We start from the raw sequence: 144179 nt of genomic DNA on the forward strand, positions 1-144179 counted from the left end.
GGGCCCCAGGCATCTAACTGTCTCCAATTCCTTAGGGCTGGCATAACAAGCCACTCCTGGATTTTATCCCAGGAGTTCTAGGGCATGAACTCTAGGCCTCACGCTGGCAAGACAAGCTTTCTGCTGAGTCAGCCATCTCCTAGTCCCCACATAAAGCTTGTAAAACTGTTTTTACACATAAATTTTTTAACACTTGAACTTAACAGACTTTAAATGTAACCAGCCACGCTCCAGTTCCTGGACTCTGTGAACACTCCACGAGTGACTTCTACTTGCCATCATCCTCTTTCTCCTTCTATCCATAGCCCACTACTTCCAATCAAGCTTAGTCCTATCGATTTCCTGCTAACGGGCAATCTGTGTCTGGTTCTGGTCATAGCCTCCATGCAGGCAATGGCTCAGTACAGTTCCTGAATGGATGGACAGTGCTGCTCCCTGGGTGGTTTGGGTGAGATGGCCAGAGGCTTGGGCATTTGAACACTTGCTTGGTCCCCAGTTAGTGGTGCTGTTTGGGGATGGGTTAGGTGGTACAGCCTTGCTGAAGGAAGAATGTCACCGAGGGACTGACTTTGAGAGCAAAGAGGAAGTGTGACACTAAAGGACTAGCTTTGATAGCAAAACACTTTACCTACTTCCAATATGTGACCTCCCTCCGTCTTGCTGCTTTGTGCTTGCAGCTGAAGATGTAGGCTCTCTGCTTCCTGCTCCAGACGCCATGCTTGCGTGCTACCACACCTCTCCATCATAGTGGACTCATCCTGAGGAAGCGAGTGCTGATCCTCAGTTCCCTTTTCATTCAGTCTCAACCCATTTGATGATGATGCCCACGTGTATTGTGGGTCTTCACACCTTAATAAGCCCAACCTGGAAACTCCATCACAAGCACACTCAGAGACGTGTCCTCTAGGTCATGCTAGAGCAGTAGTTCTCAACCTTCCTAATGCTGTGACCCTTTACTACAGTTCCTCAAGCTGTGGTGACTCCCCGCCCCAACCATAAAATTAATTTTATTGCTACTTCATAACTATAATCTTGCTACTGTTATTATAGTGTAAATATCTGATATGCAGAATATCTAATATGTGACCGCTGTGAAAGGGTCACTTGACTCCTCCCCCAACCAGAGGTTGGGACCCACAGATTAGAAAACCACCATCCTAGATGCTGTCAAGTCGATCAATCATAACACCAAGATGTGCCAAGAATTTCCCACACATGACATCACATCCCCAGCTCCTGCTGCGGTTCCCCTTCTGTGCCATAGAGCAGAGCTACTCTACCTTAATTCTTTTGTTCTGTTTGCTTTTCCTCTCGGTTCTTTTGTGGCGCCTCCACCCAGCTGTTCACTCCTGTGTCTTACTGCTCCCTTTCTTACTCTCTCCGCTGTTCCCACCCACCAGCTCTGCCTTATCAGCTCTGCCTCCCCACACAGCTTCAGCCTGTGCATGACACCCCATTCACTCTGGGGGGTCACCATGACATGCGAGTGAGTTCCGGTAAGCACAGGGACAGTAGTGTCCCTGTTGCAATCCTTAGTGTGCACTGCCAACTTGACAAGCCTCCGGGCACACCTGCCAGGCTTTATTGTGCCTCTGGGAATGCCTATGGGGGATTTTACTGATTGAAGTTGATTGAGGTGGAAAGAAAGACCTAACCTAAAAAAGGGTCGCGTAAAAAGAAATCTGGATGAACACTGGCATTCATCCCTCTCTGACTCCTGACCATAGGTGCAGTGTGGCTCATGCTCCTGCCTTCAGGGCCTCTAGGTCATGCTAGAGCAGTAGTTCTCAACCTCAATGGACAGCACCCTCAAACTGTGAGCCAAAATAAACACTTCCTCCTTTAAATTGTCAGAGCGCTTTACTTCACAACAACAAGGAAAGCGACTAAGACAACTGCATTCAGAGTCCAGCACCTTGCAAAGCACTTGCAAGTATTTCCTCAGTCCCGCTAGGTAGATGATATCCACTGTGAATTCCACAGAGCAGGATAAGCAGGGACTCGTTACTGCCCTTGTTTTACAAAGGGTGTGCAGCGACCTGACAGTGGCCTACAGTTCAGAGTGAGAGCAGAACAGGATCCAGCTCCCGTCCTGTGCCAGTGCCCCCTGTCCCCACTGGGTCCCTCCATCCTGAGTTCTGGCAGAGGTTGACAGCACAAGCACATGAAGAGAACACCCATGCCCAGGTCACAACTCCACCCCATGTCCCTAGACTCCCCATGCCTTGGTAGGTTTGGAAGGTGATATCAATTCCTGGTTCCAGCCAAAGCATCCTGCTTCTTGACCTAAGGTGGAAATCAGCTAAGCATCAACTGTCATCAACTGAGCATATCAGCCCATGCATCCCCCACCCCTCTGCAACTATGAACCAAAATGAAGTTCTCTTCCATTAGATTGACTGTATTAAGTATTTTGTCAAGTGGTGAGAAAAATAATTAACACAATATTCTGGTTGGCTTTTGTCACCTTGACACAAATTAGAGTTATTAGGGGAGAAGAACCTCAATTGAGAAAATGAACCCATCAAATTGCCTGTAGGTGAGACTGTGGGGCATTTTCTTGGTTAATGATTGATACAGGAGAATATGGGCCACTCAAGAGCAGGTGAGTTTTGATAAGAGAGGAGGCTGAACAAGTCACAAGGAGCAAGCCAGCAAGGGGTGTTCCTCTGGTTTCTGCTTTAGTTCCTGCCTCCAGGTTCCTGCCTTAACTTCTTCAATAGAAACACTAAGACACAGCCTTCTTAAACTGTCCTGTCATCTGCTTCCTGTTTGTAGGTCCTCAGGACTCTTGTGTCTCTGAAGAGGCCATTCTTATCCAGATTTCATGTCATATTTTGCCTACATGGGTCATTTTTCTATAGCGGGGCTTTCTCAGATCTGCCAGGAGTATAAATAACAACACAGAGGCTATTAATTACGTTTAAAGCTTAGGTCTTTTGCTTGAGCAGTCTCCCGGCAACTCTAAATTAGTCCAACTAACTAACCTACCACCCAACATATGGTTTATTTCTTTCTCTGCTCCGCTGTAGTCTGCATCTGTTCCTTTTGTGTCTGCTTTTGGAATCATCCAAATCTGCATCTTTTTCCCAGCCTTCCTCTCCCTGCCTGGAAGTCCCACCCACTTTCTTCCTGCCCAGGTATTGGCCATCAGATCTTTATTACAACCAATCAGAACCTCCGATACAATTCTCACTTGCCTAAAGGCAAGAAAAAAAAATGACAAAACACAAGACTGGTGATGAACCATAGAAATGACAATAACCAACATCCTGCCAGCATTTAGCTCCCTGCTGGCACAAAATTAACAACTGAAAATACAGAGACACACCTTCACACAATGTGTAGAAAAGATTACTGCAACACTTCTGTAAATCATCTCCACCAACTAGTTTGTGTGATCTTTTTGAAACTAAAGTAGGATGTGGCCTTACACGTTAAATGTGTGTGTGTGTGTGTGTGCGTACGTGTGTGTGTGTGTGTGTGTGTGTGTGTGTGTGTGTTTAAGGTATGCCTTTATGATCCTCTGAATTTCCTCAGTGTCTGTTGTAGTGTCTCCTTTCTGCAACACTTCTCTTCTGTAAACCATCTCTACCAAGCAGTTCATGTGATCTTTTTGAAACTGAAGTAAGAAATGGCCTTACACGTTTAGTGTATGTGTGTATGTGTGTTTAAGGTATGCCTTTATGATTCTCTGAATTTCTTCAGTGTCTGTTTTAATGCTTTTTCTTTTTTTCTCTAATTTACAGCCTCACTTTCTTTGGACTAATTTGGCTAAAGGTTTGTTATTGTTAATCTTTTCAAAGAACCAACTCTTCATTGATTCTTGGTTTGTTTGTTTGGTTGTTTTGTTTGTTTGTTTGGTTTGGTTTTTTGTTTTTTGGTTTTTACATTTTACTTATTTCAGATCAGATTTTTTTAATTATCTCTTTTCATATACTTCTTTACTTTTTTTCCCTTTCCAAGGCCTGTGCTTATAGACATTATAGGCCCCAAGGGAGAACCTGCTACTGTTATGCTTCTAAATGGACATAGTATTAAACCAAGTCCTATTAATTTATCAGTATGCCCGTAGACTAATGCATCTCAAAGTCCTCATCAGAGAAGATTCTCTCTTTTTTTTAAATAAAACAAAATATAATAAGCTAAAACGAAATGAAATCATCAGAATTGGACAACTCCTGGCATATCCCATGACCTCTGCTAGGTCCCATATGTTGAAAACTTGGTTCCCAACGAGGCCCTACAGGGACATAGGCAAGCCAACTTTAAGAGGTGGAAACCAGTGTCGGTTACTTTTCTCATAGCTCTGACAATAACCAATCAAAGCAACTTAAGGAAGGAAAGGTTAGTGGTTTCAGCTACTCCAGGGAAGTCGTGAAAGGAGATTAGGGCAGCCAATCTCAAAGTGGAGAGATGGACACCAGTACTTCGTTTATTTTCTCCTTCTGTGGCGTGCAGGACCACAGCCCATGGAACTGTGCATTCCACAGTTAAGGTGGACCTTCCTATCTCAAGCAACCTAATCTAGAAAGCTTCTTCCCATACACACCCAGAGGTTTGCCTTATAAGTAATTATAGATCCTCACACACACACACACACACACACACAAATTTGCAGAATTATAAGCTAAAATAAATCTTTCCTCTTTATAAGCTAATTGTCTCGAGTGTTTGTTACAGTAATAAAAAGCTGACTCCCGCAGGCTTCTCCCTCCTCCCGCCTGCGCTTTGACAGTCCTCATCAGAGTGAAAGCTCCAGAAACAACATCACTGAGCCCATGGGCAGGCCATTAGTGCTCCATGGCACTGGAGGTTAGGGAAGGGAGACATCCCAGGACTGATTTTCTTGTAATGGACCAGACGGCAGTTTATGGCCTCCAGGGACTCAGCTCTGAGCCATTTGCAGAGGACACTCTTGGAGATTCTATCGAGCATGCCTTCCAAGTCAGGGATGATTACATACACCTCTTCAAACCCCACGCGGTCATTCCATGTGCATATACTGAGCTTGGTACTTGTCCCAAGCCTGTAGTCTAGCAGAGCAGACCGCTGCCCCTAGTAAGACATTGTTGGATTGTTCCGTGTGCAATGGAATTTTCCAGAGTTTACAGTTATTTCCTCACTAATGAGAAGCGGCATCTTTCTTGCGCACACGTACACATCTCTTCTTTGAAGCGTTTACCTGTGTGTTCTACCCGTTTTTCTCTCATGTTCAGTTTTTTTTTGTTGTTGTTGTTTTGTTTTGTTTTGTTTTGTTTTGTTTTCCCCCTTCTCTTTTTCTGAAACATTGGGATCTGTAGTTCTTTGCTGAAGGCCTCGTTAACGGCCTTCTCTGCTCTGTCAGTTTCTGTGTGGCCATACATTCAGCTTGTTTTTGGAATGCGCTTCCGGTTAGGCTGTGGAAGGCCACGCCCCTTCTTCTGAATGAAGGAACCATGCAAGGTGGCTGTGTGAACACCACAGGGCACTATGATTCCAGACGGATCTGTCAACCTGCTCTACCTTCTTAGCTGTCCCAGAAGCACAAGAAGGTTAAGAAAGGCTTTCTATCTCTGGGAATGGGCTGAGGGTGGGGGACCTCTCCCTTAGATTCATAGGATAGCCACAGAAGTCCAGTCACCTGTTTGGTGTTTTTGCCCTTTATCACAAAACCTTCCAACGTGTATTTTCAAAAGGTAAAAGTTTCTAAAAGTTATTTGAATTTTTTGTTTTAAAAAAGAGTTTTCATGGGGGTCTGGGCAGATGGCTCAATGGGCTCTGAGGGCTAAGTTCAAATCCCCAGCACCATATAAAACCTGTACATCAAAATGATGCATTCCTGTCACCCACCTGCATACAGAGGAGACAGGACAGTCCCTTGGATTTGCTGGCCAGATAGTTTAGCCAAATTTTGAGCTCCAGGCTGAATAAGAGATCGTGTCCCAAAACTTAAGATAGAGAGGAAGAGAGGAGATTTCCACTGCCGAGCTTTGGCCTTCATGTTTACATGTACATGCACACATACAAGCACATATGTGCGTATACACGCACATGTGCACACGTGCGCGCGCACACACACACACACACACACACACACACACACCATTCTCTAATTATGCGTTTGTGTGGTTGAAAGCATCAGATAACTGTACAAAGTTGGACAAACAGCTATGCCCTTGATTTGGCCCAGAGCATGTGACTTCTCGGAGGAAATAGTTTGTTTGAAGCTATAGTTATCGCTCTAAGGAACTGCTGGGTGTGGTCCTTCTCCTTGTGCAGGAAGGAGGGTATTCTCTCCTCTCGAGGCTTCTGCTCCCCAGCAGTCAGCAGGACCACACACAAGTTATGCAACTTCCAACACTCATTGTCAATAGCGCAGTTACATCCTAATTCTGGGTGGACTGAGAATGCAAAAGTTCCCACACTCCTGGGGAAAGCCCAATTGTGTTGTAGCCATGGTAACGGGGCAGCAGAACCAGTGCTAAAGCCTTTCAAAGGCCCCAGGGAAGACGTTTTCTTTGCAGCCAACCAATCAGTGCCATCCCTGTGTGAAATCCAGCCAATCGGAGAACAGGCTCCCTTGTCCCCAGCCTCAGTGGTTGGTAGATCAGCACTCCTGCGGTGCAGCTCCCTCCTGGAGACAGCCTGAATCGCAGTGTCCTGCTTGCTTGAGTGAGCAGTGAGTCCAGTTTTGCTTTTGATTTCCGAGTAGAGAGATAGTCTCGTTGTGCTTGATAAAGTTATCGTTCAATGTATACATTGTGGCTATGCTAATTAAGACTTTCACGCCCAAGCCCTTTCCTCACATAACTTTTTACTGCTTTCCATTACTGTTTGCTTTGTGAATTTTCATCTGCTTAGTTTTCTGTCTTTTGTTGTGGTTCATCTTACCCAAACTGCCTGATTATTCTGCATTACATTTGTTTATTTTCGTATAAACTGAGGACACGATCACTCCAAGGTATGGTTAAGCAAGCAGGCGGTTTTTATTGTAGCTACGGGACAGAGAACAGTCAGTGGCATCTGGTAGAGTCCAGAGCACAGAGAGAAAGTGGTGGACCGAACACAGCCACCAGAGTGGACTTAGGTATGAAAGCAGAGAGGGGGGAAGAGTGAGAAAGGAAGTCAGGGAGGGGACAAGAGCAGAAGGCAGGAGAAAGTCGTGGCAGGAACAGCAAGGCTACATGGAGAAACGGTTAGTCTAGGGAGGGAAGCCATGAGATGTTTAGGGTAAGTGGGGTGAGAAAAGCCAGGATGCCAGCATGGACTCTGAAATGTGTGACCACACTTGGGATCCTGGGGGCCAGCATGAGCTTTGGTATGCTAATAGGTACCACAGATGGCCATTTGTCCTTCTGCCAGCAATAAGGGAAGTGGCTCCTTTGGTAGTTCCTGAGGGATGCTAGTTTTTGTCTAAATGCCAGAATTTGAGGGAAGTTGCCAGTGGTCTCCTTCAGACCTGAACTCTTTTTTCTGTACTTGTTCCAGAATCATCCCCAAACTTTCTTCCAGTATATCAGCCTAATCCGTTAGTTGTGTTTCCTACAGAATCTCCCTGGATGGCCCTGATGATTCCAACTGTTTAATCACAGAAGGGTACCCCTCACTATTTTCCTGGGGTCCCTCCATCTCATTGTACTCCTGTTTCCTGCAACCTGGGCAATGTGCCCATCTGGAAATGTCTCACATTCCCACCCTTGATTGGTAGCCGATGTTATGGGCTCAGTTATGTCTACGGCAAATTCACATGTTGAAGTCCTAACTCCACTATCCCAGAGTCTGATTGTATTTGGAGACATAGCCTTAGAAGAAGTCATTAATGTAAGATGATATTGTTATTAGAAGTTTAAAGAGTAGGAGCTGGGAGTTGTAGGTAAAAGAGCTTGCTTTGCACACAAAAAGGCCTAGGGATGGATACCCAGCACCCACGCAAAAACCAGATATAACTCTGCATGCCTGGCATTTGAGGTGAGGGGTAGGGGGAAATGGGAAGATTTCCAGGGCTTGCTAGACAACTGGCTAGCCAAAATTAATAATAATAACTGTTATCATCATCATCATCACCATCATCATCATCCATTTTAAAATAGTGAATGCCAGGTTAGTTGGAAGACCTTTCATTAAAGCAAAAAGAAGCAGAGAGCAATACGAAGATATCCAATGTTCTCCTCTGACACACACATACACACACACACACACACACACATGCGCGCGTGTACATATGCACTCACTCACACATGTGCACACATGCCTGTACGACACATGAATGCACACATGTACACACCGAAAGGTATGTTAAATGGAAGAAATTAGGGTACAGACCATGCAAAGTGACCTTGCAAAGAATGAATGTGTCTGCATGGGGCCTGGGAATAACAGGCTCTGAGCAAGGAGAAAGGCCCAGGAAGGAATTAAACTTGCTGACACTGCAGTCCAGACCCTCATCACGCACAGATGTGAGAAGATGTGTTGTTTGGTTGAAGCTTCTTGGGCTGTGGCTGTGGCTGTGGCAGCTGAGTGCAGTGTGGCCTAAATGAGCATGATTTTCCTTCAGAATGTTAAGATATTGGTGCTTCCTTCCAGCCCTCTGAATTACGAGAACCTTCCACCACTCGATTCTTGGGTCATTGTATCTGACCCTATCACCTTATCAGAACGTCCCTCAGAGATGGGCTTGCCTGCCCTCGGTGCTTTGAAATCTGAACCCTAATCAATCACAGGCCCCAGCCTGAGTGGTTTCCCACTAAACCCCATCCTGCTCCGGGAAGCCAAGGCCCTGGGAAACTGAGACAGACTCTGGAGGGAAAACTAAAGGGACCCATCTTCGCTAAGTACGTGTGGCTCAGGCAGTGGTGGTGGGCATCTTCTCTCTTCCCTGGCATCGTAGGGGACCTGTTGACCCTGCCATCCTGTGACCACCTGACACCTGACACATACTCATGAGCCCAATTCCGCAGCCACCGAGCCAACTTGGGTGCCACCGAGCTGCCATGCCCTGTACCTGGTAGGTAGAAACTCAGAAGCCAACACCCAGGCTTCCTGAGTCAGAAGCCCCATAAAGAGACTCCTAGTGTCTCTTCAACTTGGTTTTTGATTTCAGAGATGTCCTTCCACAGAAAACCACAGGGGGCATTTAAGTAAGTCCAACTCATGGAATCATCCTTCTGGGTGACCTAAAGTAAACTTGTTCATTAGAATATTAAAGTCTCTCACCCACCATCTGTGAGCATAGAGTGTGTAAGACAGAGTAGTCACCAATTGAACATGTTTAGGAAGAAGCCTGCCTCTACGTGTAATCCCCGGTCTTTACAACCCGAATGTCTGCAAGGTTCCTCAGTAAAATCACCTCGTGTCCATGTCTGGTGATGCCCTGCCTTCAAATTAACCCTATGCTGTCCTCACAATGGAAGAACTTTCTCTCCTTCTGTGCCCAAGCTGCCTCTAGCTTTGTAGCTTGCAAGGGTGAACCCGTTGTAAGGCACTCCCTGCAGGTTCACGCTGTCCTGGATCACTCTGGACATAATGAATGGCTTACTACAGCCACAATCCTGACCTGTTGTAATGGTCGGTGGTAATACTCAGCCTAGCACATGGAAGGCAGGGACATTACAGGCACCTGTAAAGGATTATCTAGATCAATGTTAGGCTATGAGAATGCTTCTGAGGGGTTGTCTTGACTGCGTTAATTGACAAGGGAAGACTCATCCTAATTATGGGCGGTACCATTCCCTAGGCAGGGGATCCTAAGCCACATGAGTGGAAACTTTGGTCTGAGCACTAACATGAATTTTTCATTGTTCTCTGCCCTGATGTAGCATGGCCAGGTCTCTCAAGTTCCTGACACTTTGACTTCCCTAGAACTGTAAGATAAATAAGACTGTGAAGTAAATTGCTTTTGTCAGAGTGTTTTAACACAGCCACAGGTAAAGAACTAAGACAGCATTCAACCCTACAGCCTTCTTGGGAGAAGGAGATTCATCCAGTTACAAAACTATTGAGGTCAAAGGTGGATCCTGAGGCTCCTTGTGGTTGTGTGGAAAACACTGATCAATGCCTCACCACAAATAGGGGCACATACAATAAAGGATCATGTTGAGTTTTTGTCATGCATGTATAAGTATGTGCATGTGTATCTGTATATCATGTAGATGTATATGATGCATATGTATATGTATTAGAATTAACTAATCCTCTCTGTCCCTCTGTTCTATTTTCCACTGAACTAAATTGGGCAGTAATTGCTTAATTTGATCTTTTAAATTTTTAACAAGGATAGTTATCAAGAGTTTGCTGTTGTAATTAGTAAGAATGTCTTTAAAACCTAAAGGAAATTGTAAGGCTTGAGACCACAATGTTCTGGGCAGGGAAGTAAGCTGTTGACAGTCCTTCTCTCTTTCTTGCTCTGTCTCTCTGTCTTCCTGTCTCTGTCTGTCTCTCTGCCTCTGTCTCTGTCTCTCTGTCTCTCTGTCTTTCTCTCCTTCCATCCCTTCCCCCCTTCCCTTCCCCTCTCCCTCACTCCCTCCACATGGAAGGGTGTGTCTGTGTTTGTGTGGGTACCTGTGTGATCAGGTATGAAATGCACACGTGTAGTGTGAACTTGGAAGCCAAAGGTCAGCCTTGAAATCATCCCTTAGACAAAAACCACTTTGTCGATCGATGTTTATGGCTAGTGGTGCCAAATTGTCATAGTCACTAGTTTGGCCTTGTTCATGCGGCCACCATAGCCTTCCATGTACGCTTCCGGTCCAGGGACCCACAGACCCTGTGGTCATTCCAGTGTCAACAAGAGTTAATACCCTTTGTACATGAGTGGGGGATCAGTCACTAGTGAAATCAATATAAAACCTCCAGTCATCTTGAGTCCTCCCTAACTGAGTCCTTGGCCTCACCTCTAGGATATACTCAGCCATGGAAGGAACCCCAGGTGGAGGACTAACGTGCTTATTTACATTGAGAGAGCTTCTCACGTAAAAATAAGCTAGCAATCCAGCCAGCCTCAGTGCAGTGGGTGGAGGGTGTTCAGGAGTTCTGTCCACTCAGGCCCACTGTTTCCCGCATGGGCAGCCTTTCTGTCTCAAGAGCACGTCCTCTAAGAACTGTTTCATTTGGTGAGCCTGGCATGTTTTTTTTTTTTTTTCCGTCAGACTATCAGTATTAAGTACAAGTGGGCGGTTTATTTACTCATAGTCTCTGGCAATCTGCCAGCGTTGGTTCATACCAGACATGAGCTGGCTATTAGCCAGCTCGTTAGCAACTGTTCTCCCCAGTTTTGTGGCCTTGGGACCTGTAGGCACTTCCTTAAAGAGAGATGGGTAGTGATAGAGGTCAATTTCTCCATCTGTTCCACAGTTAATGAGACATTCTTCCCCCTCATCCCAGAGGTTCAACAACCTGGCAAGGACTGGCTCCCCAGGGCTCTGTCTACATTCCCTTCTTTTTGATAAAAGGGACTTAATGCTCTAAATCACATACTGAGGTTTTTATCTTGGCTCCCAGCTCTCTTTCTTTTTGGCTTCTCCCTGCAAAGTGTCTTTGAGGCCAGCTTTTAGCACAGTGAAAACATTCCATCTGCTCTGTTCCCAGAGATTCAAGGCTCCAGTTCACTTCTTCAGGATCCGGCTGACTCTGCCAGATGTAAGGTCCAGGGTTTGATGCTGAAAGGAAAGGGGGAACTGTAGGCCAAGAGACTGAAGCTTTGTAAGGAAATACAAAACTGTTCACTCTGGGCAAAGGCCCTAAGCAGGCAGACACCATCAGGTACCAAGGTACACACCAGCACACTCATGCTGCACATAGGCAGGGGCAGGCACGTGCGTGCACGCACACACACACACACACACACACACACACACACATTAAAGGCGCCAGGTCACCCTGTGGTACAACTCCACTGGCATAACTTGGCACAGAGCATAGATGTTAGAGGAAAAAAAAATAGTATAAACTGTATAAATTTTGGGTGAGTTGGGAATCTAACTCTTGGCTTCATGCATGCTAGACAAACACTCTAGTAGCTGTGCTGTATCCCTAACCCCTTTTTGGTTCTTACGTAAGAGCTGGACAAGGTGAACTGCCTTAGCCTTAGAGGGGAAAACAATTGTAGAATATAAATATCTGCAACTGAGTAAAAATTACTCAACTCAATGTTCAGCCTGTCCTCCCCTGAAGAATGGTGAGATGTGTTTGCTTGCCTCTTTCTCAACACACACACACACACACACACACACACACACACACACACACACACGCACACACCACCACCACCACCACCAACAACAACAACAACAACAACCCACTACATTGTTAACGGCCCTGTCCAGCTAAGACATCATACAGACATCTGTCCAGCTAAGGGATCACATAGGTATCTGTCCAGCTAAGAGCCCCAGACTTTCTAGGGAATGCCTACCTACCTCTTAGGCTCCACCCACATCCTTTTTTGTCTCCTTCCCTGATCAAAATATGGCCCCTCAGGGTAGTGAAAGCTGTTGTCCTAAGACTACAAGAGTGTCTCTGTGTTACCTAGTGTGCCAAGCCCTCTTTCAAGACCTGGTCCAGGAGTGGTAGAATGGTCCATCTGATGGCTAGTTTTATGTCAGCTTGACACAAGCCAGAGTCATCTGAAAAAAAGGAATCTCAACTGAGAAAATGGCTTCACGAGATCTGGCTGTAGGCAAACCTGTAGCTCATTTTTTTTAGTTAGGGGGGTCCAGTCTATGGTGGGTGGGGATCATCTCTGGGATGATAGTTCTGGATTCTATAAGAGAGCAGGCTGAGCAAGTTATGGGGAGCCAGCCAGTAAGCAGCACCCCTCCATGGCCTCTGCATCAGCTCCTGCTCCCATTTTCCTGTTCTAAGTTCCTGCTTTGGCCTCCCTCAGTGGACTGTGACCCCTGATCTGTATACCAAGTTAACCCCTTCCTCCCAAGCTGCTTTTGGTCATGGTGTTTCATCCCAGCAAGAGAAATTCAAACTAAGACAGCCTCATACACAGACCTGAATTCCATCCCTAGAACCCAAGTGAAAAGTTAGGTACAGTGGCACCCACTTGTAATCCCAGTGATGGTTAGAAGGGAGGCAGAGACAGGCAGATTCCCGGAGCTCCATGACTAGCTAGCTTAGAACATGTGGCACAGCTTCCGGCCAACGACAGACCCTGTCTCAAACACAAAGTGAAAAACACCTGAAGAATGACACCTGCGACTGTCCTCTGATCTCCCTGCATGTGCACATGCATGCATCCACAAACACACACACACACATGAACATGCATACCCAGGAATAGAAAAATAACCCACCTCTCACCATTAGATTGCAAGGGTTTCAAGATTTTTGTCTCTGCTATAAATTGTAGGAGTTTGGAGTCACAGGCAAAACAAGTCTTGGTACATTACTAGTGAAGGTTCTCTAAAGACAAAGAGTCAGTGCGTACCTCTGTCTACATCGATGCACGTGTGGGAAAGTAGATACATGAAGAAGAAGATTCATATGACTATGAAAGCTGGTAAATCCCAAGATCAGCGACTGGCAAGCTGGAGATCCAGGACAGCAGCTGGTGTGAATCCTATTCTGGTCTAAAGGTACAAGAACAGAGAGAGCCAATACTGTCTCTCTAGCACAAAGGCAACAGGCTCAACCCAAGAAAAGCTAAACATCTGAGTCCAGTCAGGAAGACCAGTGTTGGGCCAAGGCAGTCAGGCTGTGTCCCTGCTGTCAGCTGATTGGATGAGGCTGGCCAACACTAAGAACTCAGTTGCTCTGTCCAACTCCCTGGTTCCAAGGCCGGCCACCCTCACAGACACATGTGTGATGCATGTGTGTAACATATAACATGTGCAGGTATTCTGTGACCCAGTCAATCTCATCACATTTGGTCCTACGCCATCTCTGTCTGGAGAGCTGCCACACCCAGGGGAACGGCACACAGCTTGAGTGACAGTCATGCATTCGTACCTTTCTCCTCATACTTATCCTTGATCACAAGGCCCAGGGCACAACCACCCTTCTCTTTGTCCCCTTTCCAGAATAAGTGAACGGTGGATACACAAGTCTCTGGATATACAAGGGTCCAGCAGCCTTTACCCAAACAGATCTTGCTAAAAGATTCAATGGCATAGCAAGCATGCATGAAAAACCTGTCACCAAGCTAAGAACAGGAAAGCAGAGAAGAGACCTTAGAGCTCAGATACCCACCAGGCCTTCCTGCTCCACAGACATCCCTGCCTCTGTCTTCGCTTCAAATGGTAAAAACTACCCATTCCATTAGAAAGCAAGTTAAGGAAGAGAGGGTTTACTTGGTTCTCAATTCCAGGTTACAGTCAAGTCCATCACAGTTGAGAACTCAAGGTGGGAGGAGCTTGAAGCTACCAGTCACATCACACCCATAGTCAAGAACCAAGAGCAATAAGTGAATGAGTGAATGAATGAATGAATGCTACAGCTCAGCTCATGATCTCCATTTTTAAATAGTTCTGTATACCCAAACCAGAGAGAGAGTGCCATTCACAATGAATGGGTCTTCTCTCATCAATGAATGTAAGACAGTCCTTCACAGCCATTCTCAGAGAGTGGGTCTTCTCTCATCAATGAGTGTAAGACAGTCCTTCACAGCCATTCTCAGAGGCCCATCTCCCGAGTAATTCCAGCTTGTGTCAGGCTCACAGCTAACAAACCGTCATAGGTTCCTTCCCTAACTGGACAGTGGGTATGGTACATGAACACGGATGCCATTGCTCAGATCATCAGGTGGCCCAAATCTGGACACTTCCCCCCGCCCAACACCATCACAAAGACAAAATATGCCATTTACAGAACCAGCCAATGATCATTCTCATTTCATCCTGCTGATGGCCCTCTCCCCACAACACACTTAATGCAGCATTAGCACTATTCAGAGGCAGATAAAAATAGCTTTGGATCAAAGCGGTAGTTTCCTCATTCCGTCTCTGAAGACAGATCAGTGGGCCGGGTGCATGTGGGCAAATCCAATTTTTTCTTCCCCTCTTGGCAGGAGCTTCCACATATTCTCTCCATGAGTACAGAGAAGCCTGCCAATGTTGACATCCGAGGCTGAGATCATAGGCTCCAGTTTAGCTGGGAGTCAACCCACTCCCAGCCTGCTAGGTCTGTGCTAGCGTTTTGCAGACAGGGAAGCTAGGCTCAGACAGCAGCAGCAGCTTCAGAAAAATCCACCCGCTGCAGATGGATTCTGGTGACCATTGATGGTGAGCTCCACTATCAGTCCTTCGGCCTGCAACTCTACTGATCATGACACCATCTCCATCCTGTAAGTGGGGAAAACATGGCTGGGAGGGGCCTTTCCATTTCACCAGAGATCCATGACAGCTATGAGTCTAGCCACATCATCTTAGTCAGTGTTCTACTGCTGTGAAGAGACACCATGACCATGGCAACTCTTACTGAAAAAAACATTGAATTGGGGCTGGCTTTCAGTTTCAGAGGTTTGGTCCATCATCAGCATGGTGGTAGGCAAGCAGACATGATGTGAGATCTGCAAGCAGCAAGAAGAGAGACTCTGGGACTGGCTTGGGGCTTTTGAAACCCTATAGTTCACCTTACAATGGCATGCTTCCTTCAATAAGGCCATGCCTCCTAGTCTCAAGTAGGACCATTTCCCAATGGCCGAACATTCAAATATATTAGCCTATGGGGGCCATTCCTACTCAAACCAACATGCACGCACGTGCGCGCACATACACACACACACACACACACACACACACACACACACACACACACACACACGTGTGTGCAGAAGCTTGAGGTTTTTCTCCAGAAGCTTGATGTCTTTTAGGACTGCAAATCTCATACCATATAGCTTGGGTTGACTCCTTGTCTCCATCATTTACGAAGTTTCAAGTGGATTGGCCTTTAGTTTCTACCCACAGGCATGGGTGTGAGCGGAGTCTGGGGCTGCAGGCCACACCTCCGGAAAGTAGACTGCCTACCTGGCTGCACCAGAAGTGCTGAGCCCTGGACCCTCGAGCCTTCCTCTGTAGGCTGTGCCTCCAATGAGTTTAACACGAATTCTGGAGCTTGTGCTGCTACCACCGCAAAGGCAAATGATTAGAGACAGGCATGAGTCTCTATATTAGGCTTCACATCTCATCCCCAGCCAACAGATTATACGGAGTTCTAAGGATAGAGACCGTCGGTCATTTCATAGTTCGGATTGCCCGACTCTGGTCAGGTGACATGATTGTTAAAATTAAACCTTTTCTCCCTTAAACAACCTTTGTCAGCATATTTTATCACAGCAACAAGAAAAGAAAACACTAAGGCAGGGGGTCAGCTGCCTATTGGAGGGAGACTTGTGTCTCACTCACTACCATCCTGTCTCAGTTAGGGTTTTACTGCTGTGAGCAGATACCATGACCAAGGCAACTCTTATAAGGACAACATTTAATTAGGTTGGCTTACAGGCTCAGAGGTTCAGAGTTCATTATCATCAAGGGCAGCGTGTAGGCAGGCATGGTGCAGGAGGAGTTGAGAGTTCTACATCTTCATCTGAAGGCTGCTAGCAAAATAATTCCCAGGCACTAGGGTGAAGGTCTTAAAGGCCATGCCCACAGTGTCACACCTACTCCAACAAGGCCACACCCACTCCAACAAGGCCACACCTCCAAACAGTGCAACTCCCTGGGCCAAGCGTATGCAAACCATTGACACATCCCTTGCACCTTTACCTCATTCTCTGAATGTCTGGACTCAGTCGATTCTTGAAACACTGAGTCTAGCTAGAGTCTGCTAGTGTCAATCTTACATTCCTTCAGGGCATCTGTGCTCCCAGGGATCAGCTTTTTTAAATATGGATTCTGAGAACAAAACTCTAGTCCCCATGCTTATGCAAGCACTTCAGCTGCTGAACCCATCTCCCCAGACCGTGGTCAGCTTTTCTAGATTGCACATACAAGTCACATGGCTTCAGGGACCTGCTTCGACACTTGTCTTCCTACTCCCAGAAACGCTTATTTTCTGAGGACCCACCATGCTGGGCCCTGCCAGGTCACATAGCATGACAGAGAGTGAAGAGGGTCACCCTGGTGGAGGAGCCCTCAGATGTTTGCAGAGGAGGCAGCCGGACCCTTACAGCTCCAGCAGCTCCACACTTCAGAGAAGACTGTTCCCGGGGAAGGAAGAGATGGCTGCTGTGCTTTCAGTCTTGACCTGGCTTTAGCATCAAGATGCCTCCATGTATTAAAGCGACCGACACTCCCAAAGCCCTAGACAAAACCTGTGCTCGTTTTAGCCTGCAAATGATTCACGGTTGCTCTGTGTGGGTTAATTCTGCATTGTTTGAATGATCCACTGCCTTTGAAAGCCATAGCACTATAAGGAGGAGGGCATCTAGTTAGCAGGAAGGGAATAGAGCAAGGGAGAGCAAAGTTTAAAGAGATCTCTAGGACCAGACTGAAGGCAATCGTCATTAAATGAAAGAATTGCCCAAGGCCGTTACAAAACAAGAGATAGGATGGAGGAGAATATTTTCCCTGACATCACTGAAGGATGAACAGGAGCTGACCCATCTGTGCTGCAAACAGAGGTACTGGACAGCTCTTCAGAAGAGGGGGCCCTGCCAGCTGCTACTCAAAGTAACAGTGGTGTACCTGCTGCCGCAATGTGTCTCAGAGGCCACCAAGCCCCCGTCTAGCCCAGTCACCTGTCAGCTTAGTTATGTTACGAAAATTAGGCCTGTGCTAAGGCAATGAGCCTAAAGAAGAGTATCAGGGCACTGGGGAAGCCTCGGTTGGCAAAGGATGCTCTGTGAGGACCTGAGTGGAACCTCAGAACCCACATGGAAAAGCCAGGCAGGGTAGTGCACGCTTCTGATTCTCCAATTAAGGAGCCCAATCAGTGAGTTCTAAGCTTGACAAGAGACCCTGTCTTTAAGAATAAAGTTGAGGACAGCAGAATGATTGACTCAGAGGGTAAAGATTTTGGCCACCAAGCCCAAGTTCCATCCCTGAGACCCACCTGGTGGAAAAAGAGAACCAAAGCCTTCAAGTTATCCCCTCCGGTCTTCGCATGTCTCTATGACAAGAACACACAAGCCTCCCACAAATGAATGACTGAGTCAAAATGATAGTCAAAAACCAAATACATAAGGAGGAGAGGGATAACGAGTGATAGATGAGAAAGATAAAGACAACTTGCACACACACACACACACACACACACACACACACATGCACATGCACACACACACACACATGGTCCTACCTATATATACATGTACACACACAACACACATATACAACACATATACCCAAAACACATGCACAATTAATACACACAGAATAAACACATACAACACATATATACTTACACATATACAATATACACAACACACAAACACATATACAACACATGCACAACACATATATACACAACACACATATACAACACACACATACATACAATACACATATACAACATATACACACAACACATACATACATATACATATACACAACACACACACAACACATGCACAATTAATACACACAGAACAAACATACACAACACATGTATACATGCACATATACAATATACACAACACACATAAAAACACATGCATAACTCATATATACACAACATACATAAATACATATACACATACATATAACACACATATACAACATATACATACAATACACATGCACAACACATACATATATACAACACATACACAACTCATACATACATACATATACATACATAATACATATACACACAGCACATACACACAGCACACATACATAATATACATACATAACACACAATACACATACACACACAAACACAACATACACATATACAACACATATATAACACATGCACACACACATACAACAAGTATACAAATTAATAAAAATATTAAGAGGAAGTCTTCATACATGGGAAGGCCAGGAGAGGGCTATCAACCAAGACCACTTGGCATGGTCTATCAAGGACAAGATCATGCATGGGGAGGCCCCATGGAGACCTCTGACCACAAACTGCAGAAAAAAGCAGACAGGTAAAGCTGGGGCTACATCCCCAAGGAGACAATATAGCCCTTCTCAAACTGCCTCCCTCACAGAGAAAGTGAAGCTGTACCACAGCCTGGCTGCTGACTTCTCTCCAGTATCCTTAAAGGATCCTCAGGGAGCCTGGTGACTAGAACAAGGAGTAAGACATACTGGCCACTGCCTGAGAAGCCCCGTTATCTTGAATCCCCACAACCATCTCTGGTTGGAACCAGTTGATGAAAAGCCTTAGTAAGATAGGTTTTACAGACTCCAGGATCAGACTCTGATGGTGATGTGTGTGACATGTGGAGAAGGTGGCCTCGCTGCTGGCCTCTCTGGGTTCACAGTGGTGGCTGTGAACCCTGTTATGGAGTAGAATCTTTGACACAGGTCTGGGATGATGCCTTGCCTGCTGAATGCACAAGTGGGAGCTTCCTGGAAGTGCAGCATACGCCTAGCATGACAGGGTTAAGATTGTCCATGAAAGTGTGGCTTGAACGTGACTCTATGTGTGCCCCTGGCACATCTGAGACAAGGCTGAGTGTGTGAGTTTAGAGAGGGCTTGCCCAGCATCCCCTAAGGCTCTAAGTTCAGTTCCCAGGACAAACAAGAAGATGAGGTAGGGAGGAGATAGATGGGAGGGAAAGAGGCTGGGACAATGGCTGAGGGGATAAAGAGTTTACCACCCAAGCATGAGGACCTGTTCTTCTGTCCTCCAGAACTGATGTGGGCAGATGCAGAAACATACATCTGCAATCCCAGTGACTCCACAGCAAGGTGAGAGGCAGGGACAGGAGAATCCCTGGTAGATTGTGAGGCAGCTAGCCTGGTGTGGGCAGCAGGGAACAACAAAGATGCCCTGACTCAACCAAGACAGAGGCTGAGGACAAAACCAGAGACTGTCGCCTAACTGCCACTGCCACACACGAGTGCTGTGGCATATGTGTGCCAGCATACACGCAACCTCTAAAGCAGGGGAAGGGAGGAACACAAGAAGAAAGGGATTGGAAAGAGAAGAATGGAGAGAGGCTACTCATGTAAGATCCTGTTCTTGGTGAACCCATGCAAGTAGCACTGTCCTGGATCTTCCCATCTATGATTAGTGACTTCCTTTCTTGATATATCTGTGTATGTGTTTGTGTGGGTGAGCATATGGGAAAGCTGCCTGCCTGCCTATCTATCAATCCATCCATCCATCTATCTATCTATCTAACTCTCAGACTGCCTGTCCATCCACTCATCTATCCACCTATCTGTCTGCCTGCCTGCCTGCCTGCCTATCCATCTGTTTCCCCGCCCACCTGACTATCTATCTATCTATCTATCTATCTATCTATCTATCTATCTATCTATCTATCTATCTATCTATCTTTCCTTCTCTTTCTTTCTTTCTTTTTTTTTTATTAACTTGAGTATTTCTTATATACATTTCGAGTGTTATTCCCTTTCCCGGTTTCCGGGCAAACATCCCCCTCCCCCCTCCCCTTTCTTATCGGTGTTCCCCTCCCCATCCTCCCCCCATTGCCGCCCTCCCCCCAACAATCTAGTTCACTGGGGGTTCAGTCTTAGCAGGACCCAGGGCTTCCCCTTCCACTGGTGCTCTTACTAGGATATTCATTGCTACCTATGAGGTCAGAGTCCAGGGTCAGTCCATGTATAGTCTTTAGGTAGTGGCTTAGTCCCTGGAAGCTCTGGTTGCTTGGCATTGTTGTTCATAAGGGGTCTCGAGCCCCTTCAAGCTCTTCCAGTTCTTTCTCTGATTCCTTCAACAGGGGTCCTATTCTCAGTTCAGTGGTTTGCTGCTGGCATTTGCCTCTGTGTTTGCTGTATTCTGGCTGTGTCTCTCAGGAGAGATCTACATCCAGCTCCTGTCGGTCTGCACTTCTTTGCTTCATCCATCTTGTCTAATTGGGTGGCTGTATATGCATGGGCCACATGTGGGGCAGGCTCTGAATGGGTATTCCTTCTGTGTCTCTTTTAATCTTTGCCTCTCTATTCCCTGCCAAGGGTATTCTTGTTCCCCTTTTAAAGAAGGAGTGAAGCATTCACATTTTGATCATCCGTCTTGAGTTTCATTTGTTCTAGGCATCTAGGGTAATTCAAGCATTTGGGCTAATAGCCACTTATCAATGAGTGCATACCATGTGTGTTTTTCTGTGATTGGGTTACCTCACTCAGGATGATATTTTCCACTTCCAACCATTTGCCTACGAACTTCATAAAGTCATTGTTTTTGATAGCTGAGTAATATTCCATTGTGTAGATGTACCACATTTTCTGTATCCATTCCTCTGTTGAAGGGCATCTGGGTTCTTTCGAGCTTCTGGCTATTATAAATAAGGCTGCGATGAACATAGTGGAGCACGTGTCTTTTTTATATGTTGGGGCATCTTTTGGGTATATACCCAAGATTGGTATAGCTGGATCCTCAGGCAGTTCAATGTCCAATTTTCTGAGGAACCTCCAGACTGATTTCCAGAATGGTTGTACCAGTCTGCAATCCCACCAACAATGGAGGAGTGTTCCTCTTTCTCCACATCCTCGCCAGCATCTGCTGTCACCTGAGTTTTTGATCTTAGCCATTCTCACTGGTGTGAGGTGAAATCTCAGGGTTGTTTTGATTTGCATTTCCCTTATGACTAAAGATGTTGAACATTTCTTTAGGTGTTTCTCAGCCATTCGGCATTCCTCAGCTGTGAATTCTTTGTTTACCTCTGAACCCCATTTTTTAATAGGGTTATTTGTCTCTCTGCGGTCTAACTTCTTGAGTTCTTTGTATATTTTGGATATAAGGCCTCTAACTGTTGTAGGATTGGTAAAAATCTTTTCCCAATCTGTTGGTTGCCGTTTTGTCTTAACCACAGTGTCCTTTGCCTTACAGAAGCTTTGCAGTTTCATGAGATCCCATTGGTCGATTCTTGATCTTAGAGCATAAGCCATTGGTGTTTTGTTCAGGAAATTTTTTCCAGTGCCCATGTGTTCCAGATGCTTCCCTAGTTTTTCTTCTATTAGTTTGAGTGCATCTGGTTTGATGTGGAGGTCCTTGATCCACTTGGACTTAAGCTTTGTACAGGGTGATAAGCATGGATCGATCTGCATTCTTCTGCATGTTGACCTCCAGTTGAACCAGCACCATTTGCTGAAAATGCTATCTTTTTTTTCATTGGATGGTTTTGGCTCCTTTGTCAAAAATCAAGTGCCCATAGGTGTGTGGGTTCATTTCTGGGTCTTCAATTCTGTTCCATTGGTCTATCTGTCTGTCTCTGTACCAATACCATGCAGTTTTTATCACTATTGCTCTGTAATACTGCTTGAGTTCAGGGATAGTGATTCCCCCTGAACTCCTTTTATTGTTAAGGATAGTTTTAGCTATCCTGGGTTTTTTGTTATTCCAGATGAATTTGCAAATTGTTCTGTCTAACTCTTTGAAGAATTGGATTGGTATTTTGATGGGGATTGCATTGAATCTGTAGATCGCTTTTGGGAGAATAGCCATTTTTACTATATTAATCCTGCCAATCCATGAGCATGGGAGATCTTTCCATCTTCTGGGGTCTTCTTCAATTTCTTTCTTCAGAGTCTTGAAGTTCTTATTGTACAGATCTTTTACTTGCTTGGTTAAAGTCACACCGAGGTACTTTATATTATTTGGGTCTATTATGAAGGGTGTTGTTTCCCTAATTTCTTTCTCGGCTTGTTTCTCTTTTGTGTAGAGGAAGGCTACTGATTTATTTGAGTTGATCTTATACCCAGCCACTTTGCCGAAGTTGTTAATCAGCTTTAGTAGTTCTCTGGTGGAACTTTTGGGATCACTTAAATATACTATCATATCATCTGCAAATAGTGATATTTTGACTTCTTCTTTTCTGATCTGTATCCCCTTGACCTCCTTTTGTTGTCTGATTGCTCTGGCTAGAACTTCAAGAACTATATTGAATAAGCAGGGAGAGAGTGGGCAGCCTTGTCTAGTCCCTGATTTTAGTGGGATTGCTTCAAGTTTCTCTCCATTTAGTTTAATGTTAGCAACTGGTTTGCTGTATATGGCTTTTACTATGTTTAGGTATGGGCCTTGAATTCCTATTCTTTCCAGGGCTTTTATCATGAAGGGGTGTTGAATGTTGTCAAATGCTTTCTCAGCATCTAATGAAATGATCATGTGGTTTTGTTCTTTTAGTTTGTTTATATAATGGATCACGTTGATGGTTTTCCGTATATTAAACCATCCCTGCATGCCTGGGATGAAGCCTACTTGATCATGGTGAATGATTGTTTTGATGTGCTCTTGGATTCGGTTTGCCAGAATTTTATTGAGTATTTTTGCGTCGATATTCATAAGGGAAATTGGTCTGAAGTTCTCTTTCTTTGTTGGGTCTTTGTGTGGTTTAGGTATAAGAGTAATTGTGGCTTCATAGAAGGAATTCGGTAGTGCCCCATCTGTTTCAATTTTGTGGAATAGTTTGGATAATATTGGTATGAGGTCTTCTATGAAGGTCTGATAGAATTCTGCACTAAACCCGTCTGGACCTGGGCTCTTTCTGGTTGGGAGATCTTTAATGACTGCTTCTATTTCCTTAGGAGTTATGGGGTTGTTTAACCGGTTTATCTGTTCCTGATTTAACTTCGGTACCTGGTATCTGTCTAGGAAATTGTCCATTTCCTGCAGATTTTCAAGTTTTGTTGAATATAGGTTTTTATAGTAAGATCTGATGATTTTTTTAATTTCCTCTGAATCTGTAGGTATGTCTCCCTTTTCATTTCTGATTTTGTTAATTTGGACACACTCTCTGTGTCCTCTTGTTAGTTTGGCTAAGGGTTTATCTATCTTGTTGATTTTCTCAAAGAACCAACTTTTGGTTCTGTTGATTCTTTCTATGGTCCTTTTTGTTTCTACTTGGTTGATTTCAGCTCTGAGTTTGATTATTTCCTGCCTTCTACTCCTCCTGGGTGTATTTGCTTCTTTTTGTTCTAGAGCTTTTAGGTGTGCTGTCAAGCTGCTGACATATGCTCTTTCCTGTTTCTTTCTGCAGGCACTCAGCGCTATGAGTTTTCCTCTTAGCACAGCTTTCATTGTGTCCCATAAGTTTGGGTATGTTGTACCTTCATTTTCATTAAATTCTAAAAAGTCTTTAATTTCTTTTTTATTTCTTCCTTGACCAGGTTATCATTGAGTAGAGCATTGTTCAATTTCCACGTATATGTGGGCATTCTTCCCTTATTGTTATTGAAGACCAGTTTTAGGCCGTGGTGGTCCGATAGCACGCATGGGATTATTTCTATCTTTCTGTACCTGTTGAGGCCCGTTTTTTGACCAATTATATGGTCAATTTTGGAGAAAGTACCATGAGGAACTGAGAAGAAGGTATATCCTTTTGCTTTAGGATAGAATGTTCTATAAATATCTGTTAAGTCCATTTGGCTCATGACTTCTCTTAGTCTGTCTACATCTCTGTTTCATTTCTGTTTCCATGATCTGTCCATTGATGAGAGTGGGGTGTTGAAATCTCCTACTATTATTGTGTGAGGTGCAATGTGTGTTTTGAGCTTTAGTAAGGTTTCTTTTACGTATGTAGGTGCCCTTGTATTTGGGGCATAGATATTTAGGATTGAGAGTTCATCTTGGTGGATTTTTCCTTTGATGCATATGAAGTGTCCTTCCTTATCTTTTTTGATGACTTTTAGTTGGAAATTGATTTTATTTGATATTAGAATGGCTACTCCAGCTTGCTTCTTCCGACCATTTGCTTGGAAAATTGATTTCCAGCCTTTCACTCTGAGGTAGTGTCTGTCTTTGTCTCTGAGGTGTGTTTCCTGTAGGCAGCAGAATGCAGGGTCCTCGTTGCGTATCCAGTTTGTTAATCTATGTCTTTTTATTGGGGAGTTGAGGCCATTGATGTTGAGAGATATTAAGGAATAGTGATTATTGCTTCCTGTTATATTCATATTTGGATATGAGGTTATGTTTGTGTGCTTTTCTTCTCTTTGTTTTGTTCCCAAGACGATTAGTTTCTTGCTTCTTCTAGGGTATAGCTTGCCTCCTTATGTTGGGCTTTACCATTTATTATCCTTTGTAGTGCTGAATTTGTAGAAAGATATTGTGTAAATTTGGATTTGTCATGGAATATCTTGGTTTCTCCATCTATGTTAATTGAGAGTTTTGCAGGATACAGTAACCTGGGCTGGCATTTGTGATCTCTTAGGGTCTGTATGGCATCTGTCCAGGATCTTCTGGCTTTCATAGTTTCTGGCGAAAAGTCTGGTGTGATTCTGATAGGTCTGCCTTTATATGTTACTTGACCTTTTCCCTTACTGCTTTTAATATTCTTTCTTTATTTTGTGCGTTTGGTGTTTTGACTATTATGTGATGGGAGGTGTTTCTCTTCTGCTCCAATCTATTTGGAGTTCTGTAGGCTTCTTGTATGCCTATGGGTATCTCTTTTTTTAGGTTAGGGAAGTTTTCTTCTATGGTTTTGTTGAAGATATTTACTGGTCCTTTGAGCTGGGAGTCTTCACTCTCTTCTATACCTATTATCCTTAGGTTTGATCTTCTCATTGAGTCCTGGATTTCCTGTATGTTTTGGACCAGTAGCTTTTTCCGCTTTACATTATGTTTGACAGTTGAGTCAATGATTTCTATGGAATCTTCTGCTCCTGAGATTCTCTCTTCCATCTCTTGTATTCTGTTGGTGAAGCTCGTATCTACAGCTCCTTGTCTCTTCTTTTGGTTTTCTATATCCAGGGTTGTTTCCATGTGTTCTTTCTTGATTGCTTCTATTTCCATTTTTAATTCCTTCAACTGTTTGATTGTGTTTTTCTGGAATTCTTTCAGGGATTTTTGTGACTCCTCTCTGTAGGCTTCTACTTGTTTATTAATGTTTGCCTGTGTTTCTCTAAGGGAGTTCTTCACGTCTTTCTTGAAGTCCTCCAGCATCATGATCAAATATGATTTTAAATCTAGGTCTTGCTTTTCTGGTGTGTTTGGATATTCAGTGTTTGGTTTGGTGGGAGAATTGGGCTCCGATGATGCCATGTAGACTTGGTTTCTGTTGCTTGGGTTCCTGCGCTTGCCTCTCGCTATCAGATTATCTCTAGTGTTACTTTGTTCTGCTATTTCTGACAGTGGCTAGACTGTCCTATAAGCCTGTGTGTCAGGAGTGCTGTAGACCTGTTTTCCTGTTTTCTTTCAGCCAGTTATGGGGACAGAGTGTTCTGCTTTCGGGCGTGTAGTTTTTCCTATCTACAGGTCTTCAGCTGTTCCTGTGGGCCTGTGTCTGGAGTTCACCAGGCAGGTCACTTGCAGCAGAAAAGTTGGTCTTACCTGTGGTCCCGAGGCTCAAATTTGCTTGTGGGGTGTTGCTTACAAGCTCTCTGCAGCGGCAGCAACCAGGAAGATCTGCGCTGCCCTTTCCAGGAGCTTCCGTGCACCAGGGTTCCAGATGACATTTGGTGTTTTCCTCTGGCATCAGAGATGTGTGCAGAGTGCAGTCTCTTCTGGTTTCCCAGGCGTGTCTGCCTCTCTGAAGGTTTAGCTCTCCCTCCCATGGGATTTGGGTGCAGAGAACTGTTTATCCGGTAGATCCCTTCAGGTTCTGGTGGTGTCTCAGACACAGCAGTCCTGCTGCTTTTGGGCCCTCCTCCACGGGAACCCAGAGGCCTTATACAGTTTCCTCTTGGGCCAGGGATGTGGGCAGGGGTGGGCAGTGTTGGTGGTCTCTTCCGCTCTGCAGCCTCAGGAGTGCCCACCTGACCAGGCAGTGAGGTCTCTCTCCCACGGGGTTTGGGAGCAGAGAGCTGCTGCGGGCTGGGATCCGCGGGTTTGGGACTCCCCTCTTCCTTTCCTTCTTTCTTTCTTTCTTTCTTTCTTTCTTTCTTTCATCTATCTTCTATCTACCTATCCATCCATCCATCTATCTTACAAACATGGAGGCAGGGTTACTCTTGTTCCTGCTTCTCCACATGTCCCAGACCAGCTGGCCTGCAAGCTTCCAATTGATTCTCCTATCTTTGCCTCTCATCTTACCACAGGAGTGCTGGGACTAAGGATGTCCACCACAGCATGCGGCTGAGGCTCTTGCACAGTAAGCTCTTTACCCTCTGAGTCGTTTCCCCAACCCCCCCATCTCATCTCCACAAACTGGGACACTGGTTCTGTTGTTCCCCTATTTTGCAAATGGGGAAACTAAGTCACACAGAAGTTTCATAACTAACCCAAAGTCACACAGCTGTGAGAAATGAGTCTATAATGTGCATGCAATATCCCTCCAGACCCTACTCTTCACTGTTCTTCATTTTAGGGTACCTGCATCTTTTACAGAAAAACAAAGTTCATGTCGGAGCAGTGACTGAGGGAAAGGAGGACATCAGGAATGTGTTAAACCCAAGAGTCTCAGAGAAAAACTAGTTCCACGATTAGCCAGTTAGCCATATTTAGTTAGTACTAGCCAGGAAAACAGACACTAAGTCCATACTAGGATTCCCAGAGAAATGGTCCATGAGTCACTTTTTGTAGAAGCTTAAAAAGGCAAACCCACAAGGATACATATTTCCTACCAGACCCAATCAGGAGCAAGCACATATCTTGATGTGATACCTGCCTACGGACATTCTACCTACATGCGATCAAACACGCCTGGTGCAATTGGGTCAAACAAACTTGTTTAGGGGAGTGAAAGCATGTGGCTTGTTATCTCACAAGGACCAATTCCCCCCCACCCCACACCCATTCTGGGAAGTTATCTGTCCTTGGATAAGTGGAACTCACAGGTTAGCTTTAGTTAGTCCTTGCAGGTGTCCTACAGTATGGTCCTTCTAACAAATCAGCCCACCGCCTTACCAGGCTACTTGCAAGAAACCCGCTAAGGTCTGGCTTCTTGGCTGCTGATATCCCCTCATAGGGGGTCATTAGTTACCTCCTCCTGCATCTCACAGTCGTTCGTACGTACATAATTCTGCCATCATTTCATGTGTGTCTCAGGAAGTACTAGAGTATAGTCCAGGAAAGGTTAGCTGAAGGGGATCTCCATCTCTGAGGCTTTGGGGACGCTGTCATCCATGCTGAATGAAGATTTTCAAACATAGCTGCTTACTCCTCTAAGTAAGCTCTCATGATGATCTGTAAGAAAACTCACTAAACCCGTTGATTCCTCAAGTTGATTTTTGGTAAAGTCATAATTTATTTTGTTGTTGAGCTCTTATAAGAAGGGAGTAGACATTTCTTTGTGTCTTCCTAGGGAATCCATTCACCCAACAGGGAACACACTGTCATGTTTAAAGATCCCACTGGACTGCCCCCAGCTTCTGTTCTTGAGTGGCTTTTTGACTTAGCATGTGCTCCCTCTGCTCCCTTATTTGTAAAGGTCACAGGGTCAGAGGTCATCAGGGGGCTGGGCTTCCCATATTGACTCTGCAAGTCTTGACCTCATGCTAGATCTGAGTAGTCCCACGTCTGACATCTCCTGGGAGGTGGTCCCTAGAAGCCCACATTCCTCAGGCCACAGACAGAGGCTCAGTGTAGGCAACTGACTTGTGTCTTAGGTAAATGCCCCTGAGAGACCTTATAGGGTAAGGGAGAACAGCTATCTAAGTAACCACCTTCTAGGCCATTCGGTAGCTAAACTCGCAGGCTGTGCTTCCCACAATACCAAGGGCTATAAAACCCTTGTGTGATGATCTAGACTTCCCAATGATTAAAGACAAGATTAGCAATGAGATAGATAGATAGATAGATAGATAGATAGATAGATAGATGGTATAGATAGATGATAGATAATGATAGAGATAGATAGATAGATGGTAGATGATAAATATATATAGATAAATACATAGATGATAGATAGATAGATAGATAGATAAATGATTGATAGATGATAGAGATACATAGCTAAAGAGAGAGATAGATGATAGAGATAGATAAATAGTAGATGATAGATAGATATAGATATAGATAAATACATAGATAGATGATAGATAAATGATAGATAGATAGATGATATAGATAGAGATGATAGATATAGATAGATAGATAGATAGATAGATAGATAGATAGATTAAAAAATATCCTAAAGCCACAGTTTACACTTGACACCAAGAGCTGACTGTAAGATTTTCAGAAACATGTGAATTAGATGTTCAGTGTGGCCACAGTTAAGAATTAAATTATATTTGCATAAATCATACCAAACCAAAGGCAGTGATTGTTTTACCATGTGTCCTAGTTTCACGTTTGTACTGTTTAAAAAAAAAATATCCTGACAAAAAGCAACTTATGCAAAAGAGGTGTGTTTGGCTTGCAGTTCCAGAGGGAGGCAGGCCAACCAGAGACCTGTCTTTAAAAAGAAAGGGAGGAAGGAAGAAAGAGGGGGGGAAGGGAGGGAGGGAGGGAGGAAGGAAGAAAAGAAAAAAGGAAGGCAAAAAGAAAGGGAGGGGAAGGGTAAGTTAGATGATGGCTGAGGAACACCACCTAAGGTTACCCTTTGGCCTCTTTCTCTCGAGGTGCCCCATCGCATCCCTGTGGGATGCTGTGGAGGGGTGTGAAAAAGGGCCATAAGCTGTGTAGCAGTAGCTGGCACCCATCAGGTACTAGGAGTTGAGTGGACATTGGTGAGGCAGCAATGCCAATGTTAGGCACCAGGGCAGACAGAGTGCCTAAGTCCACTGCATATCAGGATCCCAGAGGGTGAGGCACATTGGAGAAAAGCCTCAACCAGTATTTATAGGAAGCACTGCAGATTCCCACATATCCCTCTCTCCTACAATACCCCAAGTTTGTTGGGGAGGACTCTTTCCAAGTTTCTGGGATGACAGGGCCCCAGGGTGCTGAGTCTATAAAGAAGGTCTGAAGAGGATTCTTCCATAGCGAGGGTAGAGGAGGTCAGTCATCACATATCTGAGCAAGTCCAGAACCCTGGTAAAAACCACAGGTGGAATCATCTGGAAAGTTCTCTGGCTAGGTTCAAGCTTGCAAAGAGCATGTTATCATCCATTAAAGCCACTCCCCAGTCTCAGAACAAAGCCTTTGCTAGGTAGCAAACCTGCTGCTGATCCCACATGTGACAGTTAATATTGTCAGCCTGACAGGATCTAGAAACAGGTAGGAGACAAACCTCTTAGCATGCCTGTGTGAGAGCTTGTCGTTGGTTTAACTGGGGTGGGGCGATCCACTTAGCCGTGTGCACCATAGTTGCCCATGCTAGGGTCCTGATTGGAAAATATGAGCCAAGTACCAGCATTCATCTGTAACTTAAATTTGTTCAAATCCAATTTTTAATGATGGTTCTTAAATGCTTTAATCTCCCTTTTAGCCCACCACCCATCAGAAGTAGTGGGGAAAAAAGAATATGGGGGAAGTGGACCTCTTTAGAAAGGTTCTTTGGAGCAACTCCCATCTGTGTTGTCTGGAATTCGGAAGTCCAGTTCACAGGTCAGCAGGCAGCGGCAGCTCAATCCACTCACAGACACTTCGTGGATACCAGCAGCGCAGTTCAGTAGAGTTGGGACAGCAAACGTGAGTCAGCAGTGGTGGCGCTACCTAGCAGAGACAGCCAGGCCTCAGCCTCGGTACGAGTCAGCAGGAGGGACCATGAGGGACACCAGGAGAAATTCTAGGATATGCCTCTCTCAGGGAAGCAATGATCAGTGAAGCCAGGAGACCCACAAGCATTGCACAGCTAACTGTACCAGCAAACCGAGCTCTCTGCCTCTGTCATTGCCCATTGAGTTATACTCTCCAGACATCACGTGTCCTCCACGGGTCTTGTCTCAGCTGACAGCACTCAGCCAATCAGCCCAAGTCTGTGGAAGTGGCAGAAAACGTTGCAGCACACCACCAGAAGTGCATGTCCCGCTGTGGAGTCCCAACAAGTGCAGCTTGTAAGGGGGACCAAAACATGGGTGTCTCATTAGCAAAAACCTTCATCATGTGTGCTCTCACGTGCTTGCTTTAGCAGACCATCCTTTCACCTGTGTCTGCTCCAGCTAAACGTTCCTTAGCTGAACGAGTCTGCCTTAGCCTTTCACCTGTGTCCACTTCAGGAAAACACTCCTTCACGTGTTTGCCCCAGCGAAACAGCATCCAACACAACTGACTCTCTCCAAAGAAAGTCAGTTTCCACTCCATTCATCTCTCTGCTTCCGGGGTGCAGATGCAACATGCCCCACAGTTCTACCTCTGTGCCTTTGTAGCCATGATAGACTGTACCCCCAATCTGTGAGCCCAAATAAACCCTTCCTCCCTTCAGTGGGCATTTCATTGCATCGATAAGGTAAGGAACTAATATGCCACCCCAACCCACTTCAATAAAGAGAGTCAGGACATGGGATGGCATATGAGCAAATGCCTCAACCTTGGAGAGCCTTGGTGGCAAGAGTATGCTGGGCAACGTCACTCAGAGCTCAGCTGAGCTCAGCCCTCTGTGGGGAAAGGACTTATAATGTTGAGCAGTGAGCGCTGGAAAGTCGGACATGGCCGAGACCAATGAACTAAGTTTTTAATGTGTGCAAGCCCCAGCCCTTTCATGATGCTCCTCCAGGTAGTGAGGCCTGTAATATGTCACGGTGGCCCCTCCCTGAAGATGTCCAGGCAATAGAAAGATCCATCAAGGGTCTCTTCTGTGCCCAAGCCAGTACCAGACATATGTACGTATCCAAGCTGGCCATCTCTTTTTAGAAACACCAAACTAATTTTCTTCAGGCAATGTCAGGGCCATGTAGATAGATAGTGGTATCACTGGCTGGACTCTGTAGGCCTGCACACAGTACATGTGTCCCTGTATTCATACCTGAGTGTGGCCAGTACAATGGTAAGTAGGTGTATCTGCCACCGTAACAAAACTCCTAATCAAGGATTCCATACTGGCAGAGAAGGCATGGCTGCTGGAGCAGAGGGTCACTGGTCACTCTGCTGCCACACTTAGGAAAGAGAACATGAACGGAAATAGAGGCTGGATTATAAAACCTGAAGGCTCACACACACAATGACCTATTCAATTATCAAGGCTCCGCCCCCTAGAGGTTCCACAACCTTCCCAAACAGCACCACCAGCGAGTGACCAAGGGTTCAGACGTGCAAGCCTATGGGTAACGTGTCACATTTAAACTATGACAGTGAGGAACACTCCCAAACCTCTTTCACTCTCTCTTTGGTTTGGCTTTTTGCCAAGAGAGCAGGGGAAGAAGGCTAATCTGCCATCAGCGAGGAGGTAGAGCCTCCCACACTGAGGAATCATGAACAATCTGCAGAATCCAGCTTGGGCTTCCTCTAGCACAAGCATCAATGGAAAACTCAGTCCCATTTTCAGGAAACCCAGTCATTTGTCATGGGCACAATGTGTGATCAAGAAAGGCATCTCCTTCCGTCCTCTAGCACCACATAATTAATCTCCTGGAACAGCTGCAGACCCTCGAGCCCTATCTGTGGGAAGCAGGGCACGTGATGCAGGGGACTGGTCTTCAGATGACCCGGTGGATCAGCCTCGCGCAGAATGAAGGGCCGGAAGCCGGAGATTGCTGTGCCTCCAGAAGTCACCTGTGAGCCTGAAGTCAGATCGCCAGAAACCAGTTCAAGCAGGAAACCCCGTATCTACAGGGGAGGGGCATCCAGAGGGTCTGAGGATGCAAATAGCCCTCTGCTGCAATGCTCACAAGTTTTGAACTGGAAGGAAGCTCGGAGAGAATGGACCATTTTGTTCTGCTTCTCGGAGCAGCTGAGAAATGACCTCACTGCTCACTGGACATCCTAGTGGCAACTTGGGAGTGGAACCGGGGATTTCTGCCCTGCACACAGCTCCTGATCACACAGTCAGAACCTTCATCCTCCACCCAGAGGCCTGCACGACAACTCAGGAAGCACCAGTTGTGTGCAAGACTCCGCACTAAGCGCATGCGGGTCACAGCTGACGAATGAATCATCGCACAGAAAATACGTAACATGTGTTGTGGTAAAAAGCACGTGTAATCAGGCACCACGCTTTGTCTCCGGCTGGAAACAAGCTGAAGTTGAAGGGCTTGCCAGATAGAAACATGGAGAAGTGGAGTCCCAGGGAAGAAGAGTCCCCGTCTCCCCTCCGTTTCTCAGCCCATATCTTTTCTAAGTATAGCTTTGCTCCAAACAAACGTTTCTGGTCTTCATATACTTCCCCACGCAGAGCCGCGTCCTCACATCTGGTCAGCAACACTGCTGGTCCCATCCTGAGGATCTCGGACTCCCCCAAACTCCCTGGTGAATGGGAACCAGGTGTGCTGGGGATTACTTCTGTTCCAAAACTCTAGACCCCAATCCCAGCTCCTGGCCCAGACCTGTGTGTTGCGGTAAAAATAAAAAAACAGTGGAACGGTTCCCGCGCATACCTTGGCAGTCGCTAGTTCCGGCTCCAACGGGCCATTGGAACTAGTGCTAATTTATCACAGATTAGTATCTCTCTTCCTGCTAGCCGCAAAGTCTCTGGTTCCAGCCACCCAGAAAAATCAAGACTCAACAAACTGTAACCCAACAATCAGATTTACATGTTAAATTCTCAATCCACAATACATCACACGGTAAACTTACAACCAATTGATAAGGATATAAGCTGCCCACCTAGATAAGATATAATTTGCCCATCCAGACAACACAAAATCCTGTACACATCCACCCCTTAAGAATAGCCATAACAACCTGTAATATGTGCAGAGAGGAATCTTAACATCTGCCGCCATGTTCTCTTGGTTGCCTCCTCCTTGCTCCAGTCTCCTCCTCCTCTCTAAAACTTTTCTCCTGCCCATCCTTCCTTCTCACCCAATGACAAGCCTCATTCTATCCTGTACCTGCCTTCACCTGCATAATGACATCAACCTATACATATGCGTACCATAGACTTAAAGCAAAGAATGAAAGGATGAATGAGTGAAGGATGGATGAATGAATGAATGAATGAATGAAACCCACAAGACACAAAGCCCAAAGGCTCTGGGGTTTCTTGTTATCTCTTACCAGGCCAGGGTGTCCTTAGGAGTCCTGAGCACAGGCTCACATTCCAGGAGGGTAAAGAGCCTTCTCACAGAAGCCTCCTCTACGGAGTTATCAAAAAACAAAAATAGCCTTACTAAAACTCTCTCCCCATGGTTGTTCTCTTAAAGACTGGCAAAGTCCTTGGCTTCTGGTCTTCCCTTCTGAGAAAAGAAGGGCTGTGGACATGGCTCACTAGGCAAAGCACTTGCCATACCAGCAGGATTACCTGAATTCAAATACCCAGAATCTATATGAATCTAGCTTTCACATGGTTGAATGTAGCCATAATCCCAGCACTTCTACAGTGAGATGGAAAGCAGAGGCAGGAGAGTAGCCACAAGCTGGTGTACAACTAACCCGATGTATGCAACAGGAACAGCAGAGACACTGATTCATGGGAAAGTGAGGACCAACATCTCAGTATATCCCCTGCCTCTGCCAACCGGGTGCTCCTAGCCCCAGCATGGACAGCTCTATCTGGGATTTTGATGACATTTGTAGCATGCATATTAAGCCGCCAATCCCAGTACTTAGCTTCCAGGACCTTTCCATTTCTGAGAAGGCATGAACATGCCCATATTGCCCAAATATTCTCTCCTAAATCAGCTAACAAAGTGGGCTAGCAGGAGTAAGGGCAGAAAGTAAATATCATAGACACCATGAGACCTTGTTAGAGCATCTGATGAAAGCTATAACCTGGGTACTGGCTGACGTGCAAAGAAAGAGCAATCTCAGGCTAGATATGCCTCGGCAGGCTGTGATTCGGGAAATATGAGCCAAATAAGCCCTTTCTTCTTTTGGTCATGATGTTTCATCACAGCAGTATAGAAATCCTAACTAAGCCACATTCCAATATGGCTGCCTACAGTAGGACACCAGATCACCCAAGCTCTCCCACTTTGGAGCAGCATCATGAATGCACAGGGTCATCCACCTGCAGTTCTCCTCATAAAGCTCTTTGAAGGGTGGTCCCATAGCAGGCCTCGTGTCTGCTCACATGCCTTTTATGTTGTTATACTCTCCAAGAGTCACATGACCCAGTTCCAAGGCAACACTGGGATACACATCCAGACATTTCAACTCTGCATTTCAGAGCTCCGCAGGCCTCTGCCTACAGCAGAAGCAGGAGCCATAACAAATTTCAGGGTCATGCTGCCTTCAGGCTTCATCCCTTGGGTCCAGTCCAGCCAAGGTTTCCCTGGAAACCTATCTCTATGAGCACCTTCCCAGTCAGCTTAATGCCTTTAGCATTTGACTTACGTCATAAGTCCCTGGGACCCAAGACTATATTGCCACCTGCCATGTTAAAGAGAAGGTTCTTTTCTATTTTGCTTACCATTTACAAGACACAGGCCTAGACAATCAGCACAACTTCTAAAAGTTGATTTGTATTCTGTCAACCTGGGTGTTCGTAACAAACTCCACCTATACATCGGCAATGAGCATCTGGACCAGGCTGAGATCGACAACTCATTTCTCATAAGCTGCATCATTCTGAGCAAACTGGAAAGACACCACAGAAAGCCAGAGAGAGACTAGAGAAAGAGACGAGCAAGCCCTTTCTCCCAGCATCCCTAGAGAAAGCTGCATTGCCTTTCAGAGGGCTCTTGGGCAAGCAGCACCAACATTGAGTCCTGTATGTCCCTGTGTGGATGGGTTCCAGACACTAGGGAAGCATCTCTCAGAGATACCTGTCTGGAAAACTTTGCACCTTGGGTGCAGTGATGTTTCTGCCTAGCCTGAGCCCATACAGAGTTTGTCAGATGAGCAACAGAAGAGGACATGCCAGGGGAAAGAGAAAGCAGTGAATCATCCAGTGAGCTTGGGTGATCAGAGGAGACAGAGGGCAGCATTCCAGAAAGATGCACGTGTGTGCACTTGGGTCCCGTAGCTACAACAGTGACAGGAGCCTTCCTAAAATTATGTTACAGGTGAGATATTGGCTGTGCTCTCTGGAATATGAGAAGTGAAGCATGTTGTATCTGCATAATATCTTTGCCCCCTCCAGCCTCTTAGTCCCTGTAGCATCCTAGAGTAGGGATCACGACAGCAAGGCCTCACCCTCTTGGGATCCACAGACAGGAAACAAAAGCATCAGGCTGGCATGATTGACACCCTGGGGAGGGTGTGAGAGCCTTCTGTCTCCGGAGAGATGTAAACAATATCTACCCATCCTATTAAGATCCCAATAATAAGGCAGATTCCACCAAAGTTCAGTTTGGGAGCTCTAAATTTATTGAGCATACTTACAGAGCATTACTGAGGGATTATGTATAAGAGCATGGGTGACCTCAAGGCAGCCATGCTGGAAAATTCACCAGACATGGATAAGGGGTTCCTTAAAACCGCAACCCCTTTAGTTTCCCCAGCCTATATCGCCTGGTACCACCCAAGCCCCTGAGGCCACATGCAGTTAGTGCAAAATTGAATAGCAGTGTTTTGAGGAGGTGGCTGCAGTCTCAAGCCTGACCCTCCTCATCCCTTCTCTTCTGAGGGAAAGTCAGCAGCCTACAGTCCTGCTCCTGGGTGTGGGCTGCAAGCAAGAACATCATCAGCTCAGGCTTCCAAAGATGACAGCTGTGAAGAGGACTTTATGTGAGGGTGGGGTAGGTGCCAAAGACCAAAATGAATAGAGGTCTGAGCCTGTGAAAACTGTGTCCTGGGAGAGAGCAGTTCTGGTGGGAAGTAGTCAAGAAGGGCAGGGGAGGTACATCTGAGGCCAGGGTAAGGGACAGGTAGAGGGACATAGTACCCGGAGACAACAGAGATGTCAGCTGCTTGCTCACTGAAGACCCTGTAGAGAGAAATGTTGTAACAGCATGAAGAGGGAAGGGGTAGTATCTAAACAGGATAATAGGAGAAAGGAGAGGACCTGAGGACGCTTTTAAAACACCTACCCAGAGTGCATTTAGCAGACTGTCAGATGTGGGTCCTACCCCACCCCCTTTTCTCCAGTTTCTGGTCTTCTGTACTTCTTGGATGTTCAATTCCCTGTCCATCCCAGGGAAAGACCTTGGCTATCTGTTAGACCACCAACCACCAGCATTCCATTAGAAGGGGCAAAGGAGGCTGGAGCAGCTGAGGGGCCCTCTGTAGGATCTTACTGTGCACAGGAAAGCAGAGTTTCAGTAGACCCCTGCCACAGAGGCTCTGTGGCTACTCTGTGGGTGAGCCTCTCACACTGTCTTCTCAAGCTTCAGAGAAAGAGGCTGGAAGAGGAAGTGTTTGAGTCTCCTTGTTTTGACTCCATTTCAGGGCACCATCCTTCAATACTTAGTAGTCTCAACTTAAAATTCATCAGCAGGCTCTTGCATGGGCTCAGCCCACACTGAGTAGCAAAAGAAGAAAGAGCCACTCCTGTAAAAGGAGCTTTTATTCTCCTATTATAATTGTTGTCTTACAGGTTTTCTGTTTAATAAGCTCAAAGTTACCCCTTCTCACCCTTTCTGATATCTGGTTGACTGGTTTAACTCAGCTGTTAAACCTCCTCACCAAGCTGACTGACTCAACCTGGTTTCTCTGGGCTTCTGGCTGAATTGCTCTGCTTGGCTACAAGTTAGTTGGCTGTCTGTTCTGATCTTCTGGCTCCTTCTCATTCTCTGGCTCGTTCTGTCTTCATCTGTGTCTAGCTTGTCCTCTCTGAAACCTCTCTCTGTAAAACTTTCTGGGTAAAAACTGCCTCTGAATTCTACAAGCTGAACTGCCATGCACTCAACTGCACTGCACTGCCCTGACTCTCAACTCTTTGACTCACCCCAACTGACTCAACTCAACTCCTCCACACTGAACTCAACTGACTGACTATAGAACTCAGGGATCTGCTTGCCTCTGCCTCCCAGAATTAAAGGTGTGTCTGTATTCCAACCAGATTATACAGACCTAGGAGGTCTTTAGATATGATCCGTTTCCACAGCAGTCATGTGGTGATTAAAATTCTTTTACACACTCCTAATACTTTCATAACAGTTTTCACAGCAAGGACGGGTCTTGATTCCGAAAAGCTCGGAAATATAGGAAAACACACTCACATACATACACTCCCTATACTCTTAGCTCACTGCTCGTAGTTTAATGTGTTCTGTGTCCATCAATGGACAGCAGTATAGATACATGGCATTCGGGGTATGCCTTAGGCTTGTACTGCTGTGAACAGACACCATGACCAAGGCAACTCTTATGAGGACAACATTTAATTGGGGCTGGCTTACAGGCTCAGAGGTTCAGTCCATTATCATCAAGGCGGGAACATGGCAGCATCCAGGCAGGCATGGTGCAGGAGGAGCTGAGAGTTCTGCATCTTCATCTGAAGGCTGCAAGCAGAAGACTGACTTCCAGGCAGCTAGAATAGATATTAAAGCCCACGCCCACAGTGACGCACCCACTCACTCCAACAAGGCCACACCCACTCCAACAAGGCCACACCTCCAAATAGTGCCACTGCCTAAGCCAAGCATACACAAACCATCACAGGGTGGCAGGTGTTTATTTTAACCCATTAGAAGCAGGGTTTTCTGCCCTTCACAACCAGGCCTGGGATAGCAACTTGTTGGGAGTTTAAGATGGAAGGATCAAAAGTTCAAGGTTTTCCTGGAATACAGAGCAAGTTTAGTGTTGGCTAAAGCAAGTTAGCAAGGCCATGCCTCAAAATAAAAAGTGCAATGGTAGCGGAGCCCATATGAGGACATAGATCAGTGATAAAATGCTTATTTAATATGTTCAAGGCTGAGGAGTCAATCCTCAGAACAACAACAACAAAAAAGTAGCTTTTCCCCTTAGTATGGGACAGCAAAGGATGGAGGCATAGTGTCTCTTCTGTGAACCTTTGGAAGGAACTCTTGGTTTTCAGATTGATAATTAATTGCTTGATTAAGTGGGACCAGACCTCACTTCTGCACCCTGAGATGTGAAGTGCAGGTTTGGGCCTCTCAGTTACATCACCCTGGAGAGAGACATCCTGAATGTTTCTTGGAGTCCAGATGCGCCTCCGGCCAGGAGGTCCCCTGGGAGCCACGGCTGAGCCTGAGACAGTGAATACAAAGTAGCTACCCTTGCACAAGGAAGACTCAGTGAATGAACCTCACTGGCTAAGGACCAAAGTCCCCATCAAACAGGCCAACAGATGGGGTGGGGATCTTTTCAGTGATGCTGAAACCGAACGAGACACTGGGGCTCTCAGCATCTCAACAGAACATGACTTTTCTGCTTTGATTACCCGTTGCTTTTTATACATTTTGAAACCACAAGGTGACGTGTCTCACTTTTGTTTCCCCTTTTTCTTTTTCAAACAAAATGTTTCTGGTTTGTTCTAGAAGTTTTCTGGTAGACACTTTAGGGTCTTTCACACATAGCATCTATCTTCTGCAAACACAGATATTTTTACTGCTTCTTTTCTCCTTATATCACCTTTCTTTCCCTCAAGTGTCTCACTGATCCAGCTAAGACCGCAAAGTCTATACCGAACATGAGTAGAGACAACAGCTCTGTCTTCTTTAGGGTTTTTAGGGTTGCTTTGAATTTTTCTCCATTTAGGATGATTTGGCTATGGTTTTGTTGTATATAGCCTTTATTATGTTGACATACATTCCCTCCAACCCTATTCTCTCTATAACTTTTAAAATGAGGAAGTGTTGGGTTTTGTCAAAGATCCTTTCTGCATCTATTGAGATGACTGTGTGATTTTCATCTTTAAGTCCATGGGTTGATAGGAACGGTAGAAAATTAAGAAAAGCTGTGGAAGATATACATACATTTTGAAACCATAAGGTTTCACAATTCTGAAATTATATATATATATATATATATATATATATATATATATATATATAGTATGTGTGTTCATGAATTGCCAAAGAACAAAATTAATTTAAAAAATATCACCCTTGAGACGCACAATACAATATTTAATTTGTTTGTTTTTCTTTTTTTTTTTTTCCGGGGCTGGGGACCGAACCCAGGGCCTTGCGCTCGCTAGGCAAGCGCTCTACCGCTGAGCTAAATCCCCAACCCCTGTTTGTTTGTTTTTCAATACACTGTTTCTCTGTATAGCCTTGGCTGTCCAGGAACTGGCTCTGTAGACCAGGCTGAGAACACAGAGATCCACCTACCTCTCCCCATGTGCTGAGATTAAAGCGGGTGCCACAACCACCAGACTAAGAATATTTAATTTTTTTAAGGCATTCTATCCTCTGCTGCTTTTCAGGAAAGTCTGAGTAAGATCTACATTCACTTTTCTTTAAGGATTTGGTAGCATGTATCAGTAAAAAAAACATTTCTTTCTTTGGGGGTTTTGGTTACTGCTTCAATCTCTTTACTCACTATAGGTCTACTGAGATTTTCTATTTCAACTGGAGTAAGTCAGTTTTGTCAGTTGGTTTACACTGTGGTTTGAATGTGAAATATCCCCGAAAGGCTCATGTGTCCGGCTGGCAGCACTGTTTGGAAGGTTATGAGGTTCTCAGGTGAAGGTTGGTCATCTAGATGTGCTGCTGAGTTTGTTCCTTGTGAAGGACTGAGAATTGCACACCCTGGGAAGAAAATTCTGTCACAAGGGAAGGTGAAGTGACAGCTGACACATGTAGGGCCACTGACAGAGTTGCTAGAGATCTGAGGCTAGGGACAAGAAAGCAGCAGCTCCCTGGAAGTTTAAGTGGCAGAGATCTTAGGGGGTCCCTGACAGAAAGTAACAGTTACAGATCGGAAGCAGATACACCAACCAGATACGCCTTATTGTAGAAGTAGAGATCTTAAGATTCAAGGACAGAAAGTAACAGAGACAGAAAGCTGACAGAGTGAAAGCAGCAGTTACAGATTGACAAAGAACTAAGAAGCACCAGCTAAAGGGGTAGGGGGAGATACATTACAGGAGGAGGGAGAGAGGGGCCAGGAGGGTGGATGCCACACAAAAACTACAAACTCTATTAGTATAGACAGACAGCTTCCATCAAGGAGATGAGAGGGGAGCCCAGTGATGAGAGCCAACCAAGTGGATCTGGGAGTGACTTTTTATAGGCTCCCAGGGGTAAGTTCTCCTCCCTTCCCCAGGCTATCAGAAGTTTCTATCAGCAGCAATCTTAAGGGATTGGCAGGTGGGTGAATCCAGGGGGCAAGAAGCAACTCTCCTTAAAGGGCCAGGTCCCTGTTTTCCAGATAGACCCAAGGTCCCCTGACTCTACTTCAGGGAGGTTATGGAAGCTTTAGGAAGTAGAGCCTTGCTGGAGGAAGTGTGTCCCAGGGGCAGGCTTTGGGGTTTTGTAAGCTGCTCCACTTCCTATTTTTCTCCCTCCACTTCTTCCTTCTGCCATGCTGGCCATGATGAATATAGCCCTTCTATAAACCCTTTATTCTGGACGCTGCTTTTTGTCATGGTGTACTACAACAGAAGAGGAAATAGTACAGTGCGCTTCTAGCATTACGTCCACTCACAGGTGATCAAACGTGCTGATGATGTACATGGCTAGTGTTCTTATGAATCTTCTAATTTAGCTTCATGTAGTTTAATTGTGAATGACATCCCCACTTGGGACTTAGTTTGCTTTAGCTTTTGTATACCCTTTAAAATATAAGGTTAGAGCGGCAGACTCCTCTTCTGTTGTGTTTGGGTGTTTCTGTTTGTTTTGGGATAAGGTCTATGAAGCCCTGGATGACCTGGAACTTGCTGTTTAGACCTGTTTAGACCAGGCTGGCCTTGAACTCATAAAGACCTGCCTGCCTCTGCCTCCTAAGTGCTGATGTTAAAGGTATGTGCTACCCCAGCGAGGTCTGGTGGTTTTAGACCATTACTTGAGACCTCTATTTCATCTTTATCTCTGTAAAGATGATCCAGCTTTACTAACAGTGAGATATTGAAGTTCCCACTATTACCATAGAAATATTTGCCAGTCTCTTCAAGTCTCTTGACATTTGTACCTCACAATGTGGAATTCTGTTATGCATTGTATATAGCTTGTTATCGGTTTTGTTCTAACCTTTCGATCAACAAACACTTTTATGAATATGCAGTTGTCTTTCTGCTTTTTTTAAAATCTGTATAACGATTTTTAACTTGCAATCTTTATTTCCCCTCAAGTCAGTCTAGCTGCCCACTTCCCGTTTTTCATTGTTTTATTCTCAAATTATTTGTTCCTTTGAGTCTCAGGCAAGCTTACCGCAATCAGCATACAGTTGTCTTGTGTTTTCCCTTTTATCTTAATTCCGTTTCTTTTAAGTGTCTCTTTGAATTGGTAAATTCAACCCACTTTCCGATCGTTTTTCTAAATGTCCCGTATCGTTTTCTCAAATAATTTTTCTCAGATCTTCCACTATAACCATATTCTGTATGTGATGGTTTTTTTCCTATGGTATCATCTGATTTCCTCTTCCCTCTTTCCCAGCGTATTAATCCTTCATTACATCAGTAGTTGCCTGGGAGAGTGTAGTTACAAACCTGCTAGGCGTAGTGAAGTGTAGTTTGAGTTACTACCAACAATTCAAAAGCTATTACCACCCCATTCATTGTGTAATTGCTTCCTCTGGACTGAGATATTTCCTCCTGGGAGCTCACAAAATTTACCAAGAAGCTCATGAAACAAATATGACTAATAAGCCATCCCAACCCATATATAAAGGACATGCATGCAGTACATGACAGCGAGCGGAAAAGGAAACCTTTTGTGATGCAGGGATGATGACTCTAAAATGATGACCTTGGGCCACCCATCACCAGCGCTGGGTGGCCTGAGGTCATGTGACCGCCCAGTGCCTGGTAAACCACCAACCACACTCCTCTAAGAAACCTCAATAAACTCTGTGAAGCTAGACAATGGTGGGGGCCATTTCTTTGGTCCATTGCCAGTGTCCTGTGCAGTGTAAACAATGTGCATTCACACCTACTCCACTCCATCTGTCCTCTGGGTTATTATGGTCACTTTACATCTTAATGCATTGTGGGTTCCTCAACATTGATTATTCTTGTCTTACACATTCGTCTTTTAAACCGCATAGGAATCAGAAGAGGAGGTAGAACCCTAAAATACAGTCGTGGTGTCCTCTAAACTTACCCGTGTAGTTACTCTCACTGAAGATCTTTTCCTTTCTACAGCTTTGAGTTACCATCTAATGTCCTTACATTTCAGCCCAAGATATTTTAGCATATTTTTTTCGTAGACCAGAGCTACCGATGACAGTCACATGTTCTTTAAGAAGAATACTTCAAATTTTCCTTCATTTCTGGAAGGTAGCTTTCGCCAGATACAAAGTGACAAGATTGGTTTTGTTTGGATTATTTTGTTTGCTTTTAGGTTTTGGTTTTGTTTGAGACAAAGTCTCACTGTGTAGCCCTGGCTTACCTGGTCTAGCTATGGCGACTAGACTGGTCTGGAACTCCCAGAGGCGAACCTGATTCTAGGATTAAAGGTGTGTGCCATTATGCTCAACTCTTTCAGGTTACTGGGTGGTTACTGCTGTTTAAGCAACATAAAAATCTCACCACCACCACAACCACCACCACCATCATCACCACCACCACCACCACCATCCTAACCCCCCACCTATGGCTACCATGGTTTCTGAAAAGAAGCTGACTCTTTAATTATTGACCATTCAGTGCACATGTCAAGTTCTCTCCTTCTGCTTTCAACATTTTCACGGTGCTTTGGTTTTTCTGTTTGATTATAGCATACCTTAGCGTGACTGTGCTTGAGATTCTCCAAACTGAGAGGCTCCCTCTTGGAGGGAGGAGGAAGGCACTTAACATGGGAGAAGGTAGCAAAGCTTACAAGGTTCAGGAAGTAAACAAATCTTCCTGGAAGCTCTTGAAGTTGCAGGACTCACAAAGCCCTGCCTCCAGCTTACAGGAGCAGCAGAAATGACTGGAAAGAAGACACTCTCCAACCAACCCCGGCCAGCTCCATGGACGCAGACTCCTTTAGCCATTGCTGTGCTGAAGTGGTCCCTCCAGGGGTGAGCTGTCTTCGAATCATTCACGTTCCTGTAAATAACTCCTCCCCCATAGTCCTGCAGAATCTGCCTCAATAAACCCAGTGACTCACTAGGGCAGACTTGGGTGGATTCATTTCTTTGGTCTGCTGTTGCTGTCCTATATGGGGTGACAGACATCTGTTCACGCCCCGCCCCCCATGTAATGATGACTAATTTCATTTGTCCTGTGGACTCCACTCTCTTTGCCTGCTCATCCATGTGACTGGAGCTCTCCAGTGCTTTATCCATGTCAGCCATTGTACTTTACAGCTTCAGGTTTCCTATTCAGTTTTTATAGCTTTCACTTGCTTGAATAATGGTCCATTCTTAGTCATCCACCATTCTCCTGAGCGCCTTGACCATGACCTCATGGAGCCTAGAGAAGAACGAAAGTGTGGTCCAGTAAATTCAACATCTGGACTTCCTTGAAATGGCTTATGTTGTTTTTCTTCTTTTCATGTTGAGAATCAGGTATTTGAATGTTTTAGTACAGTAATGCTGGAAATCTGATCTGTGCTCTCCCCAAGAATACCTGGCTTTATCTGTTAAGGGCCCCACCTATCTGTTCAAACTATTTCTGTGAAAGTTACAGGCCTGGTGTTATGGGCTCACTAAAGTCCCAGCTCTGTTGCCCTAACTGCCTGGAACTAATAAGAAAAGAGAAGAGAGGCAGCGCTCTGTCTCTCTAATTTCTTTGGGCAGATGCTGGTTCAGCCTGAGTGGGCTGAAACATGCTAGCCAGTCTTTATGCTATTCCCTGGGGTGTGCATCAGACTGGGAGGAATGCAGTTTCATTTAGAAGACATGGTTTAGTAGCTGCCCTGTCAGGAGACAATCACAACAGTAATACTGGGAGTGAGAAGCTAGTAACTGTGACACAAAACACCAAAATTCATCTCTCTCTCTCTCTCTCTCTCTCTCTCTCTCTCTCTCTCTCCCTCTTCCCTTCTTCTCCCACTCTTTTCCATGCACATGTGCATACATACATGGGAGCATGTGTGTCTATATATGTGTGTGTGTAGATTCTTAGTCAGGGTTTTACTGACCAATTCCCTGAGGTTCGTATTCTTCCTATTTCCTGTTCTACCACCATGTGGCTGGTTTTATTCTTTCTGTGCTTGCAAATGAATCTAGAGAGTTTTATTCTCTCCTTGGAAATATGTTATCATTACTCACCCAGAAAATCTTCAAGAAGAGTTCATTCAGCAACATCTTAGACCCTCCTCAATATCCTTGGTGTTGAAGATCCTACTGCGTAACAGTATTTCTGGAGAGATATGAATAAATATCTACTCATCCCAGACTGGGAAACAATGAGGAGGAATTTCACCAATGTCTAACTTGGTGATTCAATGAGTTTTATTGGGGTTACTTACAAGATTGTGGGTGTATTAGTTATTTTTATGTTACTCTGAAAAAATACCATGACCAAAGCAACTTGTAGAAAAAAGAGTTTATTGGGATTAGGGTTCTGGAGGGGAGTCCAGGATGGTGGAGCAGAGGCAGCAGGAACTACATACTAAGAGCAGAAGCGGAGAGCTTACATTGTGAACTATAAACAGGAAGCAGATTGGGGGAGCTCAAAATGGCACCAGTCTTTAAACTCTCAAAGCTCACGGTTACTTTCTCCAACAAGGTCACATCTTATACGTCTCCCCAATAGTATCACCAACTGGAGACCAAAAAAAAAAGAAGAGGAGGAGGAGGAAGAGAAGGAGGGGGAGGAGGAGGAGGAGGGGGAGGAGGAGGGGGGGGAGGAGGAGGAGGAGGAGGAAGAGGAGGAGGTGGAGGAGGAAGAGGAGGAGGTGGAGGAGGAAGAGGAGGAGGAGGAGGAGGAGGAAGAGGAGGAGGTGGAGGAGGAAGAGGAGGAGGAGGAGGAGGAAGAGGAGGAGGAGGAGGAGGAGGAAGAAGAAGAAGAAGAAGAAGAAGAAGAAGAAGAAGAAGAAGAAGAAGAAGAAGAAGACGAAGAAGAAGAAGACAAAGAAGAAGAAGAAGAAGAAGAAGAAGAAGAAGAAGAAGAAGAAGAAGAAGAAGAAGAAGAAGAAGAAGAAGAAGAAGAAGAAGAAGAAGAAGAAGTTGTTGTTTATTTGGGCTTGTGGTTTAGAGAATTAGAATCCTTATTGTGAAGTATAGGCAAGACTACAAAAACAGGAAACTAAGGGCTCACATCTTGAGCTGCAAGCAGGAAACAGAACATGTGAGATTACACATCTCCAGACTCTCAAAGCCTTTCCTCCAACAAAGCCGCACCGCCTAACTTTCCCTCAAATAGTGCCACCATCTAGGGACCAAGTATTCAAATGCCAGAGCCAACTGGGGATAGTCCCATCAAAACCACCACGATAGGTGAGACGTTCCTTGCAGAGACAGAAATGGTTCAAAGACAGGTGCAACAGCAACGCCCACCCCAATGTGAATGACAGCTCACCAAGGCCGGGAACCTATGCACAGCCTGCAGGTCGCTCCACAGCCGGAGCATGCGCTTTCCCGGAGCTCTGTTGATCTGAGACTCTTCCTGTACTTCCGCTGCCTCTGCCTCTTCCAGCCAGCTCTGTTCTGGGCTTCTGCCACATGGCTTGTCTCTTGGCGTGTCTCTCAGAAGTCCTTACGGCTCCTATAAGCTTGGGTGGAGGACTTGTGACTCTGTCAATATTCCAGGAATTTCTGAAGCCTTTGAGGTGTTTACTTCCCGAGTTCAATGAGTTTCCCTGCAAGGTGGGATGGAAGGAAAACATGGCAGTCAGGACCACGTGAGATTCAGCCAAAGAGCACACTTAGGCTGTTGGAGCAAAGACACAGGGTGTCTGCTGGCCAAGACCTGCTCTGTGGACACTACCGTGTCTGGATTTCACAACCACTGGAACAGTTTACGTCCCCTTGGAATGGAGGTGACCAGGTTGGTTGTCTAAAGGACTGCCAAGTTTATTCCCTGGCATAAAGAAATGAACAGCTGAGAACAACAGAAGTCCTAGCAGTGGAAAATTGGGGTGGGGGACAAATAAAGGCTTTATATTCCAGATGGGCAAAACCAAGGCTGAGCAGTCACCAAACAGATGCCTGCTTGGGTATTTTATGGGTCCCATCTAGGTACCTGTCCCTTTGCCTTCCTGCCAATTCCCACAGCCTTCTGGGAACAAGAAACAGTCATTTCTCAGAAAGCTTGCTTTTCTCATTCCTGTTTACCTCCATCCTTAGAACCGGGCTTCACTCTACCCGTCCCCCAGGCCAGACCTTAAGTGAAGCTGACCACACCGGAAATGTCTGTGCCTTCCCATCCCAAAGAGGCTGTATGATCTTGTGAGAGGCTCTCTGTAACTGGGCTCCATGACTGTGGTAGAAAGGTCTTATAGCCAGGGACCATCCAAGAGCCATCATGAACATCAACTAGCCAGGGAACAAGCAAGTGGCCAGGACCAGGGACATCCAGGATGAAATGGAGTGCGGGGATATAGGCTAGGTTTCATGGAACTTTTGATACAGATACATCTTTGCTAACTGATCAGAGAAGCCTCTTTACCATCTATGTTTGGTCTGTTGTTTTTACTTTCCCCAAGGTGTGTGTGTGTGTGTGTGTACGCGCGCATAAGCATGCACATGTATGTAGAAGCCATAGGTTGACATTTTCTCTCAATGTTTTGTTTTGTTTTGTTTTGTTTTGTGAAACAGAGCCTCTCACCAGGAGCTTAGCAATTCAGCTAGACCGTCTGGCCAGTGTTAGCAATAAGCTGAGAGGCACAAAGAAAGAAACCAGCAGCCCAACTGAAGTGCCTGGATGAGGTAAAACTTTACTCCTGATCAAGAGGGTGTGCTCCAAAGAGCAAAACACTCAGGGGCCAGAAGTGCACTTGGGCTTTATTCTAACTCGGGTGGTGACTATCCTCTCCCCATTGGCTGAGGTCCCATCTCCCAGTCTTATCTGATTGGCTAGTCCTAAAAGAATTGGCACACAGGAAATGAAGGGCAAGAGGTCAGCCCTCTAATCACAGGATGCAGCCAGGTCTTTGTGTAAACTAAGTTTTACTGAAGAGGTGGGGCCGTGAAAACGTTTGTATGAAAGTCTTACAAGGTGGGTGGGAGAGGGGGGGAGATGAAAAGATTTGAATTCCTGGTTGTAAATACAAGTTTTATAGAATTTCATGGAAAACAAACATATTTAATGTTTCTCTTTTTTTTTCGTTTCTTTATTTTATTTAGTGTACAGTTGAAGGGGGAAAATAGACTAGGCCACACTTGGGTAACACCTGTGGGTCCAGAGGAAGGGTCCTTTTTCTCCCTTAATGTTTCTTATACCAGTGACCCCCAGAGATCTGCCTGTCCTGTTCCAATCAAGCTGGAGTTGCAGATGCTGTTCCCAGCTCTTTAAACATTTTAGTAGTAGTCATAAAGTAGTAGTAGTAGTGATAGAGTGTATTGCGTGTGTGTATGTGCGAGTGTGCATGTGTATGAGTGTGTGTGAGCATGTGTGCGTGTGTGAGAGGGTGAGAGTGTGTGAACATATGTGTTTTTGAACAGGTATATGTGTGTCTTGTGTGAGCATGAGTATATGTGAGCATGTGTGTGTGAGCAGGTGTGTGTGAGCAGGTATGTGTGTGCATATGTGTGTGAGCAGGTATGTGTGTGAGAGAGGGTGAAAGTAAAAGAACAAAGAAAATTATAAATCAAGGCATTTTAAAAATGTATTGGTGGAAACGCCAGAGAGGCAGGTTTAGCCAACTGTAGAAACCTCAGCTTCAGGCTCTAGATCAGCAGTTCCCAGCTCAAGGTCCTTTTGGGGATCATGTATCCTGTATATCAGATATTTATATTATGATTCATAACTGTAGTGTAATTATGGTTATGAAGTAGCAAGAAACCCTTGAGGAAAGGGTCACAGCATTAGGAAGGTTGAGAACCACTTCTCTAGATCTTCCTGATAGCATTCTTGGCTCTTTGTTGGTGAAGAATAGAGCTTTGGCAAGTTACGTCTGTTACAGAGGTGGACTAGGAATACCTCTTTAGGAGGTTAGAGATAGCTCAGTCAAAAATGTAATAGACCTGTTCTAGACTTGTAATATTCCAAACTCCCCGCCATCAATGCTCACTACAGCAAGGATCTTACTGACTAGACTCTTTCTCACCAACCCTGAGGCCTTTGCTTTCTTCCGTGCCCCATATTTAAAACAACATGCCATCACGTGATTCAGTGGTTCACTTAACATCTTATTTCTTGGTGTTGGCTCATTGCTATCATGATTTCTCCTTCCAGGGGGCTGAATCCTAAGTCTAGTGGTGCCTGGGTCCATTCTTTCTGGAACATTAGAGTCTGGTATTTATAAACAAAACAGCAGAATGATTCTCCTCAGATCTAACACACACACACACACACACACACACACACACACACACACACACATACTTTCTATGTAGCTGTCTTTTCAGTGCCTCTCAGATCTCTCACTTGGAGAACCAGCAGACAGCCTAAAAGGCTGGCTGAGATACAGGGAACCCCAAACGGCAGCTGAGACCTGATGAACACTAAGGGTGAGTACTGCCCAGCGAGTGTGTCTCCAGTCTGTAATTAGTGTCGCACACCCGTTCTTATAAAGTTCCACGGATCTGTCAGGAAGAAAATCACAGTGGAGTAGCCCTGATTTAGGATGCCTAGGAGAGAGCGAGGAGACCTCGTTAACATAGGGTCAGTCCACGCCTAGGTGAACTTTTGACATAAACTGTCTGTCCATGTTTACCCAGGACACGCTGACCTCCTGAACTGGATAAACCACCTCAGGAAAGAGATCCAGGATTGGAAGAGTTTGTGAGACCAACATCCACCATCCCACCCACTCCCCACACACCCACATCCCCAAAGCCCGGTTTCCTGAGTCTGCCGGGTCCCTTTCCTACAAGGCAATGTGACCTCTACTACCCCAACCATACTTCTTGACAAAAGAGATACAACTGATGCCCCTAAACACACACACACACACACACACACACACACACACACACACACACAATTGAAACTGTACAATCAGCCAGGAGTCTATAAAGCTTAAAATTCATGTTCAATGTGTCTCCAACCTCCAAAGAAATGTAATTTTAGTATATGTGCTGCCGAAGCGAGCACAAGAAATGTAATTTTATCTACGTGAGCAAATGTGTGTTGGGAAGGGAAGGGCGTTTGTTAATTAACATAACCTCTCTTCCCACCTGCTCTTACAGCTGGCCTTGGCTGGTTTGTTTTCCCTCACAGCAGGGACCTTGTAGCCTTTGAACATGGCACACATATATGTTTAACAAAGTTACGCCATTTGGGTTGACCGTGCTTTTATCAGGGCCAGCTCTGTTCTAGCCTTGTTATCTCCCCCAGGTAGGTGTCCCAGGAGCTGACTCAGCTCCAGACTTAGCCTCTCTACGTCAGGGCCATCACTGACTAAAGGCCCATTGGCAGGGGCTCCCTCTGAGGAGCCTAGTATGTTTCCCGGGGAATGGGAAAATTTTTACTCCGAAGGTTTCTGGACCTCTCAAACACACAAAAGAAAAGAAAGCGAGGCTGGGCGAGTCACAGAGAGGAAGCCATTAAGGAAGGTTCTTCCCGTGGTTCCTGTTCCAGTTCTTGCCTTCAGGTTCCAACCTTGAGCTCCCACCCTAGATGATCGCTAACCTGCAAACAAAATGAATGCTCTCTCCCCCAAGTTGGTTTTGGGCAGCGTTTTACCACAGCATTAGAAAGCGAAGTAGGACAGGTTGCTGTAAGGGCTTCTTACTATTTGCAAGAGTGGCCTTTATACCCAGCCCTTGTGTGTACAGGAAAGAACACGCACCTCTCCCGTGTCTCTTCTCACAAAAAGTACTAGATCCTTTCCCTCAAGAGCTCATCTAACTGTAATCACCTCCCTGAGGCCCAGCCTCTTAAGGCTGACACACTGGGAGGTAAGGCTTCCAACATGAGTTTGGAAGAGATATAATTTAGTCCTTAGTAAGAATCCCAGGAATATGCCAGGACTAGTGAGACTCATTGTGGCCAGGCCCTTTGCCAAGGGCTCAACTGTTTCCTTCACAGCCTCTGTATCACCGCAGGCACAATTTTGGCCAGGATGGACTGTATAAACTTGGTGGGATCGCTTCTCGGCCTTTTGGCTAAGATCAAGTGTAAACTTGGTGGGCACACTGTGTGCTCACCTGGATCTATGCTAGAAGAGCCTCCAATGGGCAGTTTCTTTCGGTCCTTGGAGAAGGAGTTTATCAATTTCTTTTCCTGTGGTTGTGATAAACCACTCTAACAAAGTGGCTTATGGAAGTAAGGATTTTATACAATTGTATAAAATTGACAGCTCACAATTCCAGCTGTCAGTCCATCACTACAGGGACATTAAGGCAACAGGCACTTGAAGCAACTGATCAGAGTGCATTAGCAGTCAAAAGCAGAGAACAATAAATTTATGGGCACGTCCTGGTGCTAAGGATGCCTTCTCCAGTTGCATATAACCCAGTACCCCTTGCCTAGGGAATGGTGCCACCTACAGTGGTTGGGTCTTCTTACAAATCAAGACAACCCCCCACAGGCATGCCTACAAGGCCAATCTGAACTAGACCCTCATCGAGACTCCCTTCCCAGATGGTTCTAGATTCGATCACATTAACAATCAAACTAACCATCACCAGTAAGCAGCAGTAGGCATCTGTGAAAGAGAGGACAACATGAGCCAGTCCTGGGACTGACATAATGGGATGGGTCTTTAGGGAAGGACTGGTATAGAGGACATGATGTCCTTCGTGGTCACACAAGCACTAGGGAAAGCAGGAATGTTAAACACACAGGGTTGTCTCTTCGGTGGAAGAGTGTGTTTTCCCCTCAGTAGGCTTGGAATGGATACAGTTGTAAGTAATTTTTTTTAATTCACATCTTATGCCATTTATGTTCCCTGATGAAAGACACACACAGCCTTTATATTTTAGTACTCCTTAGCAGCACAGTAGCTAGGCAGATGTTTACCCTCCATGCTGTTAGAATCTGCCTCTTATCCATAACCCAAGTTATTACATACTATGTTTCATCTGGGCTGCTCTTAGCCCCAATTGGGCAGTTCTCTGAGCCACATTCTCTTGGCTCTTAGCCCACGGCAGCTCTCCTTTCTCCTTTATCCCACATGGCCTTCTCCATCCCATAGTGCCTCTCTCCCTTTCTGCTCCTTCCTGGTGGTCCCAAGCCTGGGAAACCTAAACCCTGCCTATGTCTCTTCTCCCCAGCTATTGGCCGCTGGCATCTTTATTTACCAATCAGAATTAACTGGGGTCAGGGTCCCTCAGACTCCAAATCTTGGAGGCCAGCACATAGCACGCCATTAAACAGTAAAAGACAAAACCTCAACAACGATTGATAGCTTGGTGACCTCTGTGCTACATAATGGGTTGGGTCTTCAGAAAAGGATCTCTGTAGAGGGCACAAGGCCACCCCTGAATCTTGCAGGTGATTATAGTTATCCCAGACTCTTCCTCTCTAGACCTTTACTTGAGTGTTGTCTCTCAGTCAATAAAACCCATCTCCACAGAGGAGGTCATAAGAACTTGGTTAAGAGTTTCAACTGTAAGCATGACTTAAGCTTTGTGCTACACACAGGATTGAGTTAATTCTCATCAGGAAACTTCTTTCCAAAATGGTGTTGTGCTTACATAGTCCTAAAATAAACCGCCAGGTGTCAGATGCTAGAAGTTGAAAGGAGTTCAGGTGCTGAGACGCACTGAGCCGTATTTCCTTCTTGCCTCTGTGGATTACTACTCTACAAACCCCCTGTTTGTAGACACCCCACAGATCAGAGCGTGAAGCACAGGACGGAGGGTCTAACGTAAGACAAGAATTATAATCCGAGACCTAGGAGCCTGAGCACCAACAGAGGGCTTTGGATTCCAACCAACACTGAGAGGGACAGGGGTCAGGTGTGATAGAGTGTTTCCACGGTGACAGCCAGGTAGGGACTGACTAGGAAGTAACCTTTGTCTTATGAGACTGGACATGGCATGCACAGGAGAGCATCAGGGGACCTGTAGATAAGGGATAAGGAAAGCAAATGGCCACATTTGGGTCCCAGAAGATGAATAGGGAAAAAGCAAGCACAGGAGACCTGAGGATATAGTTAGTATTGGGTGGGTTAGGGGGAGCAGGAGCCTGGGAGGAGAGAGGCTTCCTCCAACCAGGCGAGCAGGTTATAGAGCTGCTGGTTGGGAGGAAGTCTACTCAGGAAGAGGTACAGCTCTAGGACCTGTTAGGTTTGATAGGAAGCACCCAGCAATCAACTGTAATAGGCAGGCTGGACACACAGAAAAGTGCCCAGAGCTGTGCCCTCTGTGCCAAGGGTGGGCTTTAGTTGGTCCGTGGGTATGTCTAAGAACAGAGAAAGAAGCAGAAGGTCATGGGAAGGTCAAAAGTCAGTGGAGAGACCTCCAGAGGTCAGGAGGGGCTTATAGAAGGACATGAGATTTTGGAAGTCACAGCAAAGCTCAGATACAGGCAGGCACAGAGGCCCTCAAGGAACGCAGGCTCAGCACCGCCTCCCACATCATTTCCACGTCAGACTCACTAACCCTGGAGCTTCCTCGAGGATCTGGAGATAAAAGATCCTCACAAGAGCCAGAAGCACAAGGAAGGTAGGAAGTTGCTATCAGAGCCCAGACTCTCCAGGTGCAGCCTCTCTCCCCTCACGCTCTCACAGGGAGCCAAGGTCTCCCCTGTCACCTGCCGGGAGCAAAGGCCTTTCAGATGGCAAAGCCCTAAACAGAGAGGGTTACTGGCAGTGCAAGTGACAACCATCGGGCCACATACTAACATGGTTCATCCTTCTTCCAGCCCTTATTCAAAAATGTCCTTGAGGCTTCTCAAACACCTGCTTCAGCTAAAAATATGAGAAAACATGGTGTCTCTTAATGTAGTTAGGTGACATCAGCCAATCTTAGGCTTATTTCCTCATGGCATGACCCCTGACACCGCCACCACCACCTGATCACAGGGGACCTTAGAAGAACAGGCCAAGCTCTCTGTGGGTAGTCTGAAACATCCTATCTCTGCTGCTCTGTTCAACGCTCCAGTAAAACCATTTCTCAAAGGCAACATAACTCCATGTCTGTCTCCTCCAACGTCTTTCCTCCCTTAAGCCTAGCACTCAGAATCACTCGTGGTGTGTCTAACTCTCTCCCCATCAGCACACAGTGGGCTGGACTCTCGCCTCTGCCTACAGCTGAAGCCTCTTTGAGCAATTCCTTCCTGTAGCAGGAGCTTCCCTGAGTTTTGCCTCAGATAATGGTAGGTCTTGCTGTTCATGCTACCCAGGGTTTCTGTCATCTGTCATATGTCCTGGTGAGACCCAACCACACTACCCAGGATTACCTTCACCTGTCACAATGTCCCCACCAGCATCCATTAAGCCCTCCTCAGTCACCCAGGTGGAGTGCGCCCGGGTCATCCTTCCCACACCAGGCTGCCCCAGATACGCGCTTTTATTGTGTGGAGGAGAAAAGCACTCCTAAGCTATCCAAAGCCGCTGCTAAGTCTGAAGACCACCCCCGGTCTTGATGACTCATCAGACTTTGAAAACACAGCTGTGTTCATGATGTTGGTTCATCACAGTGGGAAAAACACAGGTCATATATCCCAGAGTCGGAGGATGGGCGTGGCCTCCAGAGGAGGGCAGGTACAAGCTTCTGGGTCTGCTTTCCAGCAGAGGATTATGGAACGTAACCTGGGGCCTCTGTCTGGACCAGATGTTTCCAGGGTCTCCATGTCTTGTCCAAATGAATTGAAGGAGCTCACACAAGTAACAAAGTAGCAAAAGGTTCTGTTCAAAGATAACATGAGCTGTGGAGGGGCTGCAAGAAGCCGTGGAGCCTGGGCAAGCATGGGACTCAAGTAACACCAGTCACTGCCTCGCGCTTCTATCATGGCTTCAGGAAGAGAAGAGGAGGTTGGTTACTATGAGTGAATGTGGATTTTCTTTTTTGGGGTGGGAGGGTGGAGGGGGACAGGTATTGGTTGGCAAATCTAGTCAAATTAGTAGGTTCCAGGTTCTGTGAGAAACTGACTCAAAGAGGGAAAAAATGTGGAAACCAATTGAGAAGGACCTCCTAATCTGTGGCCTCCCCCAGGCAGCATTCACACATGTACTCGCGTACACACACACACATACACACACCCTACATTAAATTGAATTTTTTATCCCCTGGTGTTAGGACTCCTGTGATGGAGGAGAGAGAGAGAGAGAGAGAGAGAGAGAGAGAGAGAGAGAGAGAGAGAGAGAGAGAGAGAGAGAGAGAGGAAAAAGAAGAAGAAGAAGAGAAGAAGAGGAGGAGGAAGAGGAGGAGGAGGAAGAAGAGGAAAAGGAAGAAAAGAAGGAAGGAAGGAGGGAGGGAGGGAGGGAGGAAGGAAGGAAGGAAGGAAGGAAGGAAGGAAGGAAGGAAAAGAAACTCTCCAAATGTCTCCTACCTAGAAGGATGGTGCTTGAGAGAGATGGTTGGCTGAGTGAGCTAAGGCCAGAAGCCAGGATAGCCTCTATGGTCCCTCAGGAGAAGGGAGGGGACTGAGGAGGAGAGATACAGCTGGCATACAGAATACCCTCGTAGGTTGATGACATTATTCAGGTGAAAGCAGACAAGATAAAACAAGACCTGTCATTAGATGAGAAGGAAGAGAGGCAGGGACAGAGGTTTTAGAAGGGAGGGAGAAGAGGAGAGGGGGCAGGAGTGAGGAGGAGGAGCTGTGAGAACGTGGTGGCAGATGTTAAGATTCTTCTCTATGCATAGATACAGGCTCTTATGAATATTTTTAAGGGATGGGTATGTACAGGATTCTGTACTGTCCAGGTGGGCAAATTATATCTTATCAATTGGATCAGAGGTTACTATGTGGTGTGTTATTTCATGTGGCGACTTTTTTTTCCTTTTCTCCATCTTTATTAAATTGGTTATTTATTATGTACATTTCAATTGTTATTCCCTTTCCCGGTTTCCAAGCAAACATCCCCCTAACCCCCCCCACTCCCCTTCTATATGGGTGTTCCCCTCTCCATCCTCCTCCCTTTACCACCCTCCCCACAACAATCCTGTTTCATGTGGCAACTTAATTCAAGAGAGTGTATGGTGGCAGGATGCATCAGGCCCACCACGGAATTGGGATGTGTGTGCCTGCCTTGGTAACAACCTACCAAGGCAACTGAGTGAATGGTTCTCGGACCGCCCGGGTCAGAGGGAGCCTGGGAGAGAAAGCGCAGAGCGGGAAACTGGTCACGACACATGCCTTTTTTTATTTTTACTGCAACATACCCTACTGGGACACAAAGGCTGAGGAAAGAGGACAGGCAAGCTGCCACTGTGCAGAACCCGTTCAGGATGGTGACAAGATGCAGTGTGACACAAGTTCTCAGATGACCAAATCAAATAATAGTGTGTAGGCACACAGCTGGAAAAGCCAGCGTGGCACCCACTACACAGGTCACCTTCCACCTGCCCTCCACATTCTCCACATTCAAAGCCCTGTCTCAAGAAGGCCCCAGCCCCTCCAGTAGGGATGTGAGGACTTCCCTGCATAAAGCTCATGTCTCCTTGGCACCTCTCTTTCCCTCCCTCCAAGCCTGGCATTTAGCCCTCCTGAGATGTTTATTCATCAGTAAAATGGACAGAATAATATCAGTCTAAATAATCAGAGTGTTATTTAGACTTATTTATTAATGCTGGCAATATACTCAGAATCCTCAAGATTACAGCAATAGATCACCGGGAAATATTATAGCGTTCTGTTACCATAGAGATGGTTTTGTTCTCCCAGCTCCTCCCCAGGGCCCCTCATTGAAGTACCAGGCACTGGAGATCTGGGGAGCCAAGCAATTCCAACTGGGGCATTAACACTAACAACGATGATAATTAAATTACACAGAGAGGAAGTCCATGAAATATGGATGGGAAAGGAATGGATTTGATTCATTTAGGCAAATGAGCATGTTTTCCCATTAGAAAAAAAGGCCTCGTTGGAGGCTATGGATGGCTCTGGGCAACACTAATTTCTTTAGACAAGGCACGGGCTCTGGTTCTGATATGAGCCTACATAAGGGGCAGGAGTGGGCAGAATCCAAACAACTTCCTCCCGCAAGCGCAGCGGCTGATCAGGTGCCTTCCTGCAGAAAGCCCCTCGTCTGCCTCTCATCCACACTGGTAGCAGCTCCTTCCATTTCTCTGTGTTTTTATGGAGCAAGGAGTATGTATGTGTACGTGTTTGTGGGTGTGTGAATGGAGGCCAGGGGTCAACATTAGTGTCTTCCTCTATCACTCTCCAGCTCTTTGATTGGCCAGAGTAGGAGATCATCCAGTCCCAGGGATCCCCCTGTCTCTGTACCCACTGCCCAGTGCAGGTCGCCATAGACAACTTTTACATCGGGGTCAGGAATCTGAACTCAGGGCTTCATGCTTCTGCGACAAACACTTGCCTCGCTCACAGAGGCAAAGAGGATGTTCCTCTGCCCATCTTGCTGAGGGACAAGAGCAGTGACACTGGTCAGCCCCAGGTTATAGCTGTAGTTCCAGGAGAGAAGGAATGAAGTCCAGTCCCTCTAGGTAAAACCTGCTGGAGGAATGGCTGCCCAGTCCTTTATGCGACAAGAATGCCATGTTTCAGGAGGGAAGAGGAAAGGTTCTCTGCGTGTCCTTGGCCATAAGACTTTCTGCCCTGTGGAGGCAAGCCAACCCCATACACATTGCCTCACCATGCAGAAGTGCTGAAGCTGATTTCACCTCCAAGCACTGTCCCATCCATTCCACAGTCTGCCTCTCTGAGCCAATCCAGAGCAGCTCTGTCCACCCCAAGCAGCCATGTCTGCCCCCTACCTCAGGGGTAAAGATTTAGGTCCTCGCCTACTTTTGCTCAAGGATGGGAATAAGCTCAGCCCAAAATAAAAACCCCTGCGTTCTCTGGAACTGTCGGTTGCCTCGAATGGGAGCTCCAGAGGAATCTAATCAACAAGAAGCCTCAGCTTTGAGCCAGGCACACATAGGTTAGTTAAAGGGATGTGATGCTTACCCAACAGCCTTAAGAAGAAAGGCATCCCTACAGCGCCACTCCTTCTAGGTCAAGTGTAGAGGAACCGGCATGCAGGCTGACTATGGACACCTATTACCCTCACTGGCTTACCAGGAGGAGGCTGACATGCCTTAGCTAGTTCCTTGTGGTCTAAGTCCCCAGTCTTTGAAAGGATCGCAAGAAATGTCCCTCCACTTTACTGTGGACCCCACAGTGGGCTTGGGGTGACAGGTAGCATAGCTCCTGTTTACTCCACAGGAGGCCTCCAGGCAGGGTTGGTTCCTGTCTTAGAGAGAAGACTCTATGGCTCTCAGTGAGCCCTTTGCCACTGATGCAGGGTGTCATGGGAGGTAGATTTTGTGCAGCCACTCCTAAGCATGTCGTTCACCATCCAAATGCAGAGTGTCTGCTGTAGTTTAGATTCTGAATGCCCCTCAGTAGCCCACACGCTTGATCCTCAACCTATGGCACTCACTACTCAGGAAAAAATGCAATCTTCTGCAAGGGGCCTAGAAGGAATGCAAATCTTTGGAGGGGATTTTAGGATCTGAGACGCTTCTGCCCATCTCTTGTCTCTCTGTCTCATCTCTGGCTCTGGCTCTGGCTCTGCTTCTCTCCCTCTCCCTCACCCCCTCTCTTTCTCTCTGTATGTGTGTTTGTGTGTCTGTCTGTCTGTCTCTTTCTGTCTCTGTTTCTCCCTCTCTCTGTGTGTATGTGTATGTGTGCCTCTGTGTCTCTGCCTCTCTGTGACTGTTTCTGTCTTGTCGTTCTCTGTCTCTCTGTCTCCCTCTCTCTTTCTCTCTCTCTGTATGTGTATGTGTGTCTGTCTCTGTCTGCCTCTTCCTTTGTGTCTCTGTGGGTGTATCTATTTGTCTTTCTGTGTGTGCATGTTTCTGTCTGTCTCTGTCTCTCTGTTTCTGTTTCTCTCTGTCTCTCTGTCTCTCTGTCTCTCTGTCTCTCTCTCTCTCTCTCTCTCTCTTCTCTGGTTCTATGGCTCTGTCCCTCTCTCTTCCTTCTTCCCTCTCTTCCTCTCTCCCTCTCTCCATTTTTCTCACAGTATTAGGTAACCGTCTGCCTCATTCCACACTTCCTCCATGAAGTGTTCTCTCTCCACAGCCCCCATAGCCACAAAGTCAGCTGAAGACAGACTAGAACAATGAGCCAAAAGTAGACCTTCCCTCCTTTTAATGTGACTATCTTCAGTGTTCTGTTATCGTAACAGAGCACTGACTAGCAGGCCCTTGAAGGAATTCCACCTATGTGTGTACATGTGTAAGGATAGACAGGATTCTGTCTGTTTCTGCTGTAACCCGTGGCTGTCCATCCAGGCATTATCACCCATACCTTCTTCTCCTGGTCAGAGTTAGTTACCTGCTGTTAGCCAGGAAGTTAGCTCTAGGATGTATCAACCATCAAGTCACAAATGACAGGACATAAGGAACAATGAGTAGGCTAGTTTGTGCCCCAAAACAAGGCATAGAGAACCTTGCTCTCTGGGTCAGATTAAGGCAGCTTTGAGACTCCTGCTGTAGAAGAGCATTCACAGAGGCCTGTTACCCTTTCTCCTGGTAAGCCTTTCAACTTTAGGAGTACTTAAATCCCTGGACACACTCTTGCCTCTTATACATCTACTTTAACAGATTGAATTCTGGGTAAAGTAGGCTTCTGAGGAAAAGGGTGCCCCTTCCCTGGGAATTCCCCTTGGGTGTAAGGGTGCATGGGAAGAGGGATACATAAGCTCTGTGCCCCTTCAGGATCTGGGCTAGTTGCTTTGCTCAACTGCTATTTCTAAAGAACATTTTTTCTTCCTTGCTTCTTCTAAACTCTTAACTGCCTGTCTTGCCATCATGTTTGTTCTGGAATCTTCTTTTCCAAAGCACAAAAACCAAGACTGTTGTTGAGGTCACAATCTGAGGAAACTGAAAACAGTCCATAACCCCATGTTCTTCCTCTGGAGTCTATTGAGTTCATCTAGGAGACTAGGAGCAGCATCTAGTCAAAATATCCCTTAGGAAACTAAGGCTAGGTCATATCAACTGGACAACTTTAGACAGCATCAAGACCTTCTGGAAAGAAGGATACAGCACATTTCCCTCTATGTGACCAGAACAAACTACTCCTAAGTTCCTAGAGGCAATGTGTTGAATTATCCAAGCTGGGAGGTAGGAGATATGACTCAGTGAGTTCGATACCCAGCACTGCTAAAATTATTACCAATAATACAGAAAGGTTCATTATGTCATAGAAATGAAAACAAATTAATTGTAATGAAATTATAAGTCATAAAGCTAAAAAGGGACCCAGGTCTCTCTGACCTGCATATTAACAGGCTTATGCAAAAATAGAGCCCTTCCCCAAGAGCCATCTGGTCTACCACAAATCAACTTATGAGGTCCCAAAGAACATCATTTTCCTGGGAAGTAAACATCTGTGTGTGACTATGGCATGCAGAATGACTAAAAAAAAATCTTCTCATGGTGAGACCTGTGTCCTCTCCCACTGTATAGTGGTTTCCTCCTAACTTATGTGCTCAGGAAGGGAGGAAGAAACCTCCTGAGACTGAACCACACTCCATGCCTGAGAAAGTTGAAACTTAGAAGGTTTACAAGCCCACTACTACCCTGTCTACCTTCAACCCACAGGGTTATGGCAGGAACAAAGAACTGCTGGAGTTGGAAGACCCAGTAGCTGAGCTGCCTGGGGAAGAGTCTCCTCCCTGTCAAGTTGCCTGAAAGTCCTTCAGAGAGCTCCAGGATTACAGCATTGGTAAATGGTCACCCATATTGAGTGGGCTTTTTCAGTGATGTGGCTACCTTGGAGTTATCCATGATTCCATAAGTAACCCATAAACTCCCTGGTTCACCCGCTCTTCTACAATCAGTTCTTTAGTCTGTCATGGGTTCACTATCTGGGGCAAGCAAACATGTAAGTTATCTTTCCAGGAATTCCAGGCTCAGAGCCTTGGACAAACTTACCCCATTTCTAGTTTGTCCTCTCTGCTTGGTGCTTATGGCTTCTCGGTTTGCCACTCTAGCCATGTGCTGACAATGCCTCCCTCACTGTTATGGACTCTCCTTTTGAAACCATGAACCCAAATAAACTCTTTCTTCCACAGTGTTTTAATCACAGCAACAAAAAGTAATGGATATACCCTGTCTCTGCCCTGCAAGCATTAGAATTACAGACAGGCCAATATGCTCACTTAACATTTATGTCAATCCTGGAGATCTGAACTCTGACCTTCACACTTGCCAGGTAAATACTATACCCAGTCATTATCCCAGCCCACCTCCTCCCTTAAATTTGACTGTCTCAGGTATTTGTCACAGCAATGGCAGCCTAACACCCCACCAGCCATAGAATGAGTACCTTACCCGGTAGATCTTACTATTGATGGTCCTGCAGAGACACGAATGAGTTGTTGAGTAGATATCACAGTGTATTCTCTTTGTGGCATCCTAATGTGACCATTCCTGACTGACAGTGCCAACCTCAAGGCAATCTTACCTACCAGGACACTGGCCCTGGGGCCTCTCACAGGGACTACAAGAACCTCAGGATGAGTCTAGAGGAGGCAAAGCAGTAATCTAGTCCAGTCCCTTTGTCTAGCTTCAGACCTGGCATGGTACCCTGAATGATCAGGGAGCTACACCACCCCGTCTGTCTCCAAGGACTTTTTGATATACACCTGGGCTGGCCCCAAGTCTACCTCTACTCACCTCTGCAATTTCTTTACTCTGTGGACTCAGACACATCAGGTTCCCACGAGCTCCCTGCCAGGAGCCCCTTGACCAGGTACTGGGCATGGTGTTCCTATACCTTGATGATTCTTCAAGGACGCTCCTCCTCTGGGAATCCCATACTACCTCTCTTGAGCCCTCTCACCTCCAGACTTCCTTAGTTCCCTCATGCGCTTCACCAATCAACACACAGCAGACTGGGCAATAGCTGCTTGTTAACAATGTCCCACGTAGATGGTGTCTCCAAATGGCTAATCTGGTGCATCTTACATCCTCTGTCTCCAGAAACCCACTGTCATGGCCTCTAGAAAGTATCTGGGGACAGAACCAATCCCTCTTTGCCCATCCCCGGCAAAGTGTTTGCTTTCTGTTTGAGAGCGCTACAGATCCATTTCCCTGACAGTGACGGGAATGGGTATTGTCAGCCTCAAGAGAACACATTATGAAGGACTCCAGGCCAGCTTTAAAAGGAGGAAATCAATATGTTCTTCCCGGCAGTGTCTGCTCCCTCACCTGACCTCTCTGCTCAGCCCAGCTGCTCTCAAAGCCTACATGCTGGTCTCTTATGCTCCTTCCTTCCCAGAAGGGGTGGGGCCTTTCTTGGAACATCACTGTAGCCTCAGACAAACCATCTTATCTTCCTGGGGAAACACCAGAGCAGGTAGCCCACATCGTTCAGGGAGAACCAAGATGTCCTTCCCCAAGGGTCTGTGTTCAGATGCCTTGCAGGACCCTGTCCAGAGTGTCCAACCCATGGCCCACAGGCTGCACACAGCCCAGCATAGCTGTGAAGGAAGCCCTCAACCAATATTTTAAACCTACTTAAAATATTATGGTGCGTGGGTCACAAGATAACTCACAGAGAGACACTTGCTGCAAACCCAACACCCGAAACTGAAGAACTAAGAGCTAGTCAGGTCCCTGATGGCAGACAGAAATCAAAAGAGCCACAAATAGATGGGCGAAAATGGTACACTTCTGCCTTCCTCCTCTTCCTAATCTGAGACAAAGGTCTAGCAGGCTTTCATTCCTGCCTGCAGCTATCCTGACACTCTCCCACTTCAGGCTGATGAGTCCAGGCCAGTCCTAAATTAAGAGCAGGGGGCCCATCCAAAGGGGAAAGGACTAGCCTCTTCTTTGCTCTGCAGGGAGTCTTCCCTCTGTGTGCCCTGTTCTGTGTGTGAGGTACCTGTTTTGCTGCCCACTGTGAAAGATTATTTTTCCCACCATTTAGCCCGTTAATAGGCTAGAATGAATCGCCTAGATGATGAGAGTTGGATCCCCAGAACACACTTGGTGGAAGTGTGGAACTGATTTTCACAAACTGTCCTCTGATACAAATGCGCGCACACACACGCACACACACACACACACACTCACACACACATATACATTCTCACACACATATACATATACACACATATAAACATGTATACACACGCTATATAAATGTAAAAACAAATTTAAGTATTATCATGTGGCTGGGGAGATAGATGGTAGATGGTTCAGGAGTATTTGCCATCCAGCCATGAGAACCTGGCTCAAGAGAGGGATAAACAAGTGCTACTGGGGGCTCAACCAGCCTGACTGAGTCAGCTTCAGTGTCAGTGAGGGAACATGTCACCAAAATATAAGGCAGAGAATGAGAAAGGCACCTGACTTTAATTCCTACATGTGCACACACACTAAAACATATGTGCACCATACACACACACACACACACACACACACACACACATATCATAACTTCACTGTTCAATTGTTAAACGAGAACTTTGTAGATGATGACATCATGTCACAATATCAAAGCGTGGGCCCACCTGAGGTCCTACTTTGCTTCCTGTCATGTGTTAAAACACAGACCAAAAGCAACTCAGAAAACATGGGTCATAGTTCACTACTGGGGGACTCTCAGGCAGGAATCTGGAAACCAAAACTGATAAAGAGATCACAGAGGAACACTGCTTACTGGCTTGTTTGGGGGTTCATGTTTGCCCACCACTCTTCTATTGCCCAGGCCCACTGCCCAGGGCAGCATTGCCCACAGTGAGGTGGACTATCCTACATTAATTCTCGATTAAGAAAATCCTCCCAGTCATGGTCACAGGTTAATCCAAACAAGGAAACTCTTCAGTTGACACTTCTATTCTCAAAGGCGTCAAGGTGACAACTGACTCTATGACAGGAGCTTGAACCGCACCGTAAGTATGCCAGAGCCTGCATAGCATGTGCACGCTACTTGAAAACCTCACAGGGACACCAAGAGACCACTTCTGGCATCGACCCTCAGATTTCCACTTAACAAAAAGTCTCCAAATGAAGCTGCCCCCAGAGACACTCTCCTCCTTGATGGCACCATCTGCTTGCTCAGGGATTTATCCTGCCAGAAATCCTGCAGCAGCATAGACCCAGAGCCATACGGCTGCCAGAGTAACCGCCCAGCTGTCACCTGCCAGCTATAGGAACCTAGACAAGCGCCTTAACATTTCCAAGCCTCTGCTCCTTCACCTTTGAAACAGGCCTAATCCACCTGCCTACAAATAAGAAGGTCCCGCTGCCCAGAAAGGCTCGCCCTGGCTGGAACTGCAAGAGTAAAGCAGTTGCCCACCCCACCCGCCATGGCTCCATCCTCCTCCATCTAGCCATCACAGAGGGCAAGACCCTTCACCTAACACTGTCAGTGTCTTGCTTCCCCCCAAGAACAACCTCTCCAAAGCCATCAGGATCCATGGGGAAAACAGTGTTAGAGCTGGGCATACAGCTCTGGGGTAAAGCACTTTCCCATTGTGAAGGAAGCCTTTGGTTTGATCCCCGGCACAACAAAACTGCACATAGTGGTACATGCCTATAATCCTAGCATTCAGGAGAGGAACACAGGGGTATCATCTCTAGCTGTGTAGTGAGGTCAAGGCCAGCCTTGGCTACATGAGACCCTGTCAAGAAGGAAGAAAGATAGAAAGGATGGGTAGCGGAGGAAGGAAAAAAGAAAGGGAGGGAGGAGAGGGGGAGAGAGAGACAGGTCCCAGAATCCCAGCCTGGCAGAACTGGTTTGCCTATGCTGCTCTCTCTCTCTCTCTCTCTCTCTCTCTCTCTCTCTCTCTCTCTCTCTCTTTCTCTCTCTCTCTTTTTCTTTGTCATTATTGTTTATGGGTTGGGGGGGTGTCTATGTATGACACCTTATACAAAGTCTTGCTATGAAGTCCAGGCTAGCCTAAAATTTGTAATCCTTTTGGTTCACTTTTCCTAGATGGAATTACAGTGTATAACAAGAAGCTCAGTTACAACTTCTGATTTTTTTTGGAGGGGGGGGCTGAATCATGGTGTGTGTGTGTGTGTGTGTGTGTGTGTGTGTGTGTGTTTATTCATGTGTGTGCATGTGCATGCATGATGTAGGTGTTCGTGTATGATACTTGCATGTTTGTGTTAGTGAGTGCACATGTGTATACACTTGTGCCAGTGTGCAAGTGTCCATGTCTGTGTGCATGTATGTATGCATGCATGTGTGTGCATGACATTGGCATGTTTGTGCTAGTTACTGCACATGTGTATAAGTGTGTGTGTATAAGTGTGTGTGTGTGTGTGTGTGTGTGTGTGTGTGTGTGTGTATGCCTGTTTGCAGGAACCTGTGGAGGCCAAAAGAGGGAGTTAGATCCCTGGGGCTGGAGTTATAGACAGTTGGGAACATCCCAATATGGGCACTAAGAACTGGAGTCTGGACCTCTGCAAGAGCAGCAAGTGCTCTTAGCCACTGAGCCATCTCTCGAGCCTCAACATAGCTTACTTTCTGAGACAGTCTCTCTCACTAAACCTGGACTCATTGATTTGGCTCATCTGGCTGGCCAATGAGCCCTGGCCATCCCCTTGCCTCTGTCCATCCTGTGCTGCAGTTACAAGAGCTCGCCACCATGCCTGGCATTTTTACACGGGCTCTGTGGATTAAACTTGGGGTTTGCAAAGCAAGTGCTTTATCAAGTAAGCCATTGATCTCCTGCAATGGGGTGATCTGTCCTGCAGCCTGCTCTTTGTCCAGCCGTTCCTTAGTAACTTCAGACAATTGGTTCCAGGCATCTCTACAGTTAACAACATCCTTGGGTGCTCAAGGGCTCACGTATGAAAAACATACATACCCCCGGTGCTTTAAATAATCCCTCCTCCGCTGCTTATGACACCTGATACAATACAAACACCGGTCTATTTAGGGGTTGTGAGGGCAGGGATCTATACATGTTTGACACTGGCATAATTATTCCTCACCTATCTTCCATCAGAGAAATGCTAACAGATGCTAAACCCACAGACACGGGTACCCAAGTGTGTCAGGTTTTGTTACAACTGTTTTTTGTCTCGTCAATTCATGCTTGGTAAAACCTTTTGATGACTGTGCCCCGCCCCCAGGGCAATGACTGACCTGTCTCTTTTCGGCCTGGGAGTTCAGCACAAGCTATGTCTGGACATGCTGTCTCTGGGAGGCTTATAGACCAGGATGAATGAATTCAGTGACACCCACACATGCCAATATGACAAGGACATCCCATTTCCTCTTCCTCTTTACAACAGTCATCTCTAATAACAAATAGATTTCAGCCTTGGAGCTGGCCTTCTACCGGATGATCTGAGTTTGACCCCTGGGACCCAGATGGTGGAAGGAGAGAATCTACACCCTCAAGTTGTCCTATGACAGTCACATCCCTGCCGAGCTATATGTATATGTGTGTGTGTGTGTGTGTGTGTGTGTGTGTGTGTGTGCCAGTACAGCACACAGCATGTGTGCACGCTCATACACACACACACACACACACACACATAAAATTTTTAAGAGGAAAAAAGGAATTTAAAATAAAGACAGTCATTGTTTTTTGTTGTTCGTTTATTGTTTTGTTTTAAACATAACTTCTGTTCACTTGTTCATTTACAAACCAAAATTGCAAGCACAGGGTATGAATTTGTAGCCTACTTTTTTCATACCCTTGTGTCTTGGGCAAGCATTTTCTCTCACACATTCAGAAAACTGTTAACCGGCCTTCATACTTTAGTTAGCCACTCTTCTAAAGTGCTCTAAGTGGTTGCTGTTTGACACCTGCATAAACGAAGCCTCAAGGTTTCCCTCAGGAATTACACCTGTATATCTGAGGGTGACTCACCTTGCACAAGGTCCATATTGGCCCTTTCAGGTTCTTGATGACTTCCTGCAGCAAACTTTCCCTGAATGCTCCAGGCTTGCTTTATGTCCCACCTTCACATGTCTTATCTGGACAGTTTTCAGATGTCTCAGACAGGCGGGGCCAACTGCTGGGGCCCGGTTAGAAAGATGCATGTCAAACACACCAAAGAAGACAGGACAGACAGGTAAAAACCAGGAGAGTTAAGAATGATGGACAGAGAAAACCAAAACCACAAGGACAAAGAGAATGCTTCGAAAGACAAGAAGGCCAGGTTCTGGCTGCTGGAACCCACTATTCCCATCCCACAATGACTCACTGGACCTCTTCACACAGTCTAGCCTATACTCCATAAAGGCAGACACTTCCCCAGAATGGCTCCTTAGGTATCTGATGGAAATGAAGCCACTCCTGCTTTGGATCCAGGTAGCCCTTCCGTGCTCTGGAAAGGAACCTCCTCCCTGAATGCAGACGTAGGAGCAGCTGCTTTGATAGGCACCAGTGCGTGTGGCTCAGGTCAAGGTAGTGTTCTGGGCCCTGAGAGATGGGGTTCTTGTGTCTCCCATCTCTGCCCCTCTGCTGCCCCTGCCTAGCTGCCATCGGTTGACTATACTGCTCTGCATTTTCTTCTCATGCCTCTCTATTGGCCGCCTCAGCTGCCCATCTATTTTCTATCATCTAACATCCCCATCCCAGACAAGCCCTGACTATACCAATCTACAGCAGGAAGAACATAGGTGAGCAACATGGTCATAGTGGGGCACCTGAAAGGCCCAGGACTCAGGGGCACAAGTATTTACAAATGGGAAGAACAGGGCCATACAGGACTATCTACTATGCCACAGCTCTATGACAGCAAGGAATCCTAAACTCAGGGGCCTTGGCCACCCAGGTCATTGCCAGAGTAGGAAAGACAAAGGGAGCAGATGTCATTCAACAATGAGGAGCTGGGGAGATGGCTCCATGGGTAAACACACTTTCCACACAAGCCCGATGACCTGAGTTTGATCCCCAGAACCCATGTAAAGGTGGGAGGAGAGAACCAGCTCCACAAAGTTGTCCTCTGACCTACACACATACGCTCCCACATCTATCACACACATAACCAATAGTCAACAATAATATGGACCAATTGGTAAAGTTCTTGCCTTGCAAGCACGAGGCCCTATCTTAGTTAGGGCTTTACTGCTGTGAAGAGACACCATGACCAAGGCAACTCTTATAAGGACAACATTTAATTGGGGCTGGCTTACAGGTTCAGAGGTTCAGTCCATTATCATCAAGGCAGGAACATGGCAGCATCCAGACAGGCATGGTGCAGGAGGAGTTGAGAGTTCTACATCTTCACCCAAAGGCAGACAGGAGAAGACTGACTTCCAGGCAGCTGGGATGAGGGTCTTAAAGGCCATACCCACAGCAACATACCTACTCCAATGAGGTCACACCTACTCCAACAGGACCACACCTTCTAATAGTGCCACTCCCTGGGACAAGCATATTCAAACCACCACAGTCCCCACATTCAATTCCCAGAACCTATGTTTTGAAAAGAGGGCTGTTGTAATCACAGTCCTATGGAGGTAGAAGCAGGCAGATTCTAGAGGCTCACTGGCCAGCAAGCTTATCCTATTTGATGAGTTCTAGGTCATTGGGAGACCCTTGTCTCTAAAAACACAAGGTGGTGAATAGAGTCTGAGGAATGACAGCCAAGTTCATCCTCTAGCTTCCACATGCATTCATGCATATGTATAATGTATTATGGATATATATGCATACGTGCATGCTTATACACACACACACACTCACAGTACAAAAAAAAAACAACCAAACCAAAGCCACCTTGGCCCACACGCCTGCATCTAACCAAGGTCACTGCTGGAAGGCTGGGGGAGAGGGTCATTGTAGCTATCACCCATCCCCACTACCCATCTACAGCCCGGCCAATAAAATAGTTTTATCATTTTGATAAATGGAGTAATGTCATTCACTGCCCATCGGACCCACAGCAGCTGCCAGACATCTCTGTAGATATTCCTCGCTGGCCCAGAGGTCACTGGAGGAAGGCCAGTACATCGTCAGCCCATAACACATCTCTGCCAGATCCCTAGAAGTCATCCTATTGTGGCGCTGGATGGGTCCCAGGATGCCGCGGAGCCACTGTGGATGCAGCCCAGGCCCTCCCTCCTCTGTCCTCAGCTGCCTTCTTCCTCTTCCCAGAAGCCTTTATCCTCTGCCAATCTCTCACGGTCATGATCTCTAGGTCACTGAGCCAAACAAGAGCAGTGACTCAACCCAACTACGCATAGTCACGTGACTAAACAATGGCTCCTCGGGCTTTGAACCGGAAGTATTGGACAGAGATGTGGTGAGTCCTTTCCAATAAGACTGCCCTCCAGAAGTAACGAAGTCTCAGGGGACACGAAGGGCTTTGGCCCGGGTAGAGCGTGGCTCTGGGCTGCTATAGAGGGAACGAGCATCATGTGCTCTTTATGCTTACTGAACGCAGACTCTGGGAGTGAGGAGAGCCTACCTTGGCCTAGACTTCAGCAGGCTTCAAATCCAAAACTCTCTGTTCCAAGGTAGCTTCCCTCCTAAGTCTGGGAGAAGAAAAAAAAAGCAGATAACGATAAAAACATTGCTTCCTTTCGAACAGATGCCACTTTTGTTTATCTGTTGTGGTTTGCCCTGGAGTTATCTGTATTTTGATGCTAATTCCACTGCCCCAAGGATGGCTGCCTAGTCACTACTCAGGACTCAGGTGGCTTCACCAGAACCTTCTCCCCATTTAATTTGTAAAATACAGGTGAAGGCCAGTACAGGGTAGAACGAGGCCTATCATTGGATGAGAAGGCAGGATGGGGCTGGAGGAAAAGTTTAAGGGAAGAGGAGGAGAGGGGAGGAGGGGGAGAGTAGCCTCGGGACAACATGGAGGCTGATGTTAAGGTTCTATGCTGTACCTTTACAGGTTGTTATGAATGTTCTTAAGGGATGGATGTGTACCGGGCATTGTATGTTAGGTGGGCAAGCATATCTTATCACTTGTGTTGTGTGGTCTTTCATGTAACGATTTGAGTGTAAGAAAGTGTGTGGCAGCTAGAGACACTGGGCCGCCATGGAATTGGGATGTGTGCTTCTAGCAAGATATCTACCAGATATCTTGGGGCACTGCGGTGACAGACCTAATGGGGGATAAAAGACAGCATTTTATTTGTTTATAATTGTACAACAGCATTTATCCTGTGGTGTAAGAACACATGCAAGAAGCTAGAAGTTCATCCATAGAGAGAAGACCTTGAGCCAGCCAATTGCCTCAATATGGCTTCTCTGGACTGTGTCTATTAGATAGTGTAAGTACTGTTTGGGTGACGTTGCCTCTGTTTGTTCTCTGCCTAGGCCCACCCAACTCAGCCCTGTTAGGTGTCTTAAACTCCTGAATTGATGGAGTTGCCCTTTGCCCTTTAACTTTGGCTTGCTATGTGTGTGATAAACTCACTAATTTGAAGACAATTGTCCAGTTGTCTAGACTGTACCCAAAAGTGTCATGACTTGTAAAACCATGGAAAGTAGGCAGATATCCAACATGTGTCCCCTACATAGGCAACATAAGTCTCTTGGACTCCCAGAAACAAGGACCTCACTCTGGGTGCCTTCAACAATAGAGGTGTGTTGTCTTAAGTCTGAAGTCCAAATTCAAGATGGCAGCGGGGCTGTTTCCATCTGAGGACCATGAGGTCTCTCTCCTTAAGTTAGCCAGCCTCTCCCTGCATCAGCCCCATGTATTGGGAGCGGGTGTGTGGGTATGGGTATACATGTGTATGTATGTGGAGGTCAGAGGTCAACCTCAGGTGTCATTTTTGGAGGTCATCATCTTCTATTCTGAGTCAGGGTCCTCTCATTGGAACCTGGGGCTCTCTGATTCCACTAGACTGGCTGCTGGCTGGCTCCACGGAGCCACTGTCTCTTCTCTTCCTCTATGCTCCTCTCCACACATTAGGGTCAAAGATGCAGGTAGGCATGCCTGGATTTTGTTAGTTTTGTTCTGAGATAGATAGATAGATAGATAGATAGATAGATAGATAGATAGATAGATAGATAGATATAGATATAGATAAAGATATAGATATTTGTGCTGGAGATCCAAACTTAGGTCCTCATGCCAGTAAGGCAGGACTTTACCCACTGAACCACCTTCCCAGCCATGAGCCTGCTCTTACTGGAGTAGGGGCCTGTACAGTGACCTGCTTTTAGCTTAATTCCTTCTAGAAGCAGCCTATGTCCAAATAAGGTCACACTCCCAGCCTTTAGCAATTAGAACTTCAGCTTGAATGTGGGAGTAGAACGTTGCTCAGACCACAGAGGCTGAAGTAGCTGATAACCCACTGAAGACTTCTGGGCATCTATGCAGGCTGCTGACCGCCAAGGAGGCCACTGGCTGCTCCTTACAGCCACCCAAGCAGCAATAAGGAACAGAGGCCCATGCCAGCCAAATCCCACAGAGCTATCGTCAGTCTCCAAACAGCTCACTCATTGCCTGCTTTGGGCTCTAAAATAAATGCTGGTTTTGGAGCCAAGACTAAGTTTAGTTACCAGTGATTCTGTTAACAGGAGTCATCATGAGAGTGGAATCCAAATGAATGAGCTAGGCCTGCGCCTCATTGGGACTCAGGCATCTTTCCCCCCTCACAGTTTGCTGACATTGTCCTTTCTAATTTGAAACAGCCTCAGAGAAACCTTTTACTAAACACGACACATTACTATCTGGGAAATATTAAAAATAACTGATCATTCTGCTTATCTATATCCCCTACCACTTTACGAACCATTCCAAGATTCAGCAGACTAAGGCACCACAATTTAATTCACCCTCACATCAGGGGAACCAGAGTGGGCCAGGGCTCAGGGGTGGCCATTCTGATCCTGAAGTCATTGGCGGTTCTCAGTGATGCTCAGCTAGGAACATGGCCAACCCCAGGATCCAGGATATCTCTACTTTTATATACACACCCATACTCATAGCTATACATGCACATACACTCTCCACACACACCTTTTCATAAGCATCTATCACACACACACCACACACACATATACACACATACATACACACACTCATATTCATGCCTGTATGTGTATACACTCTCTCTCTCTCTCTCTCTCACACACACACACACACACACACACACACATACACACATACATATCCCCAAATGTTCTACCACACTCACGCTCATACAAGCACATGCACAATATCCTCCCTCATATATACAATCATACATATGCACACAGGAGATGCTCTCGGGAACAGTCAAACACCACACGTACATGTTGTCTCTCATACACATACACTCACACTTGCGTCTTCTTCTGTTTTGAATTTAAATAGTTCTCCATATACTCGTGTATTTGGACACTTGGTTTCTACACACACACACACACACACACACACACACACACACACACACAAAATTCCTTGCAAAGTAAAACATCCATTCCTCACTCAGACATTCACATCTTCTTGCACATTCATCCCATGTAACAGCACAACATGAAACCCTGGCATGCAGGCCAACTGTGGAAATATGTCAGGAGGGATCTCTCAAGAACTGCGAAGTAGAAGCCTGCCATGTCCGGCGTGTGCTGATCCTGGGAAGCTGCAGAGAAGGCAGAGTCCACTGGAGGGAATGGAGAAAGAGAAAGCAAGGTGCTCAGCTAGCAGCCGGAAGCTTACAGTGCTTCCGGGCAGGAAGCCTTTTGCCCCCACCATAGCTTCTCCTCTTAAAGTTTTGGTGAAGATGGGCTTGAAGCCACCAGCACCAGAGCCACAAGCTGAGGTCACAGGTCGGCAGTCTGAATACTATTCCATGGAGACCTACAATGGGTTTTACTAGCTTGCTAATCATACTCGTTATCAATTTAAAACTCAGAAATAACCATGGAAGTGCTAATTCCGAAGTTCTCTTAAGAAACTGGAAGACCCAGGAACAAGCAGAAGAGACCTCAGCAACCTTGTAACTCATGAGTTAAAATGTCTGGAGTCTGTCATAAACAATGAATGAATGAGGCCCCGAGATCATGCCCAAATACCCACATAAAAAAAAAAAAAAAAAAGCATTCTGTCCTGCAATCATTCCCAAGTACCCACATAAAAAGCCGGCATGGGAATATGCACTGTGATTCCAGTACTGGCAGAGTAGAGACACGCTAATCTGTATGGATTACAGGCGGGCCAGCCTGGAGTAATTGGCAAGCCCATGGTCCCAGTGAGATACTTAGTCTTAAATAAGGTAGACTGAACTTGAGAATTACATCCCTGGTTGACCTCTGGCCTCCACATATATCACACACATGTATATAGATACACACACACAGAGTGACTTAAAAACTGTCTCTTGGGAATCTCCTAGCAATGTGCTCATCTCCCATGGTGGCACCTGCTATGTGACATTTATTCCTGAGGAGAAACAAGAGCAAATGACTTCTCACCTCTATAGTAAGCCAACAGCAGAGCACAGTGGGGATGCCATCAAATCTCATAAAACTGGAAACAATACACTGTAACGATATCCTTTCCTAGTAATTCAAGTTCTGAGCCTCTTCCAAGTAAGTCAACCTGAGTGTCTGTCAGAGGTCTTCCTAGTTTCAATATACTTGGGGAAGGAGGGGCCTCGTGAATCTGGTCTGTTTCAGTTACTTCCAGAAGAGCTTTTACTTCCTGAGCTTAAGGCACTTCCAGGCAGAACGGAATATTTCGCTTCCCTTTAGAACATCCTGTTGTTTGACCTCCCTTCAAGTCAGAAGGTGGAGGAGGGCCTGTCCCAGGTCACATGCGGTCAATGCTGAGTGTTCAGCTGAGGCATGAAGAGAGAAGCACCCAGCCAGAATGCCTCCCATCTTCTCTCCTCTTTGATCTTCCTGGAGATGCTCCATTGAGTTCCAGAGACTTGATTGGTTGACCAACAACCCAAGTTCATAAGCAAGAAGTAAATAGCGTGAAGCGAATGTATGTCCCAGGAGCAGGACTGCCATCTGTGCCTAAAAAGGCCATAGTACAGTCTGTCTAGGGACCAGACTAATGACTCCACCCTTAGCTGGGACCCAAGGACTCCATCTCATGACATATGTAGATGTTCTAGGTCCTATGGCTTCCTGTCCTTGCTTTCCATAGGTTTCCCTGTTAACACCTAAGAGTTAGCTGCACAAGCCAACCCATGGCTAGAGTTTGTGTAGTTGAGCCTACAAGAAAGAGGCTCTCATCGTTTCTTCTGACTTTTTGAGACAAGGTTTCAGATATCTCAAAGTGACCTAGCATTGATTATAAAGCCAAATATAACCTTGAAGCTCTGGCTCTCCTGCCTCTGTCTTCTGGGCACAGGAATTACAGGCATGCATCACCATTCGTGGTTGATGAGGGCTTTATGCATATTAGGTAAGCACTCTACCAACTAAATCATGCTCCATTCAAATGTAGTCCATCCCCTTCCAGAACGCAATGATGCCAACCCTTGGCGTCACTGTGAGGATGACATGTGTTAGCCAGCAACTTGCCACTATGAGACATCTAGTAGGTGCCTAGAGGGTGACAGCTGCTGGCGCTCTAATCTTCAAGGACAATTTCATGTCCTCTCTAAACTGAATTCGGCCCATGATGTACAGTGGAAGGGACTCATTAATTCTACCATATGTCCTAATTGGAACCGCAGCTGAATCACTGCCACTTGAAGGAAGAAAAAAAAAAAAAAAGCTAAAGAAAAAAGAAGGTGGACGATGGTGCTTTTGACTCGTTACCAAGCAAACATCTTTCCTCGGCTCCCAAGATGCCTCTCCAACTGCTTGGGTTGGACTTTATCTTACAATAATCCCAAGGCAGGGGACTCTGGGGGCTTCTGAAAACCTGCAAAAATATTGTGTTATCTGTAATAGGTCAGACATAGCAATGTAGACATGTGTGCAGAGGCGACAGGCGAAAGCCACCGGATGCCAGTTCCAGCTGGTAACTGCCAGGACAGTCTAGAAATGGAGCCTTCAGCCAGAAATAGAAAAGCAGAGCAGCAGATAATCTTGAAATAAGGGAAAAAAATAAAACATAAAGAAAAAATGGCATTAGTACACAAGGCAAGACAGCACGGTCTGAGAGACAGATACATTAATCAACAGAGCAAATTAGAAGCCTCATAATTAGACCCACACAAATATGTCCAATGGGTTCTGTTGAGAGAGAGACAGAGACAGAGAGACAGAGAGAGAGACAAAGAGACAGAGAGAGAGACAGAGCAGAGACTTCTTTTTAAAATACTCAAAAACAGATTATAGATTGAAATGTAGGACATAGTACAATAGATTCTGGTGATATGGGTCAGTCAATCAAATGTTTGTCCAGCAAATAGAAGGACCTGAGTTTTGATCCCTAGAACTCAAGCTAAAAGCGTCAGAAGAGACAAAGGTGCCACATGCTTTTCTAATTCCAGCACTAGGAAGGCAGAGACAGACAGATCTCTGGGATTTGTTGGCCGAACAGACTAGTAGCCAAACTAGTGATCTCAGGTGAGTAGGAGGCGGTGTCTCAACAACAACAACAACAACAACAGCAAAATATGAACAATCTATTGGGAACAACTGAGGTTCACACATACACACACACACACAGCAAGGACTTTACTGGTTATGCTATCTCCCCAGTACAAAATTCATCTGTCAGTCTGTCTGTCTGTTTCCAATTTTTATTGTGCTAAGATGTTGTGTTGGGTTTCATTCATTCATTCATTCATTCATTTGTATGTACGTTTATCTGTGACACGTGTGCAGGTGCCCATAGAGGCTAGAAGAAGGCATCAGCTTGTTCAGATGTCAGGTGCATATCACCAAGAAGCACCTTCACTTTGACAAAGGACACTGATACTTACTGAACAGTGTAGAGTTGAAAAGTCAGCTTAGGCTGCCAGTGTGCTCACAGCACATGTCCTAAGTTACACGAGGGTCAGTAGGAGGTCATATGGAACTTACTCGGTTTCCCTTGGGTATGTAGGAGAAGTCTGTGTGTGTGTGTGTGTGTGTGTGTGTGTGTGTGTGTGTGTGTGTATCTATGTGTATATATGTATGTGTGCCTGCATGTGTGTGATAGGTATGTATTGTATGTATGTATGTACATCTATATGTGTGTGCATGCATGTGTGTGTGATGGGTGTGTGTTGTATGTATGTATGTATGTACATCTATATGTGTGTGCATGCATGTATGTGTGATGGGTGTGTGTTGTGTGTATGTGTATAGTTGTGGGAGTACACATGATTGTGGAGATCTGAGGATGACCATGGGTTACTCAAGTACCACCCACCTTTTTTAAGACAGACTCTCTCAGGGCCTGGAACTTGGCCAAGTGAGTAGGAGGCCTACAAGCCCCACCCCACCCCATCTCACCACTGCTGGAACCATAGGCTCATCCCATGAGACCTAGCTCTGTTTGTTTGTAGATGGCGTTCTCACTGTATATTTCTAGCTGCCCTGACACTTGGCATATCTCAGATATATCATCATATAGCTCAGGCTGCTAGAACTCAGAGAGATCCACCTGCCTCTGACTCCCAAGTGCTAAAATTCATCACATGAGCCACCATGCTGGCCATGCCCAGATTTTCATGTGATTTCTAGAGATCTTAGCCCAGGTCTTCATACATGTGAGACAAGCATTTGACTGAGTAACACCACCTTCCTCACCCCCAACTCTGCCCCAGCCCAAGAGGAGTACAGGGCCAGGACTCCATCTGGTTCCACTTTGGAGCTCACATGTTGTATAAATGCACTGCAATTGTTATTTTTTTGTTGTTGTTTGGTTTGGTTTGGTTTTCTCAGTTTGTTGTTTGTTTGTTTGTTTGTTTGTTTGTTTGTTTGTTGAGACAGGGTTTCTCTGGGTAGCCCTTGCTGTCTGGGACTCACTTTGTAGACCAGACTGGCCTTGAACTCACAGAGGTCCACCTACCTCTCCCAAGTGCTGGGATTAAAGGTGTGTGCCATGCCTGACATAGCTGTTATTTGATCAGTCTCACGTTGATCATCCCTGGATGAAACAATGATCTCATGCTGTAGACACTATCTCTCTGGGCCTCACCAGTAGGAAGCACCAAGTATGGCCCTTCCCTGAGTTCAATCCCCAGAACCCACACGGAAAAGGCCAAGCATGATAACATGGGCTTGCAATCCTTGTCCTAGGCAATAGGATGGGTAGATGCCTGAGAGATGCCGGGCAGATAGATGATAGATAGATAGATAGATAGATAGATAGATAGATAGATAGATGATAGATAGATAGATAGATGATAGATAGATAGATGATAGATAGATAGATAGATAGATGATAGATAGATAGATAGACAGACAGACAGACAGACAGACAGATAGATGATAGATAGATAGATAGATGATAGATAGATAGATAGATGATAGATAGATAGATATAGATGATAGATAGATAGATAGATAGATGATAGATAGATAGATAGATAGATAGATATAGATAGATAGATGATAGATAGATAGATAGATAGATAGATAGATAGATAGATAGATGATAGATAGATAGATAGATAGATGATAGATAGATAGATAGATAGATAGATAGATAGATGATAGATAGATAGATAGATAGATAGATAGATAGATAGATAATAGATAGATAGATAGATAGATAGATGATAGGTAGATAGATGATAGATAGATAGATAGATAGATAGATAGATAGATAGATAGATAGATAGATAGATAGATCGATCGATCAGTGGGTGGATGGATAGATAGATAGATAGATAGATAGATAGATAGATAGATAGATCGATCGGTGGGTGGATGGATAGATAGATAGATGATAGATAGATAGATAGATAGATAGATAGATAGATAGATAGATAGATAGAGTACCTGAAGTGAACCTGAAGAACAATGCCCAGAGTTATTCTCTGGCCTCCACATGGACACACACAGGCATGGACACACACACGAATGTGCACATACACATACACACACACTCAAAGGAAATGAAAATAGATAAAATAAAAGGTGGGAAAGGGGGTTGGGGACACAGCACAGCCGTAGAGTGCTCTCCTAGTTAGTATAGGGCTTTCAGTGTGAGCCCCAGGGCTGGAGAGATGGCTCAGCGGTTAAGAGCACTGACTGACTACTCTTCCAGAGGTCCTGAGTTCAATTCCCAGCAACTGCATGGTGGCTCACAACCATCTGTAATGGGATCCGATGCCTTCTTCTGGTGTGTCTGAAGATAGCTACAGTGTGTTTATATATAAAAAATAAATCTTAAAAAAAAAAGTGTGAGCCCCAGCTCCACCAAAACAAAGTAAATTAAATAAAAGGGGGCGGGAGTGCGATCCACAAGGCCTGGGCCGCCACTTCCCAAGCAAGCACCTGACACCCGTTTGCAAAGAACAGAGGAAGCATCAGATCCAAGCTGGGAGAGGACCCTCGTCTATATGCTAATGAGCCCATCAAAGAAGCGCAGGGTTAATTAAGCATCACCATCCTCCCTTACTTTTATCTGCCCTGGACACAGAGGCAGAGGTAGCAATCGCCACCTCTGATCAAATGAGCTGTCCCTGGGCTGCCACCACCTCCTCTCCAGCAGGCTTCACAAGCCAACTCCTGGAGTTAATCATGTTTATTTCACAGGCCATAAGGGATTTAGAGAGTGATTAGGAACCAAACTGGGAACAAGCAGCCCCTGACTCTGCGGCTATTAATGTCCCCTGAGCGAAAGGGATGTTTTCTCGCTGATAGGCAGTGTGCACCAGGCTTCCTGTTTCCTGTCTAAAGAGGGATTATCAGTTGATTGGTAAATGCCTATGGAATAAGAATGGTTGAGAGGCAGGGACTCTCCAGCTATCCCGTGCATGGAAGCAACTCAACACCACAATGCTTATTGCTCTTCCAGAGGTGATGTCTTTATATTTCTTCCCCGCTGTGGAATCCCAGGTAAATGATTCAACTGTCTGATCCTTGTGCTTCTAGTTTATTAAACTGAGGTATAGCATATACTCAGGAGGGCAAGCAAGACAGGCAACCATGGTCCCTGGCAGACGGCATCCGTAATGTGAGTTTTCTGCCTTCCCTACCTCTTATCTCTTTGCAGCAGTCTTGAGACCCTTATTGTGCCGGTCACAATCCAGCTCAAAGCTGTGCCATATACTATCCCCAAGAGCCTTCCTGTTAATTGCCGGCATGCATGAGGTGACCTCTTGACACTCTGTCGAGAGCAGATATCTTGGCAATAATGCCATGTGCCCTTGGCACCTAGAAGACATCTATAAATATGCATTTAGTAGAAGCTTGCAAATTATTGATTCTAAACTCAGAAAGTAGATGGTTAGAGAGACCAGTCTCTTGTCTAGCATCTTTGACAAGCACGACTAACCCTAAACTCCCTGCCAGGAGCAGGCTAACCTCACAGGCCTCAGTAGGACAACTACCAAGCAATCAAAATCGACCGATTCATTGGCTCCCATTTAGCCACTAACAGACCTCACGAGAGGCTGTGACTTCTCTATGATACTAGGGTAGCTAGAAACAGAGCTAAGCAGAAAGCATGGTCTCCAACTCTCTCCCTAAGACTAGGGCTATCTGTACCTACCTCATCATCAATGGAGAGAGGACAATTGAGAAGCATACAAGCCCAGGCCTCTTCCCACAGGGACTCTGGCTCAGAGTGGAGAAGGCAGAATTCTCTCACGAACCCCATCCACTACTCAGATGTGTACTCCTTGAAAAATCCTAGGACTGAGAACACCATGGGACACCACAGTAATAGCTCAGTTAGTTAAACCCTTGCATCACACATGTGGTGACATCAATTCGAGCTACAGAACTCACATTTTTTTTTAAAGCCAGTGACTTCCTCCAGCAAGTCCATACCTCCCAAGTCTCTTCAAACACAGAGACCGACCACCTAGGGACTGAGTGTTCAAATACTTAAGCCTCTGGGGAACATTTCTCATTCAAACCACTACTGGCCTCTATACATATACATGCATGTATATACATGGATGCACATGAACATATGTAGACATATTAAAAGACTGTGGTAGATTGACCTTTGAGATTAAGATACCATGTGGCACCAATGACTTCAAAGTCAAAAAAATCATCCTCCTGGGTAGGATGGAATCACACTCGTCCCAGTCACATGACACTTTCCCCGATTCTTAAATCGGCCTGAAATAGACTCGAGGTAATTCAGCTGGAAGGCACAGGGGAACAGGATTGGGGTTAGGGGTGGGTGACAGGAAGCTCAAAGCAGTCCTGGGATACCAGCCAGCAAGGTAGCATGAGCTCTGTCCTACAAGCACCCCTGCGACCACAGGAACCAGAAAGAAGCATCTAGATCCTCTAAAAGAAAGCTCAGCCTAACAAAATTCCCATGCTACCCTGTGATTCACTGAACAGAGCACCCAGTCACCCTGCCTTTTGCAGTGACGGGGACTGTGACTAGTAACATTGGGACAATCATTATACAGCATCAGAAAATGAAAACAGGTTGAGGATCCCTTATCCGAAATTTGTGAGACCAGAAATGTTTCCATTTTAGGGTTTTGGGGGGGGGGTGTTGTTGTTGTTTTTAGTTGTTGTTTTTGTTTTTCAGTTTTGGCACAGGTAAATAATGAGAAATCCTGGGCATGGGACTCAAATATAATCTTAGAGTAGATTTAGGTGTCTTTGGGAAGAATGTGCAGGGGTGGGTGGGGGCATGTGGAGGTCAGAGGTCAGCCTAAGGTGCTGGCCTTCAGAACCATCCACCTTGATCTCTCGCCGAACCTGCAGCTTGCTGACTAGGCTAAGCTAGCCAGCGTGACTGAGACAGCCACCTGCTCCCACTTCCTCAGCACTTGGACTACAAACATCCACCACCATGGCAGGTTTTCTGTTGTATTTGTTCTGGGGATCAAACTTCCTCAGTCTTTCACAGCAAGCACTTACCGACCGGGCCACCTCCCCAGAACTCATTATGTCTCGTATATACACAATCTAAGGGAGAATTTTATACATTCTCAGTGAAGTTAGATTTTGGAATACTCTAGAGTTAGGATTTGGGCATTGTGGATGCTTAAGCAGTTCGAAGGAGACACAGCACAAACACCCAGAAAGTTCATCTGAAGTGAATGCCACAGCTTCAGACCCCATCCCACAGGGACTGGGAATTCTTTGTTACACTGAGGGTCCAGGCACCAGCAGATGCACATAATTTATGCAAATCTGACCAGACAAAAGATAGCTCTTCTTAAACTGAAGGGTGTGGAATCAGAACTAGCAGTGACCAGCTCATCAAAGGAGCCAGGATATTCCCCCAAGGGGCAGGAGGGTCCCTTGTGTTTCTAGCTGCCTTGAGAGTAGACACAGGGAAGGAAAGAGGATTTTATGGACATTGGGTTGTTGCAACCACCCCCATGAAAGCTCTCGTTCCAATAGTATGTGTCCTTTCCATGTGTGTGTGTGTGTGTGTGTGTGTGTGTGTGTGTGTGTGTGTGTGTACGTGTGTACATACATGTATTTATGTGAATGTATGTGCATGCATATGGAGGCCCACTGTTAGCCTTGAGTGTCTTCCTTAAGACCATTTAAGTTCCCTCCCTTTCACCTGGATTTGGCTAGGCTGACTAGCCAGCTGCCCTGAGACACACCTATCTGTTGCTGCCCTCTCAGCCCTGGAATTACCAATGTATACCACACGCTTGACTTTCTGACTTGAGTTCTGGAGATCGAGCTCAGATTCTCATGCTTGCGAAGCAGCTGAGCTGTCCCCCACAGCCCCTATCCCCAAAGGTATCTTGCCTGTGGCTGTAATGTGTCCTGAACATAACCTGCCCCTGATAGCCATGACCCAAGATCAGCAGACTCTAATAGAGAAAAGGTCTATGGTTTTGTCGGGCATCCATTTTATACTACCTGCCCTGGAAGCATCCACCTAAGACCTGCAGACCCTTTATAGGGCATGAGATGAGAAGGGGCTTATGGTCTCGTGTGGCATCTGTTCCCTTCCTGCAGACATAAGCAACTTGTGTACTGTAAATGCCTAGGAAAGACAGCAAACTTCACACAGGAAGAAGCTGAGGGACCCTGAGGGCTTTTCCAGCCCCACGCCCTCCTTACAACTTCCCCCTCCCACCTGGGGAAAAGGCTAGGCCAAGTTCTATTCTCCACCCACAGGAACATTCTTGAGTAAAAAATTCTCAGAACGTACAGACTGACGCTCTGAAAAATCCCAGGTAGAGTTCAAATGCACAGCACGCTTGCTAGCCATTAGCTTCAAAGGCCAATATACTTAGCCAGTAAGTTTGAACTGTAACCTTACTGATGTAACCTATGCCCCTAAGAAGTATAAAAACTGCTTGTAACAGCCAATTGGGGTTGCCTTCTAGTCATTCACTACGAGGGGTAGATTGAGGGTCGACACAACATGCCAGAAAAATAAACCTCTTGCATTTGCATCGAACTCTGTTCTCACTTGGGGGTCGGGGGGGTGTCTTCCAGCATTAAGATTCACTTTGAGCCTTACAAAGCCAAGAATGCAGGGAGCTTATCAAATGGTGGAGGCCACCATGCTTCTTCCTAGAGGCATACATTTCTTCCCTGACTTGTAGGTAAGCAGAGAAGGTTGACCACCCTTGTCAGGTCTCTTGCAATTCACTGCTAAAGGGACAGCTACATTAGTCAGCTTTCGGTTGCTGTGACAACCACCACCTCTTCCCCCAACCCCAAAAAAGCAAAAAAACAAAAAACACAGCTTTGTAAAAGCAACTTTTATTTTCCTGTTTTAATTGTCATCTCTGAGGCTTGGTGCCTCTGCCTACTAACCTGCACCTAGCCCTGGAAGCTTCTTAGCTCTGTACAATCTAACCTAGGCCTAGAATGTTTTCAGCCTCTAAGACGTACTGCGGAATAAGCTCTCCCTTCTCGTTCTTTCTGAGCTCTGCTTCACTGCTCTGGCTCAAACTCCTCTCCAAAAGGACTAATTCAACCTGGCTTCTCTTAGTTTCTCATGAATTGCTCAAAGTGGCCTCAAACTGACTATATCTGTCCTAATCTTCTGGCTCCTCATTCTCTTGCTCGTTCTGTCTTTACCCGTGTCTAGCTTGTTCTCTCTTCAATCTATCTCTGTAAAATTCTCCCAGCAAAACTGCCTCCTTCTCCCTCTGTCTGTGCTCCACTCTCCCTCACAACTCCACTGTTCTGCTCTTCATGAGCTCTATGGTGTTCCTGTACTGTGCTCTCTTCTTCCTGTACTGTCTGTCTCTCCCTTAAGTAGCTTCCCTTTCCTCTCTGTCCTCAAGAGAGATGGGCACAGCCTAGTCTGTCAAATCTTTCTCTGATTTGTCACTTTTTCTGTCACTCAATTAGACATCACTTAAGGCTGAGTCACACCACAATAGTTTCAAATATCCTGTACTGCAGCTCAAAAGAGAAAATATTGACTTGATATTTTAACTTTATCTCTTGTCCCCATCTGTACGGAGCCATATTGGATTTGGGCCTAGCCGCTTTTTGACTGCATGGCTCAAAGTGACTAGGTGACTCTGGGCTGTTTGGCCACAGAGACTCACCCCTAAGATGACTGCCTTAAGTCTTGAGATTGTTGGACAAAGCCTCTCCCATGAATTTACGGCACAGGAAGGTAACATTCAGGGGATGCCTCAGCTCCCTTAGCAGATACCAGTTATCTCCTCAGTCTACACCCGGTGTCTCCACCACCTGACCTCATCGCCTGACTTCTTTGCTTCCAGCTATCACTGCCTATACCCTCATCTCCCCCTCCTTCATGTTTCACAAAGGTCACTCCCCCTACCTGAAAGCCTTAAAAGCTGTAACGTTCATCCCAATAAACGAGACCTTGACAACAGAATCTTGCTTGGTCTCCTTCTTCTCTCGCCCCCCATTTAGGCCCAAGGGTAGCGCCCCTTCAGGACCCTGAATAACTGGGTCCCCGCTGGCGGGGACACCCATCACCTTAGGCCTGTGACAAAGCAGAACTTCACTGCTGAGGGTAAAGAGCAAACCACTTATATAATAGAAGCTAGAGAGAGTGGGGGAAGCTAAGTCCTAATATACCCTTCAAGGGACATTGCCAATGAATGACCTCCAATTAGCACCCCTAAGTTTCCACTAGCTGGGGACCAAGCCTTTGTCACACAAGAGACTGAGTCTAAAGAGAATAAGGCCAACCTGTTTGAACGAGACAAATTGCCAACCCTCTCTGGTCTCCAAGCATGTATGCATATGCTACATGTGTACATAAATCCATTCATTCATTCTCAGAAAAAAAAATCCACATCGAATGTAGAACTCTATACACAGGTTGTGGGATGCTTGCTTTGCTCTCCCAACTTTTATTCCCCTCTGTCCAAAAGATTCACATTCTGGGACTCATGCGATCAGGTTCTACATGTGGGAAGCAATCAGCAAAGCTGCTGGAAACCTAGCCTCATAAGGTGTCACATCCTTTAACCAGTCCAAGATTCTCTCTGGACTACAGTTTCCTTCTGAGACTCAATCAGGGACAGTGGGGAGAGGATTTCTTTCTATGTTATGCTAAATCTATACAGAAGTTTAAGGGGCCCAACCTCCCACTTCCAGGAGACTGGGACTGCTGAAGGTCAAATTCTATAACTCCATAAGAGCAGCTTTCCCACCCTCCTACCTCACTCTACCACCACAACTCGCTTACCCTATCACCATACCACTACCCTGGGGCAGTTCTGTGTCATTCTAAAAATCCCTGAAAGAGTCCTGTGTTACTTACTTGTTGCTGTGACAAAATGCCTAACCAAAGCAATTTAATGGAGATGGGGTTTGTTTTGGCTCACAGTTTGATGGGTACAGTCTGCCATGACATTGGCTCACAGTTTGACAGGTACAGTCCATCCTGACATTGGCTCACAGTTTGACAGGTACAGTCCATCCTGACATTGGCTCACAGTTTGACAGGTACAGTCCATCCTGACATTGGCTCACAGTTTCATGGGTACAGTCAGTCATGACATGAAAGGCATAGCAGCAGGAAGGTGAGGGTGTGCTCACATCACATCCACAGTCAGAAAGCAGAGATAAATGATGTTGCTCAGATCATTTTCTCCTATCTGTTCCATCAGAACCCCACCCTAAATAATGGTGCTGGCTACAGCTACAGTGGGTCTTCCTATTTCAATTAACCTAATCTAGAAAATCCCTAACAGACACGCCCAGAGATCTGTTTTTCATGGTGATCCTAAATCCCATCAAGTGGACAAGATTAGCCATCATAATGCCCTACTTAGAAACTGTCTGTTTATAACCTCTCCAATAATCGTGGCTTATCAGCCTATGTTGAACACAGAACCTGCTGGTTTAGGGTCTCCAAGATGGCTTCTCCCAACCTCAGGCCACCAGTTATAGTAGCTGCTTGCAGAGTCTCATGACCAAAATGGTCCTCAGATAACTCTCCCCTACAGTACCCACTCTCAATCCTAAGGGACCTATAGCCATCGAGTGGCCAGAGCATCAGCATGGAAGCTCCACAGCCTTGCATTGATTCTGACCAGCCTAAGACTAGCACTTCACCTACAGCAGGCGACGTCCTACTATTCCAATCCTGCAGTCCTGCTCCTTTAGAGGATTTTCTAAATGGATCACATTTATTCAAGCCCATGTCTCAGAGTTCATTTAAGAGGAACACATAGAAATGAAAGGACTCCCCCCTAAAAAAAAAAAAAAGAATACTGCAATGAGCATGTTCTTACAGAGATGCTAGAAAATGTGCTTCAGCAAAACAAAGGTGTGAACTAAGGAAGGGGCCCAGAATCATCCCAGTCTTGCTGCAATGGGCTAAGAGGAGCTATGAGACAAGACCAAGGGTGAGGGTCAGGACAGAAAGCGCCATCCTGGCCAGGAACCCAAGTGTGATGATCCGGGAAAAGTGGAAATTGATAGAGCAGTAATTTAGCTACTTGGGAAGTAATATGAATTCACATTTAACTGATCTAATGTGGCATTTAGCAAAGGAGCAGAGACAGGGACACAGAAATCTCAATAAAGGGGAAACATGCGGGCATTAACTCCAGGAAAGAAACATCATCATGCTCCACTTTACTTTGCAGGAAGCATAATCTACTGCCATAATGACATAAACACTGACTATTGATTTAACCAAAAGTTGTGATAAAAGTATGCTGAGTGTGGAGGAAGAGCCAAGGGAAGGAAGTTCATGGAGGGCTCAATCACCAGTTCCCACTACAGTCAATAAACAATGTCTAAAATCAATTAATGAAGAAATGGCAGTATTGCATAATATTTCAAGAGATAGAAGTAAGCATGCCCAGTGAACATCACCAGCAGAAACCCAGTTGACACAAATATTTACTTTTAAACCTCAACACTTAGGAAGAGATGAGACATGACTTCTAATATAACAATGCACAAACACAGAGAGAGAGAGAGAGAGAGAGAGAGAGAGAGAGAGAGAGAGAGAGAGAGAGAGAGAGCCTAAAATGCCACGACATAGGATCAAGTCTGGCTGCCCCTGGGGAAGGGAGATTTACAACCCCGAGCCCTTCATCCCAGCCAATGGACTGACATTCTTCCAGACTTGAAAAGGAAGCCCCTAAAGAACAACACACTCCCAGATGACCTACCAACTGACCACAGCTATAAGAGCAGACCTAGCTAAGGTTGACTTAGACCATCTGTGTTAGAGAGCGTTCTCTATAAAGGAACAAAACTGTCAGACATATATACCTATAGATTTACTAGAGTGCCTTACAGATTGTGGTCCTAGTAGTCTATCAAAGACTGTCTCCCAGTGGAAAGGACAAGGATCCCCTGGTAGTTGTTCAGTCCACAAGATTGGATGTCTCAGTGGTTCTAATCTGGTGCTGAAGGCCCCCAGAGAATTCTAGCTGGTCTTCAGACTATGTACATTGGAATCTCTTCAGAGTAGTTTTTAACACCAGCAAAGAAATGCCTCAGTAACAGGATAGATAAACTTGCCAGGAAAAGTGAAGGCAAGCAGAAGAAAAGCAAGAGCTTCCTTCCCCCATGTCTTTTCTTGTAGTCTGCCACCAGAAGGTGTGGCCCAGATTTAAGGTTGTGTCTTCTCACCTCAAATGATCCAATCAAGAAAATCCCTTACAGGTGTGCTGAGCTCTTTGGGTTTTAGTTGATCCCACATGCAGTCAGTTTGACAACCAAGATGAGCAGAAGATAAAAGGGAAGTGGGTGCTTTAATAGTAAGTGGCCCAGAGCCCATGTGATATTTTAGCAGAAAATCTGGCTGTCTTCTATCCCTATCCTAAGAATTTGCTGAAGGCCAAAAAGTATGAACTAATTTCTTTGGTGGAGGAGGTTTCAAGGCACCCTAATATTGGCTCTGTCTTATGATCATTACTAATTACTCGTGTTCATGCCTACAATGAAAAAAAATGCAGGGCAAAAATAAATTCAAATATACAGTATGAAGAGCAAAAGAGCACGAGGAAACAATGTTGCTGAAAGTCTAGTGTTAAGAGACCTAAGTAGAAGAAAACAAAGTTGCTACAAGTCTAGTGCTGGGATACCTAAGGAGAAGAAACAATGTTGCAGTAAGTCCAGTGCTGAGAGACCTAGGGAGAAAGAAACAATGTTTGTAGTAAGTCCAGTGCTGAGAGACCTAGGGAGAAAGAAACAATGTTGCAGCAAGTCTAGTGCTGAGAGATATAAGTAGAAGGAAACAATGTTGTAGCACCTCTAGTGCTGACAGGCTTAAGAAGCCTGATCTTCATTGAATCAAAAGGAGGGGTGATCTCAGTGTAAGACCCCACCCAGCTAAGCTTACAATGTGGGGGGGGTCGAGGGGAGAAGGCCTAAGGAACTGTCTGCTCCTAAAAGGCAATGACTAATCAAAGGTGCTACAAATGTGATTCAATTTGAGGGCCTGGATTCACCCTAAATGGATAGTGAAAAAAATAGCAGCAACCTCCACATACATCTTACTTTAGTTATGAAAGATACATGAGTAAGAGAGATGTAGAATCTTCCTCTGTGGTTAAAGAGGCCTCTGACAGGGCTGGAGAGGTGGTTCAGTGGTTAATAGCATTGACTGCCCTTCCAGAGGTCCTGACTTCAATTCCCAGCAGCTACATGGTGGCTCACAACTATAAAGGAATCTGGTGTCCTCTTCTGGTATGTCTGAAGACAGTGTACAGTGTACTCACATATATAAAATAAGCCCCCCTCAAAAAAAAGCATGTGAGGCCAGACAACGTATGGCTGGCAGGAAGGCCCATGAAAGTTGCATTGAAGACCCTGAGACTTAGAGGTGCCCGAGCTATTGTATATCTGCTGCCTAGGAGAGCTGTACATGGGTATTGGACCCAATGTGAGGCAGGGTGGGGATCCTGAAGGCAGCAAAGCTCGAAGAGCTGAGCCCTCTAAGCTCTTTGATGTTGGTCTGGTTTTGGTCCAATGTTTCCTCACTATGCCTCCATTCCTTTGGAATGGTAATGTATGTTCTGTACCTTCATATGTTTAAAGTATGTAATAAATTTTTAATTTTACATAAGATTACAGTTGAATCTTTGAGTCTCAGGAGAGATCAGAAGAGTTGAAGTTGAAAGACTAGGCGAACTTCTAACAATGGAGTAAATGAGCGTTCCATTATGACGTAGTTATGAGCCCTATAGAGACCAGATAGTGGAATGTGGTGTTTGAATGAGAATGACCACCATAGGTTCTCATGTTTGAATACTTGATCCCCAGTTAGTAAATTAGGTGATGTGGCCTTGTTAGAGGAGGTGTATCACTGGAGGCAGACGTTGAGGTTTAAAAAGACTCATGCCAGTCCCAGTGTGCTTTCTGTCTCCTGCTTATGGATTGAGATGTGAGCTCTCAACTGTTCTTCCCACCATGACTTTGTTCCTCTATTGTGGACTCTAACCCTCTGAAACCACAAGCCCAATTAAACACTTTCGTTTATAACTTGCCTTGGTCATGATGTCTTCTAGCAGCAACAGAAAAGTAACTAAAACACTAGTCCTGAGCATAAGAACCACACATCAGATGCCACACAAATGATGGATATTTTCTTTAGCCACTGGGTTTTTGAGAACTCTGCTATACGCCAAGAGAAAGAGGAGATAGCTCTTACAGGAAGCAATATAAAATGTATGCTTAGGCTATGGGGCTCGTAGGACATGTAGGAAGTACCATGACTCCGAATGTGCTGTACCTCCTAGCCGCATTCCCAACACCAGAGTGCCAGTTTTTAACAACAGCTTTCGATGAGAGACAAAAGAAGTCAGAAAGAAAATATAGGGCTCCCGAAGGCGAAGAGGAAACCACAAGCCTGGCCTTGAATGACACTTTAATGCAGCCCTGAATCCTGAGCCACGCAGCCACCAGGGAAGAAAAGGGAACTTGGCTCTGCAGAGGTTTAACTACTGTAATTGGCATATTGATTTCACAATCGAATTTTAAGATGCTTAATCTGCCACCATTTCCAGTGGCCATGGTAGCAGCCTCCCAGGGAAGTTTTATTGGCATCATCTGTGCACAGAACTTCAAGCCAGAAGGGACAGAAATAGCTCCCACCTCGTTCTAGTGGAGCTTTGGCACGGCAGCCCACCAGCCTTGGCCCGTTCAGTATAATGAGTTAAACGATGTGATGGAGCTCTCATCTCAGACTCTCTGGTTCTCTCCAGATCTCACTCAGAGCTACCTCAGAGCTAGGTTTGTTCTCCCTCTCCCTCTCCTTCTCCCTCTCCCTCTCCCTCTCCCTCCCCTTCCCTCCTCTCTCTCTCCCTCTCCCTCCCCTTCCCCCCTTCTCTCTGTGATTTCAATGGCTATGGAAACAATAGGCAAAGAGCTCTCATCTTACCCAATGTTCCTGCTCAAGGTCACCTCCTAGAAGGCCACCTTAATCATCAAGAACGGCGGAGGTTTTCATACTTGACATGCTCTGCAAAATGCTATGACACAGGATCCTCCGGTCCCTCATGTCCTTGTGGGGAGCCATCGTTTTTTCTTTCTCTCTGAAAGAAAAGCAAAAGTTTACTTTTGTTTATTTAGTATGTATGGGTGTGCATGCCAGAATACCCCAGTGCGTATGTGAGAGTCAGAGGACAGCTTGAGGGAACTGGTTCCTCTTACCATGCCAGGAGTCAAAGCCAGCTCATTAGCCTTGAGGAAAAGCATCCCCATCCACCTAGTCCTCATCCTAGGGATGGGAGAGCTGCATCTACGAATGTGTGAGCCTCAAGGAACAAGTTTGGATTTTGTTTCTCAGGTACCATCCACCTGTTTTTTTGGTTTGACTTGGTTTGGTTTGGTTTTTGGCTAGTCTATCACTAGCCAGAAAGTCACCATATAACCCAGATTGGTTGACCCGTAAGCCCCAGAGATTGGCCTGTCTCTCCTCCTGAGTGCTGGGATTACAGCCATCGTTACCTGGTTTCTGGAGGTGGAACTCTAGTTCTCACTGACTTAACTACCTCCCAAGCCCTGAACCACAGCTTCTCTGAGGTCTGAGATCAACAGAGACAGTAATAAAGCTCAGTCTGACCTGCACAATGTTGGGATGAGGATTTTACCCTGAGTGGCCTATCAGCATAATAGAAAAAGAGGTCAGTACACTCAGCTGTGAGTGGATAAACTCACAGCTAATCTCATGGCCCACCCCTTCCCATTATAGCCACACCTATCAGTGTTGCCACCAGTGGCAACATAGCCATAACTAAGAGAAGTGCCTGGACCGCCTCATCCTAGAGTCCTCTCTGCCTTGTCCAATTTTTCTTTTACACCGTGATTGGTGACACACAGACCTGAAGACAAATCTGAGACCTTGAGGGTTATAGCAGAGGCCTGGCCAGAGCCTTGGGATAGCAACAGGTATCACATAAATCCTACCGGGCAGACTAGGTGGGGTGAAAGGCGAGGCTGTGTAGTTACAGCTGCGAATCAGAGAATGTAGGCAACCCCCAGACCCCTCCCCACTGAGTTAGAGACCACAGTGACAGAAGTCCCCAGCAAGCTGTCTCTGGAGGCCGGAGGCCAATTACCCTGACTTTGCCCCCCACACCCACTACACTCAGTGATTGTATTGGTCTTTTGGTGTGTCCATTGTGGAGGTATGCTCCTGGCTTCTCAGGTTCTACCATGTTCAGTTCTGCCTCTCAGCCATGAAGGTAACATGTTGGACGGTATATGCACCAAAGAACATACCTCTGTGTAAAAGAATACAGAATCTCTTAGGGAATGTCAACAGACAAGCCCTCCAGTAGTTCACATAGCTACTAAAGGTGCCTCGCCCTGCATTGGCCAGACCACACTATATACATTAAATCCTGGGCATGAATACATTCCCTAAAATTTAAAAATTAAATGGCATATTGATGAACCATTCATTTATGTTATTATTTTTCTTTTCTCTTTAGCATTCATTTATTTATCTGGGATGAGGGGGCCAAGGACATGCACAGGCCATTACACATAGGTAAAAACCAAGGGTCGTTTTTTTCCTTCCACCATAAAGGACCCGGCTTGTCAAGTTTTGCACCCAGCTCCTGTTCTTGACATCTCAATCAGCCAGGAAGCTGGGTTTCTCTAAACAAACCTCACTGTCCTGACCCCTGCAGCACGCCTATGGGCCAAGCTTGTGGGCCAGCACACTGTACAGGATATGGGATCCAGGGTCTGGAAAAACATGAATGGAAAGACAGAAGCCCCCCAGGGGCATGGCACCGCAGTGTCTTGTCTGTGACAATTCCAGACACTTCACACCATCTGGATTCTGTTGACCCAGTTGGACCTGCCCAGAACTGTAGCATCTGGACACCATCTGTCCTGCCTCCCACCAGGCCCCATTAACTGTTCTACCCCAAACCTGCCACTTTAGATTTTCTAAGACACAAATGTGATCCCTGCTTAAAATTCACTAGAACACAGGGCTGGAGAGATGACTCAGCAGCTAAGAGCAGAGGACCCTGGTTTGAGTCCCAGCTCCCACACAGTGGCTCACATCCTTAGGTGGATGTTTTTACCTGGCTTCTGTGGACACCAGCATTCCTTATATGCTCTGCCCTACAGGTTTCCTAGCAACAGCCAGGTGGGCGTGGCTTGCTATAAAAGGGATTGTTTGTTCTCCCACTCTATGCCTCTTTTCTCTCTCTGACCCCCTTCTCCTTCTCTTTCCACATGTTCCTGATCTCTCTCTCTCTCTCTCTCTCTCTCTCTCTCTCTCTCTCTCTCTCTCTCTCTGCTACCTGGAGAGGTGGGGGATAACACCTCAGCATGGACCCATTGACGTACCCCCTTCCACAGCACACGGTTTTATAAAACACATCATATATGACTCGAAGGCATATATGGAGGCAAAATATAAATCGTGTAAATCCTGCTTCCCCTCCCTCCCTCACTGCAGGTGGCTTCCATAGACAGATGCAAGACCCATCAGCACTTTATCTCTTCCCATTCTCTCAACCACTCTCGCAGCGTCTGCCACTCTGTGTCCCACACTTCTAAAGTAAGTGTGATGGCTTAGTGCAACAGAGCAAATCTTCCTTCCTTACAAGTTAGGTATTTGTCACGGTGACTGAAAGCTAACGGGCCTGGTGGCCTGTGATCTGGAAGGTCTATGGGCAGAGGTGATTGTCTGCTGAAGCCTGGGTACCCAGCTCCTAGGAGTCTCTAGACAATGCTCGACAAGCAGATGGGGAGTTGGTGAGCAAAGGGAATTCAACCTACCTGCGCAACACATTTGCTGGGGGATAAAACAAACCCCAATTAACGCGGTAAGTGACATTTTGCCGTCTCTATTTAAGGACACACAAAATAATTAGAGCTTAATATACGGAGGACTCTGAGTGCGAAGCCGGATGCAATCAAATGTCAATACACAGAAACCCAGGGAGAAGACATAATAACAAGCCCTGCTGGGAAGAGACATCAGGACCGGCTTCCCTGGAAGGGGATGCTTTAATCGGGGTACCACAGCTGGGATCCACACTGAGAAGCATTAGAAGGTGTGATGGAAACTGAGAATTGTAAGGGTTCAGAGCAGGCAAATGGCCAGTGTCCCTCAGCAGGGCTGTGCTTGTGAGGACCTGCTGTATCCTGGGCATCTTTCATCACATACTCCAGAGGCAAACACCGTCATCATCTCGAGCATCTGTGGACATGGAGAGTGGCCCTGACAGGGATATAATTTGCACAAGGTCTCAAGCCTGGCTCTGTCTAGATCTAAGGTATGCACGTTTGCATTCTCTGGTCAGGGAAGATGGACTCAGCCTCCTCCGTTCCTGAGTCCGTGGTGCCCCATCCACTCACCATAGCACCCCCTCCGCTGTTCTGTGGCTGACCAGGATCCGCCACATTCAAAAGCCGTGCCCCCCTCTTCCATGTCCAGGCGGGGGGGGGGGGGGGAAGAGGCTGCCAAAAGATGCAAAGGGATCCCATTGAGAGAGGCCTTTGCCCCATGGATGTAGGAGACAGGAGAGAATGGGAGGGGTTCCTGATGAACGCCCTCATCCCTCTCCTTCCTGTCACAAGACCACCAATGGTTTTCCCTGGGACTTACATGGTAGAGGAAGGGAGCCGACTCCCAGGAGTCATCACCTGGCATCCATGAGTACTCTGCATCTCACTAATGTAATTAAAAAAAAAAGAGAGACAAGATACTAAAAGATTGCCCAAATTAGAGTGTAATTACGCCCTGGTACTGCAATGTCCCAATCTCTCCACACGCTGAAGCTCTCATCGGTTAACAGGCCTCACAGAAGTTTCCATATAAGGCACGGTTTCTTTCCAGAGACTTTTGTTGACACCTCAAGCCATGTTTTGAGATATATGGTTTAATTTTGACAATACAAAACACAAGTGTCACCTCAAAGAAAAAAAGAGATCGGTTGTCTTGGAGACAAATAGGAGTGGTCAGACATCCTGGTTTTAGAAAGCCTGTCTTGTATGTCAGAGGTAATACCCATCCACATTGGGGACAGAGAGCTAAGGCCACCTCAAGACCTTTGATTGGGGCTGGTGCTGCCACTCTGCCATTTATTTTGGTGTCCTAGAAAGAAGCCCTGAGATCTGAGTTTCGTGTTCAAAACATACTTGTTATTAAGACACTAGTATGAGCAGTATTTGTGTGAGGAAAGCGAGCCCATTCCTTTAAACAAATTACCTTCCACAATCAAACCAACCCCGGGGTAGAACTCTAAAGGATTCAGCTATTGCAACAGTCTCTAAGGTAACTATACAACCAGTCTGTATGTCAGAAAAAAACAAAGCAGGGCCCACCTCCTTGCCAGCCCCACCCCCTCAAACTCTCCCTGAGCCAAGTCTCTGATGACTTCTGGACAGAACAAACTACAACCTCAGAGGACAGATGTCCAAAGTCCCTGTGGCCTGTCTTACTCAGGAAGTAGTCCATGGTGGATGGTTGCAAAGGTGAACACATATCTAGGATGTAAAGACACTACACAAGCCTGGTATGCACCTTCTGGCTATTTACATCTCAGCCTAGACAAGTCAAATAAAGCCTGAGTCCTTGGGACACACATCTCTTCCCAAGGCCACACACCTTAGAACACATCCAGGCACTTCATGCAAAGCCCTATTTAGTGTAAGACACTATCCCAGTTCTGCCCTGCTTATGTAACAGGGAACAAAATATATGTTTGGAATGCAAATCCTTGGCAACCTTGGGCTAGGGGTTTGTCAAACTTGAGGAAGCTCTCTGCTCCCCAGCCACTCCCAAGATACCTCCTTCTCTGTGAGCCATACTACCATCCCCACCTCCCATAGCAAAGTCAATTAGACCCTCCCTATGGCCATAGGACACCTGTAACTCCCTTGTATATCAGAGCTGAAAGATGCCAAGTTCCCGGCAGGGGCAGAGCGGTGAATGGTCTTGCCTTCATCTGTTGACCTGGCTAAGCCCTGGGGTTCAGCTGAGCCAAGCTGCTCATCATAACAGGCTGTCTCACACTGAACATCAGAGAGGGGGCCCAGCCACTTCCTGATGCATTATTTATCAGGACACACATTAACCATTAACTGTGGTGACATCACAGGCATTTGAAGGTAATTTGTGGAGAGTATTGTTAGTGCAATTGATTTGCAAATTCTTTAACAGGGACAACCAAGCACCAAGCAGGCGGAGAGGCGAAATGGAAACCTTTTCTTTCTTTTTTTTTTTAATGTATTTGGGGATAATTGATTGAAAGCTAAGCTGTGTAGCCAGTGAGAAAATGAGATTATGTTCTCTGTTATGCAAAGAAATTGTATATTCTGCAAAACAGAAAGACGAAGCGTTGCCAGGGCAGGCAGCTGGGAGGCAGGCACTGGTTCCATCTTGCTAGCAAAAGAGGGTGATGATATCTTTCTCTCCAAATTCAAACCAGTGGATCGAAGCACGACATAACCCGGGAATGGTGGCACACAGCTGTGATTCCAGAACTCAGAAGATAAAGGCAGGAGGATTAAGGGTTCCAGCCGATCTTTGGCTACTTATCAAGTTTGGGGCTAGCCTGGGCTACATGAGCCCCTGTCTCAAAAGAAAAAATTGATGTCCTCGTAACTTCCCTTACTCTGTGTCCTCTCTCCTGCTCCATCTGAACCCCATGGAATCTGAGCATCAGTCAGACTTTACACACACACACATACACACACACATACACACACACATACACACACATACACACACACATACACACACATACACACACACATACACGCATACACACACATACACACACATACACACACACATACACACACATACACACATACACACACATACACACACATACACACACATACACACACACATACACACACATACACACACATACACACATGAACACACACATACACACATGAACACACACACATACAAACATACACACACATACACACATACACACATACACACACATACACACACATACACACATACACACATACACACACATACACACACATACACACACACATACACACACATACACACACATACACACACGAACACACACACACATACACACATACACACACATACACACACATACACACACACATACACACATACACACATACACACACATACACACACACATACACACATACACACACATACACACACATACACACACGAACACACACACATACACACACGAACACACACACACATACACACATGAACACACACACACATACAAACATACACACACATACACACATACACACATACACACACATACACACACACATACACACATACACACACATACACACACATACACACACATACACACACGAACACACACATACACACACATACACACATACACATACACACACATACACACACATACACACATACACATACACACACATACACACACATACACACATACACACATACACACACACATACACACATACACACACACATACACACACACATACACACATACACACACATACACACATACACACATACACACATACACATACACACACACATACACACACATACACATATACATACACACACATACACACACACATATACATACATATACACACACACATGCACGCACACACAGACCACCTCTGTAGAATTACTAGATTGAGACCTACTACTTTAATTCTCCAGGGTGTATCAAGGACCAAGATGTCCCGTGTTTTACTCTCATGGACGCAGATGGATGGGGCCTCCTCCACCCTGCACTTCTTTCAGCTTTCATCATCCTTGAGCTGGTCCCAATCAGTACCCTAACTACCCAGAGATCAGCACATTGTTAGCTGTTACAGACTTGGGTCAGCATTCTGGGGCACCCACTAAGATTGTATTCTAGAGCCGGGAATTGGATGGGGGTGGGGGAAGCAGAGGGATGACGATGAAACTTTATTCAGAAATGCATTAGAGAAAACATATTAAGAAAGGAAGGGCAGACTGGTGGGAGAGCCAGGTGGTCAGCAACATGGTAGAGACTGGAGGCACCAAGAGGAGAGTCTGTTACTACTACGACAGGTATGTTGGAAACTCCTGTTACGGACAAGGCCACCCTGTGAAGCCTCGCTGAATCTGCATACACAACAAATTGTGTCTCTACTCAACTATGGTCTCTACCGAAAAAAATAGAAATCTATCGCCCTCATGAACCAGTGCTGAGATGACCAAGTACCACAGTGATGAGTACATTAAGTTCTTACATTCAACTCTCCCAGATAACATGGCTGAATACAGCAAGCAGATGCAGAGATTCAGCGTTGATGAGGACTCTCCAGGATTGTTTGATTTTAGTCAGTTGTTTACCCGTGGCTGCTCTCTGGTGAGAACTGTAAAACTTAATAAGTAGCAGACAGACGCTGCTGTGAACTGGGCAGGGGGCCTGCCTCATGCAAAGAAGTCCGAAGCATCCGTTACATCAATGATATCGTCTTGGCCGTCCCGAGGCTGCTAGCGTGTCACCAGAGGGTGCTGTATATTAACGTTGATGTTCACTATGGCGACAGTATGAAGAGCCTTCTCTACCACACACTGGGTCATGACTGTGCCCTTTCATAAATACGGAGAGTACTTCCCAGGAACTGGGGTGATACGGGATATCGGGGCTGACAAAGGCCGGTATTACGCTGTTAACTACCCACTCTGAGGTGGGGTAGATGTTGGGCCCCATTTTCAAGCCAGTCATATCCAAAGTAATGGAGATGTTCCAGCCTAGTACAGTGGTCTTACAGTGCGGCTCAGATACCCTATCCGGGGGTCATTAAGTTGCATCAAAGGGCGCACCAAGTGTGTGGAGTTCGCGAGAGTTCCAACTTGCCCTTGCTAATGCTGGGAAGAGGTGACTCTACCACACATAATATCATGATATCGCTGTAACGTGGCTCGTGAGAGAGTAGTCAGACAGCCTGCAGAGAAGGGCAGCTGGCCAGCACAGGGCTGAACGCTGAACAGAGCAGAAGCAGAGAACAGGTGGTGGGCTCGGAGCTGCTTCCTGAGGCAGGCAGGCGGCCAGGCAGAACAGTGGAGCAACTGACTGCAGAACCGCAGGTTGCATCCCCTGTGAAACCTGGGGTCCTGTGAGGACCCCAGCAGAAAGACTTCGCTATTATACAGGTTGAACCTGACCCGCTTGAGAAATTCTGCTGTTCCGGCTCTAATTCTGGCTCTAATTCCCCTGAATGTCAGACAGTAACTTGGATGACATGAAACTTTAAGGTAAGTGACTTGGATATATTTGATGGCTCTGTTGAAGCCAGTGCAGCAGCCATGTCCAAAACAATGGCCTCCTGTGACATTGATGTGCCAGGTGGACACTTGCAATGGCCACCTCCCTCCCATCCTCCCTCCCTCCCTCCCTGGAGAGATTTATTTATGCAGCCATGCCAAAAAAAAAAATCTCAGTCTGATTTGTGGCTTTCATTTCTTAAATTTGATCAAATTCAAAACCTGGGCTGTGAAGGGCTCAGGTTTGAGGTTCGGTGGAGACGCTGAAGCACATTGCCTTTTTAGGCGAGATGCTTTTGGGTTTGTTTTTGGTTTTGTTTTTAAGACAGAGTTTCTCAGTGTAACCACCTCCGGCTGTCCTGGACTCACTTTGTAGACCAAGCTGGCCTCCAACTCAGAGAGATCCGCCTGTCTTCTGCCTCCCGAGTGCTGACTTATGTTTTAATCATCACAGAAGACAAGTCGGTGGGACTCTGAGGAGAGCTTGAACCTATGTGACAGAGTGAGGGTCCCTTCTTATAAGCAGGTTTCAGAAGGACGGGGAGGGTCCATGCCACACAGTGACTCATCTCCACTGTGCTTAAGGTCAAGCTGTCTATGATTCCGGGTTGACAGGAGGAGCAGGGGAGGTCTCTCATTTGTCTGGTGGGTGTGCCGGATGTATGACCTTCAGGATGTGACTGGGGGTGGGGGAAGGAGGCCCATTTGGTTAATATGTATTTATCGTGTGTGGTACGCCACCATTAGTCCCTGTCAGGTAGGACGATGATAAGCTTCCCACCTGTATGCAGAATGGGCCACTGGGGTAGATAAAGACCTAGCTGCAGATGGGGGATGGGGGGACCGGAGCAGCAGGTGCTCTGGGTTCTGATACGGTGGGGAAATGGCTCAGTGAGCAAAGGGCACACTGCACAAACATACAAACTAGAGAGCTGGTCCCCAGAATCCATAAAGGCACAGAAGCTGTGTGTGACCCCAGCACTGGAGAGGCAGAGATGTGGGATCCCTGCTGGCTGCCTAGACTATCAGATACATAATGGGGAAAGCAATCAAGAATTCTGGCATCAACTTCAGACCTATAAACACACACACACACACACACACACACACACACACACACACACACAGACACCCTCTCCTGCCATGACATACAAGAACATACAGGCACACACACCATACATATACACAGAGAAAAAAACTAAGTTAAAAAATTAAATAAATGTTAACAAAAGAAAAAAACTATTTAGAGAAAAAAGATAGCCGCCAGATGGCTCAGTGAGTAAAGGGTACTTGCCTCTAAGCCTGAGGACCTAAGTTCGATCCCCAGGACCACATGGTAGAAGGTGAGAACCCCCCTCCCTCTGGCTTACACACATCCTCTTTGTCACATTTGAGACTGCACACACTTGCGAGCACAATAAATATTTTAAAGCTCACTTTAAAAGAAAAGAAAAAGAAGTGGGCACGCAGAGTAGTCATAATGAAGTTGCCGTGGCAGTGGCGGCGGCCACAGGACACAGCTCCAGGCTGTCACCACAGCACCCAGTGATCCCTCAATCTTTAAGTAAAATTGGAATCCTTGAGTTTGAGGCAGAGAAGAAAGTCAGGGTGTGCCAGTGGACTCAGGGTTAAAGTTTATTTAAAAATAGAAACAAAGGTGCCCAGGGAGAGAGTGAGGCTCACTGAGAGAGGAGTGTGGGCTCCCTAAAGGGCAGCTGTGGCTAAGAATCTTAATGCTGACTACTGTGCCTAGGAATTCTTGGAAGCCGCAAGAATGTGTGCTTAGTGGATTTCCACCAGACCCTCCCTCTTCTAGCCCAAGTCTCTTCTTTTGATGTTTGTTTGAGCAGGGTCTTGCTGGGTAGCCCTGGCTGTGGATGGTCTAGAACTCGAAGAGATCCACTTGCCTCTGCCTCCCGAGGGCTGGAATCAAAGCTATGCTCCACCACACCTGGCCCTTTTTATTAACTGATGCTGTTGTGTGGCTCCTGAGGAAGTTTGAAGGGGATGACAACCTAACAAGGTAAAAGCGGGAGCCATGAAGGTTCCACAATGGTTTATACTGAGAGTTATAACACATTCCAGATTCATACTTGGGAAAGGAGAAAGGCCTTACGCAGATACTTGGTTGTATTGGATTCCCGATTCTCGGTTCTCGATTCTCGTCTGGTGAGAGGCTTAAAGCAGATGAAGGACGGGATTCTTTCCTTCCACGTCCACACTTTATCTTATCCTTTTTCTCTTCTGACTCGCTGAGAAGTGGGGGATCTGTCCAGACTTGCCCCTGGAAAGACAGACAGTTGCCACTTCCACCTTACTGAGAGGTCTCTGGGGTGGCAGTGGGGGGAGTTGCTGCATTAATGAATGTCCTAATTTCTTTTCTATTGCTATGACAAATACCCTGATCGAATCAATATTGAGGGAGAAAGATTTTATTCATCTTACAATCCAGGTTACAGTCAATGATTGTGGGGAAGTCAAGGCAGAAACATGACGTAGCTAGTCACATCACATCAAGAGCAAAACAAAAACAAGTGCTTACATGTGCTCAGCCCCTCTCTGCTCTTATAAGTCTGCTAGGGAATGGTGTCGCCCACAAGGGGCAGGTCTTCCACCTCCCACCATAATCAATACGATCCTCCACAGTCATGCCCACAGGCCAACCCAATCTACACAGCCTCTATTAAGACTTTTCCCAAGTGATTTCTGGATTAGGTCAAGGTTACAAAACCATCACAATGAAGATTTGGGAACATCACCCTGAGACTCCAATGTGGTCATGGAAGGCTGCTGACAACAGCATGGGTCAAGCCATGAGCCTGTCAACTAAAACACTCCATTTTCCAGCTTACCTAGCACATTCACACAGTGGGTTTGACCCTAGGGCTGAAGGAAAGAGACTCTACAAGTAAGTCATGGGCTTACTTGGATAAGTTACTTGGGCTGTGCCTTGGATAGAGGGACTTCTTGGGACATGGGAGTTGTGTAATGCCAAATCCAGAAGAATCCCAGAAAGCCAAGGCAGTTCTAACTGCCATTAAAGAGGTAGGAAATACATAATGGTTCATTAAAGAATAATTTTGCAACAATCTAGAGAGGTGAATCCATAGGTAAAGACTGAGTAACTCTCATTCCTGAGTTTGGATCCCCAGAACCTATGTAAGAACCAAAGCAACATAATTAGCCCATCCACCACCTTAAACTTTTATCTTCTTTCTTTCAGATAGGATACATAGATCACTGGCTACCTTTGAAATCACTGAGTAGTTAAGGACAGCCTTGGACTCCTGACTCATCTCCTCAGTGCAGATTACGGTTATGCATTGCTACACCTGTTAGATGTGGTGCTGGGGCTGGACCCCAGGGCATGGTGTAGTACATGCTAGGTAGGCACTCGGCCCACTGAGCGCTATGCCTACTGAGTACTCTGACAGTTGTACACTCTGCTCATTGAGAACTCACCAATTGAACACTCTACCCACTGAGCACTCTACCTACTGAGCACTCTACTCACAGCACTCTACTCACTGAGCAATCTGCCTACTAAGCACTCTGCCTACTGAGCACTCTACTCACTGAGCACTCTACTCACTGAGCACTCTACTCATTGAGCACTCTGCCTACTGAGCACTCTACTCATTGAGCACTCTGCCTACTAAGCACTCTGCCTACTGAGCACTCTACTCACTGAGCACTCTACCCACTGAGCACTCTAATCACTCAGCACTCTAATCACTGAGCACTCTGCCTACTGAGCACTCTACTCACTGATGGTTGAACACTGATGTTGTTGTACTCTGATGGTTGAACACTCTGCTCATTGAGAACTCACCAATTGAACACACTACCTACTGAGCGCTCTGCCTACTGAGCACTCTACCCACTGAGCACTCTGCCTACTAAGCACTCTACTCACTGAGTACTCTGATGGTTGAACACTCTGCTCATTGAGAACTCACCAATTGAACACACTACCTACTGAGCACTCTACCCACTGAGCGCTCTGCCTACTGAGCACTCTACCCACTGAGCACTCTGCCTACTGAGCACTCTACTCACTGAGCACTCTGCCTACTGAGCACTCTACTCACTGAGCACTCTGCCTACTGAGCACTCTACTCACTGAGCACTCTGCCTACTAAGCACTCTGCCTACTGAGCACTCTACCCACTGAGCACTCTACCCACTGAGCACTCTAATCACTGAGCACTCTGCCTACTGAGCACTCTACTCACTGAGTACTCTGATGGTTGAACACTCTGCTCACTGAGAACTCACCAATTGAACACACTACCTACTGAGCGCTCTACTCACTGAGCACTCTGCCTACTGAGCACTCTACTCACTGAGCACTCTGCCTACTGAGCACTCTACTCACTGAGCACTCTGCCTACTGAGCTCTCTACTCACTGAGCACTCTGCCTACTGAGCACTCTACTCACTGAGCACTCTGCCTACTGAGCACTCTACTCACTGAGCACTCTGCCTACTGAGCTCTCTACTCACTGAGCACTCTGCCTACTGAGCACTCTACCCACTGAGCACTCTGACAGTTGAGAACTCTGACAGTTGAGGACTCACCAATTGAATAATCTACGCACCGAGCACTCTGCCTACTAAGCACTCTGCCTACTGAGCACTCTACCCACTGAGCACTCTACGTACTGAACACTTTACCTATTGAGCACTCTACCCACTGAGCACTCCGCCAACTGAGCACTGCTGACTGAGTACTTTGCCCACTGAGCACTCTGCTGACTGAGCATCCTGCCAATCAAGCACTCTATCCACTGAGCATCCTGCCAATCCAGCACTCTACCCACTGAGCTCTCTGCCAGCTGCCCCCATTGTCACCTCTCCTGGCTTTTTTTTTTTTTTTTTTTTTTTTTTTATTAACTTGAGTATTTCTTATATACATTTCGAGTGTTATTCCCTTTCCCGGTTTCCGGGCAAACATCCCCCTCCCCCCTCCCCTTCCTTATGGGTGTTCCCCTCCCAACCCTCCCCCCATTGCCGCCCTCCCCCCATAGACTAGTTCACTGGGGGTTCAGTCTTAGCAGGACCCAGGGCTTCCCCTTCCACTGGTGCTCTTACTAGGATATTCATTGCTACCTATGGGGTCAGAGTCCAGGGTCAGTCCATGTATAGTCTTTAGGTAGTGGCTTAGTCCCTGGAAGCTCTGGTTGCTTGGCATTGTTGTACTTTTGGGGTCTCGAGCCCCTTCAAGCTCTTCCAGTTCTTTCTCTGATTCCTTCAATAGGGGACCTATTCTCAGTTCAGTGGTTTGCTGCTGGCATTCGCCTCTATATTTGCTGTATTCTGGCTGTGTCTCTCAGGAGCGATCTACATCCAGCTCCTGTCGGTCTGCACTTCTTTGCTTCATCCATCTTGTCTAATTGGGTGGCTGTATATGTATGGGCCACATGTGGGGCAGGCTCTGAATGGGTGTTCCTTCAGTCTCTGTTTTAATCTTTGCCTCTCCCTTCCCTGCCAAGGGTATTCTTTTTCCTCATTTAAAGAAGGAGTGAAGCATTCACATTTTGATCATCCGTCTTGAGTTTCGTTTGTTCTAGGGATCTAGGGTAATTCAAGCATTTGGGCTAATAGCCACTTATCAATGAGTGCATACCATGTATGTCTTTCTGTGATTGGGTTAGCTCACTCAGGATGATATTTTCCAGTTCCAACCATTTGCCTACGAATTTCATAAACTCGTTGTTTTTGATAGCTGAGTAATATTCCATTGTGTAGATGTACCACATTTTCTGTATCCATTCCTCTGTTGAAGGGCATCTGGGTTCTTTCCATTTTCTGGCTATTATAAATAAGGCTGCGATGAACATAGTGGAGCACGTGTCTCTTTTATATGTTGAGGCATCTTTTGGGTATATGCCCAAGAGAGGTATAGCTGGATCCTCAGGCAGTTCAATGTCCAATTTTCTGAGGAACCTCCAGACTGATTTCCAGAATGGTTTTACCAGTCTGCAATCCCACCAACAATGGAGGAGTGTTCCTCTTTCTCCACATCCTCGCCAGCATCTGCTGTCACCTGAGTTTTTGATCTTAGCCAATCGCACTGGTGTGAGGTGAAATCTCAGGGTTGTTTTGATTTGCATTTCCCTTATGACTAAAGATGTTGAACATTTCTTTAGGTGTTTCTCAGCCATTCGGCATTCCTCAGCTGTGAATTCTTTGTTTAGCTCTGAACCCCATTTTTTAATAGGGTTATTTGTTTCCCTGCGGTCTAACTTCTTGAGTTCTTTGTATATTTTGGAAATAAGGCCTCTATCTGTTGTAGGATTGGTAAAGATCTTTTCCCAATCTGTTGGTTGCCGTTTTGTCCTAACCACAGTGTCCTTTGCCTTACAGAAGCTTTGCAGTTTCATGAGATCCCATTTGTCGATTCTTGATCTTAGAGCATAAGCCATTGGTGTTTTGTTCAGGAAATTTTTTCCAGTGCCCATGTGTTCCAGATGCTTCCCTAGTTTTTCTTCTATTAGTTTGAGTGTGTCTGGTTTGATGTGGAGGTCCTTGATCCACTTGGACTTAAGCTTTGTACAGGGTGATAAGGATGGATCGATCTGCATTCTTCTACATGTTGCCCTCCAGTTGAACCAGCACCATTTGCTGAAAATGCTATCTTTTTTCCATTGGATGGTTTTGGCTCCTTTGTCAAAAATCAAGTGACCATAGGTGTGTGGGTTCATTTCTGGGTCTTCAATTCTATTCCATTGGTCTATCTGTCTGTCTCTGTACCAATACCATGCAGTTTTTATCACTATTGCTCTGTAATACTGCTTGAGTTCAGGGATAGTGATTCCCCCTGAAGTCCTTTTATTGTTGAGGATAGCTTTAGCTATCCTGGGTTTTTTGTTATTCCAGATGAATTTGCAAATTGTTCTGTCTAACTCTTTGAAGAATTGGATTGGTATTTTGATGGGGATTGCATTGAATCTGTAGATTGCTTTTGGTAAAATGGCCATTTTTACCATATTAATCCTGCCAATCCATGAGCATGGGAGATCTTTCCATCTTCTGAGGTCTTCTTCAATTTCTTTCCTCAGTGTCTTGAAGTTCTTATTGTACAGATCTTTTACTTGCTTGGTTAAAGTCACACCGAGGTACTTTATATTATTTGGGTCTATTATGAAGGGTGTCGTTTCCCTAATTTCTTTCTCGGCTTGTTTCTCTTTTGTATAGAGGAAGGCAACTGATTTATTTGAGTTAATTTTATACCCAGCCACTTTGCTGAAGTTGTTTATCAGCTTTAGTAGTTCTCTGGTGGAACTTTTGGGATCACTTAAATATACTATCATGTCATCTGCAAATAGTGATATTTTGACCTCTTCTTTTCCGATCTGTATCCCTTTGATCTCCTTTTGTTGTCTGATTGCTCTGGCTAGAACTTCAAGAACTATATTGAATAAGTAGGGAGAGAGTGGGCAGCCTTGTCTAGTCCCTGATTTTAGTGGGATTGCTTCAAGTTTCTCTCCATTTAGTTTAATGTTAGCAACTGGTTTGCTGTATATGGCTTTTACTATGTTTAGGTATGGGCCTTGAATTCCTATTCTTTCCAGGACTTTTATCATGAAGGGGTGTTGAATTTTGTCAAATGCTTTCTCAGCATCTAATGAAATGATCATGTGGTTCTGTTCTTTCAGTTTGTTTATATGATGGATCACGTTGATGGTTTTCCGTATATTAAACCATCCCTGCATGCCTGGGATGAAGCCTACTTGATCATGGTGGATGATTGTTTTGATGTGCTCTTGAATTCGGTTTGCCAGAATTTTATTGAGTATTTTTGCGTCGATATTCATAAGGGAAATTGGTCTGAAGTTCTCTTTCTTTGTTGTGTCTTTGTGTGGTTTAGGTATAAGAGTAATTGTGGCTTCATAGAAGGAATTCGGTAGGGCTCCATCTGTTTCAATTTTGTGGAATAGTTTGGATAATATTGGTATGAGGTCTTCTATGAAGGTTTGATAGAATTCTGCACTAAACCCGTCTGGACCTGGGCTCTTTTTGGTTGGGAGACCTTTAATGACTGCTTCTATTTCCTTAGGAGTTATGGGGTTGTTTAACTGGTTTATCTGTTCCTGATTTAACTTCGATACCTGGTATCTGTCTAGGAAATTGTCCATTTCCTGAAGATTTTCAAATTTTGTTGAATATAGGTTTTTATAGTAAGATCTGATGATTTTTTGAATTTCCTCCGAATCTGTAGTTATGTCTCCCTTTTCATTTCTGATTTTGTTAATTTGGACACACTCTCTGTGTCCTCTCGTTAGTCTGGCTAAGGGTTTATCTATCTTGTTGATTTTCTCAAAGAACCAACTTTTGGTTCTGTTGATTCTTTCTATGGTCCTTTTTGTTTCTACTTGGTTGATTTCAGCTCTGAGTTTGATTATTTCCTGCCTTCTACTCCTCCTGGGTGTATTTGCTTCTTTTTGTTCTAGAGCTTTTAGGTGTGCTGTCAAGCTGCTGACATATGCTCTTTCCTGTTTCTTTCTGCAGGCACTCAGCGCTATGAGTTTTCCTCTTAGCACAGCTTTCATTGTGTCCCATAAGTTTGAGTATGTTGTATCTTCATTTTCATTAAATTCTAAAAAGTTTTTAATTTCTTTCTTTATTTCTTCCTTGACCAGGTTATCATTGAGTAGAGCATTGTTCAATTTCCACGTATATGTGGGCATTCTTCCCTTATTGTTATTGAAGACCAGTTTTAGGCCGTGGTGGTCCGATAGCACGCATGGGATTATTTCTATCTTTCTGTACCTGTTGAGGCCCGTTTTTTGACCAATTATATGGTCAATTTTGGAGAAAGTACCATGAGGAGCTGAGAAGAAGGTATATCCTTTTGCTTTAGGATAGAATGTTCTATAAATATCCGTTAAGTCCATTTGGCTCATGACTTTTCTTAGTCTGTCTACATCACTGTTTATTTTCTGTTTCCATGATCTGTCCATTGATGAGAGTGGGGTGTTGAAATCTCCCACTATTATTGTGTGAGGTGCAATGTGTGTTTTGAGCTTTAGTAAGGTTTCTTTTACATATGTAGGTGCCCTTGTATTTGGGGCATAGATATTTAGGATTGAGAGTTCATCTTGGTTGATTTTTCCTTTGATGAATATGAAGTGTCCTTCCTTATCTTTTTTGATGACTTTTAGTTGGAAATTGATTTTATTTGATATTAGAATGGCTACTCCAGCTTGCTTCTTCTGACCATTTGCTTGGAAAGTTGTTTTCCAGCCTTTCACTCTGAGATAGTGTCTGTCTTTGTCTCTGAGGTGTGTTTCCTGTAGGCAGCAGAATGCAGGGTCCTCGTTGCGTATCCAGTTTGTTAATCTATGTCTTTTTATTGGGGAGTTGAGGCCATTGATATTGAGAGATATTAAGGAATAGTGATTATTGCTTCCCGTTATATTCATATTTGATGTGAGGTTATGTTTGTGTGCTTTCATTCTCTTTGTTTTGTTGCCAAGACGATTAGTTTCTTGCTTCTTCTAGGGTATAGCTTGCCTCCTTATGTTGGGCTTTACCATTTATTATCCTTTGTAGTGCTGGATTTGTAGAAAGATATTGTGTAAATTTGGTTTTGTCATGGAATATCTTGGTTTCTCCATCAATGTTAATTGAGAGTTTTGCTGGATACAGTAATCTGGGCTGGCATTTGTGTTCTCTTAGGGTCTGTATAACATCAGTCCAGGATCTTCTGGCCTTCATAGTTTCTGGCGAGAAGTCTGGTGTGATTCTGATAGGTCTCCCTTTATATGTTACTTGACCTTTTTCCCTTACTGCTTTTAATATTCTTTCTTTATTTTGTGCGTTTGGTGTTTTGACAATTATGTGACGGGAGGTGTTTCTTTTCTGGTCCAATCTATTTGGAGTTCTGTAGGCTTCCTGTATGTCTATGGGTATCTCTTTTTTTAGGTTAGGGAAGTTTTCTTCTATGATTTTGTTGAAGATATTTACTGGTCCTTTGAGCTGGGAGTCTTCACTCTCTTCTATACCTATTATCCTTAGGTTTGATCTTCTCATTGAGTCCTGGATTTCCTGTATGTTTTGGACCAGTAGCTTTTTCCGCTTTACATTATCTTTGACAGTTGAGTCAATGATTTCTATGGAATCTTCTGCTCCTGAGATTCTCTCTTCCATCTCTTGTATTCTGTTGGTGAAGCTTGTATCTACAGCTCCTTGTCTCTTCTTTTGGTTTTCTATATCCAGGGTTGTTTCCATGTGTTCTTTCTTGATTGCTTCTATTTCCATTTTTAATTCCTTCAACTGTTTGATTGTGTTTTCCTGGAATTCTTTCAGGGATTTTTGCGATTCCTCTCTGTAGGCTTTTACTTGTTTATTAATGTTTTCCTGTGCTTCCCTAAGTGTGTTCAGGTCTTTCCTGAAGTCCTCCAGCATCATGATCAAATATGATTTTGAAACTAGATCTTGCTTTTCTGGTGTGTTTGGATATTCCATGTTTGTTTTGGTGGGAGAATTGGGCTCCGATGATGGCATGTAGTCTTGGTTTCTGTTGCTTGGGTTCCTGCGCTTGCCTCTCGCCATCAGATTATCTCTAGTGTTACTTTGTTCTGCTATTTCTGACAGTGGCTAGACTGTCCTATAAGCCTGTGTGTCAGGAGTGCTGTAGACCTGTTTTCCTCTCTTTCAGTCAGTTATGGGGACAGAGTGTTCTGCTTTCGGGCGTGTAGTTTTTCCTCTCTACAGGTCTTCAGCTGTTCCTGTGGGCCTGTGTCTTGAGTTCACCAGGCAGCTTTCTTGCAGCAGAAAATTTGGTCTTACCTGTAGTCCCGAGGCTCAGGTTTGCTCGTGGGGTGCTGTCCAGGGGCTCTCTGCAGCGGCAGCAACCAGGAAGACCTGTGCCGCCCCTTCCGGGAGCTTCAGTGCACCAGGGTTCCAGATGGTCTTTGGCTTTTTCCTCTGGCGTCCGAGATGTGTGTGCAGGGAGCAGTCTCTTCTGGTTTCCCAGGCTTGTCTGCCTCTCTGAAGGTTTAGCTCTCCCTCCCACGGGATTTGGGTGCAGAGAACTGTTTATCCGGTCTGTTTCCTTCAGGGTCCGGCGGTGTCTGTGGCAGGGGTCCTGCCGCTCCTGGGCCCTCCCCCACGGGAGCCCAGAGGCCTTATACAGTTTCCTCTTGGGCCAGGGATGTGGGCAGGGGTGAGCAGTGTTGGTGGTCTCTTCCGCTCTGCAGCCTCAGGAGTGCCCACCTGACCAGGCGGTTGGGTCTCTCTCTCACCGGGTCTGGGAGCAGAGAGCTGCTGCGGGCCGGGATCCGCGGGTGTGGGACTTCCGGTAAACACAGAACGTGCCCGGTTCTAGAGAAATTCTGCTTCCGTGTGTCCCAAGCTCACCAGGCAGCTTTCTTGCAGCAGAAAATTTGGTCTTACCTGTGGTCCCGAGGCTCAAGTTCGCTCGTGGGGTGCTGCCCAGGGGCTCTCTGCAGCGGCAGCAACCAGGAAGACCTGTGCCGCCCCTTCCGTCTCCTGGCTTTTTTTGAGATTTACAGTAAATTATTAACCATACTCACCCTCTACATGTAGCATTACAATGGATCCCCTCTGTTAGGCCTCAGAAACCTGGGACAAATGTATGCTGGCCACCTCTCCCAGCTTCCCTCAGTACCTGGGACTCCTCCCAGTACTCACCCCACCTTCTACCCTAAACTTCTACCTCCCAGGGGCTAGCCAGAGGGGCCACTTGTACCCTGAAAAGAAACTATACACGGTGTGACAATTTGTCAGCCCACTTCAAAGGCAAGACTGTGCCAAGGCCAAGATGCCGAGCAGGGCCAAACTTTCACACGGTCTGTTAGTTATGCATGCCTCCTGCCCTTTTAAACCTCAACCTCATGTCAGGACCTCGATAGACATGACCGAAGTGGGAACCACTGAGCCTCTTTGCTTCTCTTCCCAACATGGCCACGTTAAATAAACCTCCTTTCTCTGTTTTTTCACTGTGACTTGTTTCTTTAATTGGTTTATTGGTTTATTGATTGTGCTGCCAAGACCTGGCTCTGCCCTAGCAATTCTCATGCCACCAACTCAGCAGTGCTGATAAGAACACTCCATTGTAATCAGGATCAGAGTCCTCAACGCCCATGAAGACACCCCAGGGATGCTGGTTCTTATGATCCAGAGCAAAGAACTACATCACAGACATGTAGTTAGAGGTAGAAATAGAACATCTGAACAACAGAAAGCAGAGCTGAGTACTGAGTGAGCTATGATCTGAGGGTGAAGCCTTGGGCCATGAGGGGGAGTCCTTGGGTCACCAGGTATTGGCATATACTTTAGCTATTTTATTGGGTTCTATTTATCTACCACCCTTCCAAACCCTATTCTATGTTAATTCTTGCCAATTCCAAACACTAGGTATGAGAGAAAGAAGGTTAGAGGGAAAGGGGGAGCGTAGACTTCTTTAGGCTACACACTGCTGATTAAGGGTATTGGATTCCTAGGGGCAAGTCAGAATATCCAGCAATTCAGTGAATGCAATAGCCATGACCACCAGCAGCAGGAACCACCACCACTACCAGCACCAGCACCACTACCAGCAGCAGCAGCAGCAGCAGCAGCAGCAGCAGCAGCAGGAGGAGGAACTACCACAAGCAGCAGCCACCACAGGCCTTCTCGGGGCTCTCACATTTTCACCCTCTCCAGAGTCCCCAGAATTAAACTATCTGCAGTTGGAAAAAAAATCACACCCCTGCTAGGGCATGAAGCAAATCATAATCACCTGCTGCAAAAGCAGCCTCTTATCCCACACCTAGGATTAAAACAAAAGCATATTCACATAGCATTAGCTGGGTTTCTAAAGAAACCAAAATTCTTACTACAACCAAGTGTTTGACCCTCCCCCCATGTTTGTACAATGCAGGCTTTTGCACAAGCTGGGCACAGTTGTAACACACACCTTTAATCCCAGCAGTTGAGAGGCAAAAGCAGAAAGGTCTCTGTGAGTTTGAGGCCAGGCTGATCTAGATAGGGGTTTCCAGGCCAGCTAGGGCTACATAGTAAAGTCCTGTCTCAAAAATGGAAGGAAGAAAAGAAGGAAGGAAGGAAGGAAGGAAGGAAGGAAGGAAGGAAGGAAGGAAGGAAGAAGGGGAGGGGAGTAAAAGAAAAAAAGCTTATTTTTTATTTTTTATTTTTATTTTATTTATTATAATTCTGTATATACATGCATAAGAGGCATGTGTACATGAACACGATACCCACAGAAGTTGGAGGCGTCAAGTTCCCTAGAGCTGGAGTTACATACAGATGGTGATAAGTTGCTGGATACGGTATTTAGGGAGGTCTCAGAACCAATGTGCTGTGAGTATCAAGAAATTATTAAACAGGCTGGTGAGATGGCTTAGTAGGTAAGGACACTTGCTGCAAAGACCCGAGCTTGATCCTAGGAAGCCACAGGGTGAAAGAAGAGAACCGACTCTCACAAGTTCTCTCACCTACAAATAAATAAATAAATAAATGTGATTTCTTTAATAAACAAAGTGACCAAAGAAAAGTACAACTTAGTGCCCCTCATGAACAAAAACACAAAAATCCTTATATATAATATTAGAGAATTAGCTCAGTCATATGTGGAGGCATGTTTCCCATCACTCTCCAGGTGACGATAATGATGATGACGATGATGATGATGAAAATGACGATGATGATGACAATGCCGATGATAGGGTCTCACTACGTACTGCTGGGTGGTCTAGAACCCAGGTTACAGACCAGGCTGTCCTCAAACTCACTGGGTCCAACTACTTCTACCTCTCAAGTGCTAAGATTAAAGGCATATATCACCACTCCTAGCTTTATTAATTTTGAAACTTGGCATCTCCTTGAACCGAGAGCTCTAGAGTTCTAGAGCAGGCTAACCACTGAGCCCCCAGGACCCGTCTGTCTCTCTACCTTCAGCATTGGGTTGTAGGCATGTATCACTAAGCCTGCTTTCCACATGGGTGCTGGGGTTCCAAACTCAGAGCCTCATGCTTAAACAGCAAGTCCAATAACCACTGAGTCGCCCGCCCCCATCCATCCTCAATGATCAGTCTCAAAATGATTATGATCAAGTGGAGCTTATCCTGGGCATGAAATTGAAAATTGACCATTGTCATTTAGTAGACTAACAGACTAAGGGAGAAGAAAAAAACACGATTACACTTCAGCTTGTAAACAAAAAGTAAGAAGAAATAAAACCTTCTTGTCAAAATCCCTATCACTTGTGATTTTTTTTTTTAAGGAGCAGAGAGAAACTTCTCACCTAGATAACAAAAATCTTCTATAAATGCACAACTTACTTTGACAATGGATGTCTCCTGAGACAGAGATGACCACTCCTCATTCTGGTACTTCTGACCCATGCAACTAAGCAGTGGGGGGATTGAGGGGTGAGGGGTGAGGGAACATGCAGACCAGAGAGGATGAATAAAAGAAAGGAATGCAGCTGCTTGCAGATGTCTATGTAGAAAAACCCATGGAATCTACAAAACAAACCCTAGGACAAGCATGCAATTTCATTAAGGTTGCAACGCAGGAGATCCATGTGCCAACAACAACAGTATTGCCAGTGTTCCATGCAAGCAACCCACAAAAATTACCATTTAAACTACAGCAGAACTTCAGCTGTGAAGATGGTGATAAAAATAGATGGGAATCTGCTGAAAACAAGTGCCTCCCAGGAAATTTACAAAACGGTGGTTAAAATGTATATATTCCAAGTTAAAAGAAGTGTACAATGTTCATGGATACAATGATACATTGGGTAAAATTCCAGCTCTCTTCCAAATGATGGACAGTTTGTGTTTTGTTTTGTTTGTGGGTGGAGGTGGAGGCGGAGGTGGGGGACCATATGTCCATGAGGGGGACAGCATGTGACTACCCTCATGGGTATAGAAGGCAGAGGATTTGGTCAGTGATTGGTCCTGCTATATCACTGTCTACCACATCCCCTTGAGACAAGGTCTCTAACTGAACCTGGAGCTAGGCTGGCAGGCAGTAAGTACCACCAATCTTCCTGTTTCTGTCCCCTGTCCCACCCCAGCCAGGGCTAAAGAATTCATGTCCACGGCCAGCTTGGGATTTGAACTCAGGCCCTCATGCTTGCATAGCAAGTGCTCTTACCCACAGAGCCATCTTTCCAGCCCTGAGTTGGAGTGTTAATGAAGCTCCTATCAAGTCTTAGCAAGAACTTTTAAAGATATAGACAAGCTTGTTCCAAAACATATAGGCAAAGACTAAGGAACTAGAATGAGGATAATAAAGTTGAAAAGAAGACTATTCTGTTAAGAATTGTTGCACCTAGCCAAGTGTGGCAGCATGCTCCTTTAACCCTGGTACTCAGGAAGCAGAGGCAGACTGATCCCTCTGAATTCCCAGCCAGCCTACTGGTCTACATAATGAGTTATAGGACAGCCAGGGCTATATAATAAGACCCTGTCTTTAAAAAAACAAAAAAGGAATTGCTAAATCCAATTTGAAGTCTTATATAGGCACATGAATCAAGACTGTGCAAATATATATATGTATGTGTGTGTATATGTATACATGTGTATGTGTACATATGTGTGTATGTGTGAGAGTATATATATATGTGTGGCATGCGTGCATGTATGTGTGTGTGTGTGTGTGTGTGTGTGTGTGTGTGCGTGCGTGTGTGTTGCATGCTGAGACCAGAATTCAATAACAGGGGTTTTCTTCTAATCCTTCTTCACTTTATGAATACGAAATGTATTAGTCACAAAACGTACAGAATGTCTCTATATATTAAGGAAATTTATTCTAATGACTTACAGGCTGTGGTCCAACTAACTCAGCAATGGGCAGCTATGAACAGGAAATCCAAGAATCTAATAGTTGCTCAGACCCATGAGGCTTGTTGTTTCAGATAGTCTTCTATATAAAATGGATCCTAAAGAAGTAGGTTCCAACAGATATGCTGGCCCGTAAGTGCAAGTGGGCAAAGAAGAGAGAGTCTTCCTTCTTCCACTGTCCCTATGTAGGCCTCCAGCAGAAGGTATAGCCCAGATTACAGATGCATATCATCATACTTGAATTTGGAACTTGTTCTGTCCCAAGCTGACCTTGAACTCAGAGATCTGCTTGCCTCAGTGTCCTGGGGTTAAAGGTGTGTACTACCGGGGTTGGGGATTTAGCTCAGTGGTAGAGCGCTTGCCTAGCAAGCGCAAGGCCCTGGGTTCGGTCCCTAGCTCCGAAAAAAAGAAAAGAAAAGAAAAAAAAAAAAAGGTGTGTACTACCTTGCCTGGGCCTAAGCTTTTCGTGGCTACTGTGCCTCAAGATCCAAGATATTGTGCCAAGTCAAGAAACAGGTCAGAAATACAGAGGCAAATGCTAGCAGTAAACCACTGAACTGAGAACGGGGTACCCGTTGGAGGAGTTAGAGAAAGGATAGAAGGAGCTGATGGGCTTGCAACCCCATAAGAACAACAGTGCCAACCAACCAGAGCTCCCAGGGACTAAACCACTACCCAAAGACTACACATGAACAGACCCAGGGCTCCAGCTGCATAGGTAGCAGAGGATGGCCTTGTTGGGCACCAATGGGAGGAGAAGCCCTTGGTCCTGCCAAGGCTGGACCCCAATGTAAGGGAATGTCAGGGCGGGAAGGGGGAGTGGTTGGGGAGGGGAAACACCCTTATAGAACAAGGGGGAGGGGGAGAGGGAGGGGATGGAGGTTTATGAATTATGCATATGCATTAAATAAATTAATTAATTTTAAAAAAAAGAACCAGATCAGAAGCCTATGTCTTCCAGCCTCAAAATCTGGATCACAGGTGAGCCCTTCACTCCTGAATTGTAGTTCATTCCAGATGTGGTGGAGTTGACAACTAGGAATTGCCATCACACGAGGCCTCTATCTGAACCGGAGCCTGCTCATTTGGCTAACTAGCCAGCAAGCTTGCCCTGGGAATCCCTTGTCTTGAGGGCTGGGATCACGGGCAGTGTCACACTTAGCAGCTTTCTCTTTGGCTCTGGGAATCTAAACTCAGGGCTTCCCACTTGCACAGCAAGCACTTTACACACTAAGCCTTCTCCTCCCCCCAGGCCCCAGAAGCTGCGGCTTGACAGCATCAAACGCAAGAAGGGCGTGGAGCCAAGAAATGATGCGGGCACAAGCAAAAAGAGGGGGAAAAAAAAACACTTGATCTAAATATAACTTTATGAAAAATTAACTCACAACGGATATAAACACAGAACAAGAAATTACAGCGCATTTAGTAGAAAATGTAAAAAGAAAATATCCAGGTCCTCAGCTTGCCAAAAGATGCCAAAAGCCCACGTAAACAGGAAATACTGGAAGGAACTGAAGACACGTCAGTGAGGCGTTTGCCATGCCAGTGTGAGTGCTTGAGCTTGATGCCCAGAACCCGTGTTAAAAGAAGCCAAGGTTGGTTGATGCAGTTGTGATTCCAGCACTAGGGATGGGGAGACAGCGCATCCCTGGGGCTCATTGGCCAGCCAGCTTCAGCTACTTGATGAGCTACAGGCCAGTTAGCGGTCCTATGTCTAAAAGCAAGGTGGATGATGCCCTAGGAATGACTCCATGTTGTATCTGGCCTCTATGGCATGCACACAACCATACACACAGCGTGAGGAAACACTGAAATCAACACCAGATGCTCTGAGTTAAGTGTCCTCCAAAGGTCTATGTGCTAAAGCTTGGTCCCCAGCACCTAGCACTATTGGAAGGAAGAAGCTTTAAGAGATGGGTGGGGCCTAGTGAGAGGAAGTAATCATAGGCTGTAAGACCTCTATAGGCATTTGTAACAGAAGCCATTAGGAAAGACTGTGGCAAGCAAGTGAGTTTCCCGGAAATGGCCCACTGTAGCTGCAGTGGGTGCACTCTGGAGAGGCAAAGCCGCAGAGACTTTGTCCGAGGATTGCTTCTCATTGCTGATACGCCTTCCCTGCCATTCTTACATAGCCTAATGATTCCCAGGCTTCAGCCCACCCTATTGGGCGAATTTCCTGCAGATCAACATGAAGATGAACTTTCATGAATTAAGTCTGTCTAGATGGATTAATGACTTTAGAGAATTCTTGATTTGATTCAAATAATTTTAGGAAGAAAGTTCAAGGAGACAGTTTTAGTTGTTTCGCCAGAAAGAGGTAGTAAAGTTAGAATCAAGAATAGGATGTGCCCCCCTCCTCATAGAATGGTAAGTAAAGCCTGCATCATAAGGAAGACAATGAGCTTTCATAAATTGCACTAAGAAGAGACATGGGCTTGGGACAGATTTGTGATCAAGGAAAAATATTCATTCTAGATCAGATCCAAGGATGAGACCACAGGTGTGCTCTGTGATAAAGCAAGGCCATGTGAAACTGTTGCTTTGAACTTGGAACAAACGTATAGAATGAAACACTGCTTTGAACTTAGTATCTACATCCTTCTGTGACTCCCCTTCTGTGTAACATTTTATCTATGAGGCAATTTTCTAAAGAACTTTTGCCAAAGAAGGCATGAAAGGACTAAGAGAAAAAATAAAGTGCAGCTGCTGGGGCTGTGTTCCATCCACCAAATGTATGTATATGTGTCTGTCTACATGTATGTACATATATACACGTATGTAGATATATGAGTATGTATATGCATGTGCACTTGTGAAATTGATGAAACAGGTGGTCAGGCCTAACCAGAGAAGAGTGTGTGTGTGTGTGTGTGTGTGTGTGTGTGTGTGTGTGTGTCTATGTGTCTGTGTGTCTGTGTGTCTAAGTGTATATCTATGTGACTATGTAATTATATACGTGTGTCTGTGTGCCTATGTGTGTGTGTCTGTCTGTGTGTGTATATCTATGTGCCTGTGTATTTATGTGTCTGTGTGCATATGTGTCTATGTCTGTGTGCTTGTGTCTGTGTGTATATCTATGTGTCTGTGTGTGTATGTGTCTATATATGTGTATGTCTGTGTGTGTCTATGTGTCTGTGTGTCCTGTGTATGTCTATGTGTTGGTATGTCTGTGTGTGTCCATGTATATGTGTCTATGTGTCTGTGTGTGTATCTGTATGTCTGTGTGTGTGTATGTGTCTGTGTCTATGTGCCTGTGTGTGTATGTGTCTGTGTGTGTCTATGTGTCTGTGTATGTGTGTCTATGTGTATGTGTGTGTGTTTCTGTGTGTCTCTGTGTTTCTATGTGTCAGTATGTCTGTGTGTGTCTATGTCTGTGTCTATGTGTCTGTGACTATGTGTGTGTGTATGTGTGTGTCTGTCTGTCTGTCTGTCTGCCTGTGTGCCTGACTTTCTTCCTTTCTTCCTTTTCTTTTCTCTCTGGTTCACAAAGAGTTAATAAACTCAAAGCCTCTAGCCAGGCCAGTGAGGGGTCCTTGAGCCTAAGATAAAAGAGTCACTATAACTAAGCTTTTTTTCTCTTAATCCCCTGCTTCTATCAGCAGGGGTTAACTTGCCAGAAGCCATCAGCCTCTGGCCTTGCAATCACTGGCACCATACCTAGTTCGCAGCCTTCCTCAGGGAAACTGGATAACAGGCTAGCCTTGGCATGTATGGGACCCTCTCTAACTCTTTCTGGTCAAAAAGCAGTGGCCTGCTCCACAAAGACTCCCATCAGAATGTGCTGCCCCACCACAGGCCCAAGAGCAACAGCTAAATTCTCGCCTCAGTTACTTTTTCTGTTGCTGTGAGAAAATATGTGACCAAAAAGCCCCTTATAGGAGGAAGGTTTACTTGGATTTACAGTTCCAGAATAATAAGAGTTCCATCACCATCATTGTGGGGAAGTCTGTCAGCAGTTGGGCAGAGCTGCAGAAAAGCTGAGAGCTCATACCTCAAACTGCAAGCAGGAAACAGTGAGAATGGCTCAGGCTCTGAAACCTCAAAGACAGCCTGCCCCTAGTGACCATGCTTTCTCCAGTAAGGCCACACCCACTAAGTCACCCCAAAGAGTGCTGCCTGCCTACTGGGACCAAATATTCAGATGGCAAAGATTATGGGAGATGCATAATTCAAATCACAACAGTTTACTTCTAAAGCTGTGAGGCTGAGGCCGGTCAGCCTTTTCCCCTCAGCCCATGACTTACCTCACATATTACTCCCAGCACGGGACACAATACTGAAATATTACAGTGAGGTGGGGAGATGGGAGGCTTTCTCAGTGAGCTAAGCTTCAAGGAGCTCAGCACACAGCAAACCACAGCCACAGCAAACCAGTGGCGTCATTCAAAGAATGAAATTTGTTGACCTCAAAGAATGAGTTTTAGAGACTTATTATATTCAAAGGTGAGAGAGGGCAGAGGTCTCAGAATTCTCGTACAATGGAAAGGGTTGTAAGAAATAGAATACCACCTACCTGCTAGCCAGGGGTCTTTTTAAAGGAGTATGACAAAAAGTGGGGTGAACTATGGGGGATGGTGGGGGAATGGTCAGGGCTGGTCAGTCTAGTTTGTCAAACCAGGTGTCCAGACACTTCCTCAGTCTCATTGTGTGAGCCTCAGGGTCTCATTCAGGAGACAGTGAAGGAACAGAGCCCAGAACTCCCTCATCCTCAAAACCGCTGCCTGGAGTCCCTGCCCCACCTGGCCATTTTCTACCTCCCGTTTCCATCAACTGGACCACATCAAAGTTTACAACTCTAAACCCAGTAGGTAAAGTACTTGACACGCAGATATGATGATTCAAGCTTGAGCCCCAGCATTCTCCAAAAACAAAAATAAAATAAAATAAAGCACCCCTATCAGCACAGGTATGGTGGTGCCTGTCTGTTACCCCAGAGCTGGAGGGGCGAAGCAGGAAAACAGACTCCTGGAGCTCTGGGTCAGTCTACCCAAAGTGACAGGCTCCGGGTTCCGTGAGATACCCTGCCTCAAATAACTACAGTGGAGACCAGATTTCCACCTGTGGCCTCCACAGACATGCATGTGAATTCATACCTACCCCTGACACACACACGCACGCACACACACACACACACACACACACACACACACACACGCACGCACGCACATCACTCTGTAAGCATCCCTGTAAGACACAGAAAGACAAACTAGCCTATGCGAAAGCTAAACACTGATCTGAAAATGACTTCTTTCTAGCATATAGAGAGAACCATTCTTAGTGCATAATTTATAAAATCTGTGGAAGTTTCTCAAAACGTATGCATTTGTAATCAATCTACCAAACTTTGTGCTTAGCTGGGTGCCGTGGGCCTTTAATCTCAGCATTCTGGAGCCAGAGGCAGGTAGAGCTCTACAATTTTGAGGCCAACCTGGTCTACACAGCCAGTTCTGAGTCAGCCATAGTGAGACCTTGTCAAAACAAAACATCTTTGAATATAAAAAAAAAATCTATCCTAAAATTCAACGGTGAAAATAGCTATCCATTTAGAAATGGCACAGAAAGCATAGAGTCATTTCACGGAAGAGGGTACCCAGGTGCCAAGTAAGCTCATAAAAGAATCGGCATCACTAAGCTGGGGCCACAGTAATGCCGGGCACTAACTCTCTTTCCTCCCATAGCTGTTAAGCAAATGAATGACGCAGCCCCAGCAAACCACTAATGAGTTTCGAGTGTTTAACACACACTCCTAAGGCTTCTTGGCAGGAAGTGCTGAGCTTCCTACCCAGGAGGGAAATGGGCCAGAACCTCAGCAGATGTGCAAGACGCTGGGGAATTAGAAATAGATGTGGACCCCACACAGGAAGTGGAAGACAGAAGATGCAGGAGCAGCAAAGTCTCTGCTGCTGTGGAGTGAACATGGTGACTCGTGAACCCAGGTCCCAGCCGACCCTGGGATGCCCCACAATGCACCGCGCCTCCCTCCCTTCTTGGAAAACAGCTTAATGCTCCCAATGTGCATATCCAACGGCACCAGAAACAAACAAGCGGCCAGTCACTCATGGGCAGTAATAACTAACTTCCTGGAACTCTAATTCTGCGTTCCTTCAGTCAGCAGCATTCAACAGGTGCAGGGCGCCCTTCTCATGAGGTATTTTAATCTCCTAGCTTTCTTTTCTTCTCGTTTCTTTCCTTTCCTTTTCTTCCTTTTCCTTTCCTTTTTCTTCTTTTTATTCTTTTCTTTAAAAAAAAATTGTCAATTTGTTTTGTTGAGACAGGATCTTGCTTTGTAGCCCAGACTGGCCTTGGACCTTAGCTTCCCAAACGCTGGTACTTACAGGTGGATGCCACCATGCCTACCAGTGTCCCATGGTTTTCAATGAGAACACCGATTATGCAGGCCAAGGCTGAACAGGAAGGGCTGGGAGCTATACCCTCATGGGTCTGTCAGTGGATGCCTCTGGACCTATCTGGTAGCATCGGGTTTGGAGAAACAAGCAGGGGAGAATGGTTAAGTCCAGGGCTTAGTGAGCCCATTCTAGAACCTTACCGAGATGAAAGTGTGCTTTTCTACTCTAAACCTCTAAGGACACAATCGTTAGCAATGTAAAAGTCTTTACCTGCAGTTGTCTTTTCTGTAACAAACGTGCTGGCCCACCACACTGTTCTACCTTTTCACTTACCTCTTCAATCTCTCTACACAAGGTTTGACTCCGTTCAGGGTGGCAACAACTTCCTTACCTACAATAAATCGAGTTAAAAGCCTCACCTGTAGTGAAGGGCAGAAAGCAGAAAGGCTCTGTAGAAAAACCTTCCAAGGCCAAGGCCAATTATAATCTCACCACGCTTATCTGAGTGAACCTCTCAGATTACCAGGTTGCTTTTAATCTTTTGCATTAAAACAAACCAAAAACGCGAAGTTTGTGTATGTGTAGAAATGTGCACAAGGATCTGGAGAGATGTTTCAGTGTTTGAAAACACTGACTACTGCTCTTCCAGAGGTCCTGGGTTCAATTCCCAGCGACCACATGGTGGCTCACAACCATCTATCATGGAGATCCCATGCCCTCTTCTGGCGTGTCTGAAGACAGCTACACTGTACTCACATACATAAAATAAATTAATAAATCTTTAGAAGAAAAGCAATGTATGTAAGACCCTATTGCTGAAGATACCAGATACTTAGAGATAAAGCTGGAATTGATCTGGAAGCTTACGCCCCCCTGGGTGCGTCTCCTCAGTCAGCCAAAGGTTTCAGAGCAGCAGCCTCTGCATGCTTCGAGGCCTGCCCGCCAGGCAGAATGTACCCACTGGCACGATGGCGGCACGAGTGTTCAGGAAGTAGCTAGGAAACTTTCTGCTTGGATTTGAGGTATGCAGCACAGGGACGAGTTCATACTTGGCACTGAAAAGCCTGTTCCTTAAGCCACAGCGAGGGAAGTCACAGGCCCAGAGGAAAACTGCATTACTGCTGTTTTGCTAAATGAATACATTGCCAAACTGCCTTCTAAATATTTATGCTTATAACCCTAGGTCAGTGCTGCTACGTGAAGATGATCAAAATACAGTATACACACGTGTTACGTTCTCTAAGAATATGTCAGTTTAGTATACTTAAAAAAAAAAAAAAAAACAAATTTCAGAACCTACCAAGCAAGAATGAGAAACAGAAACGTTTTCAGAGCTGGGGAAGTTATATTAGGCTCAAGGGGGAACTTCTATTGTCGAACTGCTTTCTAAAGATATTTAAATATTTATGTTTACGCCCAGCGAAGCTCTCAACCTTCACAGGAGATTCTTTCTGCAGTGGGTAGTGATGGCTCGCAACTGGAAGTGCTGAGGGTAAGTAATGGTTGAGTCTCAGCCAACAGCAGGACATCCATACCATCTCCTACCTCAAGGATCAGGGAGCATCCCTGGAGAAGGCACCAAAGACAAGGTCGAGGATGTGGGGCATCCCTGTAAAATGCTGCCCTCTGGGTATGGCATGCATATTTCACTCAGAAGCTATGATGCTTCCATTCCAACAATGGATAGGGGAGGGACCCACGAAGCTCCGCCCCCAGCTGAGGGGCTACCAACAGTTAATGGTGGTTGGATAAGAGGGGGTGGTTTTCCTATAGTGTAGGCACTGGTAAGTTGTTCTTACTCCAGCAAATATCTCCATACTCATTCTCATGTAAGCATCCCTGATTAAACTCAGTGGTTATTTGAGGAAGAAGGAGGAGGGAAAGGAGGAGGAGGAGGGAGGAGGGGGATGGGGAGTGGGAGAGAGGAACAATTAGAAAGAAGAAGAGGAAGAGGAAGAAGAAAGAAGAAGAGGGAGGGGGAAGAAAAGCAAAAGAAACAGAAGCAGAAGGAAGCAGGGAGAGGAGAAGGAGGAAACGATATGGAAGTAAAATTATGCATGGCTATACAACAATTTGAGGACCATCCTGAGATATGTTAGACTTTATCTCAACAACAACAACAACAAGACCTCTAAATGTGCTTTTAATGGACAGCTAGCTTCCACTAAGCAATCTAAAAGTGAAGATAGCATCTGAGACCCATGACAGACACCTTTCTGCTTTACAATAACCTGTCTCCAGGATATTTCCACCAGCGTAGTTAGTAAATGCTTTGACCTGTAGTTGTCTGTGCTCTTTGATCAGTAAAATGTCGTGTGGGCAAGAGACATGACTCAGCAGTTAATAGTACTTGCTGCCCTTGCAGAGGATCCACATGGTGGCTCCCACCACATGGCAAACCCAGATCCAGGGAATCTGATGGCTGCTTCTAGGCTCCTGGGCTCCTGGGGTACCTGCACCCATACATCCACACTCATATCACCCACACAGAGACACACAAATTCACACATACATAATTTAAAATAATAAAAACAATTCTTTTTTTTTTAAATACCACTTGATGATTGCAATGCCGTTCATATTTGGCTTAAGAACATGTTAGACCGCAGGACTCAGGAAAGTAAAAAGGGATCATTGTCGAGATGGCGATGGAGTCAAGGAGCAGGTAAGAGGGAAATGACAAGGTATGAATCTGAAGGGGGAATTGTGGGAAAAACAGGGCCCTCTGAGTAAGGAGGAGAAAAATGTAGAAGTGGAGACATGAGGATAAAATCATAAGATGTCTGGGAAAGCCACAAAGAAGCACACCATTAACTAACTACCTAAAAATTGATATAATACGTGTATAAATATATTCATATAGATCCAGTAAAACTTTTCCACCTAGGCTGACAATGCTGCTTCCAGGAGACAAAGACCAGCTAACAAAAACCTCTCCACCAGGCATGAGAAGTCCTCTTTCAGTCCTGTGCAGCTAAGAGACCTTTGAACCACAACAATGACCAGAGGCACAACAACCCTAAGGGTGAAGTAGTGACGCGTATGTTGGCAGAAACCAACAGCTCTCTAATTGATCTATATAATCTATATGGTCTATATGATCTGATCAACAAGAGGGAAATCATGCCTACTACTGGAAACCTAGCCAACTACCAAGGAGAAGCCATGTATCTTAGAGGAGAGCCTACAACCACCACTTAACTAAACCAGCATAATTCCTAACTGCATGCTAAGTGTGTGTTCTTAGACTCCCAGATAAGTGTAGTCCTCATCCCTTACCAAAACCAAAACAAACCCCTTCTCTTTGTAACAAATGGAGACCATTAAAGAAAGCCACAACCAATCATACATAGAGTTGTGGAGCCCAGTTCCATCAGGTACATCTAGAGTACAACTGCACATAAAGCTCAGGGACTATTGCAGAGGAGGGAAGGGCTGTGAAAGGCAGAGGATCAGGGAGTTCGTTATGAGGTGATGTCTCTCAGGAATGTCAGGAGCTACACTCATACATATCTATCTCACGGCTTTCCTACACAAGATCTAGACATGGATAACACCAATAGACATGCTAACATGGTCGGTGGAAAGCTCACGAGACCTCAACCCTATACAGTGAACTACAGGAAACTAAAGACTACTGAGAGCAGAAGAAATATACTTTCTCAAGGAAGAGCACACCACTTGGCTACCTAACACCAAACAGTCAAATCTGAAACCAAATACATACAAGTAACATACAGACTAAGGAGAATAAATTTAATGTATTTTGGAATGTGTGTGTGAGAGACACACGTGGATGTAACAACAATTAATGAAAAAAAAGAGGGCATGAATTTGAAAGTGAGCAAAGAAGGCATATGGAAACATTTGAAGGGAGGAAAGGGAAGGAGAGAAATGATTTAATTATCTCAAAGAAATTTATGAAGTATTTTTTAAAAGATTTATTTATTTATGTATAAGCACACTGTTGCTGTCTTCAGACACACCAGAAGAGGGCATCAGATCTCATTACAGATGGTTGTGAGCCACCATGTGGCTGCTGGGATTTGAACTCGGGACCTCTGGAAGAGCAGCCAGTGCTCTTAACCACTGAGCCATCTCTCCAGCCCACATGAAGTATTTTTTTAAAGGAATATGTTAGCCAAAGCAACTCCATCTTATAAAACCTCCTCCATTTTGGTTGGATTGTGATAATTCCCATAGCTATAGTAGTTTGGTTTCCAGAAAGAAAGAACTTTGTTTTTCTAGATTGTACCCTTCCCTATGTACTTCAAGTTGTGTCAAGCCAGGAAAAAATGTTTATTAATCAACTGACATTCTTTAGCTGACCAGTCACTGGACAACTGGTAGTCTGGTCAGGGTTCTCTAAAGGAACGGAACTGATAGAATGAAATGTATATGTACGATTAAAGGGGGGTGCGTGTTGAAGTGATTTACAGCCTATGGCTTAGGAATTTCAACAAAGGATGTTTACCAAAAGAAAGGCTAAGAATCCAGTGGGCCCACAAGATGAAATATCTTAGCAGTCCCAATCTGGTGCTGGAGTCCCCAGGGGTCCTAGAGAGCTGCTGGTCTTTGAGATTTGTTGGAATCCTGAAGAAGAAGGTTCTCATTCAGTGAAGGAATGCCTCAGCAATAGATTAGATAAGCTTACCAGCAAGAGTGGGAACAAGCAGGCAAAAGGCCAAAGTTTCCTTCTCCTTTCCTTATGTGGGCTGCCTCCAGAAGGTGTCAGCCAGATTTAGGGTGGGCCTTTCTGCCTCAAATGACCCAATCAAGAAAATCTCTCACAGATGTGCCTAGCTCTTTGGATTTTAGTTGATTCCAGATGTAGTTAAGCTGACAACCAAGATGAGCCGGCGTAGGACCCAGAACAGAAACATTAATGCCATGCTGCTGCCTGTATGTTTATACCCCTTTTAAGAAATCTCTAACCCAGATATCAACCTGCCTCAGTGTCCCCTTGAACTCCCAACCCAAAACTTTTCAGAATAAACTACCACTTATTCCCATTGAGGCGAGAGCTATGTTTTGCACTGATGTACACAAGCTTATACAACAACCTTTCAAGAAGAAAGAGACTTCCCTGTCAGAAGACAGCCTCTGGGAGCCTCCTCTGAGAGGTGGAGGAACATGCACCTTACACAGGGGTCTCCTACTTCCATGTGTCATGCGTGTGGTCCCATTGACGAAGACCCGACCGCCCCCCTTCTTTAACGGCTTGCCCTCAGTACTTAGGCAAATGCTGGCAGGTGTTCCAGATGGGTGGCTATGAGTGATGGAGCTGTGACTACCACTGACAGCGAGTCGCAAAACTCAAAGGAACTTTTCTGCACCTCTGCCTCTTGAGTCCTTCTGCCAAGGGCAAAGAGGAGAGCCATTAGCTTGGTCAAACTTCTCTTCTGACCAGCCTTATCGGTATGCTGATGGTATTCTGCCTTTTCACCTCAGTAGCTCTCTTTGAGTTAGCTGGTTGCTGTGACTCTGAGATGTCCCTCTACCAACAGCGGAATGAACCTGACAGGACCTCTGTACTCAGCAAACCTGAAAACGTCCCCACCTGTACGCTTACCCGCTGTTGACCTCTTTCTCGTTTTCCCTTGGTATAACCGCCCTTGAAACTTAATTCCAAACAGATCTCAGGACACAGGCATGCACACACACACACGCGCGCGCGCGCGCGCGCGGGCCCTCGCACTCGGGGGGCACAGATAGAACTGCATGACTGACCCCTGGAAAGGTGCACCATCTAACCGACCTTCATTCATCCTTACTTATTACCCCTGTTGTGGTGCGAGCAAGAATAAAGATTTGGACTTGCAAGTACAAGAACCTGATTTTTGACTCCCAGAGACGCAAAATGGGACAAAATAATGGGGTGTGGTGTTACAGTGTTATAGCCTTGTAATCCCAGTTTGGGATGGGGGATAGTCAGGTGGAACCCCAGTGCTCACCGACAGGCTAGCCTAGTCTGCTTGTCAAGTTCCAGGCCAATGTAAGACAATCTCAAAATAAATAAATAAATAAATAAATAAATAAATAAATAAATAAATCATGCCTGGGTTTGCCTCGTGGCGCTTATACAATTGTGCATCCATATGTATGACCGCGAATACACACCACACAAGAATGAGCTCGGTGTCACTTCAGAGGCTAGTGACAAGGAATTGGTATCTACATTTCTACAGTAGGGGCTCATCTTTGTGTTTGGACCCAGCCAGCGGGGCTATATAGCTCCTGTGGCACGGTAAGTAATTACACACATTTACAACATGGGACTGAGTTACAAAACTAGGAATGGTTATATCACAGGAAAAGCTGACAGGGACCAGCAGGAGGTAAGCATCCAGGTGGGAACAGGTAACCCGCCCTGAGTAGGAGTGGGTATAAATTAGTCCCAGAATGGGCTCCAAACGCAGAGAGTACAGAGCCTGGAGGAAAATTCCACCCACAGACACTGGCAACGACGAAAAAGCTTCTCCCTTCCTCCTGGTCTCTAGGTACACAGGGAAAATTCACCTAAGAACCAGAGCCTCAGACTCACAGGTTTCCGATTTGAAAAACTGTACTCCCTTCATAAAGAGGCTGAGAGCTAAGAAATTAGCATTTTAAAAACCTAAGTGACAGGCCAGTGACTTCCCTTGATAACCTAGGAAACCCAAAAACTAAATCTGAATAGACATGACCTCTTGAAACCCCAAAAGATTCTCAAAGCCACCATGAAGACAAGCTTACAATGCAGAATTACAAAACACAATTAAGACCATTTACTGTGTGTGACAAAACAGCAAATGTCACAAATGGAAGTTTTGGCCCCAGAGAAGCTGACTAAAAGACAGCCTGACAGCGATTGTGACGTCACCTTAAAATTATTAAAGAGGTGAAAGAATTCAAAACGGAAAAGGGAATTAATTTTTTAACTTTCAGTTTTACTTATGTGTGTGTGCGTGTATTTCTGTGTGTATACGCCCCCTGAGTGCAGGGACCCTCAGAGACCACTAGAGAGTGTCAGAACCCCTGCCTGATATGGATGCTGGGGGGAGGGGAGAAGAAACTTGGTCCTGCAAGAGTAGGAAGTGCCCTTAACTGCTGAGTCCCAACCCCATCTGTTGGATGAACAGATCAGTTTGGAAAAGAGGTAAGTAGAATCTCACTGAATACAAAGTAGTGACTCCTGTGACTCAAGTGTCACATAGACACTTGGGAGGCTGAGGCAGGAGAGGAGGCCTGGTCATCAGCTATCAACTAGCTGAAGGCTCTTTTGTTCTAACCAGAAAGAACTGTGGATACACAGGGAAAGCTCTCTATATTTTACTTTTAAAGATAATTCTGTGCCCCGTGTCCACGCCTGCCGCTGAGTCAGCTCCAGACTCCCAGGCCCAGATCTGAAAACTCCATGGGCTGCCTTAGTCTACTGAATTCCTGGCCTATGCCCACCCACCCCAGCATCACCTCCATATGAAGGCCTGGCTCCAGCCTCACTAACATCCTTGACTTAGCTCCACCTGGGACCTGGTAAGCACACACACACACACACACACACACACACACACACAGACACACACACAGACATATACACACAGACAGACACACATACATACACACACACACACACACACACACACACACACACACACAAACACACACACACGAATTTTTTAAAGAGAAAATGTTAATCCCAAGATAGGAGGAGAAAGACCACTGATCCAAATCATCATGGCCAAATTAATTAAAGCAAGCAATGAATAAAGCAAGCTGTTTTATTCATGTACACAGGGTCTACCTCCCATAAGGTGGGCTTGAGAGGTCAGCAATGAAGTGAGGAAGACAAGACTATATAGCACAGGGGGAGGGGGTTTCCAAACAGGGGATTTGGCAGGCAAGATAGACAAGGTTACAGGACATAAAAATGTAACAAGTTAGTCACAAGGACCTCCTGAAACAAAGACATGGTTGCAAGGCAGTTGTAACAAAAGGCAGTCATAACAAGGTAACCACAACAACCCTTTAGAGACAAAGGTAGGATGGCAAGATGGTTATAACAACTTTTTGAAACAAAGACTAGGTTGGGGTTTCCTGGAACAGTTGGTACAGAACCATTTGTAGTTAAGGTTATAGGTAGGGCATAGCCCAATCCTTGAGAAGCAAATATAATCTTAATCAGGAATGAACTTACTTTGTCTTTTTTAAAAAAAAAACTATCTTTTTAAGATTTATTTATTCACTTAATGTATATGAGTACCCTATCGCTTTCTTCAGACACACCAGAAGAGAGTATCAGATTCTATTACAGATGGTTGTAGCCACCGTGTGGTTCCTGGGAATTGAACCCAGGACCTCTGGAAGGGCATTCAGTGCTCTTAACCGCTGAGCCATCTCTCCAGCCCTAGTTTGTGTTTTCTATAAGATGGCTTTTAAGCCTAAATTGGAGGCAGGCTGGTTCTTCAGAAGGAATAACGGGAGGAAGAGAGACAGACAGGTAGAAATGGACAAGCTCAAACTCCAGAACATTCATTAGACAAGGCTATGTATCCCGAACCAATAGGAGGAGCAATTTGTCAAAAGGGCTGTGTTGGAAAAGCCCGAATTGTAACTGTAGGAACAGCCTATAGGAAAAAAGAGAGCAGGTAGTTCCCATGACCATGGACTTTAAAACCACCAACTCCCACCCAATCAGCGGGAGAGGCGTGCCTTTTCTCAGCACGGGGTCCTACACCTGTCTGCGGAATGGAATGGTTAAAGCCGCTTCACTTCTGATGGTCTCTTTAATTTATTTCAAAATGAGGGCCTTGCTTCTCACAGTTTCCCTCTTCCACAGAACTCAGACTCATTCAATCTACCCCCACGTCCCACAGCCTCGTGATCCAAAAAAAGAGAGCTCTTTTCATTTCTTACTCAAAAGTCCTTTCCCACTCACGAAGTTCAAAGGTGGACTATTCCCTACCTCTGGATCATTCATTATTAAGGCCCCATCTGAGTGTTGAATCATGGGTAGTTTTCTCTTCCTCTCTATTAAAGGTGGGACCGGGACTTTCTTTTGTCACTTTGCCCTCACCATCCAATCAATTTCTCTCATGGCTTTCAAGGTTTTAGATTTCAGGAAGGGGTCTTTAAAACAGACCTAGCTTGGGCCCTCTCTTTCCTTTAGCATCCCGGTTGAAAGAAACAGAAAACGGGCCCCTGTCTCATGTTCTCCCTTATCCAGTTTTTTTTTGTTTGTTTGTTTTTGTTTTTGTTTGTTTTTGGGGTTTTTTTGTTTGTTTTTTTGTTTTTGTTTTTTGTTTTTTTTTTTTTTTTTTTTTTTTTTTTTTTTTTTTTTTTTTGGAGCTGGGGACAGAACCCAGGACCTTGCGCTTGCTAGGCAAGCGCTCTACCACTGAGCTAAATCCCCAACCCCTCCCTTATCCAGTCTTAGCATCGGTTGGAGACTGAAGCGGAGGATGCCAGCCGCATCTCCATTTCTCATTGTAATCTTTCCCTTACGCACACAAGTTCCTGCAGAGCTCGGACGTACTGCTGTGGGAAACTGAGGCAGGAAAACCTCTATTCAGTGGGTACCAGACACAAAGTGGAGAATCAGGAGAACTTATATGTGAGTTCATTGAAATAGCCACCATAACCCTGTACAACCGCACAGCCGTTCGTTCTTTCAGCACTTAAAGGTTTCTCGGCATCGTTTTAAACAATTATTACATCATTGGTAGGCTGAAATAGCTATCAGCCTTAGTGAGTCTGGGCAACTAAGATCAAACAACAAGAAATTCTTCTCTTGTGGCCAGGCATGTTTACAGAAGCAGATAAAGAATGCAGAGGTTAGGGTGGTTTTCTATAAAACGGGATAATTGCAGGCAGGTGTTTTACCTGATGGCTGCATGTAACCATTTCCTCCAGGTGGGCTCTGCGGCGGCGGCGGCGGCGTTCCCGCCTTTTATCTTTGTTCTGACTTTATTTCCCACTTCAGTATATGGTGGCGGCCATGAAGCCTCTTCTGCAGCCGCCAACACTCTCATTCCTTCTGTGCTACATTTTAAGAATGGTAAAATTTGTTCTAAACCGTCATCCTTTCTCCGGGCATCTCCATACTCCTACAGCCAACCCCACTCATCCAACAGGTGTTCAGCTCCATACCACACAGATAAAGACAGCCATCCTGGGGTTTTCTAGAATGAGGCTCCAGCTCTCAATGGTTCCGGTTTAATTATATATCTCATTGCCAATTACAAGATCCATGCAGTCACCACGATAGCAAAAAGACGCCACACCACACGGCAGATCGAGAGAGTGCCTTACCCGGATTTCTCCCTTGGCTGCCCAAACTCAGGCTGCTCGGTCAGCCCTTTTGTGCCTTGCTACCCAGAGCTGGGACCACGCAATTGCCCTTCTCCTCTGCCTTACTACACACCAGGCGCCAATTTGTCGGATTAACATTTACTGAGAGATGCAAATGAATGCCGACCCCACCCCCAGCCCAGATGGACACCAATGACAGATCTAAGCAAGATTTCACCAAAGTCCAACCTGGTAAGACCAATGACTTTATCAGACTTTCTTTCAGGGAGAGCACCGACAGCGGGTTACTTATGGGAATGTGGGTGAACACACACACACCCCAAAAAATAGCTGCATCACTGCAAAATGCCATTCCATTATGGAAGGCAACCTCACAGACGATGATTATGGACCTCCATTTTAAATCAACACGTCACTATTTTAGATGGTCTAGCATCACCCAAGGTCGCTTGCAGACGGAGTGGAGGGGGCGGAAGTAATAGCTGAACTCCCTATCTGGTTTCCTGACCCTCCCTGGGGAGCATCAATAGTTCCCTTACCTTTTACATAAGTTCTGGCTGCTACTCTACTCTGATCTAGTCTCCGTGGTTATGAGGAAAATCCAAGAATCACATCTTGTTATGCCCAGGGAGGAAGCACCATATAACCCATGCCCAAAGGTACTCATGAATGGATGGATCCCTCGATAACTGGTGGGGGGTGGGGGTGTCATCAGTTATTTTTCTCCTTGCTGCCATGAGACACCAGACAAAAGCAATTAAGGACAGGAAGTCTGTTAAAGGGCAGAACACATCACAATGACAGTAATGTGAGGGGGCAAGAGTATTAGGCAACTGGTCACACTGCACACCGGGTCAAGAAGCAGAGTGGGACAGATGCCGGTGCTCTACTTGATCTCTCCATTTTCTTCAGTCCAGCATCTCAGGCCATGGAGTGATGCTGCCCACACTTAATAGGGTGGATCATCACCCCCCCCCTTAATTAACCTAAACTATAATTGCCTCACATGCGTGCCCCAAGATTTGTTTCCCTGCTGATTATAAATCCCATCGAGTGTATGTTCTGATTGCTTTCTGTCAAAACAACAAGACTGAAACTAGAGAGGCATGGGAAGATTCTATCTCAATTGAGGAGTCGCCTCTGTCAGCTTGGCCTTCTGGAGTGTCAATGCAGCATTCTCTTGACTAACGACAGATGCGTAAGGGTTCAGCCACCACCAGACTGGACAGGTAGCCCTGGATTCCATAAGAGAGCAAGAGGCCAAGCATGTAGACCAAGTCAGTAAGCAGCACTCCTCCATGGTCTCTGTTTCAGTTCCTGTCTCCCGGTTTCTCCCCTGACCATCCTCCATTGTGGACTGCAACGTGTAAGTCAAATAAACACTTTCTTCCCCAGACTCCCTTTTCACCAGTGTTTCTTCACAGCATTGGATAGAAAAGGAAATCAGTTGATGACCACAGCTGACCATCACAGTCTGCGGGTATGTCCCGTTTCTACCCACATTCACTGCAAGAATATTTTGAAGGTAAACCCAGTTACCTTCATAGAAGACAAAAGGAGCTTCAAATCCCACAAGAGACACTCTGCAACAGGAGGGAGTATTCTCAGGAAGAGGAAACCGTTGAGCTATGCCTGAATCCCGAGAAGGAGGCACCACTAACCCAGGGGAAATATTATGAGTGTCACCAGTCACCCAACACTTTACACCTCAGGACCTTTAAGGGAGCATATCTCCTTGGAGGAGGACTCTCTTCTGATTCCCTTGGGACACCAATATGGCTCAACTTCTCTGTGGAGAGCAGAGGAAGCCCTGAGTGTGTGAACCCCCGAGTGGGTACATGTTTTTGACATGAGCCGGCCATGTTAAGCACCCTAGCCTCAGACAAATGGAAAAATGGCAAAGTCTTCCCTGCAGGGTGAGGGTCTGAAGGACGGTAAGATCCTTCCTCTGGTCCATGTGTGCATGTTGAAGGTATGTGCAGAAAATATCTACTGTAGCTTTCTAGCACCAGATGTTTACTTCCTGAAGGCTATTCCCCTACAAAAACTGCTCCTGCCTAGGTTAACTAAGCCCACCTCCTCAATCCAGCTGTATACCATGAACCTGCCTCCTTATTTATCTGTATGTAATAACCCCACCTCCTTGATCATCCTGCCTTTCTGTTCAATTCTATATAATAAACACGCTGCACTCCCAGGGAGCTGTGGTTTCTCCATCAGAGATCTACTCACCAAGCATTTTTCTGTGTCTCCAGTGTCTGTGAGTCTGTGTGTCCATGTGTCCCTGTATCTGCACGCCTGTGTGTCCCTGTGTCTGTGTGTCAGGTCCACTCCCGGAGCCATGTTGAATGTGGCAAATCTCCATGTCTGCAGGGTCTTTCCTAACTAATTCCTGATCATGACTGCCATCAGTCAGGCTGGCTGGAACAGAAGTGACTGAAGGAATGAGGCTCACAAGTGGCTGAGCCTTCCCGTCACACCTAGTAGGGCTAGCCAGACCTTCCAGCTTCCTCCACAAGTCACATATGGCACTGACCCACCAACCTTCTTTCTCTTTCAGTTTACTTTATTTTCACAAACGCTAAACATTTGTTTCTTATTAATTCACACTCAAGTCATTAAAAACGAGTCTTCCAAGAATTTTAACGTGCAGAAAGGGTTTTTCCTTTTTTAACTTCTTTAAAAGTCGTTTTTGTGCCCTTTTCTCAAGGCAGAGGAAAACGAATTTTTGCCAAAAATAAACTCATCGCCGTGATTTCGGCGCGGCGTTTAGCCCCAGGCTCATCAACCCTGGCAGGATTTGGATGGAATCAGAAAGGAAACCCCCTTAGCCACAAGCCCCCAAGAAGCAGCTAGAGATTTTTTTTTTTAAACAGCGCAGCCTTTCCACACGCATAAAGCCAAACTAAACTGGGGAAAGAAACAAAAAAAGCATACTTGAGGTGGCCTGACCTCTATGACAGAGATCTGCCCGCCTCTGCCTCCCAAGTGCTGGGGTTAAAGTGTCACCACAGTGACAACACATTTCTTACATGTATGTATGTGTGTGCAGGTGCTGGTGTTGGGGTGGGGGGGAAGGGGGTGGCATACACTGAAGGCAGAAGAGAACCCACAGATGTTGCTCCACCTCAAATACTGTCTACCTTTTAGGTTTTTGGGGGTGTTGTTACTGTTTTTCATTTTTCTGAGACAAGCTCTCCCTCCGTCCTAGAAGCTGCTCATTAAAGCAGGCTGAATGGGTGGCCAGCGAGGCCCAGTCTCCACCCCCGCATGGCTGGGATTCCAACAACACCCCACCATGCTCAGGGTTTTAATGTGGGTGATGAGGCTCGAACTCAGATCCTGACACTCGTACAGCTCACACTTCATTGCCTGACCCACGAAGCAGGCCACCTGAGACTGAATGCCTGACGAGCTTAAAGCGGTTGATGTACTCGCCTGAGATCCACACCTCAAGCAGCAGGAGCCTAGCATTCCTATCCTTTTTCAACAGTTATCTTGTATTGGTATGGGTAGTGCCTGATTGTTTGTGCATGCAACATGATCATGTAGGAGCTGTGGAAGTCTGAAGAAGGCATTGGAGCCCAGACACTGGAGTTACAGGGGGCTGTGAACCATCATGTGTGTGCAAGAAATCAAACTGGGATCTTCTGTAAAACAGTAAACATTCTTAACCGCTGACCAATCTCTCCAGCCCTTTTGTATTATTATTATTATTATTATTATTATTATTATCATTATTATTATTTGTATGGGACAGAAGTAGAGTGTGTACACATGAGTACAGGTGCCCTCGGAGACCCCAGAGGGGTGGCATCCTCTGGATATGAGGAGTTACAGGCAACTGTGAGCTTCCCAACATGGGTGCTAGGAACAGAACCAGGGTTCTCAGCAAGAGCAATATCTGCTCTTAACTGCTGAGCCATCTCTCTAGCCTCCAACTTGATCTTGTAACCACAACGTTCCCCTCGGCTTGGCCTCTCCTATCATTTAGCTCCATAGTAAAGTTTTCACTGCTGAGACGTCTTCATTTGCTCTTTCCCATATCCCCCTAACCTTGTCTCGTGCTAGTAATGCTATCCCCAGGGATTAATTCTCGCTTTTCCAGTTCTCATCTTCTACTTCATTTTTCTGGCTTTTTATTCCTGTGCTCGCCTCTGTGATGGTTGACAGCCACTTGACAGAATCTACCATCTCCAAGGAGACGAGCCTTTTCATGCAACCGTGAGAGGTTTCTAGATTTAAGTTAACTGAGGCAGAACAGACACCTTTATATACACGGTGGGTCTGGGTTGTGTAGGAAAGCAAGCCGAGCAAGCCAGTAAGCAGTTTTACCTGTGGTTTCTTCCTCTGCCCCTGCTCTCAAACTCCTTCCCCAATGTCTTCCAATGGACTGTGATTGGGATCTGTGAGCCAACCGAATCTTTTCCTCACCAAATGCTTTTCACTGTGGTGTCTATCTCAGCAAGAAAAAACAAAATTTAGCACAGAAATTGGTATGATGTGTTCGTTGTTATAATGGACGTGGCCATGTTGTTTGTAGGAAGGATTATGCAAGGACTTTGGAACTTTGGGCTGGAGAAGCTACTGAATGCTTAGAACTTCCTGGGCTATTCTGTGAGAGCTGGGAAGATAAGAATCATAAGGGAAATGCAGATGATGAAGGGTTGGCTTGTGAAGATTCAAAGGTAGCAAGAATATTTTGGGGGTCATTCATGTGACATGGGACTTCCAGGCAACTAGGATGAGAGTCTGAAAGCTGACGCCTACAGTGACACACCTACTCCAACAAGGCCACATCCACCTAACAAGGTCATACCTACTCCAACAAGGCCACACCTACTCCAACAAGGCCGCACCCACTCCAACAAGGCCACACCCACTCCAACAAGGCCACACCCACTCCAACAAGGCCACACCCACTCCAACAAGGCCACACCTCCAAATAGTGCCACTCCCTGGGCCAAGCATATTCAAACCACCACACTTCCTCCCTAAGCTGTTTGTGGTCATGGTGTTTATCACAGCAATGGAAAGCAAACCAGGACACATAGGTAAAGAATATCTACAGTAATCCACTGGTCAGCACCTCACTCACCCCACTTTCTGTTGTTATAATTACATATATGAGGCCAGGTACCTGCTTCTGGAGCATAGACATTCAAGATGGCAGGGCTGTTTCTGGTGATGACCTTCTTGCTACCTTTATCCCGGTGGCTGGGCATGTCACATGGCACAAAGGAGAGTGTACAAGCTCAGGCCTCTCCTCCCCTCCTTCTCCTCCTCCTCCTCCTCCTCCTTCTCCTCCCCCTCCTCTTCTTCTCCCTCCTCCTCCTCCTTCTCCTCCCCCTCCTCCTCTTCTTCTCCCTCCTCCTCCTCCTCCTCTTCTCCATCCTCCTCCTCCTCCTCTTCTTCTCCATCCTCCTCCTCCTCTTCTTCCTCCTCCTCCTCTTCTTCTCCTCTCTACCTCCTCTTCTTCCTTCTCCTCCTCCTCCTCCCCTCCTCCTCTTCTTCTCCCTCCTCCTCCTCTTCTTCCTCCTCCTCTTCTTCTCCCTCCTCCTCCTCCTCTTCCTCTCCCTCCTCCTCCTTCTCCTTCCTCTTCTCCTTCCCCTCCTCCTCCTCCATCTTTCCCCTTCCCCTCCTTCTCCTCCTCTTCCTCCTCCTCCATCTCCTCCTCCTCCTCTTCTTCTTCTCCTTCTCCTTTTCCTCCTCTTCTAATTCTGTTTCCTCTGTTTCTGCTTCTTCAGTCCTTAACTGAAGAAAAATAAAGTTCCTAATTTCAGAGCTGGGGAGATATATGGGTCAAATGGTAACGTGCTTGGTCACACAACATAAGAACCTGAGTTCAACCCAGAACCCACGTTTAAAAGCCAAGCATGATGACCTGTGCTTGTAATCTCAGTTCTGGGAAGGAGAAATCAGACAGACCCACAAAGCTCACTGACCAACCAAATCACTGAGTTCCAAGCCAATATAAGATCTTGTTTCCAAACACAAGGTAGGCAAAGTCAAAGGAACAACGGGAAATATTAATGTCTGGCTCCCACACATACATGTAAATATATACATACCCACCATGCAGTCACACCCAAACCAACATGCCTAAACATACCACATATACACAGTAAAGCTCTTAAGCCCATTATGGAGGCCACTGTCGTGACCTCAGTTAACCCTGATTACCTCTGAAAAACCCAGTCTGCAAGTACCATTGTGGTAGTTTGAAAAAAATGGCCCCCACACGCTCAAACGGTGTGGCACTATTGGGATGTGTGGACTCATTGGAGGAAGTATGTCACTCGGAGTGGACTATGAAGTCTCAGATGCTCAAGCCAGACCTAATGTTTCCCTTCCTGCTGCCTGCAGATCCAGATGTGGAATTTTCAGCAACCTACCTCTCCAACACCATGTCTGCCTGCACGCTGCCATGATGGCAATGGACTAAAGCCCTACTGTAAGTCAGCCTCGATGCACTGTTTTCTCTTTATAAAAGCTGCCATGGTCCTGGTGTCTCTTCACAGCAATAGAAACCCAAACTAAGACAAACACCAACAAGGCCTTTGGGATTAAGCCTCCCAACAAAGAAACTTTGACAGGAAATGGCCAGATTACAGCTGTGCCACAGACTCTTCCCCCACAGCATGTGGCTACCAGCTGTTCATGGCATATCCTGAGCAGAATAAGGGGACCAGGGTGGCTGGAGGGACACTTGTGAGTCTCCTTGTTGCCAGTTCCCCACCCCAAGAATGCAGCAGCCCTTGTGAAAGTCAGCAGGGGAGTGGGGAGATGGGGGGGTAGGAAGGGTGGAGGGGTGGGGAGGGATTTCTCTCAGAGAGGAAGAAGCTTTCCACAGCTGCATCCCTCAGCTCAGCCACTGAAAGGCAAACATTTACCCAAGATGCGCTGTGTGCCCCACCCCAGCCAGCAGCCACTGCCAGCCTTGAAGATGGAGGCTTTGAATAGCACTGAGGCCCAAGCCAGAGCCAATGGAGCTGTTTCAACCGCCAGAGCTTTCAAAGGTGGCTGGGAACTGTTCTTTGTTAATTCCAACCACATGGCCAATTAAGCTCTATTGACCCTCTTTCAAAAATATTTTCCTCCCTTGATTTAATGAAATCTGCAGCCGGGTCACCGCTCTGAGATTGAAAGAGAGAGAAAGTAACCTTCTACCCAGTGAGCTAAGCTCTGTCCCTCAAGGACACATGACCCTGGTATCATCAGGGCCCCTGTGTAGAAGGAAGAGGAGCCAGGTAGTGGGGAGATGAGAGACAGAGGGGCAGATAATGGGCAGACAAATGAGAGGGCAGAGGGGACACTTCAGTTTACACCGAAATGCCTTTTGACACTGTGGTCTCAACCACCCTTCCCTCACCTCCCACCTTCTTATAATGTTTAGGGTGGAGTGCAAGAAACAAAGAGAAAGCAGAAGGGAGGCCATTGGCCTACCCCTGAAGCCTGAGCCCAAGCGAACGCCTTGCACCATCACAGAGGACCCCGTAGTTCATCTGCACTCAGCCTCTGGCCTGACTGGATAAAGAATTCATGAAGACCTAACCAGGGTGTTGGCTCCCGTGCCAAGCTAGCAGCACCTGGACCCACTTTCTTTGGGCCACAGATACCTGCCTCCTGTGCCATGCCAGAGTCACTTAGGGGCAGCAAGACGTAAGACACCCTCATGGAAGTGTTCTGCTGTCCCCCTTCTGATGGGGTGGTGGGGTAGGTGACATTCTCCTCCTGGGCATAAACTTACCAGCTGCTCTGGGGAGGATGGGCTCAGAGCTACCTCGTTTGTCCAAGGCTACCCCACCCAAGTTCCTTTGCCCCTCTTCTAGGGCCAGTCTGTAGGCCAGAGTTGCTTTGCATTGGTCCCAAAGACCCAGTCTGTCGCTCGCATGCAGGTAAGCTCTGGAGGCCAGACTCACTCTGGAATGCCAAAGGATGCTGTCAAAGCCACTCAGAATTAAAACAAAACAAAAACAAAAAAAAAAACGTAAAACAAAAACGTGTATTTTAGAACCTGCTTCAGGGGAAGACCACTTCAGACAACTGGCTTTAGGAGCAGTGGTGGAAAGTTGACTCTAAAGGGGACCTCTGGAGCTGTTGCCCTTGGTAGAACCCAGTACTGGCAGAGAGTCCCTGGGTATAGTATTGGAGTCAACCTAAATCATCCTGGGTAAGCAGGGACCTTACAGGATTTGGTGGCTAGTTATGTCAACATGCTAACGTCATCTGAGAGAAGGAAAGCTCAATTAGGAAAATGCCTCCATAAGATGGGGCTGAAGGCAAACCTGTAGGCCATTTTCTTAATTAGTGATTGAGGCTTGAGTTCCTGTCCTGACTTCCCTCAATAATGGACCACAACACGGAAGCTTGACCCAGATAAACCCTTTCTGCCCCAAGTTTGCTTTGGCCAGTGTCACAACAGAAAGTAACTAATACAGAGAGGAACAAGAGATGGATGTCGTATCAACAAATCTCCCAAGAGCTGCAGGACCAGCCCATATCCCAAGAGGAGCAGGAGCGGGGCCATAGTGGAATGTTAGGACGCTGCAGGAAGGATAGAGACATTGGGCAAGGAAGTACTAGTGAGCAAGGGTATTAGCAGCCCACAAGGGCTCTGGCTCACATCTCTCCTGTAACACACACACACACACACACACACACACACACACACACACACACACTGCTCCTGAATATTTGCAAAACATTCCCCCCAAGACAGTGCAAGAGCAATTGCCTGCTCCCATGGAAGGAAACTGTTCAGGCACCCACGTTCCCCAGGAGACTTGGAAATCTCTTCTGCTGAAGAGAAGGAGCAGATGGTGCACTGCCTCAGGGCCCCAGGCAGCAGCAGGTGGGACTGACAGGGACAGCACTTCTGGAGGATGGGGAGCTAGAGCCCACGGAGCAAAGGCAGGTGGCAGTGTCAGATGCAGGTGTGCACGCACATAAAGAGCAGCAGGAACCAGATGGCAGCTGGTGGCAACACCTGATTGGCAGAGAGCTGCTTTGAGTCACAGGATGTAAAATCCCCAGAGCTAAGAAAGGCAGGCTGGGGCCTCCTTAATGTACACGTCAGTGGATTGGTCGAAGGTGCTTTAGGGACTCCTTAATGTACACATCAGTGGATTGGTCGAAGGTGCTTTAGAGCCTGTGCACCTTTCACAATGCAGGTTTGTGTGATGCGGTTAAGGGGTAGGGCCTTCAAGAGGTCATGAGGACCCCTGACTCCTGACTGGCATTAGAGGGTCTCGCAAAGGAATAACAGGGGAGTGTGCCCACCTTTCACCATGTGATTACATGGTGCTCCTTCTCTCCAGAGAGCACAGCACCAAGTGTATCCAAGGGCCCTCTCAGAAGCAAAGTCAGTTAGAGCTTGGATTTCCCTGTGTGTGGACTCTGCATGTGCTTTAGAACTGAACTCCTGCACACTCACATGCACACACACACACACTCATATATACACACACATACACTCACACACATATATATATACATATACACACACTCACACACTCATAAATACACATAAACACACATGCACACGCCAACACATACACACATACTCATATATACATACACACTCACTTGCACACACATACACACACTCACACACATACACACACTCATACACATACACAATACACATATATACATACACACATACACACATACACATACTCACACACATACACATATATACATACACACTCATACACACATATACATACACACACATACACACATACACATACTCATATGCACATGCTCACACACATACACATATGTACATACACACACATACACACATACACATACTCATATACACACACTCACACACATACACATATGTACATACACACACATACACACGTATACACACACACCAGTTTTTCTTACTTGTTAGGCCACGGTGCTGGGAAACGGGGGTTAAAGTTGACTGTTAGAGCATCACATGCTACCACATGCCCCTTTGTTATAGGAGGATGTCCAAGGATTGGAGGCCAACCGAGGTCTGCCACAGGCCGATTGGCTCACCATGCACTTGACCTGAGAAGCCTCCTCCTAAGCCCCGCCTTCTCTCTAGTGTCTTCCTTCTTCCATCAAGCATGTGTCTGAGCTGCTTCCTCTGCAGCCCAGGCTTCCCACCGCCTCTGGCTAGCATCTCAGTCAGAATCTTTCCAAAATGCTACACATACCTCCCCACTTTCCACTTCCCACCAGCTGTGTGTTCAGACTGGATGCCCAACTGATGACCAGGTCAGGATTCTAGAGGCACCTATGAGAGCCCTTCCTGTCAGCTTTCAGTTCCACCCCCTCCTAGTCCAGGCTCTTGTAAAGGTGGGGCTCTCCATAGTGCATCTTCTTGCCTCTGAGAGACAGAATTCCACCATGTCCTTTCTTAGCAGACTCTCCCTTGGTTCCTTGCCTTAGCCTGTCTTTTGTAGCTATGATAGAGTACCTCAGACTGGGTGATTTATAAAAAAAATAAATTAAATAAATAAATAAATGTTTCTTCAGCTCATAGTTCTGGAAGTGTAAGGACCAGGGCTCTATCAGGAGGTTCTGTCTTTATTGTTGGTGGGAACTTTGCAGTCTCCTGGGGCACACAAGGTAAGCTAGGAGAGAGTGTAGCTTTATACTAACATAGTCACTCTCTGAACAGGCCATTAACGTGTTAATCTAGGAGTGATCTGATCCCAGAGACCTCATTCTCAAATATCATGATGATTTGAGATTAAGTCTTCAGCACTAGAAATGTGGGGGACATACTAGAACATACTAGAAATGTGGGGGAACATACCAGAACATCTAGAAATATGGGGGACATACCAGAACATACTAGAAATGTGGGGGACATCTAGAAATGTGGGGGACAAATAAGAACATACTAGAAATGTGGGGGACATGGCAGAACATACTAGAAGTGTGGGGGGACATAGCAGAACATATTAGAAATGTGGGGGACATACCAGAACACACTAGAACATACTAGAAATGTGGGGACATACTAGAACCATGGAAATTCTCTGCCATGTCTGCTGAGAACCAAAGAGGGTGTGGCTTACAAAGTCTTGCCTGGTGAAGCAGGAGTAAGAAACCATCTGCTCTGTGAATCCTTTTTTACCTTACCTGCTGAATCACCATTTCTCTCTCCACTCCTCCCCTTCTCTAATGCCAAGAAGCAGGAGTGAAAGGAAAGGCAGTATGTCACTCATAAGGAGTAGAGTCAGCGTGAGTGAGGGGAACTGGGTGTCTGGGTAGGTGTAGGTAGGAGAGGTATGTGGCTAAGAGACGCTGGAGATTGCTAGGTAAGCAGATGGCTGGACAGTAACACACATTATAGTGCAAGCTTACCCAACTAAACAGCTTTTCATCTCGTGTGTGTGTGTGTGTGTGTGTGTGTGTGTGTGTGTGTGTGTGTGTGTATGCGTGTGTGTGTGTTGCAATAATACCAGTGTGATGGTCAGAAGACAACTTGGAGTTGTCTCCCTGACTCTGAGCAAAAGCGTCAGGGTACTGACCCAGAGAGTATCCTCGACTACAGCAGAAAAACCACCTACAGAGGCCATGCTGTACACCAAGAAAAGACTTTTTCTTAATGGGTTCCTGGCAAAAAGGGAAGACACGAGACAGATCTGTGCCTCTGTGCAAAGAATAGCTTTCACATTCCTCCTGATGATTGAAATAGACACTGAGTCAATACTAGTTTAAAAAGAAAAATCAACCTTAACACACACACACCAAACATACTTGGAGCATCTCCGTGCCACTACCTTGTTTGAAAGTGTCTTGTGTGTCACCTGTTAACCTCTCTGCTTCTCCTTCTGAGAATGGACAGGCCAAGGGTGGGTGCAACACTGGCTTTGCTCTGAAACTTGAACCTTCAACCAGACATTATGTATAAAGTGGAGATGGAGAGGCAGGGTCTGGGTCCCGAAACCATCCAGATGTAAATCTGTGGTTCCCGATGTCAGCCCTGGTGGGGCTTTCAACCTCAGCATCCTTCCATACAGGCCTGCGCCCCGTCCCCAAAGGGCCCACTGACACAGGGGTAGCTTAGCCATCCCAAGGGCTATCCCATCTCCCTTCCCAGTCTTCCTCTGAAAATACATTTAGTAACTTCTAAACAAATCACATTGCCTCTCCCAGTTTTTATTTGTTTAGTTAAATTAATTCTATTTTAATATTTCCATTAGCCATTTAATTTATTCTAAAACCCAACACCGCAAAGTAATAAGACTTATCAAATATTGACAGGCAGTAAGTAAATGCCATCCACATACAACCATCTGTTTTTCCTCCAGATTCCTCAGGATCTACCATGTGCCGTTGAGGCTGATGAATGGCCCTTCCTGGACCCGCGGCATCTGCTGGGCTTGGAGCTGAGGACCAGGGTTCAGTATAAGGCTTTCCACTCCACGGAGTAAGAGGAAGAGTCGAAGGGCTAGCACACCCATAAGAAAAATCTATCCAGGAAAGGGAAGTAATGTTTCAGATTTTAAAAACACATAAGTGGAGTGGGCCCATCATGGAGGGAATGGTGTCTCAGGAGACTCTGAACCTCCCTGAAGATCTGGAAGATTCATGATAGCGGAAGAAGGCAGAGACATTTCCTTCAGTGGCGTAGCTAGCAGGAAGTGTCCTGTGCACCTGGCTGAACCCTTAGGCTCACCCAAAGAAAAGGGCGTGAAAGTAAGAGGGAGCCTCGCCGAGAAAGATAGAGACTCGTGGGGGTGACAGGGACAGGTGCGAGGAAATATGATCAAAATACATGATATGCATGGGGAAGTATGAAAATCTTATGAGGACTGGAAAGGTGGCTCAGCAGTTAAGAGCACTTGACTGCTCTTCCAGAGGTCCTGAATTCAAATCCCAACAATCACATGGTGCCTCACAGCCATCTGTAATGGGATCCGATGCCCTCTTCCGGTGTGTCTGAAGACAGCTACAGTGTACTCATATGAATAAAATAAATAAATCTTAAAAAAAAAAAGAAAGAAAATCTTATAATGAAACTTACTACAGCGTACATGTGCAAATTATAATATTTCAAAGTTAAAGAGCTGGGCCGGGCTAGATGGCTTGTCGGTAAAAGCATCTGTTGCTAAGCCTGATAACTTGAGTTCAATCCCTAGAACCCAAATGGTAGAGGGAGAGAATCAACTCCTGCAAGTTGTCTTCTGACCGACACACTGGTACTATGTAAACACAAACACACAGGCGTGCACAGATGCACACACATGCACATGCACAAGACTAAGTGTAGTGAAGAGTTGTTTAGTTGGATAATCTGACTTGAACTTTAATGCTTGCCATTGTCTAGCTGCCTGCCCACCAAGTGGCCCCCAGTGTCACATACTTCTACCTACACCTATCTAGACACCCAGTTCCCCTCCCTATTGACCCTACTGTTCATGAGTGACAGATGCCCCCTTCTCTGCCAGGCAGGCTTCAGAGGTGAAATGACATAGTACCACAAAGGTAGATTTGGCCTGGCCCACACCTACAACTCCTAAGGTACCTCCCAGTCTCTTCTGGCTCTCTTGAGTATGGGGTAATGATGGGGTCTACTCTTCGAGCCTACAGGGAGTCAGTACCAAGTCCTTTC

The 144179-nt window shown here is 45.8% G+C and overlaps 2 long non-coding RNA genes and 1 pseudogene across 3 annotated transcripts; 2 read left to right on the top strand and 1 right to left on the bottom strand.

Moving 5' to 3' along the window:
• Positions 1-15068: 15068 nt before the first annotated feature.
• On the top strand, positions 15069-33341 carry LOC148003682 (uncharacterized). Its single transcript, XR_015629078.1, has 2 exons — positions 15069-15268; positions 30311-33341. It is a non-coding gene; the product is annotated as an uncharacterized LOC148003682 (long non-coding RNA).
• Positions 33342-45392: 12051 nt separating this feature from the next.
• Positions 45393-91899, bottom strand: LOC120094664 (uncharacterized). 2 transcript variants are annotated; one of them, XR_015629079.1, is made up of 4 exons: positions 89752-91899; positions 69412-69478; positions 46376-46655; positions 45393-45619 (listed from the first exon to the last, which is right to left on the bottom strand). It is a non-coding gene; the product is annotated as an uncharacterized LOC120094664 (long non-coding RNA). The 2 variants fall into 2 exon arrangements; XR_015629080.1 differs by lacking the exons at positions 45393-45619; positions 69412-69478; positions 89752-91899 and adding an exon at positions 61702-61788 and having other exon boundaries at positions 46479-46655.
• Positions 91900-96856: 4957 nt separating this feature from the next.
• Hdac1-ps10 (Histone deacetylase 1, pseudogene 10) lies at positions 96857-97832 on the top strand (annotated as a pseudogene).
• Positions 97833-144179: the final 46347 nt, after the last annotated feature.

The sequence above is a fragment of the Rattus norvegicus genome, chromosome 9, assembly GCF_021556685.1.
Source record: "Rattus norvegicus strain SHRSP/BbbUtx chromosome 9, alternate assembly SHRSP_T2T, whole genome shotgun sequence".
In the NCBI taxonomy this organism is placed as follows: Eukaryota; Metazoa; Chordata; class Mammalia; order Rodentia; family Muridae; genus Rattus; species Rattus norvegicus.